Raw genomic sequence first — 140,967 nt, 5'->3', positions numbered from 1 at the left:
GGGGATACACAGCATCTTAGGCTGTATATCCCTCTTAATCAACACCTGAATTAATTATCTTCCTCCCCTACAGCTGTCAGGCGTTTGAAGGCTTGGGTTCCCACCCTCGCTATGCTCCCTTGCTTCTCTTAAGTCTCTGCATAAGCCAGTCTCCCTGACCTCCCGATCTCCGCTGTCTCTCCCAGAGCATCTTCGCTCGCAGGGTTGGGATTTTTTCAGTCTTTGGCACTCACATTCTTGACAGCGCTGCTTTCCAGGCAGCTCCTCCAGCTTTGCGAGAGCAGCATCACGGGTTTACGGGGGCATCGGAGCCGCTGGGCAGCTTGACCGTGCCGCATCTCTCCTCCTCCACAGCACAAGAGAACCGAGCCCTTTGCCTTCAGTGATGAACCTTCGAGACACCTGCCTGGCATCCTCCGAAAGCCACCGGGACCCCACGGCACGTGTCTCCGGCGCAGCTAAGCTGTGGATGTGGGTGTTTGTGGCGTGTTGCTGGAGGAAGATGCCCAGCAGCACCCTGCCACAGCTAACCACACCCCCCTCTTCCTCGCTGTTACTGCTGGCGATGCTGCCAACAGCCCCCCTCTCCCCCACCATGCACACCTGCACCTCAGGTCACTGCAACCTTTCTGCTTAAAATATATATTCCCCCTCCCCGGCCTTTTTTGTCTTTCTAATCTCCTCCCATCCTTCATTCTGCTGAGGTTGATAACGCCTTGTAAAATACGCTGCCAAAAAGAAAACCCGCTAACAGCCAGCTGCCTTGGTAAGCGGGAGGTGCTGGCCAGAGCCTTTCCCCTCCCCATTTCACCCCCTCCCGGTGCTCAGCACCCTGTGCTTTCTCGGCAGAGCTGAGCCCCCCCCGTTCCCCCCCCCCCCAGCTGAGCCCACCTTCCCAGCGCAGGTCCCACTAGAGGGCAACAGAAACCCAGGAAAGGGCTGAGCAGCACTGGGGAGAAGGGGCCTGGCACCCCTTCAGCTCAGCTTGCAGCCAAATGACCCCCCCCAAAGAAAAAAAAAAAAAATCTCAGCTGCCGTAGCCCGGGTTGGTGCCCGCAGGAGGGGTCTGCATCGGGCGAGGGGCTGCGCCCTCCCCTCCTCCCCAAAGTCAGCCCCTGCTCCCTGCGATGGCAAGAACATCCCTCCCAGAGAGCTGGATTCCCTGGACCTGGGGAAAAAAGCAGTTTCCCAAAGCACCAGAAACACGGGGGCAATGCTTGGTGTTGGGAATAGGCACAACCTGAGAGCGTGTTTTTGCAGCAGCCCCTGGAGCCCCAGCCGGGGCGGCCGGAGCTTCATGCCAGGTTCTTCTGCTCAAGGAAATGCAGCTGGAAGAGCCCCGTCCCCCCCTGCAATCACACCCCAGGAGCACGTGTCACCCACTGGGAGAAGCCCACGCAGGACAACGAGCAGTTTTGGTCACCGGACCTGCCTTTATTGGCAAATCCCAGCAAACTCAGAGCATGGCAGGGGTTGGAAGGGACCTTGGGGACCATCCAGTCCCACCCCCTGCCCAAGCAGGGTCACCCAGAGCAGGCTGCACAGCACCACGTCCAGGTGGGTCTGGAATATCTCCAGAGAAGGAGACTCCACAGCCTCCCTGGGCAGCCTGGGCCAGGGCTCCGTCACCCTCAGAGGGAAGAAGTTCTTCCTCGGGTTCAGCTGGAGCTTCCTCTGCTTCAGTTTGTGCCCGTTGCCCCTTGTCCTGTCGCTGGGCACCACTGGAAAGAGTCTGGCCCCATCCTCCTGACACCCACCCTGCAGATATTGATAAGATTTATAAGAATAAACTTACAAACCCCACTTTGGCACCCACCAGCTGGAGCTGCAGCTTCAGACCAGCCAAGCCGAGCAAAGCCAGAGCCAAAACCTCGGCACCAACCCACCCCATCCTCATCAGCTGCCCGGCGAGAGGCCGGGATGCCCCTTCCAACCTGCCCAGGACCCTCCTGGGGAAAAAGCAGCAGGGATAAGAGTTTTCTTCAGATGTACCGAAAGCATCACCCAGCCTTTCCATCACCTCCTCCCGCCCCAATCCCATCCAATTTTACAGCACCAGGAACGCATTTGCCAGTGTTTGAAAGGAAACCTGTCCCTAAATGCTGGCCCAGGGCTCGCCGAGGTGGTTTTATTTCCACCATCGAGGCCCCGTTTCTGTAAGGGAGGTGGAGGAGCCCACTTTCACTGAACGGGCCCCTCAGATGGGCCACGCAGGCTGGGCCACATCCTCAGGCTGGGCTGGGGTTCACGTCCCCACTGCCACCCCGGGAAGGTGGAAGAGCCAGCCCCATGCTCACCATGCACGGGCTATTTAAGTAGCTCCGGAGGGAGCCATCTCAGCAGAAGACGAGTTAGAGCAGCTCCTAAATCAGTCCTTCTTTATGCCACTCCAGTCCCCAGCTCCCTCCAAACACCAGGAAACCCAGAAAGTCACATTAAATCATTTTTATCCCTTGTTCTTCCTCCTCGTCCTGAGCCTCACTGACCTCAGCTCAGCCTCGCTGAGTCGCGAGGAGCCAAAGCGGAGCCACAGAGCTGCCCCCCAAAAGCATTTCACCACCCAGAACCAGCGTGGGACTAGGTGGGATGCACCCAGCACGGCAGGGGGGTGGTGTGGACCCAAGCCCACACAGCACAGACGGCTGCTGGGAAGGCTGTGCAGGAGATGTGGTGCTTGGAGTGATTGAAAAGCAGGTGATGGCACGGGCATTTGGAAGTTTTATGAAGATCTTTTATCGAAATCTCAGTAGTTAGAGACGTGCAGCCTATTAAAGGAATCCAGCACGCCGCTGGGGCCAGGACAGCATTAGTGCCGCTGTATATCCTCCGACACTGTGTTCCTTCTGGTTTTAGGAGGCCCTAGAGTCCTTCCAGCACCGCTCCTGGATGAATATTCTGGAGCTTAATAGCCCTGGCTACCAGAAGAGTTTTTTTGAGGGATTTGTCACTCCTTTGCTCCCTTCTGCGCAGGGCGGCCAGGGCAACCGGGCTCGCCAGGCTCCTTGCCCTCCGTCGGCGTTAAGGAGGTGTCTTGTCTTCCTGGGCCCCAAAATGCCACCACTCCATGGGAGCAAGTACCATCAACACCAGGCAGGCTGCTCAACAACAGGTAAAAAGGGATTCAACCCCCAAGTAACTGCCATGGCTTCTGTCCAAGATGGTATTTCCAACCTGATTCCGATTTCCAACAAACCCGGGAGGCGACCGGCAGTGCTGCGGGCAGGCACCTTGGATGCGGGCTGCAGCCACCATGCAGATTTGTCGCCCGCCTTGGTGCCCTCCCCAGAACTGCAAGAGAAATCTCCCTGTCCAGACCCCAGCACCACGATCGCAGTCAAAAGCTGGAGCAGTTTGCTGTGCAGATGGGAGTGCTAGCAGGGCGTTCGGCGAGAGCATCCTGCATCTCACAACGTGCCTTTCCCCCCGTAGTTTGCTCCTCTTTAGCGTCGCTGCAAGACCTGGCTTTTCAAAGCGGCTCAGGAAAAGGGGGAATACAAAGAGGATACAGAGAGGAAGGTGAAGTGATGTGGAGAAGAGGAATCGTTGCCTAGGGGTTGAGAAAATGCCGGGTTTAATTCTAGTCCTGTCCCTGGCAAGTTACTTCTCAGTACTGCACCTTCTGCTGAGAGACGGGCAAAGGGCAACGGCTGCCTTCAGCGGGACAAAACCCACCACGAGAAAATCTGTCTTGCTGTAACAGCAGACCGGTGGCTTCTGTTTCCTTCTCAAGCACAATGCTGCCCGCCATCCCTTTACTTCTGGGATAATATAAAAATCAAACCCATTTCCCAAGTCGAAAAGGAGCAGTGCCCGGCACGGCTATGGTTCGCCACCTCCTGCCCCTGCCGTGCGGAGGGAAGGGGAGAACGCTATCGCCCAGACTTACAGACGCACGTCCATAAACACAAAATCACAAATAAATTCAAAATAAACTTCCTACCCGGCCTGTGCCTCTTGCAAAGGAGATGCTGGACCCTCTGGGGAAGAAAGCAATGCTCCACATCCATGTCAAATGGCTGGAAGGGGCCATACACGGACCCCTGGATCGAAAGACCCTCGAAATATTGCAATTCTCTCTATTTTTAATGATTTTAAGAGTGGGGAGGGAAAGAAAACGGCACAGCCACACGGCCACGCAATGGGGGAGGAAGCATCGCTGCAGCAGCCAGTATCAGAGAAACAAAAATTAAATCTCCCCAATAAACCCAGGCCCGAAAAGTCTCCCCTCGCCTCGCCCGTCACCCCCCAAAGGACACAGCCGCCCTGCCCCATGCGATGCCCCGCTTCGCCATGCCCGCAGCCGGCCCCGCAGCCTCATGGGGCGGGGGGGGGACTGGTAGGAAAAGCAGCTTTTTGCCTTTTGCTGATGGCCGGACTGGAGGGGAGATGGGCAAGAGCTGAGCCCCGGGGCGGAGGGTGACGCCGCAGTCCTGCCTGGTCCCCCGGGGCCAGATAACACAGTTTATAGGGACAGAGCCAGCGACCCCCAACTGTGCCCCCACCCCGCTTCGCTCCCTCCGTGCCAGCTCTCCACCAGCAGCCCGGGATGCTCCTCTCTGGGGAGCGAATGGGGGACGGCTCCCCAGCCCTCTCCGGTGCACCCCCCCCCATCTGCCAGAGCCCCCTAAGCCCCCCCCCCCCCCGCCCCTGGGGACTCCTGAACCCCACCCCCCAGCCCCTGGGGACCCCTGAGCCCCCGCTCCCCAGCCTCTGGGGACCCCCGGGGGTGTTTGCCTGGGTCGCAGGCAGCAAAGGGTTACGCTCGGGGGGGCCGCTCCGCTCCCAGCACCTGGCGGGGGGGAGGGGGGGGGATGGAGCGGAGTTTCGGTGAGTCCCCAACACGGCAGCGGGGAGCGGGCAGGGGGGAGCGGGCAGAGAAGTGGGCAGGGGAGAGCAGGGAGGGGGGAGCAGGCAGAGGAGCAGGGAAGGGAGAGCGGGCAGGGGGGAGCGGGCAGTGGACAAGGCAGGGGAGCAGGCAGGAGAGAGCGGGCAGGGAAGCAGGCAGGGGAGAGCGGGCAGAGGAGCAGGCAAAGAAGCGGACAGGGGGGAGCGGGCAGAGAGGAGCGGGCAGGGAAGCAGGCAGAGGAGCAGGCAGAGGAGCGGGCAGGGGGGAGCAGGCAGCAGGTGAAGCCGCCTCCCGGTCCGGCACAGCGGGGTGGGAGCTGCTGGAACCACCATGGAGCGGGGGGGGGCCCTAGGAACTGGGTTATAAAGGGGGACATCCCCCCCCCCCCCCCCCATTCTTCTCGCTGACGTCCCTCGCTTAAAAAGAAAGGAGGGAAAGAAAGAAAGAAAAAAAATAAATAAAACCCCACCCAAACCCTCTCTAAATTCGCGATCCGGCGAAGGCGGGCGGCACCGGCTGGAAAATGCATCTCCCTCGGAGCTGCATCGTCCTCCTCATCCAGGGGAGCATCTCTCTGCTGGTGAGCGCCGGGGATGGGGAAGAGGGGGCTGGGGGGGTCGTGCTGCCGAAGGGACGGGGGGGGCTGACAGCCAGGAATATTTCCCAAATCAATTTATCCCCCCCCCGAGTACACCCCCCCCCCCCTCACCCCATCCCCTGAAAAAAACAAGCGTCCCAAAACTTCTGTTATTTTCCAGCAGGGAGCGGGGTGGGCAGCAGGCAGGGCTGGTGATAAAGGTACCCCCGATCACCCTAAAAATCTGCAGCCCCCCCCCCCCCCCGGGCAGAGCAGTCCTGGTAGAGCTGCTGGGGGCAGCTCGCCCGCACCCCCGACCTGGGGCAGACCCCAGCCCGACCCCGGCTTCCCCGCTGCCTTCCCTCCAGTCGAAGCCTTCGCACCCCGGGGATCGCGGCCGGCGTTCCCTGAGCAGCCCAGCACCCAGGGCCAGGGGGCTGCAGCATCTGCCCCCCACCCAGACACCCTCCCAAGCCCACTGGGTGCCCACAGCCTGGCAGCCCCCCAACCCCGTCAGTGCTTGTTTTGGGGTCCACGGCTGGTTGCGGGCAGAGCCCCCGCGCCGGCGGGAGGACAGTTTGCAGAGGAGCCCGTGCCCGTGCGTGGTTGTTGGAGGCGAAGGGCATCTCCCCGGGGTGGGAACTCACCCCTGCGCTTTGCTGTCCCTCGCGCTGCCCCGCTGCTCCCGGCTCCGTCTCTCCACTGGACCATGGCACCGTTTGGAGGTCAGAAGAGGGGTCCGTGGGACGCGCTGTCAGCAGCGGGATCGGTGCGAAGGCGACGAGGCCAGCACCCTCGTCCCAGGTGTGCATCTCCCTCCCCCACAGCACCCCCTCCCCACCATCTGCAGGGATCTCCAGGTGCAAGTGCTCTGCCCTGAGAGAGGTGCCACTGCCCGGCTGCACCATCAGTGAGCAGAGTGCACCCATCCCAGCTCCTTTCACCCATTCCCCCAGCAACCCTGAGAGGAGAATGAAAGCAGAGAAAAATACCAGCAGGAAAATACAGTTTCCAGAGAAAAGTAAAGAGCAAAGGGAAGAGAAACGGCAAAGAAGGATAGCAAGGACGGGAAAGAGGGCAGCTGGGTCATGTCTGGAGGAGTGGGGTGACTCTGGAGAGCAAGACTGGGCAAAGGGAGCAGGCACCTGTTACCCATCTCTCACTCTCCACCATTACTATGTTTAGGTGATCTGTGGCCAAGAAGAACCAGGGAAAGGTGCAGAGCAACGTGAACCCAAGACCCAGGAGAGAGCTCAAGTGCAGAAGACGAGAGGGCTTCTCTCTCCAAAATCCGTGTTAACTCCAACCTTACTGCAGAACATGACCCTCCTGGAGCTGGTGAGCAGCTCACGGGAGTTATGGGACATCCTGGACAACCTGTCCGAGCGGGAGCACGCTCCACATCCCAGAGGACAAAGGGACTTGGGGCCAGCCTCAGGCAAGCTTAAAAAAATTTTTGGCTGGGGAGATTTCTATTCCAATATCAAGACAGTGAAGTTGAACCTTTTGATCACTGGAAAGGTGGTTGATCACGGCAACGGCACAGTCAACGTCTTCTTCCGACACAACTCTACCGGGCAAGGGAACATCTCTGTCAGCCTTGTCCCCCCCACGAAGGCAGTGGAGTTTGACCTGGAGCAACAGATCTTCATCGAGGCCAAAGAATCCAAAATCTTCAACTGCCGCGTGGAGTATGAGAAAGTGGATCGTGCCAAGAAGACCACGCTCTGCACTTACGACCCATCTAAGACCTGCTACCACGAGCACACCCAAAGTCATGTCTCCTGGGTCTGCTCGAAGCCCTTCAAGGTCATCTGCATCTACATCACCTTCTACAGCATAGACTACAGGCTGGTGCAGAAAGTGTGTCCCGACTACAACTACCACAGCGACGCGCCCTACTACCCCTCGGGATGACGCGCACTGCCCATCGCAGGATGCCCCGGTGATGAGCGGGTGCTGGGGGGGGCGGGGGGAGGGACAGGGACCGTTTTGTAAGCGGGGGCAGGAGCGTGGCGCTTCCTAGAAACCAGAAGCAAGGAAGGAAGAGGACGATTTTCCATTTTCCCCAAAAGCTCCATTGTCAAGAGGAGGAATTTCAGACTATGGGGTACCAGCATTGCTAAACCTGGCCTGGATCCGTGGTCTTTAGAGACTGGTACGTGAAGGCAGGGTCAGAATGCAGGATACAGAAAATAGGACATAAATTCACAGTCAGGACTTGGGTTTCTCAGTGCAATAATGGATTTGCCTGGATCTAGGCCACAAGGTTCTAAAAGGTTGGTAAGCAGGCAAAGAGGGCTCCAGAAGCCTAGTCAGACTTGCACAGCCTGGAGCCCGGAGAAGACCTCAGGAGGGAGAAAGGCAGCTGATGCTCTCCATGGCTGTAAGACGTCCATGGGCAGCCACATCATCTCCTCCATGTCCGAGTTCTGCAGCAGCGGGAGCTGGAGCTGAGTTTTCCCATGTCGGGATGCAAAGGGCTGCCAGGATGGAAATGGGGAGCTGGGACTGAGGGGGGTGGCAGGGAGGGACCTTCCTGGGGTGCCACCCCACCACGGCTCCCACCGGGCACCACGATGCAGGGGGATTTCGGAGACTTGAGACTGTGGCTTTGCAGGTAGAGAAATCCTGGTGGGATCTGTCAAATCTGCTGACACAATGTATGATTCATGTGTTTCCCCTGACACGCTGTGATTCATGCGTTTCCCCTTCATCTCACCCGTGCTCCATACCACCGCCGGCTCCCCAGCGCCCGCTCCCACCCTTGCCCAGCCACATTCAGCTCCAGGCGCGGCCGTTCCCCGGTGCAAAGGTGCGTGCCCGCGTGCGTGCTTGTGAAGTGGAGCTCTGACTGTAGCATTTAATTTACTTTGAAGGAAAAAAAAAACGAACCACAGCAATGCTGTCCTTGAGAGAGAGAATAAAGTTTTCACAGTGGCACCAAGACAGGTCAAGTGTTCTTACTGAGAGCAATCTCAGTCTCCTCGGGGGGGGGGGGGGGGGAGAAGGAAAATAAACCGGTGGGGTTGTGAACAAGGTGCAGGGCATCACCCTGCCCCGTGCCCAAATTTGGTTCCATTCGGATGCGTCTAAACTTGCCCTTTCTAGTAACGAGGCGCTGAGTCCAGCTCTTGGAACTGGACGTTCACCTGGGCGCGTGGTCGTTATGGCTCATGCTTGGGCTCATTCTGCACCACTGCTGGGTATCACCGACCTCCCCCCCTTCCCCCTGCACCCAAACTTCAGGCTCCTACTTAGGGCAGCATGTTCCCTCTTACAGAGAAAATCAAAAAGCAGCTTCCCAGGCCTTCGTTTTGCCCCCAGACTCCCCATAGCCAGCTCCAAAAATCCCCTTCCGCCAACAAAGCCCCTGCAGAGTCACAAGGCAGGTACTGCCACGAGAACAGGTTTTACGCTTCAGTCTTCCCAAGTCAAATTCCTTCTCCGCAGCTCGGAGAGAGGTTTGGTGGCTGCTGGCGAAGTTTCATTCTATGCGCTTTTACATCTAGACAGAGGCTGGTTCCAAAATACATCGAGCAAAGAGAGCCTTTTAGTGCAGTAATCAATGAGAGGACTTTTACTGCGAGAACAGAAAGTTTAAAATGCTTTGAGAGCGCGGTTTCAGAAAAATAGCAGGAGCAATATTTGGTTTGGAGGGGGGGGGGGGAAACCCCTACCACCAGCTATCTCACAAAAGTACGTTCCCCAAGGGTTCATGCTTGCTTTAAGGAAGCAACACAAAAAGACATGTTAAAGCTCTTTCTGCCAGCACAGACAGAAACAAACAAAACCACCACACACAAAAGTTGCTCATTTGGAGAAATTTCAGACAATTGCCATTGGAAGAAACAGAGCAGCCAGCGGGAGCGGAGAAGCGGGCGACAAAGGATGCACCACTGTCAAAGCCATGTGGCAGCCGCAGTTACTAGGAGACCAGGACGGGCCATTATTCGGGCTTGGGAGAAGAGGATTCCTGCTAGCGGAGTCACAACCCCTGCTCAGAAAAGAAGGATTTTGCTGAGCTGGAGGGCAAACAATACAAGAGGAAAAAAATCCCCACACCCTAAATCCACCCATCCTTAACCCCCTGCTACAACTAGATGCAAGTGGGAGCCTTTGCACCAACTCATTTGGTACAATTTGCCTCGTTAGAGGCTAAGTCAAGGTGTACTTGAATGCATTCGCTCACAGCTGATGATTATTCGCTTTGTGGGGTGTTGCTCAAGCCGTGTTGCATGGTGGAGGTTGGCCACGGAGTTGTTTCTGCTGCTTGAGCGGAGGAGTTCAATCCCTGTGATTGGCTCTGCTGCAATATTACACAAGGAACTGAGGTTTAATTTTTTTTTTCCCCATTAGTAGATGGACATAAAATAGATTTGGGGGTGGGGGGAGCTAGAATTTATCCAAATGAAGTTCCACGAGTTGCAAACTTCATTACAAATGAAGCAGTATGTAATGACTGTGGAAAGCAGACTTCAAAAATCCTCCGTGACACCAGGGTTCAGCACAGTGCCACAGAAGGATTCGCAGGCATTTCTGCAATTAGACCCTATCTCCACTTATAAAACGCAGCCCCTTATCATCTCTGATAAAACTCAGTGGACGGCCGGTCTCTTTGTCTCCAAAGCAGGAAAAGCCCTGATGGGAACTACTTACCGCTGCCGTCTACAGCTACACAGTGAATGTTCTCCATCTCCAGTAATTAGCTCTCTGTAGTTTGTTAATACTTTTTCCTCTTCCCCACAAAATCCTCCTAATTTAAATTTCATGAGTCTCCCAGCCGAGCTAACCTGTGCTTCTGCACATTGAGAAACCAGCTTCCCAGAACAGCCTGCTCCACCCTCCCACCCCAAAGTCAATCAGCAGCCCCCGGCCAGTAATTGCACTCGTTAGAGCTGGTGGGGACCAGTCAATTTGGGCTCCCCAGAACTAGGATTAGAAGAGTCAGAAAAACCCCAGGAGCCGACGGACTTGCTGCAGGAATAAAACCACCCCGACTTCTCCCCAGTCCCAACACCGCTCTCCATCCTGGGCTGGTGGCTCCCATCGCTTCGGCCTCCTCCGGTTTTATGGACCGACGTGATGAGACGTCTGGTTTAGCGGTGGACCTGGCAGCATTAGGTTTGCATTTGGACTTGATGATCTTCAAGGTCTTTTCCAGCCTAAATGATTCTAGGATTCCTTAAAATGCTGTGTAATGTTCGACTAATTGTCCCATCAAGACCATTTTCTCAACTCTGTGCAGTCCAAGTGCTCCTTTTTTAATTTTATCCTATAATGTAAAAAATAATTAGGACTAATCAACTTCAAATAAACCTAAATCCATCTGTCTGTAGGTTACTGGGACCTCTTCTCCCTTTGTAATCTTCCAGTCAATCAGACTTTGTCTTTCTACTGTTTCCTATCCACCATATCCAAAAAAACCCAGCAGTGGCCGCAGACTCCAGTGCGACTCTCACGGCCAGCCATCACCTCCAGAACGTGCTAATGCATGACTCCAGGATTTTGGAAAGGACAGATCTCACAGGAAGGTACAATTTAATGCAAGGATGGCACAACCGCATCGCTCTCACTGCTACGCCTGCTTCAAGGCATCAGCTCTCCTCAACTCGGGGCCAGCCAGGTTTTTTCCAAACACAAACATTTCTAGCAGGTTCCAGCCAGACGCCAAGATCTCGAACAAGAAGGAAGCCTGTTCATGAAAAGCTTCCAGCCAAACTAATGAGCAACAAAAGGTTATTGTCACAAGAGTCCTACTTGACATGAGAACTGCTTTCAAGGCGTGAACACTGCGGAGCTGCCAGCCTTTAAGGTTTTCAGCAGACTTTGGCAGTATTTGGAGGAGTTCCCAGAGCAGCGGTTATCACAGACACTGGGTTACTTGAGAACTTCAGCTTCCAGAAACACAAACAACTGGCTTAGTCACAAAAAATCCCCAAGAAAATGGGATTTTTAGAGGCTTAGATGTCTCAACACTAATACGAACCTCAGTTTTGTGTTAGATTTCATCATTTCTGTATCAAGATCGCTTTATGGTCCGTCTCAGCTTTTCTTTTATCAAGTTTTTAAGCTGGCGATACTGAAGTTCCTGCAGCTGGGTGAGTGTAGAACATCTTGGTTGGGGGGCACTGGAAGCTCAGAGCATTGACATTTCCGTTGCTCTGTTTGTTTGCATCCCCCCAAGTCTCCAGCACAGCTCCCCGGGTCACCGGTGCCGTCGCAGCTCCTGTAACACCCCTTGCTGGGACAAGCCTGGCCCTTTTGTCCCTACACCAAACCGCCGAGGTCCAGCTCTGCAGAGGGTATCCTGACCTAAGGGCTTGCTCAACACAAATGAACACATTTTATGGTTTCATGCCCAAACCATCAAATGGCTAATAGAGCCATGGCTGAGCTGTAGCGCAGACGGGCCAGGGCTGCTTATGTGCAACGCTGCATCCTTACAGAGATTATTAGACTTTAATGAGGTCTAGTGAGTCAGCCAAGCCTTTATGCTCGTAATTCCCCATTTCAAAGGCCATAGGTAGCTCCTGGATGCATTAATGTTGCTGGTTCTCCTGTTATTCTGGGTGCACAAAAGCACCTTTGGAGTCAACTCTGTTGTTATGGCTAGTGCCAGGCCAGCGTCACGCCAAGCACAGAGCGACGGTGCTTGCCCAAGGTCTCGGGACGGCTCAAGCAGCAGAGCTGGGGCAGCGCTGGTGCCTGGGGTCCCGCTGCAGCCTCTCGAAGGCTCTTCACCGCCACTCTGTGTCCTCTTTCCTTTGCTAAATGAAGAGTTTCTCCTCTTTGCAGACCACAGTTTGCGGCGCCAAGGCGAGCTTTGCTAAGGACAGACATCTCATTCTCCAAGCGGTTCAAGAAACTTAATTTCTGGGCACAAATCCTGAGGACGCTATTGGCTTTTCTGATAGATGTAACCAAGTTATTGCAGGCCTTTGTCTGGTCTGCCTTATCTCTCTTTATAAAGATAATATTCATTTGCCTTCCGGGGATGGAGTGAGACTGCACGATCGTCAAGCACTCTGGAAATCCTCCACTGAAAGGGGAGGCAAGCAGAAATGATTATTCATGAAATCCCCAGTGTTATGACTTGTTATTACACGCAGTAGACGAAAAATGCAAGTGGGCTGAATGCATCATGTATTTGATCTAAGAATTATTACAGTTTTGCCAATTAGACCCAGAACCCAAATACAACCGCTTCCCCCCTCCTCCTCCCGCTCCCCTGCCAGAGCTTAGCACCAGCTGCCGTTTCATAAACACCAACATTTCCCCATCTTCCTGCGCTTTCAACAAACTCCAAAAGCAGCAGGTCTCTGATTGTTTTCCCTCCAATTAATGGCAGAGTGCACTGCTCTCCCAGAAAGGAGCCGCAAAGCATAATGTCACATCACGACAACAACCGCTCGCCCCGTCAGCAGCTTTTTCCTGCCCAAGCGGGAGCCGTGCCGAGCGGGTGGGTGAGAAAAGCACCCCTTGGCACCCCCCCCAACCCCTCACCTACCTGAGACCATCAAACACCGCTTCGGCCGGAGGGATGGGGCTCGAGGGTTAAGCAACCAGGCTGCTTTGCCGCTCAGCGGTGCGGTGGCGGGACGGCATCCGGCCAAGCGCCGAAGGAATCGGGCAATCTGCTCCCTTAGGGGAGCCCAGCTCGCACACGCTGTTCTGCAGAACAAGGCCTGAACCTACTGGTGGGAAGGAAGGATTTACTTTTGCCTGAGAGGTTTCCAGACCTACCAGAGCATCCATCTGCTACCCAAATGTTTTGTTTCCTAAAGGCTGGTGCCCAAGGAGTAGGAGGGAGATGTGATGCAGTAACCCCTTCTGCTCCAGTCCCCCAAGGTCACTGCTCACGGCACAGTTTGCCGCATGCTGCGCTGCAGCGTAGCTGTTACCATCCGGATCGTGGTGAGGGTTTCCTCTCGAGTCTCGTTAGGTTGCAAACAAAGAGACAAGAAGAGCTGAGTACAAGAATAGTGATTTTTTTAAAAATAGAAATTTTCCCATGTAAGTGCTGTACGGATCATTCAGACTTATTTGGGTGGCACAAAATTATCCAAGAGGGTTGGCTGCAATCACAGCGCTCGGCTCCGTGTGTGCACAGGAGCGGCACTGAATTAGTGTTCGTTGCCCGAAGAGCCCTTCCCTGTGCCCCAGGGACAAGCAGAGCTGGGCTGTTTGGTGTCAGAGCCCTGAGCCCTCCCTGCGAGCCGTGTCGGGGATTAACCTGCAGGAAAAATCTGGAGTCGAGCAGATCGTGGAGGAGAACGGTGTCTGTCTGATGCTCACACACAGATGGTCCCAAATCCCTGAAAAAAACGGACAGGGGCAGGAAGAGATTTCAGGGGAACATTCGTCCAAAACCACTCTGACGTGGTTCACGGTGGAGCCACCCGAGCCACCTCTGTGTGTCCATCCCTGTCCTCTCCCTTCAGGACGAAGGGCAAGCTGCTTCAGTGCTCACACAGATTTGCAAACCACCCCCTGCCTTCTAAAAAAATATAATAATTATATATATATATATATATATATATATAAAATATATATATATATATATATAACACCTTGAATAAACGCACCAAAACCCACACAGGCACAAAGCAAAACCCCCCCAGCCCCTCTAAAAGCTGCCTCCACAGCCAGCCCTCGCCTCCCGCCAAGCCTTTCGGCGAGTCTCGGCGGCTCCGTTTCCAGCTGAACTGGCATCTGGTTGCTCGCGACGGTCTGAACAGCACTGTCAGTGTCTGCAGGAGATTGCTGAGTCCCCCGGGACGAGGGGCCACATCGCCTCGCACGCCGGTACGCGGCGCCAAGCACGCTGTCACTGCTCGATAGATCGTTACAGCAGCATCCACGGGCGCTTCAGCAGGTGAAGCAGTGAAATAAAGGGAGAGGGGGAAGTTACGGTGGATGGAAAACACAAGAAAGAGAATGAGAATTCAGACCAAAAAAAAAAAAAAAAAAAGAGAAGGCTGTCAAGAGGCAGCAAGAGGAGGACAGGAATGGAAAACTTGTCCAGCTCTTTCAAATCCCACCAGACCCGAACTTCTCCGCAGAGAATTCCCAACTCAAACCACTTCAAACCCCACACCTGCTTGCACTAAAAAATATGCTAAATAATTCAGTTTTTACTCGTGTGCTCTCAAGCTGCAGAATCCTCCTGGCTCCTGCAGCTTTGTGTGGTATTTTCGGGGGAAGGGACCAAGCAGCTGGGATTGAGGGAGGAGAGGTCAGCGTGTCGCCCCACCACCGCGCCCCGGGACGGCAGAGCTCTGGTTTCTGGTGCTGCTGCTCTTCGCCGAGCGGCGCGGAGCCCGTGTCAGCGTGGTGGCTGCGACACACGGGGAAGAGAGATGTGCCACGTACAGGATAAAGGCAGGGAGGAGGGAAGGCTGGTGTGTTTTCCACCTGCCAGGCTTTTCTGATCTGTGGCAGATGTCTCTCCGCTTTCAAACCGCATCAAGAAGCGTCTGCTTTCATCTAGCCTCCTCATTGGGAAATTCTCCCATAAAGGGGAAAAAAAAAAAATTATCTGCTGCGGTCTACTCAAAGCATCGCGCCGTCAAGGATGCACGCCTGCAGGACTTCATCCTGGACCGGCGGCTCTCCTGCTCCCCCCACTTCTGCCAATCCTTCCGGAAGACCGACAGCCTCACGCCTGCCCTGGTCCTCCCCAGCGCACTGGGAAGACCACGGGGCGATCCCCGATGGCGTGTGCTCCTCCTGCAAGCTCCCCACGCACTCCACAGGGAGACGGGCTACCTCTTACGCTACCTCCCAATCTCTCCATCAAGGAAAATTCCTTTCCAAGCAGCAAAAAATCCAGTTTTCTTGCTTCAAAACAGATCAGGGGGAAAAGGACAAATGCCCAGGAGCAAGCTGCCACGGGTGGGATGTGGCTGGCTCGGTCACCGCTGTCACCCTTCGCAGTCATCTCCCTCCTCTCCCCACCTCTATGTCATGTCTCAGTCCGGACCTCACGCGTCGGGTACCTGCTGTCGTGCACTGCTGACACGGATTTGTCCCCCGGTTGCAATGAGGCACCGACGTTCATGTGCACATTTTTCCTCCAGAATTTTAAAGCATCCTAACGCAGTTTCATGAGCCTGAAGCTACTGGAGGAAACGCAGAAAACCATTTATAAACTAAATGAGAATTTCAGCAGGTTCCCTGGCTGAAACCACCTCCTGGGAAGGGTCCTGTTCAGAGACCAGTGCTAGGGGCAGAGCAGCCCAAACTCGATGGAAATCCTTAGTTTCAGGCAAAAGGAGTCTTAAATTTTCTGTCTTGTTCAGAAAACTACCATCCCCACAACAAACCCAGCGACGATACGGCATCTAAAAGGAGATTCCTCAATGGACTCCACACACGCGTGTGGGACCGACGGTTAAATCCAGAAGTCAAGGCAGCCCCCGGTGGAGCAGCCCAGGAGCCTCCTGCATCTGCAGATCCGTTTGAGCATACACTGGTGTTTTACAAGCCTTTTGAAACTGCAGCCTGAAGACACTGGTTTTAACAACAATGTTCTCTCTTCTTGCCTCCAGTACTAGACCTCGTCCCACCGAGCTGGTGACCAGATGCTGAGATACCCAATACAGTCTTTTAGTTGCTATTGCTGCCGTCTACCTCCGAGTGCTTAAAAACGTTTGCACCCAGCTCAAATTGGCATTTTTCTCAGCTATCAGAGGAAGCGTAACTATTCTTGCATTTATTGTTCTCCCACGAGCAAGTGCTGCTTACCTTGCAGATTTTATTTCGATCTCTTCAGCCCACTGGATGCTCTGGCACTTCGCTGTGGGAAGACAGATATTTGCTTACACCATTGGTGGCCAGCTCTGTGTTTGCAGCCTCTGTTATAGCAAACATGGGATCTTAATTAAGGGACTTGTTGGCTTGCTGAACTCAGACAGATGGGATCTTAATTCAATTAGTATACTTTGATTACCTATTATAGTAGGACTTTAAAAAAAATGGACACAACTGAAAGGTTTTCTGAGCAGCTATCAATCCTATCATATACTTATCAATCCTCAGCAGTAAATGCTGTTCAGTGGTTTCTTTCTACCACTCCTCTTCCTCATCCCTAAAACAGGCTGAATTTTATGTACAGTTTTAGAAATTTTGCCTGATCTCTCCCCTTATGTACGGAAAATAAACAGAAGCAAGCTCTGAAGTGGCAACACACACAAGTAGATCAGCTGGAAAGCAGGATGCCTGCGTGTTAACCCACATCCTCCCAGTGTCTCAAGCTACAGCAAGTAACCTGAAGAAGATCCACATATTTTTGCTTTACAGATTATAACCTGCCAGTTAACAGCAGTAAAGAGGTGTGAACCCGACTTAAAAAGAATCTTGTGTTGGGACAGAAGGGTGTGCGAGATTATTTCTTCTGGTCTCTTTAAAAAGTATCCTCTAAGAAAAGCCCTACATAAATAAATCATAGTTGAGGTCCATTATAAGGAGTCTCTCTCCACAGCTGATCTGAGACAAGGACAAACTCGTGGTTAATAGGTGCTGATGGAAGAAATCTCCCCACAGCTACTACTTTGTGAAAACTCCTCATTTTGAGGTCTGTTTCTATTACACAGGGTTGTTTGTGTCTAGGGATAGAACCGAATTTTGGAAAAACATCCCTCTTCATCTGGTTGGAAGAGGGCTATTTCATCCCCAAAGCACCGAAAGAGCATCAGCAGGTCTCAGAAGACACAACTTCCCATTTACATTTTTATGAGCAGAAGGGTGGTCTTGGCATTCTCGTGATTTTTTTTATTTCTATTTTGGGAACAAAGCTTGGAAAACAGGTGGAAGCAGCGCTTCAAAATTGCTTAAAACTCTTTGACCACAAGATGTGACATTACAGCACGCTTGCAACATCTAATAAACCTTGGAAAACAAGGTACTGGCCTGATTTTTTCCTGGCAGCTCTCTAGCCGTGCATCCATCGCCAAGAACGGCATGAGCAGAGGGAGTGGCAATGCAAGCATCCCCAAATCTCCCATGCTAACGAACAGGGAATAAACACAAAGCCCCAGCCTCAGCATGGCTTTCTGCTGAGACTGCCAACGGCGGGACCTGCGAGCACCAAAGCCGACTGTGCCCCGAGACCCCTGTCTTTAATAAACCTCTGCCTCCCAAAGAAAAGCACTCCTGGTAAGATACTGGGAGCCAAAAGACAGCAAAGGATTGAAGTTTTGGGTTGTTTTGTTGTTGTTGTTTTTAAAACAACCAAAGAGCTCGGAAAAATAAAGTACTATTGTATGCATTATCTATACTTAAACACAGCCTACCTATTTTCCAATGCATCAAGCTCTCCTCCCACCGTTTCTAAAGCCTCTCTCTCCTCCTTACATTGTCATTTTACAGAAGCATACGCCCACACGCTTTTTGTATAGTGCCAATCCATAGCCAGAGGTTGCAAATATTAGGGGGAAGGTAATAACACATATTTTAAGTACCTAGTGCCTGTTCACCAACGGGGAAGGTCTGCTTACAGCAAAATCCTGAGCAGTTCCTCTCCGAGTGCTGCAGGCAAAGAGCACGGCGCGGAGCAGCTCGAGGTGCCAGTGCTGGGGCAGGAGGGGAAACACAAATGGAGCCACCAGTCAAAACAGCTGCGGCTTTTAAATCCACAGCGTTTCATCTCCGCCATGCTGCCCGTCAGCCGCTGCTGAACTGATGCTGCAGATATCCACCCGTTCCTAGCAATCGCTCTGTAGCATCGCAGGCGGCAGGGAAGCGCTGAGGAAGAGCAGCACCGGTTCACGGGCATCAGGTAGAAGGCATTTGTTCGATTTAGTTCTAGAGAACCACGCTGTCAAAGAATACATAGACAAGATTTAAAAAGCAAACCACTCATCAATATAACAAAACCACTGCTGACGTCCTACAGCCCAGCTCCATGCCACGCTAGAGCACCCACAATAATTATAACCTCACAGAATTATGTATTTTAGCAGTCCCAGCAGGCCTGGAATGGGATGGAATTATTGCTGTGGTGCTGAAAGGAAGGAAAAGACTTATTTAAACATTTACCGTACGTGAAATGCCTCTCTTTTTCCCTTGCCTTCTGAGACATCAGCACCTAGAAATAAATCTAGCTCATTAAGAATATTTCGCAGTTCAGTTTTGTTTACAGGCTCCAGCTAAGTAATGCCTGCTACCTAGTTCAGGTTTTACCATCTGGCACATCATATTAGACATCAAATCTGCATGGTGGTTTATTTTTGATTACTTCTTTTCTTTTTTTCTAATTCAGGAGAATCTGAGTTGGGAGTCACATCACACTGGGCAGAGGAGAATAAAGAACAGGCGTTTTAATTTCATGTCCTCTAGAGAGAGAAATTACAACCCACCAGAGTATCTCCCGCTCATTTATGTCGAAATGCTTTACAGTCGCAAGCGGTGACTGCCAGCGACGCAGTTACTGCCTGCCCCTCAGCAGAGCCGTCGCAAAGGGCACAGGCAGCACGTGAACCGATTTCCCGGCAGCCCACACATGCAAGCATGCAACGAATTACTCCCATCTCTGCCCAGAGATAGAGGCAGCTGGACTAGATGACCGCTGGAGGTCCCTTCCAACTGAAAATCTTCTGTTCTGTCTCAAGACAGACCAGCTTTGAGGCTGCTGTTGGGTGAACACGTCAGTACAGAACACCTTTATTCCAATAAGCACACCGGGACAGCGAGGCATGATAATCATCCCGCCAGAGTCTGCTGTCTCCTTGCTGTACAGCACGCAGGATAGAAGCCAAACCTCCCCAAATCCACAAACACAAGCTGCAGAAAGAGAAAACTCCCAGTCTGCCAGCTCTCATCACCGGCCACAAAAAGCACCGGCCAGTTGTCCTTGCGACGGGGGTGAAACCCCTGACGAGCCTCCAACAGCCGCCGGAGCTGGCTGCGAGCCGTAACCTGGCCACAGACTAAAAACTCAACATCCTGTTTAGCTATTTTTGTCGAGTGTTTTGTTGTTTGGCAAAAATTCAGTAATAAGCAATAATTTTGCCAACGCCACCTGCCTAGAGGAGTGAAAAAAGTTAGTGGGAAAGAAAGGAAGCGCGGACAAACTGCAATGCAGCAACACCCGGAATCAATAGCGGGAAACTCTCCTCCTAACGCAAAATTCAAAATTAAAAAGCAACCAAAAGCTTGTAGTCCTGCTGTAAGACTGAAGCAAGCAGGCGTGAACAGGACGAAAGGACCCACCCCAGCTACGAGATGCAAGAATCTTAATTAAGAGATAATGTTTAGATTACTTGGTATTACCATCCTAAGATAAAAAAGCAGATAAAAAGCACTCCAGGAGCAGGTTTGCAGACATCCGCGCAAGGACGTCACCCTCCAGGATGCCACGCTATTAAATATCAAGGACCAGCACGGCCACCCCCCCAATCCCCCGTGTCAGAAACAGATCCTTGCTTGAAAAATTGCTTTCTCTAGCAGGTTTTTGATGACTCAAAATGTTCAGGGATAACCTCCGCGTCTGCCTGGAGCCTTCCAGATGTGGAATGCCAGTTTGAAAATGGTTTTCATGTGTTCGTTTTCTTCCCATTACTCCTAGACGCGCAACCTCTGGCTATTTCAAGGCTCAGAAAGCTTCATTAGCAGCTCGGTACAAACATCTGAAGAGTTCTTGTCCTCAACACTGCTCCCCTGTGGCAAGAGTCAACGATTTTCTCTTCGATCCCCGCTCGGTTTCCCGATGGCAGAGCTCAGGGTAACACTACTGCATTCGGAGTAAAGAAAAATACTCCCGTGTAGCACAGGACATCATCTCTTCTGGAGGGCTGGGGGAAGCGTTCCAGTTCCCACCCAGTTTATCATTCACCGTCACAATTAACTACTTGTTTTGGGGGAGGTCATTGACGCTTTTCAATTATTCAAAGAGGAGCCCTACATTTTATACCTCTCCTGCCTGCAATTTTTCACAATTCGATAGAATAATTGCAATCATCTCTTCATCCCTTCCCAATCTACCCCATCAATTAACACATTTCCTCAAGTGATTTTAATAATTCAGTCTTAGGGACAAAGTCTAATGTATCAAGTAGAAGCAAGATGCAAAATTCAGACGCAAACTTCACCCAAAACCCAGCTGATTTTTCTTGCCTACACTCTGCCCAACAGAAAAGGCCACCTCCTACTGAACCACTCCTGCCTTCTTTATCACATACATTTTCTGAAAGTCTTCCAGGTCATCGCAATTTATTTTCCCAACTATTCCACAGGCTGCCATTTCTTTTTCCCCCGCTGCCTCCCGGTTTCTTTTGCCCGTTGTCTTCCTGTGCAGTCCAAGCTGCGCTGGCCTGCTGTCCCCCCTCTTGCTGTGCAGCCATCCACACCGCCACCAGCAGTTTTCAAGTTAACTTTAAATGTAACACACGCAAGAAACTGGAATTGCCAAGGCAAAATTTGCTGCAGCATGTGTCTGGAATTGCAGCCAAAGATCCAAGTGGGCAGCGGGTCAGAAAAAAAAAATATACCCTCTATAATGAAATGTCTTCGTATTAGGTTAACCAAAAAAAGTCATTAGAAATAAATGAGTTAAGTAATTCTGCAATACAAGTTAAATAGCAGTCATGAGAGAAAGAAAAACTGCATGGCCCAAGCTGACTGAATTAGATAATTATTTTAGCAAAGCCTTTTGCAAAATAAATTGCACAAAAGTTGAGAAACCTTCTGAAATGAACTTGTTTTTTTTAAAAAAAATCATCTTTGCCTCCTTCAAGGAAGTGGAGGAGGCAAAAAAAAGAAGGAAAAAAAAAAAAAAAGGAAAAAAGGAGAGATACAGTATTGTGTCCTTAACAGCAGTTTGAGAACCAGAACAAAGCCAGAGAGTGTTTCAAAGCACAGCGGCTCTCCCCACTCTGCTGTTTGTTCTCCTCGTAAGCAGACAAGCTGTTCCCTTTCATCTGGAAAAACTCACACAATAAGAAAAATACCTCAATAGAATCTGAGTCTGTAATAACAAAGCCCAAGGGGCAGCCAGAAAGAAATCTTTTGGCCAGTAAAAAATATTTGGTGTTTGGCTCCTCAGAGCGAGCTGACTGCTTCTGGGCGTAGGGCACACGTACATCCTCCGGCTGCCGGAGGAGGTCAGGGGACTCACTGGGGTGTTTCTCCTTCCCATCTCTCTTCCCCACGCCCAGATGAAGGCTGCAACCCTCACAGGTCAGCACAAAAGCGAGCGGAGGAAGCAGGAGCAAGGAGATAATAGGGAGAAGGAAGCACATGAAAGACTGCACACCGGGATGAATGTGTCTGCTACACCCTCGAGGAGAGGGAAGAGTAGGAATTAAAAGCTCGAGCACAAGGTCCAACCTAAACTCTGAATCGCTGCAGTTCAGAAGACCCGGTAAAAATGTCTCTCTGAAATACTGTTTTGATAAATATGCCATCTCCTTGTGGAATTCAAATCTCCAACTGTTCAACTGGCATGGACAGCTCTGCAGTAACAGCACATGCCACAGATTGCGAGTTAACTTGAATTACATTTCAGATCTGGGGAGGGGAGGATGTCAGTGGGAGGTTTATGAACAGTATGCTCTAGCTCTGATGTTGTTATAACCAGATGGCTTCGGCTGTATCATTTGCAATAAAAAACAAACAAAAAAAAAAAAGTGAAGTTGACAAATAAATCATTAATTCACCTGCAACTGGAACAATCTGAACAAGTCGCCCCCCTCGCAGATCCCATTTCAGACCTTCCCTGACAGCGTATTCGGCAACTGCGCCTGGCTCCGCAGGAAGACCAGCCCCAGAACAGATTATTTTCCTGCAGGTATCTCCCCATTCCCCGGGGAAGGAGGCTGCCAAATCTGCATCGCTTTCCTGCAAAAACCTCCCCAAAACAGGCCCGTCTGCTTCCCAGGGCAGGGCTGAGCCAGCGACACTCCTCCAGCAGTTGGTCACTCTAACGTGACAAGGATAAAGGGTCTCGTTCAGGTTTGAGTGTTTCACTAAACAACGCGTTACTGCAGCGTAATTAGACATCTCTGCGCCACACAGACAACTTCTGCAATTACCTGGCAATGAACTTTTCATGTCTGCATGCAATTATAAGCTAGAAACGCCAGGTTTGAGTTCTGACAGGGTAGTGGGGAGAATCTCGTTATGACTAAATGCTTTGCTTACCTAAAAGGAAACGCACGCTAAATCCAATATAAAAGGAATTAGTGGCGTTCAAGCAATAGATGTAATATGGGAATTTGTGAACCACGTAAAAGGAAGGCTTTACTATACCGACGGCTGTGTGTTTATGATGCCAGCCTCGGTGGGGGAACACAGAAAGGGGCAGGGACCCGCTCATGAGTCACCATTTGATAAAAATAGACAGCAGCTAGATTAAACACATGAGTATGGACGGAATTCTTCTTCACACAAGGGACAAGAGGCTGTGAGAGAAAGTATGACAATAGAATGAAAAATCGGAGACAACAGATACCTCATCTGTTTTCTAGGCAAAACAGAGTTATTCTCTGTAATCCATTACGTGCCCTACCTGCCCATCTTAAGGTCAGATCAATTTGCCACCGCCCTGGCACTGCATATTTCAGTCTAACCTCCCTGGAGATTTGGGGCTAACGACGACATAAACGGATGATGTCTGTCCTACCCAGACATCCTGTGCTGCGCCTTCATGTTATAAAACAGACGGCAGCTTATACTGTTCTCCCTTCCCATATCTAAACAGGTACGGGTGAAAGGAAGGACCGTGGGTCAGCTTCATGCAGCTATTATTAAAAGCAACGCTCTCTAGTATTTTGGTAATACCTGCTACGAGAAATACCACAGGCTTGCACTGCAATTTTGTGTGCAGCATTCCTTAATAAAGCCCCTCGGCGTGCCAGGAACAGCATGTCACTATCAGTACACAGCAGCAGACTGAAACTGAACCCTTTGGAGCGGGTTTTAAACTGGGAAGTCTTGAAAATGAAACAAACCAAAAAAGACAACAGATACCACACAGTACAAAATAGTAATTATTTATATTTTCAAAAAGAAAAAACAAAAGTTACCAGCTATTTTGAAACTTCTTCCCTGTAAGAACAGTGACTAATAGAAAGGAACAGGACTGGCTCCTATACAGTAGGCAAGTCAGGTACAAACAGTTGTTAAGAATCATTTAGCAACTCAGGACAGGGACTTTTGACGCAGCGTTCATGAACAATAAAATTTATCTTTTTTTTTTTTTTTTTATAAAAAGGGGGAGGAGGGAAATAAAGCAGGGAAAAATGCCAAAAACATTTCCCACAATATCTAAAAACAGTAACCGTTGTTCTTGTCAGACAGCACGCTCCAGATCAAGGATTTTTCTAGTCCTTTCAAAAGCAATACAGACTTGCCAAAGGCTGCCTTCAGTCTATTCACACCCTCCAGAACACACAGCCTTTCACTGTCCCCTTTCACTTCAGCCTGTCATTTTATAAAAGGGTTTTTTTTCTTTTTTTTTTTTTGTTTTTTTTCTTTTTTTTTGCAATTAACATACAAGTGCTACTAACAGAGAAACTGATCTTCTTGTTGCTGGATGGCAATACGGAGTTACACAAACGTCCAGTTTTTAGCTCAGCTGGAAAGACTTAAATTCTCTTTTTTTGATATAAATACTACTGGAGCTCCCATCAGGTACTTCCTTTCCAGAACCTCACTGGAAACTCTTTTTAACCCTCCAACACTCTCCAAAGCTAAAATGTCCTCTTGCTCCAGGCATCTGACGATTTGTTCTGTGCTGCCAGACGCAGAGACGTTGTTTTCCCCAGTACCACTGCTGGGTTATTCCGACTTGGGTCAGTGCCTAAACCAAACCCTGTACTTAATTGACTCAGCCAAGTTGAAGGGAACACACAGACGATGCAGCGACAGGGATTCGTTAGGTTGAACAGCCCCAGAGCCCCAGGCCCACCCTCCCCCCTCTCCCCAAGTTACTTGGTGCTGTTTTAAAAAGTCTGGGTGTCACGAAGCAGTCTCTTCCCCCCAACAACAGAGTAAAAGCTCCACAGATTTCGCTGTCTACCTGGTGGTCAAGGTTACAGCAGCAACAGCTGATGCTGCTTCCAGAAAAACATGGGGTGGTGTGACAGGCAGGACTTTAGGATTGCTTCAGTCGCTTACGTGGGGGTCCCAGAAAGGGACACTGCGCAGAGGCCAAAGAGCGATACGCCTCAGCCACCAAATGGGGATGTGATACTACCATAGACTTCCAGCCCGATGTCTCCATGACGTCAGAAGCATGACTAGAAATGAGAGAGAATAAATCTGAAGTTATCAACTGGGGATAAAAAGGATTAACTAAACAGATTTTTTCCACGTGCCCAAGAAACTTTGACATTCTAGCATACTGTTTTAGGACCACGTTGGATGTATGTTAGGTATCTCTTGTGAAGATTGCCAGCTTTTGGCTCTGCTGGCACAATCACATGCTGGACAGTCCTTCAACTTAAGGATGCAAAGCTTAAACAAAAAAGACCCAGGTGGAGGACAGCAGGAACACAGTGCTTATCTACCCTGACCACTCGGCACAGAAGTATTTTAAATTGGTATAGAAAGTACTGAGAAAAACTGTATTAACTGACAAATAGGACGAGGACCAAGGCCAGGTCGGACGGGACTTTGAGCGACCTGGTCTGGTGGAAGGTGTCCCTGCCCGTGGCACGGGGGTTGGAACTGGACGATCTATAAGGTCCCTTCCAACCCAAACCATTCTATGATTCTATGACTAAAAATGTTTCCAGACATCAAAAGTAGTTGGTAGTCATTTTACACCTGCTGAAAAGTCTGTTAAATTATGCGTTGCAAATAGTCCCTCAATATCAGGGACTACCGGACATTCTACTACCTAAAAGTTCTTGTGATCTTAGGAAGAGATCCAGAACAGCTGACAGAGACAGTCCTGCTGTACACTCTGAACAGGCCCAGCGGGACAAGACTAATCTGCCCTCAGGGCAATACCACTTCTGGGATGCCAGATAAATGAAGGATCACAATGGGAGAAGTAAAAAACCCAAAAACAATAGAGAAGAATCTCCCCTGTATGCAAAAGTTCACAAGTTGTGAACCCTACTGCTAATAAACGACACTTTCCTCTAGCTTTGTTGCATCCTGGAACAAAAGTAAACTCACTAGTTAATGAAGTCCACTGCTTGAGTTTTCAGTTGATCGGCACTATGTAGGTCAGCCAGAATGAGGATCTCAGCTGCATTTTCCACAGACAGGTTGCTGCACAGGGCATCCTCACACATCACCTTCAGACGTTCTAGAGCGTACTGCAAAATACAAGCCAAGTACAGTTACAAAGAAGAAAACACCTACTCAGGCCTGACGCGAAGCCTTACTCGTGCTCCTTCACTCGTCAGTAACAAACTACTCTATTATGCTGACCAGATCTCTCTGCTTTGCTATATGCATCTGAACTGTACTCAAAGAAGTAGTGACCAGCAAACAAAAGGAAAAAAAAAAAAAAGAGAATCATGATGCGCCCACCCTGAGGAAAAGCAATGGAGAGGAAACATACCCACCATAACTCTCATCCCGGCCTTCTGGTGTTACAGGCTTACTGCTGCTGTGTTCATGCTTTGAAATGAGAATTTCAGGTCACCTGTAATACTTACTATCTCAGTTACTTCAAGGCACAGAACGCTAAAGCCAAATCTTTACTCTGTTACTGCGTGACAGCATTACTCAGGTTCAGTGGGAAGGCCTAGCTAACAGTGAATGCTCCATAGGTGTTCCAGTGATGTTTAGACAGCTTTCACTCAACTTCTTTGCCATTACTGACCTGCACGTTAAGATCAGCCTTGCTCAAGTACAAGCTACTAGTTTACTATATAAATATATATAAATAAAATACTATATAATACTAAAATGTTAAACAAATGCCCCTGATTTCTTGCGGCTATGCAGCTGGAAACGAAACATCACAGCATGTCTGTAACGCCCTGGCAAAAGCTCTGTTCTAACTTCACATTCTCAAGCTTAGAGTTTCTACCATGCAGATGTGCATTTGCCTCAACATTTTTTAGATCCACAAGGTTGGGCCATGTCAATGGTTTGAGAAATTCAAAGGATATGCTTAGAAGAGTGTCGTCTAATAAGTTTCACACTCTACTTTCTGCAGCACTTTCAGTCAGTACTGAAACATGCAGACACAGCCAAGATTTTCAAAAGCATCACAGTGGTCTTAGGAAGACTTCAGACAGGTCATCACTCAGAAAACTCCAAGCCATTCGTTACCAAGAAATGAAACCCAAACCCCAAACCTCAGGCTTTTAGAATATCATAGCTGGGAACTGTGAGACTGAGATACTTTGGAAAATCTTGATGTGTGGAATCTGATTATGGGGTTTGCTTTGGGGCTCTCTGGATGAAAGAAACAATATTTCTAATGGTTCTGAATATTCTAGATCCCATGATTACATTTCACAGGGATTAGCAGAGTAGTCAATTCCAATGCAGTTCTTCTATGAGTAATAACATTAGCACTACATAAACTGTCCTAAAGATTAAACACAGTTAAGTCTCCGTCATGTTACGACTTCAAATTGAGTGACATTTCTAAAAAAAAAAAATCTTTAAGATTTTTTTTTTTTTTTTAATCTGACAGATAACTGCATTTGAGAGTATCCTTCACATTGTGTGTGGCTTTTTTGGACAACTTAAAGATGACACGGCATACAAGTTCTTCAGTATGTGAAGCCACATTAGGAAAAGATATCGGATTTGTAAGGACTGCTCTGTCAACCTGACCAGAGAGCTGGTAACAAGCTCATTTGCATGAGGACAGGAGTGTTTGCCATGTAATAAGCACTATTACTATAAATTGATTTTATATTCTGATTGAGATTTTCATCCCAGTATGATTAAATTTAAATGAATAATTTTAGATTATAAAAACATTTTTTCACTTAAGACTCGGCAATAATAATTACTTTCATTGAGGCATGGCACTCACAACCAGGACAGTTTTCTCCCACCAGAACATCTGAGAAGGCAAATCAAATTTACTTGCTTAATCTGTATCAATAACTAAACCAGTTTCAAATGAGGGGCAAGCCATTAGTTTATATTATTGTCTGTCAGTAGCTTAAAATGCAGCAAACGAAGCTTAAAATTATTCCTTTTGTAAATTGAATATTGTCCTCCATGCATGTACAATTTTTATTTCGATTTTCACTACAAACAGCTCAGCTTCTAATTACATAGTTGGGCAAAAGTAGCCATTCTGGTCTCTCAGGTACCAAGACTTCCCCTTCCCCCCCTTTCCTAATTACACTTTAAAAAAAAAAACACCCTACCTAATAGCAACACTTACCCAAGAGGCTGAAATAGTACCTCCTGGGTTGAGAGGACGTGCTTTGTTTTGGTTTTGGTCTAATTACATATTTTCCCCAAGAGACAGGAGGAACTCAGAAGAAGCTGTTTCAGTCTCTTGAGTAAATATTAGATGTTTTATGTGCTTTCATGGAAGATTTTTTTATTTCTGCTTTTAAAAGACACGCAATGAGTTTAAAAGGAAAAAACCTACATTAAAAGCCAGGAAACTCAAAGTTAAAGCCTACTCTGTCCTTAATGTACTGCTTCTTACTTACACTCGTCTCAGTTAAAGAAGGTACGTGAGCTCTCAAATCAATACTCTTTAAATATTAAATAAAATATGTGGCAATGATCATAACCAGGCCAAGCATCTCCTTGCATTATTTCCCATTTTAATTCTAGTTGCAGTGGCCTAATAATGGCATATGGAGCATTTCACCTCTAAAATCAGCATTTTTGATGAAGCCCAGGTCCGCAGTGACAGGGAATCTGATGGCCGTGTGGTGGTTGCGTGGAACAAGGTTACATGCATCCACATCTTAAAATCCACCACCCTAACTGGCACCCACAAGAGAATCCAAGGACTGAAGAAGCATGGAGACTGAACTACGCTCTCACCCCTAGAGGTGGTCCCTCCAGGTCAGAGTTGAGGCACATTGGCAGGGCAGTGTGGAGAATCTTGCACTGCTGCTACCCGTGCTGAACCTGTTCGATAGATAAATTCAGGACTTTAGTCTCCAGTGCTGTCAAACTGGCATCTTTCACCTGCACTAAGTTCACTTTTAAGAGAAAAAAAACAAAAAGGAAATAAAATTTTGGTTATATATTACGAATTTTCACTGGTTAATACGGCGTGCTGGCCAGCAAAGCACTCTCTTCCGTCCTTGGTGCTGCAAAGGGAAGGAGGCAGCGGCTGTCTGGCTGGCAAGGCCACAGCGGTGTGCCTGCTACCCGGGGACTACCAGCAGCCTTCCAGTCAGACCATCCCCGACACCTCCCTGGAAGGACCCTGCAAAACTGCAGATGGGTTAGGCAACAGGGCTTCCTCCAGTGCACCCCTTCTCTCCATAAACAGCAGGGACTGTCACTGCAAAAAGAAAATAAACAACAGGACCTTCCCGCTCTCGGCTATCCATCACTTTAGAGCATCTCTTGAAGCTGCTGATACCAGCCAGACCAGAAGGAGAAGCAGGCCCTGTTTGCCAAGACAGAACACTACTTTTGAGATTTGGTAATAAGCACACTAAGAAAATATCGCCAGGTCCACCTTGAAATTTTCTTCTCACCCCCAGCTCTTATTCTAGATTATGCTGAACAGAGATGTCCCCTGAAATTTTAAGAAAATGCTTAAAAATGAGCAATAGAGACGGAAATTCCTGATTGTTATATATTAAGATATGTATCTATAGAGCCATAGTTATCTTACATGTATCTATACTACACCCAGGTTTACCACAACCAATTGAAAGAAACTGAACAACAACGATCACACGAAAAGCTTAGTGCAGCAGTCTCTGAGGAACTCCGTGTAAAGCAAGGCACATGCCACTCCCAGTTCTCTGAACACCCATAAATCTCAACTGTACCTTGTCAGCAGCTGCCAGCAGGTCATCAGCCATTTTGTCAAGATTTGGTGCCTTCCCCGTGTAAATAAAGCACATCATTTCCTTAAAAACTTCAGGCTCCACATCATTGATTTCAACCCGATTCTGTATCAGAAAAATGAAGCTTATTAAGGTCCTGACAAGATGCTAAAGGCTTCCTTCTATCCAAGGTCTTTCAGTATTCAGAAATTTGCTACGGAAACAAACTATTTCGAATGTGTAATGCTTCCAGAAAAAAAAAAAAAAAAAGACGTGGAAAGAAAAATTCTAAGTTTTGTTTCACATTCTCTGCTTCTCCCTATCCCACCCCAGACTGTTTCCCCAAGAGTAACAAAGGTAACAATTGCCTCCTCCCTTCAGGACAGCTGAAGCAGAGACCTGTATCTAATGTGAGAAAAACAGTTAAAAGGTGACAATAGTCACAAACACTACCCAAGAAAGTTATCTGACCACTGATGCTAACTAAGAGTTGACCAGAGAGCTGTTCACCTAGCTGGAGAAGTTCTCCTTCCTTCCAGAACTTACCTTTTTACTCTCTTCCATCTCATGCTCAAACATGGCGCTGAAAACCGGGGAACGCGCTATGGCAATGAGGAAAATACAACATAGTTAGAGATGCTCCTCTAGGCTTCATTAGATGCTAAGTGTAGCCTGTCAACAGCTCAACAACTGTCCTGCTACTTAATGCAGGAAAATCTCTCATACAGTAAGTCAGACAAATTCAGTACAACTGCTAAAGTATAGGTTGTGACATAATGGAATGTGGCCAATGTAGCCTCAGACTGGGTAAGGGAGAATTTCTCGCTTCCTTTCAACCAAGGCTGAAGAGTACATGGGTGGTAACGTAATTACGTTTCTTGACTTCTGGACATTCCTCTGGAAATGTGGTAACTTCTCCTTACAAATGCTTTAGGCATACATTATGGTACACTACAGCCACAAAAGAAACCTCCTACCATCCTCGTCACAGGAGGAGACAGGCAATTAAAAATAGAGTAGATACTTCTTCTCTCCCCGTTAACAGTTCACAAAACGGTCTTTTACTACAGCTCTGCAGTTAAAAGAGTTGCAAAAGCCTGCTTTAAATACGGAGTAACTCAGAAAAACCCACTTGCCATCATGCTGTTGTCTCCTATCCCACTAAGGCCCATCCAACTCAATACCGACCTGCTAGTATGGCTTTGTGAGCCTGGAACTCCTGGCCTGCAACGCACAGACAGCAGTCTGTGAAGCGCGAGTTCTCCCAGAGTCCTCCCAGCTCATCCGCCAAGCGGCACTCTGGTACCTTCACCATGTTCATAGTGTTCTGGCCGGAGATATTGACAGAGTCCTGTACCACGCTCACCTGGAGGGGAAGAGAAAGCAAAACACTCAAAACTCAAAAACCCATACTGGAAAACTAATCTCCCTACAGGAATTTTTCATTTCTGGGGTGAAGGGAAATGCAAAGCAAAACCCACACCTCTCAAGTAGAACCACTGTATGATTAAAAATATCTACATTTTTAAGGCATCCTTTCTGCCCTGCCATGACGCTGTTTTCTGCTCCTCCAGTGTCTATCCCAAGTCCTAAATCACACCAGCGGATTTTCTTCTCAACCCCCTATTAACAGCACTTCTATGCAATTTAATCATAACTTCATTAGATGGTTTCCTAAGGAAGTGGAACCTTATTTTTCTGCTTTTACAGACACCATATCTGACCTAGTTTTTTCCTTCTATCAACACTCTGAAACCCTCCCCAATCAATAATGCAATACAGCAGTACAAATGAAAATGAAGTATACAGAGAGCTTCTATAACTGAGCACTGCATCCACACACGTATGCAAGCGCAGTGTCTGACCTCCCAAATGTCTCGTTGCTTCTGGTTCTAAATTTCTTAATGCTTCCATCACATCACAAAACAAAATTTAAAAACCCCTAAACAGTAGATTTAAAAAAGCAGCTTTACGTCAAGTAATTAGGAAGATTGGGGGAAGACAGATTCCTTATCACCTGCTCTAAAGCACACACGGTTAGGCAGGGACCACGCGTAGCCACACTGGCTGATGAACAACCCACACAAAGGGAACCGTTAAGAGCCTATTCAGCTCCAAACCATTATTGTGAAACACGCAGTAAATCACACGCCTTCTACAGCAGACTCCAATTAGAAAAGATCAGAGTGACTAATACTACCCTGTTATAACAAAGAATAAAGGAAGAAGCTGACTGACAGGGAAGCATACGTGAGACTATTTCCTGGATTTGCTGTCAAGTCCAAGTTAAATTTCAGTCCTATTAATAACCAATGGCCAAAGAACAACGGACAGCAAGGGAAGCTTCACAGTTATGTAAAAGAAGTAAAAGGAGAAATACGTCAGAAGCTTCTTGTAAGGAAAAAAACTGCTGACAGCACATACTCCAACTCTTGAGAAACCTCCAGTGGGTTTCTGACGGCAGCCACATCTTGTATCAACTATACAACACTCAATCCCAAACAAATACCAGATGCTGCCTGCCAAAGGACACTAATGATGAGCCAGAGCAAATGTGAGGAAGCTAATATTCTTCATCATTCATTTGACAGTTAAAAAATCTTTTTGCCTTGTGACATTTAGACCAGCAACACGGACTCAAAGATGGATGAAAACTCACCAGGCTCATTAAAAAGGAATTCTAAGATGTAGATCCCTTGCTGGAGTCCAGTACTGATTACAGACCAGCCAAAAAAGACTTGCGAATTGTGTCTCAAATCAACAAACAAATCCTCTTCATACATGGAAGAAAGTCGGTTACTGCCATGAAAATCTACTACGTGGCTTTTTACACAAGGAGTTTAGGACTGGTAGATTCCAAGAGGTGACCAGCCTTAGAGGTCACAATAGATAAGGTTCTGCTTAAGCTGTTTTCAACATCTTAGCAAGGGAACCAATGCTACCTAGCTCAGAAGAGAGCTATTACCATAACTCTGGGAACAGCCTTCTTTTTGGAGATTTACCAGAATTATATTTACCTATGATGTTGGAATATAATTTAAACAGCAAACAGTAATGCAGTTGGGATACAAACAATCAACCCCACCTGCAAAACAGAGGCCAAAAAATCCCCAACCTGACAACTAAATGAGGTCAGATTTGAAATGCATGACACGGAACATCATTCTCTGTCTTAACAGCATGTTCAGCAAGACATTATTTGTGTTCAGCATCGGACATGAGTAGAGAGCAAAAGCCTTTTTTCCTTTTAACTTTAATAAAGCAATGTGAAGGTGCAGCAGAGACACTCAGCAACCTTCCGGTCTATGGAAAACTCCAACATATCCCCACATAACAAGCATCCAGACATCCAGTATTGCTAACTTCTTAGACAGCTCCTACATACAAAACATGTTCGCTGAAAGTCCAGATATGAGCAGCATCACTTGGCACCTGTGGCCAGCAGGGAAGCATTAGGAGAGCATACGGCACACGAGTTTATATCCTAAGAGACTCACAAGCTCAGGGAAGGGGAAAAAAAAAAAAAGAGCGGGTAAAAAAAACCCCAAACCAAGCTGTTGAAAGCTCTAGCCAAACTGTTTCAGACAGCAATACCTTCCCCCTCTGATATCACTAAGCTTGAGATTTCTTACATGCTAGACTGTAGCACAACCTGAAGGAGAAAAATCAAAGATATCAAGGCCAGGTGAAGCCAGCAGCAAGTTTTCTCTTCATCCAGAACAAACAAAAACACTGAGCTGAAGCTTTTGGAGGGATTAATTCAATAACGAGTGGACTGACTTGAATTAGTACTGGTTGCCAAGACTACTGGTGGATCTCCGGTTTATCTACATCACACCTCGCGAATTCCCTTCTCAGATATTCATTTTCAAGTTTCACTCCACAAATGTAAGTTTTCTGCCTCTTTACTATGAGCCAAAGAGTAATTGCCAGACTTACAGAGGCATCACCCAAGACATTGTCCTCTTCTCCCCTCACATTGCTACAAGTGTGAAAGGAAGGGCTCCCTCCATGCCAGTAATAATTCAAGCTACTGATTGAATACACATCCTTTAGGAGATGTTTGTTAATTTAAATATGTGCTGGTTTAGGATGGCCAAACAAACAAACAAACAAAAAGCTGTCAAACAACTTTGACTGAAACATTTCTTTCACTCCTGCAAGAAAACACAGCAAAAGAAAAGACTCCTGTAAAAACCACTGCAGGAGATCCAAAGAGAGCACAGCTTGTTCTACCTGTCTCTTCTGGCAAAAATCACAGCTACAGGAGGTACTTTTCAGTTAAAAAGACAATGGAAGTAAGACAGCAGAAGCTCTGAAAACACTAAATTAGACAGTTTGAATTTGCTCATTAAGGTTTCTAAAGTTAAATACCTAGTTTTAGAAGTAACTGTCTCCATTTTTGTCTGAAATCACTACTAGTGAAATAACAATTTTGTAAGCAGCTGTAGAAAAATACAAACACAATGAATAGAAAGTTGCGGTTACTATAATATTCATTTTTCTTAAATTTTTCTTTTTCTTGGCTGTACAGACACACTTAGGAAAATAAAGAACACTTCTTTATTCAGTAGGCAAGTAACAGGCGGTCCAGTTTCCACTACAGAGCTAGTGTTGGTTATTATCCCAAGTGAATTTCAAATTAAGGAGTACAAACAGATGGATGATAATAGTAAACCAGAAGTGAAAATGATAATCAAACATACTTATTTCCTACCATCATCACAGGTAAAAGACAGATATAAAGTAACAAAAAATAAATGGAAGTGAAATGTGATGAATCACACACAGAAAAAGCCACCAGCCACTCAGGTGCATGCACAAATAAAATCTAAGTGCCATATAAACATCCAGTATTTCTCCTGACACCTCTGACTCCTTAAAAGCAATGACGAAAAATAAGGTCACATCTACCTTGCGCTAATGGAACTGCTATTCTTCCACCTGCAGAGGAAGACTTACCTCACAGAAGAGAGTGAGTTTGTCATCTGGAAGAAGTCCATTGGCCTCATCCAAAAGAAAGTCTCTTCTAATAAATTTTTTGAAACCCCAGTCCTTGCCTTGTACAAATCGATATGCTCGCTGGCTCTCTGAAAGAAAGATATGGTGCTTCAAACACCAGCTGAGTGACTCACCTGATCGAACAGCAAAAGACAAACAACTGACCCCATCAGACAGAAAGAGTTTTTACACACCCATTGCCTTCGTTTCTTCTCCTTTGGCATTCAGGATGGAGAATTTGAACTTTGCTCGAACTTCACTTTTCGGACAGCTCACCAGCAACAGATAGAGGGACAGATAATCTTTACTTTCTTCATCCAAGCCTTTAGGGTTCACACGTAAACACCTGTAGAAGCAGGTATCTGAATGAGATGTCAGCAGCAGACTTTGGCAGGTCATTCACAGCTTTCAAAGAAAGGGCACTGTAGAATTTTCACAATAAAGTGCAGCAAACAAGTTCTGTTTAACAGCCACTGAACCACAAGGAAATAATAGATAGGTAAATAGAGTGGAACTGTGTTACAGTCAGCCTCATGCTACATCTCCAAGGCAGATAATAATATACAGTCAGTAACTATGGGCAAACCATTTAAAAAAACCACACGGGAAAAGAGGAGGGGGGTATGGTTTAAATTGCCGAAAACCACCTTGGATGTCAACTTTCACAAAAGGAAAGCGAAAGAAATAGTACAATGGAGGCAATGGACTTGAGGAAGTGCAACAAATCCAGAGAAATGGTAGGTAAAATTCCACAGGCAGGAACTGAAAGGAAAAATGGATTTCTGGAAAGCTGTAGTTTCTCAAAAACATAATACTAGGGCAAACAGAGAAAACTCCTGTGTGAAGAAAAGGTAGTAAGTGCAGGAAGAGGCTAACTCGCAAGCACTTCCATGACCTGAAACCTGACACAGAATCTAACAAGAAGCAAAAACTAGGCCAAATGACTTACCGCTCAAACAGACAAGGACAAAAAATCAGAAAGATCTAGACATTACAATGAGACCTGACTAGCAAAGGTTATAAAGGTAAGTAATAACAAAAAGCAATCTAAGGAAAGCACAGGTCTGCCACCCAAAGGAAGGGAACACAAATTGTATCACACACACTAAATCTTTTAGTGGCTAATTTGCCGCAATCTGTACTAAAGAGGTTTAAAGAAAATTGCTAAAAAACACTTAACAGCTGCAACAAGGGATAAAGAACCAGGCATCCCTGGATCTACTAGGTCAGACAAGACTCGCAGCAGACACACATTCTGATCAAAGTCCACCCTGAGCTACTGGAAATTATTTGAGAACTCAGGGAAGGTAAGAAAGGTTTGAAAGGAAAGGAGAAGGGTAAAAACAATGCCATCTTGAAGAAGCAGAAACTCCTGGGCAGAAGGAGTTGCAGAACTCCCAAGACATGATCGAAGAAAGAATGTTAAGTCTCCAAATTCACAAAAAGCTGCCATAAAGGTAACACAGTAGCAACAGTCTTAAATTGCAGGATTTAGAGTATAGGCAAAAATTATTTTTAACAACATGGAGTATTAGGGACTGAAACTGGAGGCTGAAACAGAGCTTGAATACACTGACTGTGGACTCTCACTGGCTTATAAGAAGTTGTTAAGATAAACATCAGTCAAAAAAACCCAACTAAAGACATTACTAATCCTCGATGGCACATCTCGTTTCAAGGCAGGATGTAGTCTCTCTTACAGCTACGGATTCTAGAACTTCTGATGTTTTCCATTATCAGCGGAACACTGCAAACTGCCAGACCCTCACATTTATTTTGTGTGCCCAAACACTATGCTGAAGCAACAGTATTTTCTCCCTGTGCATATGTTGTACATCCAAGTAAGCAAGAACCCATGTGCAGTACCAGGTTTTTTTTACACATTTCCTCAGTTACAGAAGCCCAGATTCTTTCACACAGTTGTACAAACAGGGTGAATCTCTCTGCTTTCTTTCTTACCATTTGAGTTTATCATTGGCTCCAGATGAAAAGGTTGAGCTTTTGATGACCTCACCCATTTCTTCTCGGCAGAAGCTAAAGTTGTTTATGGTCCACATATAGGAAAACTTCACCACCTTGATCTTAAAATAGAAGGTAATAGGCAGTTTAGGGTCACGTTCATCCTCACGATCCATCTTAAAGGCAAAAACTGAAAACCTGGAAGTTGACAAGTAACCTCCAACCACAAGACAACAGAGTCTGGAAATGGCTGGCAGTGGCAGCTGGACCACTCCAACTTCTCCAACTGCCTCCTCCAAAGTCCCGACAAGGGCAGAGGGTAACATTCTACTGTTGCCGTGGTGAACGCTCACTGTTGGCAAGCAGGACATCACCTGAAAATCCAGACCTTAAACTTGTTTTGAATAGATTTCTTACCACAGGTTCTAGTTGTGTAAAGAATATCTCAGCACAGAGTGGACTAACCTGAGTGTAGCACCAGCTCTCTGCTACAGGTCCACTCGACATTTCTGCCGGAGGAGGAGGACTCGGCACCCTTGACATCGCCAGTTTGAAGATTAACAGAATTTCACAACTCCGTAGAAGAAATTTATACTTGATCTTCACCCTGTTTGTCCCCAAAGAGAGAAAAAAAACAAAACTAAGAACAAAGAAAAAAAACCTTCAGGAGTGCTGTTAAACCTCATGGGACACAAGTTAAAGCCATCACGCTTTCTCCCCCCTAGCACCTTCAAAATACGATGTTACTTTTACACTTTTTAAAGTGTTACCATCTGTTTTCTGAAGGGGGGATACACCACCTCCACTCATTCTTTCAATATGCAGCTCCTTGTAGGAATAAGCCTAGCACATAATTTCCTTTAAGAAGTCCAACATTCGGATAGAAGACTCACCACTTAACTTGGGATTTACTACTTTACCCTGAGGCCACCATTTCAACTCACTGCTTACTCCCTGTTCTCATTCTGAGTGTCTCAGGACTATCAGAGAACAGATTGGACAAATGGAGTTCTTAATCTGAAAAAGCTGCAAGTAGCATCATGCAACCCAAACTCAACAGCAAAGCAAAATCCTAGGTTCAGAGCGACTCGGTAACATCAACAGAATAATTTCCTATAGCTTAAACCTTCTCCTGAAGCCTTACTATTAGGCAAGGTGTTGGTAATGATTTCTCTACCTCAAACTGAATCCCTTTGGCCAGAGGGAAATTCTCATTGCCTTTTTATGCTAGTGAAGTTCCCAACTTGTATGGGCCAAGTCAAGTTCTCATTTGCAGAGAACATACGGGGTTAAACCCACTGCCACACACCTGCATGAATACACAGGCACAACTGATAAGACAGACACCTAGTTACAACAAGGGAGATGTTAAAACAAAATAGAATAATCAACCCATCTCTGACTTCCGAGTCCTGATCGCTAAGGCAGATACACAAAATGTCTTCAAAGCTGAGCTCAGAAACTAGGATTCATAACTTTGGCAGATATAAAAGCATCACATGCCTTACAGTTTAGCCTTCTGCTAAACACTTTCTGTTTCCCAGGTGGTATTTATCTGCCTTCCTCTTACTGCACAGGACAGCCACTGAACCACATGAACTCCACTGCTGCTAATTTTGAACCCGAAAGGATTAAAAAAAGGGGAATAAAAGACATTAAATTGTTACCTTGCTATATGAATTGCTTTAAATACAAAGGCTGATACTGAGGTTTGTTGGGGGAGAAAGTTAAAGCACAGGTTCGTAACCTCGAGGAAGGCCGAGTCATTAGTTGTTGAAAGGAAATGGTGGAAAGCACAGAGAATACACACCTAAAAATCCCACACCTCAAACCAACAGCAGAATGTTCACAAAAAGCACACCAGCATAATTCCCCCCAAACTGCTATCAACATCATTTGGAGTCTTTAAGCGCAGTTGCAGGACAGGTCTGGGTTTGAGCACAGGCTCCAGCTGCAGACCAGACCTCTCCGGAGCAAGGCTCACGTCACCCTCCACTCCAGCTCACGGCTGCGTGCTCGGGCTTCGAGTGCCATGCACCTTCACGAAGTACCTGGAAGTACTGCTACATGGGCATTATCTAACCGTAAAATAAGAGTGGGGATTTTTTCAGGTTTAATTTCCTTTAAAAAAGCACAAGTGAGCCCAGGCAAATACTGAAAAGGAGATACCCGCTATCAGGAGCTAAGAAATAAGCATTTAACCCTGCAGAGATGCACATTTAACTGGATGGAAATTTATTTCCTGGAGCAAAGCTTTGGGCAAGCAACCAACTCCGTAAGACCTGAACTGCAGACAGCTAGCACTAATGTAAAACCCAGTGCTCTCAGATCAAACTGCTTTACAAACTTCTTGCATTTGCAGTTTGTGCTGTGCATGCGGAATGAGGGAAAAAAAATGTTTTAAAACGTGAATGTTGACGCCCCTTTCTTTTTAAAATGTTCATTTTTAAATTCAACATTTTAAAAAGATAGGGACATGAACACGCACTTTTGTTACATGCTGCAGGTTTTACTACATTAAACTTAAAATTACCACAATTCCTCCAAAGAAATTCAATTATACCACTCTGTGTCATTCAAATGAAGCCAAAATTAGCAGACACTACGTTTGGATACTTAGCAAACTGCCCTTCCATAGACAACATTCAGCCTTGCCTCCCCCCCTCTGGGGGACAGATAAAACCTGAAATTCCAGCACAAGCAGCAAGAAACACCTCCTCCTCTCCAGGGCTGGGGGAAAGATGCCTTCTTCCTGGGTTTAGTCTATGGGCAGCAGAGACCCAAGCTTCTCCCTTCCCCTCGGGGTGCACAGAAGCACCGCTCAGCTCCACCGTTACATTATTCTGTTCACAGCTATTTTTAATCTACATTATTCTACAGATCTGTTTCATAGCACAGGCACAACCCACAGGGACACAAACTCCTGAGAGGACAACAAGCAGCCAGGGAAAGATGAAGTTTCTTAAGCTCACCTCCTCACCGCTGGCAACCTGTCTGCACACTGAGCAACAAGATGCAAAGCCTAATGAAAAGGTTTGACCACAAGAAAGCACGTGGAATAAATAAAACACAAGAGTGGGATGAGAAATTTGATTTTGTTCTTGTTGTTAAAATCGTAGTTAGTTTCAGTGACTTTAGTTTTTAACTAACATCTTTTTACTCAAACTACTTGTAACACGAAAGTATTCCAGTCTCTTTAAAAATAATTCCTTATGCAGAGTGAGAAATAATGCAGCTTTTATTTAATAAGCATTAGAGGGATGAAGAAAGACAGAAATAATTTAGCTTAAAATCACATTCGAATTCTCTGAAACAACGACACCATGGCCCTCCACCCATCTCCCCCTACACCTGGCCAAAACAGCTAAACCTCTAGCCACAACCACCTACTTGGTCTTGCTCCTAACAGGGGTTCTGGGCCCAGTCCATCACTGCGAGGCACCCTGGAGCTCTGTGTGAACAGCGGCCGGGCAGCCAGCAGCAGTGTCCACCAGGATCAGCCCGGTGACTCTCTGAGGCCACAATGCTGTTCTCCTCACCTGGCTTCAGAATGATTACAAGAAATACAGAATCACAGAATGTTTGGGGTTGGAAGGGACCTCTGTGGGTCATCTAGTCCAACCCTCCTGCCGAAGCAGGGTCACCCAGAGCAGGCTGCACAGAACCTTGTCCAGGCGGGTCTTGAATATCTCCAGAGAAGGAGAATCCACAACCTCCCTGAGCAGCCTGTTCCAGGGCTCCGTCACCCTCAGAGGGAAGAAGTTCTTCCTCATGTTCAGACAGAACTTCCTGTGCTTCAGTTTGTGCCCACTGCCTCTTGTCCTGTTGCTGGGCACTACTGAAAAGAGTTTGGCCCCATCCTCCTGACACCCACCCTTGAGAAATTTGTAAGTATATATTAGGTCCCCTCACAGCCTTCTCTTCTGCAGGCTGAACAAGCCCAGCTCCCTCAGCCTCTCCTCGTAGGAGAGATGTTCCAGTCCCCTCAACACATCCAGAACAGTTCAGATCAGGAACCAATTTCCACATAATTACCAACAATAAGCAGTTTTCTTTAAGACGACTTCTACTTCCAGGTAAACCAAAGCAATTACGTATCTCTACACATACATTAGAGAAGTGGTTTAACATGGAAAGTTAAAACCAGGGGGTCCTTCTTGAAGACAGACTTGTAAATTTAGTGGTAACACCTCTCTTTATGGCTTGAAAATGAGGGATTAATGAGAAGGAAAAGAGGAGACAACAACAACTTTTTATGTTACAAAGGCACACTCATCAGGCCTGTTGGAACACACTGAGAAGCTGAAGGGTTTCCTGGATGGAGGACAGAAGCTAATCCGAAATTCCTGCACCTTTCACTGGTCTCCAAGGTGAAAGCTGCAGGAGACTGTAGCTATCAATCATAAAATTGGGGAAGGAAATAGACAATAATGTGATGCAAAAATTGAAACTTTAACAGCTACTTTCTGCATTTCAACAGGCTTTTAAGATGTACCTAAATATTACCTCCGTATTACATACACAGAAAGTTTTAGAAAGCTTCTGCGGTCTGAAGGCAAGACAAATGTATGAGCTTGAGATACACAGGACTATTTAATTTCCTCTGAGTAACTGTCACTTTTATGCCTCACATCCTTTCCTCCCAGATGGCTTGGATAGGCAGGTGGTAATAAAAGTTATGACAACGTGCTAATAGAATTGCTGCATGCCAGCGCGTCATTCGTTATGCTTTTAAAATGGCCCAAAGGGGACAAAGGTTCTAGATTTTAACGATTTTCTAGTATTTGGAAAACACTTTCAGTCTAGTATGTCAAAGCTTTCTACAGATGCTTTGTGAGGCAGTTAAATACCGTTAAAAAAAGATGTTAAACTCCAACATGCCCCCAGCTCAACACGGCAATCAACCGTCAAAGACTTGTCATCAAATGACATCATTGGTACTTCTACTGCTGTAGCCAGTCATCATGGGAATAAACAGGTAATATCCATCACTGTCCTTTGCAAAAATTACCAGTAAGGAAAAACTTGCCACTTGCCTTGCTTAGCAAGCACACGAACGGAGGAAGCACATGAAAGGTTACTGAAATGTATCTTTAGAAGTGTGCCTTAAAAACCGCCATGAGCTGTTCCAGCTCCAAATGCTGAATCGCTCTTCTGGCATGGAGCAATATTAAACGCGTTTTAAAACGAACCGCAGCTGACTCAAGGAAAAGTTAAGTTTCTGATGTCAGCAGGGCACCCCCAGTGTTTATTTGCCCATGAACACTTAATACTTCACCAGTTCACACTTCTTCACTAACAGTGCTGGCACCTCTGAACTAGGAGCACTGCAGGCAGAGGTTTTAGGAAAACGTTTTGTAAATAGTTTGGGTATCAGAATTCTTTCTGGCCAGGAGAAGCAGAGACAAACTTGAACATGCAGGCATAAATATCAAGTCACAGGAAACAAAATACAAAATATTATCTTATGGACCCATGCGAGCCCATGTACAGTCTGCAAGTCTCTTACTTCCTTGGATATAAATAACAAACAACACTTGTCTCTGGACATAATTAAGATTACAGTTAAGAAAAAAAATAATTCTCACCTCATTCACAATCACTTCCAGATGAAGACATTTTATCTAAGAACCAGAGCCAGATCAGACCTTTTTGAAGCACAGGAAATGTTTCCTTGCCACCTTATTCTCATAATTTCCTCCTAATTTAGCAGCTGTACCAAGACATCTCAGCTTAAAACTTCAATCAACTGTCAAAACTATTCTGTGAGCAGCAGAGACTTGACCTGAGAGAGGTGGGGAACATCAACTCAACAAATAATTCTAGAAGAGGCCTCAAAAAATTACTAAAATTTTGCTAAACAGCCTGTCAGTTTCTACTTCTTTTAACTATCTTTTAACAAACCAGCAGTTTATACCAGAAATGTCCAAGTATATTCGTTTTCAGTAAGCATTATTCAGCAAAAGATAACTTGCAGAACTCTGTAAAAATAAGGCTATTTTTAATTAAGAATTTCGAAAACCGGGGTGGCTGCTTCTTGGACCAGCAACACATCAAAGACTACCCAAGACCAGTACAAAGCACAGAGAAAAGGAGCAGGACAAAGATAATTGGACCAATAAAACAAGGGGATGAGATTCGGAAGCACAGGAAAAGACCATTATCTTCCTGCATTCTTCAAAGCCCTGGAAAGGACAATGGAAGGTCTGAATTCGCTGCCGTGAAGAAAAAGAATAAAAGAAAAAAAAAAGGTAAGTTACCTGGAAGAGCAAAGTGAGATGCAATGCTGTCTAATTAGTGGATGAATAAAATGAGTAAGTTTTCCGTTTTTAATGTATACACTAAACAGGGTGTCATGCCACCCTTCCTACTTGGCATACCACAGAAGAAAGCCATGATGGGCAAAGCATTCACACAGCCCGTGCTAACGACTGCCAAGCCTGCGTGGCAGGAAATCTTGCCTAGCTACAAATACAGGTTGAAAGTCAGGCACAGGGAATTCCAGAGGTTACACAAAGTCGCCTAATTATTAACATGGTGGCGCAGAACAGATTGCACCAAGGTAGCAAACAACCTGTACCAGTAAAAATAGACTGAGATTAGAAATCAACACTTATGAAAGATGAAAGTGACCCGTACCAAAAAGCTGCATCTTGAAAGGAAGCCTGGTTTACACAAGCGAGAGGCTTATCTTTCTCGAACAAAGAAATGCGAACAGTTCTACAACAAGAAGCCAACCACCGCCTGGATAAAGCAAACTATAAAGGAGTAACATGAATGGGACATACACAGACTTCACTGTACCTGAATTAGAGGGAAGCATAATTTAAGTCGAGAAAGTGGTTGGTGAATTAAGCTTGAACACTTTCTAAAAACCAGGAGTGTGTATATTCCACCTTCTTCTACCTTCTGTGCTCTTAAATCCCAAAAAAGATCTTACTTAACCTGTACTCTGTAGAGTGCTGAGCTCAAAATGACACATGGAGTTTCATTTACAAACTTCAGTCACAAGAGAACAGACTGGAAAATCAACACAATCATAGCAGAGAGACAGAAGGAATGAACTGGCATCAGTGAAAGCTGCATACCAGGCTAAAGGACCTGCAACGGCTCATTTGCGAGACAGAAACAACAGACATTAGCTGGTTTCCTTAAAATGCACTGCAAATGATTTCTCTCAACAGTTGAGAGTGTCCCTGCTTTTCTCTTGATTCCAAGGCACTATTTATAGGCACTATATTATATATCAGTCCTAACTCGGTTTGTAAGTTGTCCCCATTATACCACCAGCTGCATTCAGGAGCTTGGATGGGTACCTTCTTTTTATTAAACCCCCAAATTGCCAAGTACATTAGAGAAGGCCAAATTCCTGAGGTCACAACGGGGCCCTCTGGACACTGCAAAGGACGATTTCAGTTAAGGGAGACCTATACACCCTAACTCAGTTTATTGCAGAAAACTCATTATCAAGTCGGAACATTCAGAATTACTTTTTTTTTTTTTTGAGATGACAGATCATGGAAAAGCAAGTAAGTAGGAGTTGCCTAGAAAAATAACTTTCCACACAGTTAATAAGATAGAATTATCTCAAGACACACCGAACATTGGCAGCCCACTAGAATTCAGTAACTAAAATTCCACTTCAAGAAACTTTCCAAAACTACGTGTTTCTTTTCCATTCTTGGGTGTTTTAATTTTTTTCCTTAAACCAATTCTACAGTTAAAAAACAGGAGAAAAAAAAAAGGCTGGATCACCTACAAAAATCATAATTTATATGAAACTATTAAGGGATGGAACAATTGTCAGTGACACATCAGAACTGTAACAAGCATTGCAAGTTTTATGTGTTTTGAAAGAAAAGAAACACGACCGCTCCTTAGCTGTAAACCATCTACCATCCCTTCCTCCTCCTCCCCAAATATCACCAGATAAAATAGCAAAGAGCTAAAACTAAACCAAGGAAAGAGAGGAAGTCGGTGGTAAGAAGCAGCCGAGAGTTCTCCAAATAACATTCTGCTCTTATCAACACTGAAAATTTCTGCTCTTCAGTCATTAAGTCAAGTTGTATTTTTGACATTCTCCTAAGACTGCTTCATGCTGGTGTTTGAGCAGATGTAGAAAAATGTATCCCCTTTAATCACACCCAACCCCAACTACAAATTACTCAAAGTATATTAGAATTACATCCACACCAGTAAACATAAAAAGTAACCAAATTCTTAAAAGTAAACAAAGCTTTTTTTTTCTTTTAGAGTTACTGTTGCATTTAAGTCACCACACCTATTTTCATCACATGTTTACCTCTTCTTTAACTCTTTCTACTTCGATCTCTAATCCTCTTCAGGTATGTCCCCAGACCTTTAAAGCTTAAATCTTCAAAACTGTTCTTCCTCAGCAGTTAATCTTCCTCATAATTTTTTAATTCAGATCGTAAGCATGTTAAAAAGAAATAAATCTCTTCTTTTTCTCCAAATTCTCCTTTTAACCTCTTTTCTCCTCCCTCCTGCTAACCCATTCCTGCTGATTTCTCTCCTCTCACAAGGAAAAATGTTACTTGAACACACCGGCTTAGGTCTTACAGAAATAATCAGCCCGAGCAGACTTCTGTCTTCAATAAGAAACCTGATCTTATTTTTGAAAAGAAGGGTTTTGTTATTGCCCGTGAACTCTTTTATTTTAGATTCTGCCTCACAGGCAAATTGTAAAAAGTATTTTACAGCTTCAGTTTCTACTTGTAGGGTAAATTGTTACCTGTCACTTGTCATGTAACTCAGTTGCTATTTTAGCAATTTTTTTAAAAAATAAAACATTTGCACCTTCAGAGCATGTAAGTCATCTTCCACATTAAAAGGTAAAGCCATGAAAACTACTCTTCCCCAGAAAATGTCCTAACATGCCAGGGAAGCCTCTCGCTCCGCAAGCAGGCTGGCAGCAGCAGGAGTTTTCTCCCCTCCGTAGGTTGTTCTCTTGTAAGAGCGACACACTGCTAGAAACACCTCACACCTCTAACATCCCAGCAGATTCCTGGGGAGCTGAAAATAACTGGAAGAAAATGCCTAAACGGTATAATGTCTAATCAGAAAACAAGCAAAAACTGAAAATTAAGCAGGACCAACTTTTTCAATCTACTGTGTTGAGACCTGGTTCCAAACACCGCTAAAGCACTCCAACAGGATTGCAGATCTGACCTCTAGCAAACCACCAAGACTATAATCCCCTCTGGAGCCTTTTATTTATATCAACTTTCCAGTAACACAAACATCTGGTAGTCCTCATGTAACATTTGCCAGTTGCCATCTTGTGTTAATATTTCCAAGAGCTTATCAAAACCAACTTGAGCTGAAACACAGTTTCTGCCATTATTATTCTGGAAATTAAGCTTTCAAATAATCAATTTAGAGACTAAAATGCGTTGCCAAAACTAGACATCAGACTACTGTATTCTTCTACCTACTTGCAATTGCAGCATGACTTCAAAATGGTTATGAGAATCATTTTAACCTGCTAAGTGTAAAGATCATATGATTGCCAAATAAAAGCACTCTTGGACTCAGCATGCAAACCCAGGTTTTTGGAAAAGCATGAAAAGAAATCAATCGCTTGCTTCATTCCAACAGAAAGCTCACTCCAGGACTTATTTCTAACAGATAATAAACGGCAATTACACCAACTCGAAAAGACTCCTGTTTGCAGCCTATTCTACCAGGTAATGCTTCTCTGACACTTCTGTTTTTATAGGCAGGAAGAGCCTTAATTTTTAAAGTTCTTTTGTTTAGTCTTTTCTCTGACCTTATCAGTTACCATCATGAGAAGGAATAAGGAGAGGAAGGAGACAGAAATCAAATTCCAACCAACTTCCACTTTCAAACCATCTATATTTTCCTCAAAAATCAGCAGCCGTGTTTTCTATAAAACATATCACACTGACTTCAATAAGGCGTGATGGTTTTGCTAGCATAATTTTAATAATCTTGCTCACATTAACATCAAAAAAATCACATCTTACCATAAATCATACCCTGAAAAATAACACAATTATGGTGTTCGCCTACACCCATATTTGAATATCCTAACCATTCAAGACCAAGATTATCGAATTAATGCAACAAAGAGCAAAGAAAAATTTCAGTAGCTTAGATATTCTATATTTAATACGTTTTTAGTCAATTGGAAAAAAGACTGGGCCAGAGGCATTATTAGATGTCTGTTTATATTAGGGACACTTTGGAGGCAGGGCAGCAAGGTGCACTCTTTTCACTGCTTTCCACATTAACGCTGTAACTTCTGTTGTAAGTGAAAACAATTCCAAAGGAAGAATCTTGGACACAGGAAACTGATATGCTTTTAATTTTAATTATACATTCTAAGCTGTTGTTGGTATAAGCCATTTATTGAATCTTTAAAAAACAGAAGTAACCATAAAACTACATAAAAATAGACTCCCAGAAGATACCCACATTTATTTCCCTTTTTACACCAAGCCAGCTCCTTAAACTGTGTCCAGCCTCAAGGAAGAAACCAGTTCTTGTTACTTTTGTTTTCTTCCTGTTATCCCTTCTGTTCTTACAGAAACACCTTAAAAAGTCTTCCTACTACTTTCCCCATCAATAGTAAAACTCAGTGAACTACAGGGCAATATTATCTAAAGAGAAATACCAATTATCTGCAAGCCAAGAACCAACTCTAAACCACACAAGTTATAAATCTTTACTACCTGAGTAACACCAGGACTTTTATCACACTTGCAGGTTTAGTAAGGTTGGCACCAACCTAAAGCAAGGATGTTCCAGAACATTTCCAGGATACAGCTGAATATATTCTACTGTAATGCTTGTGCTTGCGCTCCCTGATTAAAATTAGATTATATAAAATTTAGACAACAGTCAATTCACTGTAATCTTACTTGCCAGAAAGCAGAGATCTATAAGGCAGCACATGACACGTGATGGCAATTTTCAAAACTTCTGGACTCAAATACCTACATCGACACACTGTTCTCTCTGGGAAAAAAGCATGAACAAAATCACAAGCTAAAAGGAAATCTTCAGAAAATTGTCTGTCTCTCAAATGCAGTAGTGAAATACTGTTCTCCGAATTTCATTTACTGCCCACAAGTGCTTCTAAGAAATTAAACTGATACATGTGGTTTTTAAGCACAACTCGTTGAGGTTGCACACTTCTACCAAAAAAAAAAACAAAACACAGCTGAGGAAATGAAGGCACCAATACAGTGGTGTCATTTAAGACGATTTTGAAGTTACAGAGAGAGATGCGTAAGGTCAGGATACCCAGCCTACAATAGCCTGCCTTCTGTGCATCCGAGGAAGGTACTGCGTGCTGTCTGCACCGTGAGGTGACGAGGGGAACACGACAACATTCTTTAACCGTCAACATAGTGACTCTGTAGGCATGATTCTAGCCATGTTAACTGAAAACTTTTCCATCGATGCAGTCAGCGTCTGTTCTAGCCTCTTTCTGCAGCAACGCTTGGGAGGCAGCCAGGCAGCCTCTCTGCATTGCTATACAGCAGCTCCAGGCGACTCAGTGTGTTTGTCTCCACCTGCCCTCCAGTCTCGCTGCGATAAGCACGTCTCTAAAACCAGGGCTGTCAGCTGAGCTTTGCTTTCAGACACAAAGAAAATCCATTATTTTAAATAAAAAATAAAAAGGATTTATTTTTAAGAGAAGGTAAGTGAGGCCTCTCTAGCTTTATGATCTAAGCTGAAGAAACAAAACTTAATAACCTTAGGAAGTCTCCCACTAGTAAACTACTGCTATCAGAGAAAAGTTGCTATATACGATTATGATCTGATTTATGATCTGTTGAACAAATTTCTGCAGCGATGAGCAAAGAATGTGGGCAGAACAGTAACTAAAGCCACACTTAAAAAACCCACACATATTCTTAAATTAAATTAATTCTTCATCTGATCAAGTCCCATAAGCAAACTTCTATGTCTTGTTTGGCTCTAAGATCAGTAAGGTTTTATAGCCCATCTTCTCTGCCCATGCAGTTTTGCTTAACATCAGTTCTTGTCACAGCCCTAACAGAGATAGTCACATGTTGCATTCATTTTGGAGATAGCTGTTTACTGGTAAATATCAGGACCTAGACTTCACAGAAAGGAGGAAAAAAACCCAAACAGCTACACATCACTAAGTCCCACAAATCATTTTGTGAACCTCTACAAGCATCATTCCTGCACATTCCTAGTTACAAGAGTGCAGTTCTTTAAATTCTGTTTGACGTCAGAAGATACAGTGTCCATTTTTAGAACATCACATCAGCCGTTTCAGATTGATGCTGTATAGATGTCACTGGCATATCTGATGTCACACACATGAAAGTGTTCCAGCTGTTCCTCTGTCAGCTCAAAGGGTGGCCCGTTAACTCCGGAGAACAAGCAGTGATTCAGATTAACTTAAACTATCAAACAACAATTTAAGTATCCCAGTATCCAACTTCCCTATGGAAGTTTACATATCATGCAACATGAAATGTTTCTGAATATGTAATAAGTTTAAGTGTTTAGAGTTCTAAACATTCCAGTATATTTTCAGAAACAATATTACTGAACTTATGAGATTCCTAAAAATTTAAAATGCTTCAAAACTGGCATACTTTCAAATTGATATTCTAACTTCTTCTGTATATGAGTCTCTTAAAGGCGTGCACGAGGGCATCCTTTTTTGCAGGAAAATTATTTCTCTTATCAGAAGTTGGATCAATTTTTTAAAAGCATTAACATTACTGTACATGATTCACCGTGCAAGCATTACATCAGACCCAATTTAAAATGCACAACATACACACTGGATTTCTAATGAAAGATGTTTTTAAAGTCCACAGTCACATAATATAACCTACTGAATAAGACCTACAATACAGGCTAAGAAAAGCTGAACTGAAATCTCAGTATGAAAACTTAAATACTATTTTCTGTAGTCAGTGCATCTAAAGTCAGCTGTACCCTACTGGCTTCTGCTGTACCAATGGCCAAAACCGTATCTTCCAGTTACGAAATTAGTGTCGGAGTCTTCAAACCCTCCCGTGGTCCTGACTTTATAAACTCTACAGATGTCCAAAAATCCATGGAACTCTAAGACCAGCTACATCTCACAGAATGCAAGGGCACAACTCCTGCCTGTAGCCAAAGAATTTACTCACAGTATAAAAATGAACTCCCAAGTCTTTTCCGGGCATTTGCTACACAGTCAGGGGTTCTGCATCTTTTCTGTCCTAAAAATGTGCAGAAAACAAACAAACAAAACAAACCACAAATTACATTTCATGTGTGCTACATATTTTCTTGAATTCTCAGCTACGCACATTAGCAAAGAAGAAGAGATTTCCAGAATCACTCAACTCTTTCCTTCCAAAACACTGCTACAGAGTTCAGTAAAAGGACACTTCACAATGTGAAATCAAGCAAAGAAGTTCTAATAGATTTACAGATATAGTTTCTGAAAAACAACAGCTTCTTTGCCTCCTCAAGGGTACAAATACTTTAATCTCACGCTAGTTTCCTGTACTGTCATGTGTTTCTAGAACTTGGGACACATGCTTTATTTAAGAGGTCTCTCAAGTACAAAGTACAAGAAAACACGCAGTAGCAGTTTATCGACTGAGAATCAAGAAGCAACACTCTCAGTAAAGGTCTGGGTTTTGGTTTTTTGGGGTTTTTTTTTTAAACACATTTTTGTTGTATTTCCTCTCTGTGCTGAGTAGGAAACAGCAGCAGTCAGAGGCTGGAGGAATACAGCGAGATCTTACATAATACTCCAACCGTGCAGAAAATTGAGCCAAAGCTGGGAGGGGAGAAGGAATTTTACAAAATTACAGTGGATATTTCCAAAGACAGAACTATGAATGCAATCTGTAACTCAGCAAGAGCTCCTGATCGTATAAGAAACGGATATCTTTCCCAGCTTTATGCTCAATTTTGCAGAAATAATGTCAAGGAAGAAATGAAGCCGATGATTTCAAGTTTACAGTGAGTGAGGCAGTGGAATGGCAAGCCCCACGAGTAAAACGCTGACCAGAAGGGCGTGCCAAGAATAAAGCTACTAAGTCCCTCTTATTGTAAACTGGACTGGTATCTAGAAAAATCACACAGGGCGACAAACCCAGTTCACAGTGCGCACCTAACAGTAGGTCCGTCTAGAGGCTCAGCTGCAGTTCAGAGATTAACCCTAAACCACCCCCCCCACTGGTCAAACTGGCTCGAAATTAAGTGAGAGAAGACTCTGGTGAGTGGATTTGTTTTTAACATTCACTAGGTCTAATCAACCCACTACCAGGGCCAGCACTGGTCCCTTCTCCATGTGAAAACCAAGCAAATTTTAAGAACAATTACACATGAAATTGGTTTTTTTTAAGCATTTCACTGTGACCTGCGCAATCGGTGACAGAACTGCTCACTGAGACCATGTGGCAAACCAAACCCCCTTTCACTTTAACCCCTTCCCTGAACTGTATCTACGTGCCAATCCTGGAGGCTTTGGGGAGGAAATACAATTAGTTTTATAATCGTGGTAACTATACTCAAGTAAATCAGGATATCAGATCTGACAGTAGTTTCTACACTCTTATGGTAGGTACAGTTTTGTATCACTGTCCTCTGCTGATACAGTGACAGGATGACAGTTTGTGATGTACTTCTGCTGTCATGCTGTCTTGATCTCGATAGTGGTACTTTGTCATGGATGGCTAAGTAAAAAACCCTGTTTTTCCTTCAGGTCACAAAGAAACAAGTAACATAACAAAACCAAATAATTCTGGGCATCTGGTTAGAAAATGTCACTGAAAAAGAAGCAAGCCAGTTATATGTTTTACTTAACTAATTTAGGGTTTTTTTATAACCAAAGAGTTCTATTTTATAAAGCATACATAATAGTAGTGTAATTCTTCAGGCTTTTGTAGGGCTTCACATGAAGCCACCCCAGACATAACCACTTAGAACTCTAAAGGCAAAGAAAAAAACTCAGAAATCACAAAAAAATTATTCCTTTTCATTATGTCATGATGATACTCTACAATCACAAATGTAAACACACCTAATAATGTGGAGTTACAGAAAAATGACAACAAATAACATTACATCCTATATTTTTCTCCCCTCTAAAAACTCCTGTCAGAAAAAGCCAATTCCATTTCACAGGCAGCCTGGCAAACACCACAGCAATAATATTCCACCTTTAGCACACCATCTATCACCAATCAAGACAACACTCACGGCGAGTGCGAGCACTCTGCTATCAAAGTGTACCAGTCACATTTATCTGTACAAGGGAATTCTTCTGCCTTTCCACACTGCATGATGATGCACCATTTCCTTTAAACACCACCACAGGCCTGAGACACCGCTCAGAAACGCCAGCAGATCCCAGACACCCTGGGGTCTAATTCAGACGAAGCCCAAGTTCTCTCCTGGTGCAGAAACGTGCCTCGCAGTCCTCAGCGGCAAGGCTGCGACCTGCCACCCCTTCCCTGGCGCTGCCAGTCACCTCAGTTTTGCCACCCCAGCCCTCATTTCCTTTCTCCCACTCGTGTTTCCTCACTCAGCTCCCGGCACCCCACCGAACCTCCATCCCTGCCTGGGGAGCTCTGGGAATCCCTTAACCAGGCCTCCCCCCCAACTTTTCCCAGCCGCACCTCTCCTCCCCTCAGGCCCTGCTCCCTCGCTCCCCCCCCCCCCGCCGAGCCACCGAGCCCTCTCTCAACTCCTGCCCCCCTCCCCACAGCTCTTACCTCCTGGCCCTACCAGTGACTCTCACCGCCGGAGGACGCCCTGCTCCGGGGCAGGCTGGGAAGCCCGAGCGGCCCTGTCCCAAGCAGGTGAGGCGGGTGGGGATCGCGCCCCCGGACTCTGCCCCCCACTCCGCTGCCAGCCCCCCTAGGAGAACACCAGCAGCTGGGGATCACTATTTGGCAGCATGTCTTCCTCCCCCGAGTCCCCCCAAGCGGATGCCAAGGCTCATTATTCCGCAAGTCCCCGCAGCAGCCTTCTGCGCAGGCGCTGACTTGACGAACAAGCAGGATATGGCTGTTCCCAGCGCTCCCCTCCCGGCCGCGCATGCGCGCTGCACCAATCACGCCGCCTCCCCGGCCCCCCTGCTCGTGACCATTGCGCATGCGCACATTCCCTCGCACCGGACCCAGCCTCCCACCCCCAGCTTCCTCCTGCGCATGCGCCCTCTGCCACCACCCCAGCTTCCGCGCATGCGCCGGCGCCAAAGAACACCCCCCCCGCGCCCCTCCGCTGCGCATGCGCGCTCAGCCCCGCCCCCCTGCTTCACCTCCCAGAGCTCCCCTTCTGGCAGGGCGGTGGCGCATGCGCTGTGTGCCCCGGGGTCCCCTCAAGTGTCAGAGCTCACTATTTGGCAAGCAGCTACTCCTGTCGCAGTGCCATTTAAACAGCCGGCGGAGGAGGCGGGGGGCAGGCCCCTGCGGGTCTCTCACTTCCCAGTCGTGCGGCAGGGCCGCCGCAGCAACAGAGGGGAGCTGCCCCGCCTACACTTCGCAGAGGCAAGCGGTGGGGGGATGACGACACTACCTTCCCCCCGTCCCTGTGGAGGTTTTCCAGTCCTCGCCCGATTCCTTTGGCTTCTTTCCCCCGCACGGCCCCTCCCACCTCACCTGAGAAGGATACCGCTGCCTGCTGTCCCCGTGCGGTCTCCTCATACCGCCCTACACTGACACATCCGGGCTCCCGGCAGCCCCCGCCCCCTAACGACGCGCCGGAGGGCGGGGCGCCGCACTGCGCCTGCGCGGAGCGGGGCGCGAGGGAGGCGGGGGGAAAAGGCGGGAAAGGCGTCGAGCGGGGCAGTGCGCAGCGGCTCGCCTTCGCTTACTGCTCTGTGAGGACATGGCTGCCTGAGGTAATGGCGGGCCGCCCTTCCTCCTTCTGCTTCGGAGACCTCTTCTGGTGGCATGTGAGGGTCGAGGGCTCTAGAGCTGGTGTAGGGTTTTATTTTAAATCCCTTTTCCCAAGGAGGAAGTGAGGGGGGATGGGAGGGTGTACATGGTGGTGTGGCCTGGTTTCACCTTTCCTCCCCATTCCTTTGAGGCTTGGGCTTACTGTTGTGTAGTGAAAATACAAACCTACAAAACTTCTTTCCCCTTCTCTCCCTTCAGGCTGGGTTGTGGGCCGCTTCAGCGCGTGGGTCGCCAGTGCTTGTGAAGAACGGCTCCCACACTGTGCACAATGAGAATTTCTTGCCAGGTTTGAGGATGATTGGTGAGTTTTTCTTAAAGCACAGTATTTATTTTAACCTTTTGACAAAAGGATTATAGAGCTAACGTGCTTTATACCTGTCATTCTGGGGTCTAGATGGAAAGCTTAAGGGAGACCTTACAGACCTTTCAGTACCTACAAGGGGGTTATCAAGCTACTGGAGCCAGGCACTTGATAGTGGTACATGGCAAGAGGACGAGAAGCAAAAGTAAAAATGTGAGATTTACACTGGATATAAGAAATTTTTTCATCATGACCATAGATGAGCACTTGGACAGGTTGCCCAGAGAGACCATGTAGTCTCTATTGGAGGTCTTCAAGTCCTGAGTAAGTAAAGCCCGGAGCAACCTTGTCAGATCTCGTAGCTGACCCTGCTTTGAGCAGGTTGGACCAGATGATGTCCTGAAGTCCCTTCCAACCCAAATTATCCTGTGATCCTAAGATCTCATCTATGCATGGGTCTTCTCTTGTAATTTGTAATGGTTTGCAACCAGAGGAAGCAAAATTTTCATTATTAGAAGTCCTTAATTACTTCAGTGTTTGCAGAGAAGCTTATGCAGAGCTAGCCTTTCTTTCCTGCCAGTTTCAGTCTCATGTTACAGTGAATTTAAACAATTGCACGCAAAGCACCGCAGTAACCAAATTAGCCAGGTTATGTAATACATATCACAGCTACACTGATTTAAATGAATGATGCAAAGTCTTTTTATCCTATATCTCATTCTCTCAGATGAGAGACGCTTCTTCTCATAGCACAATTGGTCCTGTACAGTGGGCTGCCACGCTTGTCCACTACTGACTTGGAGAATATTGCCTGTTTTATTGCTCACATTTTCTGCAGTGTCCTGGGTTTTCTTGGCAAATACCTCATCCAAGTCCTGACCAGTTTTTGGACCCTGCTTCATTCCTTCATTTCACAAACTGCTGCCCATGGTGACAAAACAGCAGGTAATGCTGCATTGTAATGAAGAAATGCCATAAAACTGCCTCTTGGGAAGTACAGAATTGGTGTTAGCATTTCTATGTTGGCTACACATTTCTCTGAGAAACTTATTTTAATACCTTGCCTATTATCCTGGATTTTGTATTCCCAGTATAAACTGTAGATTTTTACTGATGTATTTATTCTCTTATAGTTGAAGTACGAAAGGAAATTACAGCACCAGTTTTAGAGAAAACAAAGAGATTCCCCGCTCCCCTCCTGCATTACAGCACTTAGGCTGCGGAGTCTTGATACAAGGGGTTTCCAGATAGAACAAACAGAAATGTCTCCTTTAATTCAACACTGGCCATGTGTCACTTAACGGTAGGGAGGTCAACCTCTTCTGCAGCTTATGACGTTCTCCTGATCAAAATTCTCTTGTTCCCAAGAAGTGCAAAATTAAATTGGGTATCTGTGAAAATGAAGATCAAATTTCACCTCTCCTCCATATGTAAGTTATTTAGGGTCAAGTCCGTCTTCCTTGGTGGCAGATAGAAGTGAAATACTGTCACTTACTCTTCACAGACCCTACCTTCTGTCTTTAATACAATTCTGTAATAAAATGACTAGGCAATTCCTAGATGCAGGTACTGCTTGAACCTTGACAGTTTGCCTGGGGATGTGCTGATGTGTGTGTTTTGACATTGGTGTGCATGTGAGAGTACCAAATTCTCAAATGCATTCACTTTGGGTATAATTCCCAGTATCGTCTGAATGATACAAGACAGGTTGTTTTTTTCTGCATGAAAAGAACCAGTAAATGCTACTGTACATACAGGTTTGGAAGTGTTACTTTTGTGTATATGTAAGTTGGATTTCTATGTGAAGCTGATTAAACTGATGTCCATGAAAGAGTTGTGTGTGAGAATTTTAAATAGCTCCTGCTTTTTAATATTCACTTCCTCTGTGGTGTTAATTATTTTGTTCCTACGTTTTCCCTTTCAATTTACTAAAAATCTAGAAATGTAATTAGAGAGAGGCTGAACTCAGAGAAAGCTGCCAGCATTTCTACATCATGATTAAATATATCAGCCGTCCCTTTAGTGAGAGACTGAAAAACAGGATTCTCATAATTATCTCCCTGTTATCCAGGAAAGAATCTGCAACACGTACAGATACAGAATTATTGAAAATGCAGCACTAATTAAAATCTCATATAGGCTCCTGATGATCAGGAGAGTATGAAAACACAGTTATTTAATCCTGTATTTGCTGTCTTTGTTACAAAAATAAACAAAAGCACTCTAAACAAAACCCATCTCAAATCACTGGGGAGACTTAATGAGGCTTTTATATATGCAGCAGTCACACAAGCATCGCAGGTTACTTGATTCACCTCTGCTTATACTGGTGAGACATCCGTGTAACTCATTTTCCATACGAAATGCAAAAAGAATGCTGTGGTATATTCACAAACAGTAAGGGAATCATGGCTTGGTTTAGGATAAGGCTACTGTTTGTTTTAAATTTAAGGCATAAAAAGAATCTTGTTATTACAGGCTTTTATGGTTGTATTGTGAAATAGTAATATTTGTGTTGTAGCCAATTAAAAATCTAGTCTCTAATAGGTTATCCTTCCAGTCTGACTTCTGCTAGGGGATCTCTTTTGTCTTGAACGTGTCATGCTCTCACCTAGCCCAGTACAAAGCCTACATGATTATTTATCTTGTCAAAGGAGTCTAAGCTTTGGCACTAGCAAAGCACACGAGAGGACACTAAGTGCTGATATGGTTTGTGATGAAAGGAGAAGCTTCTAGATACTGGCTTCTTTGAACGATGTAAGTCTGAGGATCCTCCGGGGAAAGGCCACTGGTGAGCTTTTTCTTTTGCAACCCTTTTCCTCAAAACTTAATTTGCAACAGAATAGCAAGTACTGAGCTAGAGACAGTCCAGTATCCCCACTTTTCCTTCACTAGAAATTAAGTAATCTTCAGTGTTGCATGGAGTAGGAGGGTAAGTAGAATATTACCCATCTTTTAGGACTTCTAAAAATGTAGAGAAGTAAAGTAGCTTATTCATATATTAAAAAAAAAATTTGGGAAACTGTTTGTGTCCTGTTTCAATGCAGAGATACAGAATGTAAGAATTAGGTGGGTTTTAGACATCCAGATTCAAAACTATGACTGAAAACAATTCTTTTTCAACAGATGTATAAAATTACAGGTCCCTAAAATTTTCAGGTTACTGCCCTTTCTTACCTGAAAGTTCATAAGTGTTGCCAGTTTCTGTTTGTGTGTGTGCTCAAAACTGTCATTGCCTGAGCGTTTAAGCAATTAGCTCCTACCTTCATTACACTTGCATCCAGTAGCACCTATGACCCTTAAGAGTATGAAAGGGTAAATTTGCCCTAGCACAGCCACCACACACAGCGTTAAATTCAGTACAAAACACCATAATGATGAGCACTTCTATCAGAAAGTGCCTGCTGGTAGTGGTGGGATAGTTTCCTTTTTGACATACAAACCATTCTCAGGTCCGAGTTTACTGCTATGCATATTTCTTCTCTGAATTTGCTTTCCTGACTTCAACATACTGTAAGATAACTTAGTCATTGTTCCTGTGATTAAAAAGTACTTTTATTTGTGAAAAACAAACATGGTTTAAAAAATCTTGACCTCCTTTGGAAAAACTGTGACTTGAAGATTTTAATTGCAGGGAATCTGTTCATAGTGCTATTTTTACATGTATTGGAAAAGTATCAAAGCTAATTTTTTAGAAGAGTAAATTATACTTTAAAATGTACTATTGTGAGAAAGTGACTCCCTAATGTCTTTGAGTTGGTGCTTTGTTTCTTGTTAGAAGCATCTTCTGTCTTCCCTGATGAGCCTGCTCTTGTTTTCAGTCCTGGTTTGCTTTAAGATGCTTTTGATCCTGCATTCATTAAAATCTGATCCTGCTGCTTCCCACCAGCCCTAACGGTCTGTGAAATGATCTTCCTTTCTCCAAGACGCTGTTAACTCTGCTAGCACCTGCAGAGTAAAGGAGCTCAGAACCTTGTCCAAAGTCCTCCGATTTATTCAAACCAGCTTTCCTCCACAAACAAGAATTAATCTTCAATGTTATCACAGCAATCTTCCTTAGTGGAGAAGTGGAAATGGATTGCAACAGTGTCTAAAGGTTTTTATCACTGCTGTTTTCCCCTTCTACAGGTACAGAGAGATAATTGGACAAAAGACTTGAAAGTCAAGGATAAGATGCACTCTGTATAACAGAACATGAAAGTATGAATGAGCATAAAGGGCTCAAACAGCTGCCAAAAAAAAAAAAAAGAGGAAGTAAATCAAGGAAGAAAAAAGTAGGGAAGAATGATGCAGTGTGATGTAGTAAAGAAAAAATGTAAAAGTGCATTTGTAGTCTGAACCTTGCAGGGAATAACAACAGTTACGGAAAAGGCAGGATTTTTAAGGTATCCACAAACTAAGTTTTTTTCTAATTATTTGGCATTAGAATTCATAACTACATGACAGTTTAGTCTTGTTCTATTTTTTAATGCTGATGCAAGAGAGAAGAGCTCTCTAAATTTCTGCTTTTGAGACAATGATAAAGATTAATATTAGCTGTCAATATGCACTTTATTGCACAGCTTCTAGCCAGTATTGCGACTTAAACATTGCTACTCTAGAACATTCTCACAGAAGTGAAGAGCTTAATGTGGAGCTAATCAGTTCTTTGGTTTTGCCTTCTCATTAGCAATGTCCTGCAATGACTATTATGGCATTAAGTTACTGCAACCAAATTGGCAGTAATGAGTATTCAGACGTTTAATTTCATTTGAAGATGCACTCAGTTACTGCATAGAAAATTGTTTTCTAGAACAGTGATTTCAAGACCAAGCATTCAGAAGCCATGAAGACCAACCAAAAGTAAGGTTATCCATGCAGTATTTTGGTCCTGTTGTAGAAATCAGGGTGCAGGATTTAATCGTATGCTCACATTATCTTTAACCTGATTTCCTAAGGAGACAAAGCTTATGTTGATGTTCCTATCTTCCTACCCCATCCCTCAATAACTTCTGATTCAGCAGCGTGTTCCAATGAAGTTAAAGTAGTAGGGGCCTCACAGATCGCTGCATTCTACCACGTGTCATCAAAGCAGGGTTGCTAATTCCAGCATTTGCAGAACTACTCTTTTCACTGGACTGTGCTGTCCCTTTCTGTGACTGGGTAGGTTTATAGACAATGAAATTAAATGTTGCATCCTGTATGGGTTCCCAAGATTTAGGTAATTCACACTTCCTAAAATATTTACTGACTGCAAAAATGATTAATTTCTTCCTGGACATTTCTTCAATTATTAGGTAATGGTGTCTTGCTGCTTGCAAAGATTAATGAAGGTATGTTAACCACTACCTCTCTGATTTTTAGGTGGTAATATGCTTCATGCAATATTGAAAAAAAGTCATCTTACAATTTATCAAACTAGAGAAAATAAAGCTTATGTCAAAACTGTGCACTAATTTAAAGTGCCCAACAATACATCTCAGGCCTCGTTATTTAGAGAAGTTGGTAATTCAGTTGTATTTAGTGTGTTCAGATCTGAGTTTCACATCTCTCCAGCTGTGGCTGTGAACACCCTTTTTACAGATCTACCCCAGATGTTCATACAAAAATAAAAAAAATTAGTTATTGAAATACTTCAGGTTATGGGATTGCCACACAGGTCCTAAGGCAGGGGCAGAATCTGCTTATCCAAATGGATGTTGTTTCTTAATCCTGAGACGAGGATTTTGTTTTTCCTGCCACATTCACTGTAACAGTAATTAAATTATAGCCTATCACGTTCACTGAATGAGACCTCTCAAGACCTTGGGAGAAAGAGACACTACAAATCTGAGAATAAACTGAATCGTAGCAGGCTGCAAATTTGTCTTGAAAGCAGACTCAGCTCCTCAAAGCTGATAAGGAACAAGAGAGGCAGCCTTTGCCTGGGAAACAGTTTGCATTGTTCCGAGAAGTGATTTTTGGAAGTTTAGCTAATCAATGTCAAGCAATCATGCTGCCTGAGGATACAAACTCAACTGTCTACTTTTCCCACTACCACAGAAACTGGAGACAACGATCCCTACTGTTTGAGTGTACCTGAGAGGGCTGAGATTTTTATTGCCTTGTAATGTTTAGTTTTAGGTGGGAAATAGTCCTTTGGAGGACAGTTTTCTGTTTTCAGTGGGAAGAGGCCATTACAGGTGGGCCTAGGATGCCCTCTATTCACGTTCCAGGGCCACTGCAAGATTCCCTAGTGTTGTCCTTAAAATAGCCAGTGTTTAAAGGGGAAACTACAACAACATTAAGAAGTGTGGGGTGCTAGTCCCACTATGTACCAGGACCATTATGGAAATATTTCCTTGCTGTCCCCAAAATTACGTATGCCTATTAAAATATTTCACTTCACTCACATTTTCAGATTTCAGTCAAGCACTTAGTCCTCATTTCAAGCAATGGAAGGTTTCCATGACTGACCTGGCTGGATTTTAACTTTTATGGATTCTTCAGCATCTGGTCTGTGCTAATGGAACTGCTCTTGGGAATGCCTAATGCCGCACATTTGTGCTGCTCTTGGAGTAACTGAAGACCCAGAGAAGGACCTGAACCTACTTCCAGGAAAAAACACACCACCATCCCCGACTCTGGCAGTCTTTTTTGTGTTCTCCCAGCAAAACACCTCTAGTGAATGAGTCAGTATTTCAACAAGTACTGTGTATGACAACCATGCTGTCTTCTGAACCATTTTTTTCTTTAAAACTGGTTAATTGCTCATAAAAACTTTGGAAATAGCCTGTGAGCTTACCAAAGTAACTGAACTGTGATGACGAAGAAAGTATTAAAAGCATTGAGTCCTATATGTGTATAACTATACAAAAAGAATGAAAATGACATTGCAAGCACTGCAGAAACACAGCAAGAGAAAGGGAAAAAAGCCCAATAACCATTTTTGCTAATTTAACTCTGAAGCCTTAAATATAGTTTTTGCCTTAATTTTTCATTAAAATATTTAAAACCTTAAATATCTTATTCTGATGTGACATCTAGCTGTCTCAGTTTCAGTCTGAGGCAATTATTGTTCTTCCTGTTCTTTAGATAGATCCCTGCCTTGCTGTTGCTGAAATTCTTTAGTTATGAACTGCAAACTTAAGTATGAAACTGTTTATTACAAGAGTTATGTATTTCAAAGGCATATTCCATCCCTACTGCCCTTACAAACTTCTTCCTACTACAAGTCAGCATAAACTTACTACATCCTACAGTGGGACTCTAAAGTTAGCATGTATTTTCCCCGATGGGTGCTATTTTGATTCTCATGTACTTTTCAGTCTGTGAAATCTGACAGGAATTCCCATTTCCTTAGCAAGACACTGGAATCCTGCAGGGTAAGCTCCCATAATCACCAACTCTTAACTGAGTGGCACAGCATAAATTCTAGTTGTTGAAGAATGAGCATTAGGGTTGGTTTTTTTAAAGTGGTACCTTCAAGACTGGCAATTCACCGATTTCAAAGCAGTAACAATAACTCCCTTATCCCTTAAACCGCTGTCATTTGAGTGTGAATCTTTACTATCCTGTGATCAGAAAATCATCAGTGTTACGCAGTTATATCCACCTCTACAAAAGAGACACGTGCAGTATGATCTACCTTATTCTAAACAACTGGGATTTTTTAAGCATCTGTTGATGGAATTGCAGAAGGAGCTTGTAAAAAGAAGGAAGATGAAAGGAAAAGGAACACAGCTGCCAAGTTTTCCCCCCTGTGGATGCCATGTCTCAGGTAGCTACAAAATAAAACTTCACCTTTCTTAGTTGATACCTCAATGAGTTCCTCCTGGAGGGACAACAGGCACAAACACTGCAGCAATGAAATCTGCTGTTTGTTCTCAGTATGCGCGTGAAGAGTCATCTCCCTGGAACCAGGGACTCTCATCTCCCTGGAACTACCAAGAACTGACAAGGTTCCTAGGAGAATTCTGGCAGAAATGTTTTCAAAAACATTGACTGCGATGGCAGCGGCTGCTGCTCTGCAGGAAGCCAGCTGTTTGTGTTACATGAGGACAGGCGGGTGTGCACACACCACTTTATACTCCTGCTATCTGTAACGAAGGCCATTCTGCAGAAGAGATGGTGTTAAAGCTCCTAACGACCTAGCTTCAACGTAGTTTCTGCTGATGGTCAAAAAGAATTAAGCAGAGTAAAAGTGGCGGAAGACCTTGATTTCCACGTTATGTTTTTACTGTAAGCACCAAGACTCCAAAAGTACGATTATATTGCTAATTAAGGAGGAACTGCTTTTTTGTTGTTTCCCCACCCCCCACCCCCACCCCCGCCGTATTTCTTGAAAATGATTGAAAGAAGAGTTCCCCCTACTGGTAACTGGCCGAGACATAAATGGACTTGGAGTTGGGACTCTGGAGCCAACAAGAAGTAGAAGAGAAGATGGAATCTCTTCATAACTTCTCAGCCTGACCTTCATGGTTTGCACTTGCATGGCTTTGTCTAAGGCACTTAATAAATTAATTTCCTACTCAACTGAGTTCCCTTCCTCTTCTACTTGGAGACCAGTCACATCTGCTACAGAAAGAGCAAACCATGAGCATTCCCTTTAGTAACCCACTGGCAAGTCAGCCCCAGCTCCAAACATTACACAGTGGGTGTTCAAAGCACCTACCATCTTGGCTGCAACGGGTGATGCTTTACACTTTACAAAAACGTTTTGTTCTGGAAAATATGCATTATCACAAAACTATTGCTTGCTTACAGCTGGGGAAAGACGGACAAATCAAGCACACGGGACTAACAAGGTAGTCTGTTTTATTTAACTAGGTTTGCACCCTTCTACTAAACTGAAGAATGGCTAAAAAAAGCAGAGACACAAACTGAGTTGTAGCAGAACCGGTGAAGCGCAGACTATTGGTAGAGACCCTGGGCACTGTGCTTGAATTCCTTGAGCCCTCTGAACTGCGTATAGGTGCACAGGCTACCACAGAACGCTTCCTTCTTTGAATAAGCAAAATACAACTTGCCAGCAGTAGTTAAAGATTCCTTTGCACAACCATACTCGTTATGCAGTATCTAGATAAACTAGAGTAAGTTCTGTCCACGGTTTGTACGTTACCTCTTACGTGAAGACATAAAGCCTTTCCTGACACTTCACCAGAAATTCAAGCATTGCCTCTGAAGACACTTGCACTGTTTATTAAAAAAACAAAAGCCAGAAAACTATTAAACATAATTAGCCCTCTGCAAAAGGTATCTTGAAGAGGAGCTACCATTTCTAATAGGAAAAGGAAACACAGAGGATGAAAACTTTTTTGCATCCTAACCCAGTTCCTTTGGAGTTTACCTGTCCCTGTTTAAAGAGGCAGCTGAACTCAAGCAGGAACGTAGACCAGAAGCCCCCAGGCAGGCGTCTCAAAGCGTGGTGACTGTTCTGTCGCTGGGGAGAGGTATTACAGCAATCCTTCTGGCAGCTCAAAGCTGGGGACCTGTTTTGTGGCAGCGTTGTTAGAACTGTCCAAGAAGAAAAGCAGTGCTGATTCGAAAACAGCTTCTCGAATTGCTTTTGTAACCTCCTCTGGGATCTCGCAGTACGTGAGGTCTGGAGAGAAGACAGCAAGCTGTCCAAGGAAATCCAAAGGATTTAGACTCCAGGTAAGTACAAGAGCTGCCTTTAAGAAATTCTTATTGACTAAGAGTTGGAGGTGCAGCAAGAACCCAGCTGGAACAATACCAGGAATAGGCTTTAGAGCTAAAGTGGGTCAAGGGAGCCTGCAGCAATCAGGAGAGAGAAAATCTCCTTTATTTCTTCTTGGCAGACTGATCTTTAAATCTGTCCTCTGACTACAGACAAGTTGAAGACATTGGTAAAGACAGATCTTGGCTTAGAAAACAGACCCTAGGCAGCTCCCAGCTTCATTCTTTCTGCTGGTCGTCTGGGCTGCTGCAGTGTGGGAAGGGGACAGACCTGTGGGTTTGAGGAAGCCTTCTCTTAAAACTATGGTGGCATCTCTTCAATGGTTAAGGAAAAAATTAACAGTGAAGTCTTTGTTTCATTTTTAAGATGCCATCTCTCTTAGGGTTACACCTAAACTCGGGGTGAAAGGGGGAGGAGAGTTCAGGAAGAGCAGCCTTCCTAGCACGTACGCGCAAGAGGCAATTTGGCTTGGGGTGCCGTATCTAAAAAGGAGATCACCAGTAACAGACTGACAGCACAGCAGAGGAAGGCTGCTGCCGTCTCACTCCCTCAACTTCTGATCATCTACTTTCTCAAGAGCTTTAGTCAGTACAGAATTATTGCTAATAAGCAATTCTGCTTCTGCAGAATCAAAATAAGAGTGATTTCCCTGCGATTTGTTGCACACACTCTATTCTAGAGTAGTGGTTTGTAACAGCAGTGACTCATATTCTTAACAGGCAATATGCTTGAACAGAAATTCGAGATTATCACGAGGAGGTGGATGGTTGAGGGACCAAGTGATCGATAATGCATTTTCAGGTGTTTGTATTTGCACAGTGACAGGGAGCTGGGTCTAACCCTACATTATATTACTGATTTAACAGAAGGAAAACAAGTCTGCGAAACTAATAGAATTGACAGCTCATCTAGAATCTTTTTGCTGCTTTTGGTTGCTGAGTTTGAGAATCGGTTAAATTTAAGATAGTGCTGAGAGAGGAGCGTAACTCCTACAAACACAGATAAAAGATAGTTTTATGATAAAGACGCACAAAAGAGAATCAATTCTTATCTCTGCCACAGTGTTCATGAACAAATCACGCAATTTCTCTGCTCCCTTTTATAAAATGGAAACAGTATTCATTACCTTGGATACACCGGGAAGGATAACTGTCTTCGGGGAAGCCAGAATCACTGCACAGTAGCATGGTGTTCATCAGGCAGTATTCATGGAGTTAAGTCAGAGAAGCTTTTACTTCAGGATTCTCTACTACTGAGAACATGTTTGTTTGCTGCTTATCACTTGACCTTTAAGACAACGTAAGTTAGCAAAGAGGTGAAGGTGACAGAGAAAAACCCTTTAATAGCCTGGGGTTTAACTTTGCAAGAAATGTGTTGTTTGAGTAGAATCATAGGATAGTCAGACAGATTAAATGAAAATCAAATTCCAGGCAAAAAAAAGTTGTAAGAAACACTGGAGGGGTGGGAGAAGCAGGGGATGGAGAGAGACTTAAAAACAGCCGCTCAGGAAAGAGATCAAGATCCCATCTGGAGGGGCAAAAGGCCAAAGCCACAGAACAGATGGAGACCAAGTGACAGCTGGTAGCAACATGCTTTCATGTGTAAAGTTTGCTCTTTGGAGAATTTTGCTCTCCAACTCTGAAGGCATCATTATGGTAATAACTCCTCCCTGTACAACACTGGGGAGCTAGCCTGCGCTCAGGAGCGGGTGTTCGAAAGCTCACTGGGATGGTGGTTAATTAACAAGGGCCCTTTCAACATTTAGAAGCCGCTGTCACACAACCTTGGCATGGTTTTAGCAGCAGAGGGTCCTGTTCCTTCATCAGCAGGGGGGATGAAAGGAATTAATTTGGGCCCCACTGGTTAAACAGGTTTCCGGTAAACTTTTACATATGCCAAGAGCTGCTTCTGTTCTAGCAGGGCTCGGATGAAGGATATAACGCATCTTGGTGTTTACACATATTATCTTAATGGAAGAATGTCCAACTGGCTGCTCCACCAACTCAGTTACAGAAAAATCATACAACCAGTCAGAAGAGAGGGATGTCCAACACAGGCCTTTAATCCAGGGATCCGTCCAGGCCACACCAAAGACCGAACACAATTCTAGGACTAGCCCTCTCCTTGGAGGGAGGTGTGCTGTTTCTCCCAAAGATCAGCCAACGATACCGAAATTAAAGTTCTGGAAAAGGAGCCATTGTCACTTTTTCTTTACTAAAGATATGAAGTTTTTTTCCTGTTAAGGCAAGAATTTCATCCTGCTGCTAGGATCTAGTAATGCAGCTTTGGTTACAGAAAAAAAAAAAAAAGCTTAATTACAGTTAAAACTTAAGTAATACACTTTCAAGACAATTTAGAATTAAAAAAAATAAAACAAAAAAAAAATCCAGACACTCCCCTTCTGATTACCTATCTTGAGTCCAGTTTCATAACAGATTTTGAGGTACAAGACAATAAATTAAAAGTTCATTCCAACTGCAGAGATCAGCCATTTCCTCAATGCGATGTCTTCTTTACTCCCTTTCCAAATTTGGCATCAAGTCCAAGGCCTGCAAAGAGATCAAATAATCCATGTGCACAGCAAATGGCTTCGCATTCTCCAAACAAACACAATGCGAGGAACTTTGGGAAAAATCAGCTGAACAGCACCAACTTATTAAAGGTCACTCAGCGTAGGGGGTGAAGGGAAACCAAACATCTGCTGGAAGTCACGTTCCTCCTGCACTGGTGAGGCTACCGACACGCTCCTCCATCCCGAGTGTTCAATACAATGCGATTTTTTTGGACCAGCAACTTTTGTTAGCTCTCCCCTCGCTATACATCATCTCTGCTGAAGTTCTCAGGGAAAGGCCTCAGGCATTTGCTCCCCAGACTTACCCAAGAACACCAGGACTGTCCCCACCCACTGCATCGGACTGATGGGATTGGCAAACAGAATGACGGACGCTAAAATGGTGAAGAACTTGCGGGTTGTGGTGATGATGGAACAGGTCAGAGGTCCGAAGTACACCACGGTCATGAAAATAAAACTCTGTAAAAACCAAACAGATGCCTTTTGTCATTTTGACTGGAAAAAGTACAACACAGGTCACATTTCCACATGAAAAGCCATCAAGACAGAGCTGAAAGAACCTTATTTCAAATCCTGATTATTCGCATACAAACTTAAACCAGTTTTACTCTGAAGGCAGCCGTACAGAAAGCAAGCACCAGCCAACGCACCAGCCTTACTTTGCCGTCTCCCACCTGGGCAAACGCATCCCAGCGCAGACTGCAGAAAGGGGAGGTGTAATTTACCTGGCCCAGCGCGCTCGTCAGGCCGAACAGCAGGATGTTGTAAATGATGCTGGGGTAGCGCTCTGTGAAACTCAAGAACTCCCAGAGCTCTCCAGTGAACAGTATCCCTGGAAGAAGGATCACGATGAAGAGCATCAGTTATGAGCCTAGGGGCAGCCCGAGTAGCCACTGCCTGCGTAGCATCGTTCCAGCTCATGCTCATAACCCAAGAGGAGCCACTAAAAGCAAAGAGTAAGTTCCACATAGCAGAAAACAAAGAGAACAGGAGAAAAAGCGATCGCCTTCCCAGTTAACGAATGAAGCAATCATTAACTGCAATCCAATTCTGACAAAACGGTCCCTGGCAATTAATTGGAAGCGCTACTCCTTAATTGCAGCGAAAAGCTACACCGATACGGCTTGCTTCTCCGCCGACACACGGGAGCCCATGGGTAGAAACCCGGGCAGCTGGGGCTGGAGCGCGGAGCTGGCCTGCAGCGACTTCTCAGGCGCGAACACGCGTTGGGCAGCAAAGCCGTGTCCTCTAGTGGGCACGAGAAGAGCTACACGGAACCACCCCGACTTTACATATACAAACAAACAAAAAAAAAACCCCAAAGCAAAGCATAAAGTTATTTGCAACAAGTGCTCTGGGCCCATTTTTGGAGCTGGACATGATGGGGTGTGCCCGGGCGGTCGCTGGGGGCGGTGGCTGTGGTTTCTGCGGGGTGTTCCTCACCAGCTCCCAGGAACAAGGTGGACCACAGATTAACGTTCAGCATCATGTGATTGGAACCCGTTTGGTAGTGAGCTCTCATGTGGTCCTGAGAGACACCGGTCAGCCCGTCCAAGGTCAGCGACAGCAGCTACGGAGAGAAGCGACACCGGTAAGGGAAAGACAGAAAACCTCCACTCTCTCTGTCAGGAAAATTTTGAGCGTTCTCCCCCTATTTTTACATCCCAATCACCTACTCAGCAGCAATTCTGTGGCCTCAAAGTGTCTGCCAAGAGGGACGTGCGTGCGCTCACGTGCTGATCCCACACCGCAGCGTAAGAGCGCACCCCTGGAACCCACGTGTCCTCCCGCCCGAGCGTCTCCACGCCAGCTTCAGGTTACGCTTCAGGTACAAAGGCCACGGCCTTATCTGAGCTGCAACTGCTTGTTCCTCCTCAGCCCTGCCAGGGCGATTTCTGCGTCGGCAGTACTCACCAGGAGGAGTTCTCCATAGCCAAAGACGTGGTCATCGCTCCCAGCCGCCTTCTTCGGTTTATACAAAAACAGGGCCACGCCCGCGACTATCAAGAGGACGCAGAGATACTTGGCCGGTGGATATTTCTTCCGCAGCAACGTCACTCCTAAAAGCATGACTGCAAAGAAGCGACATCACAAACCGCTCCCCAAAGCCTCTCGTGGGAATTGAGCGTGGCCCAACAGAACAACGCGCAGGGAAAACGCCGCCTGCCCTCTCCGCGGCAGAGCGGGCGGGGGGCGAGGCACCGTCTGGGCAGCCCAGGGCCTCCGGCTGGTCGAGGGCACAAGGAATCCCCACAGACAGACAAGGAGAAACGTGAAATTTGCGTACCTGGAATGGGCTTACAAGATTTGCCCAAGACCTACGAAAGAAAGGCTGCGTTAATGACTCGCACCCAGCGCCTGCCTGCGGCGGCGAGCGCGATGGTGGCAACGCGAGGGTGACCGCACGGGCTCAGCCCCCACCCCAATAAAACACACCAGAGACTTCAAAAAACGCGACACAAACCCCACCGCAGGACAACTGCTAAACCAGCGGTGAAAGCTTTGGAAATTGTCTCAAGCCCTCCAGTGTCAGCACCAACTCCCGACTTCCCGCAACTTCTAGGGAATGCGGCTCCTTTTCTGGAGCAGCCGGGGCTCTTTCCGCCCCGCTCCATGCCCCCGGCGCTGACCGAAACCCAGCGACGCAGCCCCACAAGAGCTGTTATGGGGAAAATAAACATCAAAAGCAGTTTCCCCCCGTGGCGTTTCACCATCTGGCTCTTCCATGGCACTCGCTGCCTCAGCGCCGTGCCTGTTTTTGGGGTGCCCCGCGCGTCAGGGGGTAACAGAACGCGACGCCGCGCTCCACCTGCGTCGGGTAGCTGACGAACTGCAGAGCCGAGTTGCTGGAAACCATCGCGCCCAGGTAGGAGAGCGAGCAGGCGGCGTACAGCCAGCTCCGGGTGCGATCCGCTTTGACGGCGTCGAAGAAGTGGATCACTGGGGGGAAAGCAAAGGGAAAACGGATCGCAGGGGGTAAGGGGAAGGGAAAATGGGGGGAAGGCAAAGAACACACAGATTGCCGGGGGGAAGGCAAAGGGAAAACGGCTTGCTGGCGAAGGAAAAACAGATCGCTGGGGGAAAGCAAAGAAAGAACAGATCACTGGGGGGAAGGGAAAATGGATCCCTGGGGGAAAGGCAAAGGACAAAGGGATCGCTGGGAGGAAGGTGAAGGAGAAATGAATTGCTGGTGAATGGGAAGTGGATCACTGGGGGAAGGCAAAGGGAAAATGGGATCAACAGAGGGAAAGCAAAGGGAAAGCAAAGGGAAAACAGATCGTTGCGGAAAGTGAAAACAGATCACTGGTGAGAAGGGAAAGGGAAAATGGATCCCTGGGGGGAAGGGAAAATGGATCCCTGCGGGGAAGGAGAAGGGAAAATTGGATCAACGGGAGGAAGGCAAAGGGAAAACCGGACGAGCACGGGGAAGGCAAAGCCAGGGCGAGCCAGGAGCGCTGCGCGCAGCCCCCGGCCCCGCACACCCCCCCGGGACGCTGGGCCCCGGCGGCCGGCAGCAGCCGCCCCCTCCCCCGGGCCGAGCAGCCCCGGGCCGGGCAGCCCCCGGGCGCGGACTCACGGAGCCTGGCGAAGGCGGCGTTGACCACGCACTGGATGAACACCAGGGTCAGGGCGTACTTGAACCGCTCCTGCTCCGCGCCTTCCCCGTACCGGCCCCGCGTGCTGCAAGAGCGGGACGCGGTCAGGGGGAGCGCGGCGGGCGCGGCCCCGGCCCCCCGGCCCCGCCGCGCTCACATGCTCTCCTGCAGGATGCCGTAGTAGAAGTAGCAGGCGAAGACGCCCAGGAAGCAGACGGGCAGGCGGAGCCGCTCGGGCAGCACCGCGCCGGGGCCGCTCGCTCCCATGGCGGCGGCGCGGCCGCTCAGCGTCGGGGCCACGTCCAGAGCCACATCCCGCGGCGGGGCCGGCGGCGGAGCGGGCTGCCTCATACGCCCGGCCTGCGCCCGCCCGCCGCCCAGGGCCCGCCGGGGCCGCCCGCCGCGCTGCCGGTTCCGCCGTGAGGGGGGGAGCGGGTGGGGCAGCGCCGGGCTGCGGGCGGGGACGGCCGGGAGGGGAACGCCGAGACCTGTTGAGACCTCCCGGGGCCGCCGCCGCCGCGGCTCGGCCGCGCTCAGGGCCGCGGGGCGCCCCTCGGGGCAGGCGGCTCCCGGGACAGCCCCGGCCCGGGGACCTTCGCTGAACGCGGCCCTGGAGGTGACGCGACCCGATGTGGAGCGCGGCGATTGGCTGTGCGCCTGGGGGCGGAGCTAGCGCCCGGTCCCTGTTGGCGTTCCCGCTGTCGCCTACGCGACTCGAGCAATGCGTGCGCATGCGCTGCGGGACGGGCGGGGCCGCCGCACCCTCCGCCGGCGCCGCGCAGGTCCCGCCGCCCGCCCGCCCGGCCCCGAGGCCTCCCCTTCCCGTGGGCTCACCCGGAAGCCGCCCTCGGGCCGGTGCCAGCCGGGAGCTGCGGGAACCGCGGCGGAACAGAGCCCGGGAGCCTCCCCCCCCTCCGCGGTCGGTTTGGTTTCCTCCCCCCGGCAGAGCCCCCTCTGCAGCCCCCCCCCAAGCTGTGCAATGAACACAAGAGACAGGCTTCAGCCAGCTGCAAAAATAGTGTCTTGGGAAGGAAACGGAGTCTCTGCATCGGACACGGCGAGGCGAACCCAGGCACCGGGTGGCGGGAGGCTCTGCCAGCCACGGCCCCGGCCCTCGCCCTCCGCCCCGGGCACGGCCCCGGCCGGGAGCTGCACAACCACCCCCGGAGCGGGGACCGCCGTTCGCCGCTGGTCTCCGCCTCCGTCCCCCGGCAGGGAGCGCAGGGCAGGCCGGCCCTGGCCCAGCCGCAGCCACGGGAGGCTTCAGGGGTGCAGACCCGCAGCAGCCTGCAGCCACCCCACAGCGCGCGGCCTTCGTGGAGCTCCAGGCTTGTGTCGAGGGGCGAAGGCATGCGGGGAGGATCTGCCGTGCACCGAGGGGGACGGGACAGCGCAGACACCCACTGCACCCAGGGCCCCTTCGCCCCCCCTCCCTGCTCCCCAGCAAGGCCAGGCCGCCGCAGGGCTGAGGGGTGCTAGGAACCCCCAACCTCAGCTCTCCCAGCTCAGAGCCACGGAACAGCTGCGCTTCCCCAGCCAAACTATCACACAGGAATCAAAGACAAGTCAACCCAGGAAAGTGCTTGGAACAGGGGAGGCTCGCAGCAGCAAGCCTCCCCGGCAGCGAGGAGTCCCGCGGCACACCGTGCTTCACAGTTTCTGTCGCCCTCGGAGGAAGCCGGCCGTGGTTCTCAACCCCACGGCTGCCTCTGGGCTGTCACGTCCCACCTTCGAGGCACCAGGCTGCAGCGGCTGGCAGAGAGGTGCCGCGGAGCCAGCGCCGCTGCCGCCCAGCTGCCCCCGGGGCTTCACACCACCAGCGAGCTGTGGAAGACGACGCTCTCCTCCGGCTGGCCGCGCTTCCAGTGGTCGTAGTTCAGCGAAGGAGACTTGGACACCTCGCTGAAGCCGTCTACCGCAGCATCCTTCCGTCCCCCGAGGAACGACGGGGTGGGGGCTGCGGGCTGGCAGGGTGTAAACGCGCCAGGGCCGGAAGGAGCCGGAAAGCCCCTGAAGAGGAAGCCCACATTTGGGAAGAGAGGCTTCACCAGGCTGACGGGGCAGAAGGCAGAACCGGTGGGGTTGAAGTGCACTTTGTTCTTATCGGGGCAGGAAGGCTGAAAGGTCTGATCGGGGCTGGGGGAGCTGGAGGAGAGAGACAGCGGGGACATGGTTAGGAACGGACGCTCCCAAGGGCACCGAGCTGCACCTGGAGCCGGGCGCTCCTCGGAGCCCGACTAACAGCAGGACGGCCTCTGCTGCGAGCTGGACTGCTCTTCAGGGGCTCTTCCTGCTGCTCTGTACCCATTTTTTTTTTTTTGAAAGCACGCTTATTTATAGCGGAACCACCTCTTCTCTGCAAGAGGCTCTGCTGGCTGAGAAAAACCTCCTGCGAGGAGCCCCGAGACCCTCCTACGCGTGTCTGAGGGCTGGCGGTCCCGCTTCCAGCTCTTCCCACCACGGTGGGGTGGGGAGTTTCCCCTTTCAGGACAGGGGAGGGGTGGCAACCGCAGCCGCCCCCACGCCGGCACCCTCCCACAGGGCCAGCCTCACGCGAGCGCTCTTCTGCCAGCTCCTCATACTTACGAGGCTTCTTCAAAGGCCCGGACCTTCTCACATCCCTCGGGAGGTTCCCGTTTAAACATGTAGCTGTGGTTGGGTCGAGGAGAAGAGGCAAAGGCCAGGACGGGGGAAGGGCTGCCCTCCTCTAGCAAGGAAAAATATACTTTTTGAGCAATGTTTTAGAAGAATCCACCAGCACTCTTTAACTCAACACCAGACGTTCTCTGCTAGGCTGCGGGGCTGCAGGCTTCGGCACCCCAACGCTGCGGTGTTTTATCTGCGCAGCTCCCAGCTCACATCCTCCACCCAGCACTGGCAACCCCCCACCTGGAGGGTAATCACTGGAGCTTCAAAAGTCCACCCCAGCGTAGCCCAATTGCCCGAGACCCCCTCCCATCGCAGCCGCAGCTTCCGACCCAGCACGCGGGCAGGGAGCAGCCACTGCACCGAGGTTTGCGTCGCACTGGTGCCCTTCGCCTCCCCGGACCTCCAGCCCCTCTGCTCTCAGCGCTCACCTTTCTCCTTCGGCTCCGGCTGCGCCTTGTCCGCCGCAGAGGAGGGCTCTTCTGCCGCCAGCCTCACCGGGGTGTGCGGAGAAAGGCGGAGGGGCACGGAAGGGGATGGAGAAAGAGAGAGGCTGCTGCAGCTGCCACTGCTGGGCTCCAGGGCCAGGGCCGCATCTCCAGAGCCTCTCTGGGCAGGCGCTGGTGCCCTGTGGCCGTCTGGGACATCCAAAATCTAGGGAGGAAGCAAAGTCTTAGAGGAGCAAGAAACCCCTGTCGCCAGCGAAGAGGCTGAACAGCGGCTGCACGGGGTGCTGGGCCGCTTCAGGGAGCGAGGCGGCCGTCTGCAACCAGAAGGACACGGCCCTTCCGTGTCCTGCAACGCGCTGCACTTGGTACGCTGTCTGGGGTCCCTTCCCCCACATCCCACATCGGCTGGGTATCAGGAGAAATGTTTGTGCTGACAGAGCTCTCAAGCAGTGGCACAGGCTGCGCAGGGAAGCGGCTGAGGCACCGTCCCTGGGGGTATTTAAAAGACGAGTAGATGCGGAGCTTAGGGACACGGCTTCGTGGCGGAACTGACAGTGTTAATGGTCGGACTCCATCTCGAAGGTCTCCTCCAACCTGAACAATCCTATGACTCGATCTGCGCAGCACAGAGAGGCCCCTGGATGCCAGTCTAAGACAGTGCCCCACGCTGCCAGCGAGGCGTCCTCTATCCCAAGATTACCACTGGCTGCTCTCTCCCGGCACCAGAAGTTTTCAGGAGGGAGGCCAGCAGCCACTTGACCCAGTTTAGACAGTTACATGCCCAGAACAAACTGAAACGAGACACCGAGCCCGTCCCCATGGCCAAGGACCAGCTACAGCCCGCGTCTGTAGAGGAAAGGATTTTCAAGACCACCCAGAAGATTCAGGGCAATCTCATGACCCTCGCTTACCCGCAGCAGCTCTTCGTCTCCCTGCTCCTTCACAAACACCTCCTCCAGTTCCTGGTTTAGCCCTTCCAGGCTCCTGTGCAAGCAGGGGCTGAGCCTCAGAACGGGAGATGGAGAAAGGAAGCCTGAAGGAGAGTCCTGGAACAATCCAGGAGGGGAGAAGTTAGAGCTGTACCCGCTCCAACTCAGCAGTCAGCCCCTGTCCCCACAGCTGCCCGGGGCTCAGCCAAAGTCTTCTGGGGGCTGACAGGAAACAACTGACAGCGGAGTCACATAAGCTCACGAACTGCAGATCAAAGCACAGGGACACCGAAGAGGTGAGAGAAGAGGAGGAAAAGATTCTCCCTTCCCAGGCATGAGAGCAGAAGTGTGAGAACAGCCTGGACACCCACCCAGAGGAGCTTGCTCTCTACCTCGCTAGGACACACGGTGACAGCAGAGCAGGGGGAGACGTGAACGTACCCTGAGCGGTGCGAGGACAGCATGGTCCCCCTGGAGCGGGGAGCTCCTCTCCTTGTCTTTGCCACTTCTGCCATTTAGCTTTGTTCGCTGGAGTTGCTGCTTCAGTTTGGCAATCTAGCAAACAAAGTTTCAGCTGCAGAGCCAGACAAGCCAACGCACCTCCACCAACTAGGATCGTGCCTTGGCTCTCTCCTCTCCCGCTCTTCCAGCCCACAAGGAAGTGCCAAAATAGAGACGGTTTCAGTCACACCAGCAGCAGCCCCGGCCACCTCTCAACGGATGGACCAGAAGCACTCGCCAGGCCTCACCACAGCCCCCCCCGCTGCCAGAGCCCTTCCTCCGATGGGTCTGGGCTCTCTTCCACCTACGGAGCACCAGGAACCAGGCCCCGCTGGAAGCCCCGCGCGCCACGACACTGACGAGCAACGCGCTGAGTTTCCGTGGAGCTAATTTACGATAGCTGCCTGCTAGAGGAAGCCAGCGAGATCAGTCTTCAGCTGAATCACAGAGCATTAGGGATGAGAACAAGGGCTGAGGTCTCATCTTCAGTAGCATCCTGTCCTCCCACTCCCCTCTCATGCAAGCAGGAGCCTCCTATACGTTAGCAGCTAACACACAGATCTTGCTCAAGCGCTGCGAGCGGTCTGTTTTACCTCTCTGCGGTGATCTGTGCTACCCCAAGAAGCAGAACGCTTGTGAGCACTGGAGCTGGCTTTCCCCGCTTCCGCGTCATGCCAGGACACTGGAGTCTGAAGTGACGAGAAACACGGCTGAGAACATCATGACATTTACTGCTTTAGAGACCGGTGCTCGAGTCCTAAGAGTAAGCGACCAACCACTGCCCGCTGACAGCCCTGTTCCAGTCTCCCCCCCTTCATCCAATCCTCAGCAATGCGTATTAACGCTAGCCAACTATTGATATTTGCCAAAACAAAGTCATTTTGGCCAGATTTGTGCATACTGGGAAACTGGACCTCACAGCCCTACGTGGCATGTGACCTGCCCAGAAGTCAGTGGCTTAATCACCATGAGCACCTGGGCAAGATAAAGGGCACCAAAGCGCTGCTCCGGAGCAGCAACCGCAGCCGCCCCTGCGCCGCGTGCACAGGCTCCCGTCCGAGGAACGGCGGCGTCGGTTTTCAGGCACTCGCTGTGCGAAGCAGCGTTACCGAGAGGAAAAGCCTCACCCGACTGCGAGAACACACAGCTCGCTTCTGAGACCTCCGGCTCCCGCGTCGGAGGAGTTCAAAGGCGTAAGCAAACCCCGGGTTTGGGCTGCAGAGCGAGCGCTGCCTCTCCAGCTCCCGGCCCTCTGCCTGCAGGGCTGGCAGCTCTCGGCTGACTCCCCTCATGCAGAAAAACAGCCTCAGCACCAGTTACACAGCTGTTTTCCAAGAAACAGCCACATTCTGAATATCAATGGGAATCAGAAAGGGCTGTTAATCTGATCAGCAACGGGTGTGACCTTCCTTCCACTGAGCTCAGCCCTCTCGGCAGAGACTCCAGGATCAGAACGGTCCCAAGACACATCATTTTCAAGACCAGCCGTCATTTTTTCCCCAACCTCCCATCTCAGCGCCTCTCAAAACGCTCACCCTGTGCCGCTGCCGCCTGCCATTTCCGTGGGAGGCTTTGGACGCTACCTCCCTCCTCCAGCCTCAGCCACAGGCTGCCAGGAGGTGCAAGGGCCTGAGAACAGTTCCTCTCCAAGCAGCGTAGCTGATCTCCCCAGAGGCTGCTGCAAGAACAGCAGCTGTTTTAAACAACCCCGTTGAGTCACGAGGATGACAGAAGCCTCTTCTCTCAAAACAGGTTTCAAAATCTATTTCAACCAAAGGAATAAGGCAAGCTGCCGAGAGAGGGACCAGGTTCCCCTTCTGTAAAGGGCTACAGGTGATTCCTAAGCAGAAATCCCACCCCCTCCTGACTTGCCAGGCTCAGAACGAAACCCCTCCTTACAGACACACCACCGTAAGCAGAGCACGCTGTGTTCCCTACAGCTAAAACCATTTGTTGCCTAGGTCTCCATTTTGCAACGCCTGTACGCGGCAGACGTCGCGGCACCGGAGCCGTTCTGTTCGATTTACAGCGTTCAGTTTGGTCTGAGGGCAGAAATCCGCCCAGCCTGAGCCCCTGCTCTGGGGTCCTGCTAAGCTCAGCGCCGTTGTCGCAGCCGTCCCCATGCCGAACTGCGCCAGCCAGCGCCAAGGAACAGACCGACGCGATAGGAAATCCTACGGCAAAGACCAGCCTTGCAGGTTCAGCACACGGCACGTCTGATCTCATTTCCTACCTCGGATACGCTCTCCTAAACGACTCAAACATCATTATTTGGCCGTTATCCCAAACCATTGTGTCATTTGCTATCCCAGCAGACCATGCACGTAAGAAGGCTCAGGAGAAGAGGCAAAGGGCTAAGAGACAAGCGCGCAGCCCTGTCCCACGTTACGGCAAGAAGCAAGGCTGTGGGAAGCTGAACTCCAGCTGCTAACAACAGCCTGGCTTCGCAGGACGTGCCACAACTCTCCTCGAGCCGCTGGAAGCCTCCTGAGCCCTGTCCAAGAAGCCACTTACCGCAGCCTATTTATTGCCGTGATACCCAGCGCACCGCACCGGGGCTCACAAAAACCCCAAAGGGCCTAAAAAGGAAGAAAAGACGCCGCTTGCAATAGGAAGGCCTGAAACTGAAGAGCGCACATGCGTCCCACCTCCGGCAGGCAGACTGTCAAGGCAGAAGGAAATTACAGAACCTTTTGTACTAACTGTGGCAAAACCGCTTCCTCAGAAAAGGGAGAGAAAAAAACGCTTTGCACAGCAAGATAAAGCCACAAGCTCCAATCCTGTACAGCGCTGCCACCCTCCCCCCCCAGCGAGCACCTGCAGCTGTACCTCTCGCTTAACCACCTCATGATAGCAAATCTACAGAGCTCTGCAGAACAGCTGATCGGCAGCTGAACTAGGAGGGAAGTAAACACGTCCCGGTGAGCAGAGAAAGTCCCAAGTTTGATAACTGTGAAGCCTGAAAACATGGAAGGAGTGGCAAAGCCCCCGAGGTTACGGCGAGGAACATTCCCTGAATGCACAGGGCAGTCTGGAGCTAGGACTTTACTCCCAGCTTTCAACAGAGGCCGCACAGGGGTTCGTGTGTGAAACAGGAGAGATGGCTGCTCGTTTCACAGCCGTGTTGCAAGGTAAAATTAGCATTTGCAAGGCACTTGCAGATAACTGATGAAAGACTGCGGCACACCTGGCCTGTTCACTGCACGGAGGAGGGCTGGGCTCCACACTCTGAATTCACACCATGGTATCTCCCACGAGGAGGAGGAGGAGGAGCCCCTCTCCCCCAAGCCTTTCCCCACAAGGGCCACACGCAAGAAAAACTGCTTAGTCCCAGAACACCGGGGTTAAGCGTTCCCACCACTGCTGATCTGCCTGAAGCCAGAAAGGAAGAGTGTGCTTCCCCAGCTCAGAAATGAAGTTAGACAAATTCTTTCCCTTCCTTTCCAGCACGTCCTCTGCCCTCAGCAGCGCTCTTGGGCACAAGAACTGAAACAAAAGCAGGCAAGAACACTTTGGAAAAGGACAATGGAAGTTGGAAACCAATTGAGAATTTCCTGCAAACAGCCCAGTAATAAACTGTTGAATAGCAAAGATGAAACAGCAAGCTAAAAGAGACCGAACGTGCTAAATAAACAACTCGTTAAGCTAACCCATGCTCTTATCCTTCTAAATTCTTTCACCTCTGCAGATAGGCAAGCCCTGTTTGCTGCCACACAGCAATATTTACAGGTTGCTAAGAGTTCCTCGAGGGCTGGAGCCTTTCCATGGGACGGCAGAGCGCTGCGCCGGTCGTGCTCGCGAGCCCTTCTGCGGGAGCACCCCTGACTCCTCGCAGCGCGTGGCACACGGCCCACCAGCGTTATGCAAGGACTTGGCCCACAACTGCAAGCCAGGGGGAAAAAAATAAAAAGCAAAAAAGGCAGCACTGAGCCAGTACTGGAGAAGAAAGCCAGAGGCCATCTGCCTCCAAACAAGGCCAAGGAAATTCTAACTCTGCACCAAAGTGGAATCAATTGAAGCTGAGAAGCAAAAGGGGAAAAAAAGCCTTCCTAGAAAGCTGCAGCTGGATGCATGGAAATTTAACGCCTTCCCCATTCACCCCCTGTTTACGCAGCTCGTGTCGGTTCTGCAACCCGCTCCTGGCCCAGGGAATTCAGGGGCAGTCTGCAGGTGTCTGTACCTGGGTAGCTTTGTCATTCATGCACGAAGTGGAAGCTCCTTCCGCGTCCCGCGGCCACTGTCCCAGCAGGTACGAGCCCACGATGGTGTCCAGCGAAGACGTGCGCCGCACCCGGGGCTGCCGGGGACGGCAGGGCTTCTCCGCAGCGGCAGCACAGGGCACGCTAGCTACACAAGGGGGGAAAGAAAGCAAAATTAAGACTCCCAAGGCCAAGACTCAGCAATAGCCATCACAATTAGCAAGCCCACATCCATTGCAAAGATCACAAGGAGGGAACTAGCGCCGTACAGCCTGGAAAAATCCATTTACTTTTTGGAAACCAGAGTCCTGCTGCTTCTAATGCACCCGGTGAATTCCCACTCTCCCAGCAGCTCTTCCCTGCCAAGGCCGTGCGGCTCCCAGCCTCAGCGCGGGCGGATTTGCTGCTCCGAGTCAGCTCTCACAAACAAGCAGCAACAGAAACACCACTTCAGCAGACAGGGCCAGCGAGGGCTGGCGGACCGACTGCCCAGTCTGCCCTCCTCCTCACTCCTCCGCCCCGCTGCAGAGAGCCACGCTTATCACCAAGAGATTGCTTCTCTAGAAGCAGAGATTTTATTGCGGTCCTTAAGTGGGTGCTTGAAGTCATTGATTAGACATTCCCGTCCAGGGAGCTGCTACACAACCGACTGAAATACTCCAAGTGTCCACATAGCTTTTGCGTGAACACTGTAGGAAAAAATCACCACTCTGCTGTCCATAAGGCCAAATTTCTTACTAACTGGAGCACAACGCTTAGTCAGAGAACCCAGGCCTCTCAAAAGAGAGCCTGTGTGCCTCAGTTTCCCCCGAGGACACGTGCTATTGCTCGCTTGCAGTTTCAAGGAGGCCAAGAGAACGTCTGCAGAGTTCTGGGTTCTGCAGCGGGACCACGCGAGCACTCGGTGCGTTAGCAGGCGCGCGCGTTCGTTCAGCAAAGACCAGAAGGTAAGATGTGCAACCTGGTCACCGTCACAACGCGCCGCTGGCAGGGCCCAAGCTCAGACCAGAGCTCTGGGTCTGCCCAGCTTCCACCAGATGGCCACAGCGCCCGTGCAGACATCACTTCCGTAACGGTAGCTCGAAACACGGTGAACAGAAGAGCTCTGTGAGTAAGACTGTCTGCGTGTCAGCAGTGATGCACACCAGCGCGATCCCATCGCAGGAGCGAGCGCCAAGCGTCTCTCTCGGCAGGCTGCAGCCAGGGGACACACAGAGCACACGCGCCGCTCGCCCTCCCCGTCCCCTCCGTCGCGTCCCGGCCCGCTGTGCTCCACGCACAGCCCACGGGCAGACAGCTCAGCTGTCCTCTCCGCAGCCCTCTCGTCACCCTTGCAGCTGGAGAAAGGTGCTATTGCCAAAGCCAAAAAGGTAGCAAGAAAGAGGCAAGTTCAAGCCAGCAGGAAAGTCTGTTTGCATTTCGTTTTGATTAGACATGCAAATTACCACGCATATTAGAACCAGCCCTGTGGCCTCCTGGCAAGCTGTGAAGGCCATGCCCAGCGCTCTGCTCCCGGTGCTTTGTGTACAGACATTCCCTCCTGCCCCTGAAAGGAGGGCAGGGCAGGCAGGCAGGGAGTTAACCCCACTACAGCCAGCGTTCAGAGCGTTAAGCACCATGTTGTATTTGCCAGATACCTCGGTATCCAAAGGTGCTGCGGCACCCACTGCAGACTGGAGACCGTTCCAGGGACTCGGCCTGTTAAATACATCTTTTTATCAGCTAAAATACCATTTGGGCAGTGGAATTCGAGTTCTGGGTGAGAACAGGGTAGGAGCAAAAAGCCACATGGGAGGAGGAGAGGAGGTTTAGTCCTTGCACAAAGACAGCCACACCTCGTGAGGTCCACACCGGACCCAACGCAGGTCCAGCACAGGGTCCAGCTGGCCTTTCAAGGCACCCTCCCTGCTCCCAGCAGTTACCAGTAAGGCAGCTGCCACTAACTCTCATCTAGAAACTCGTTAGTGTTTGGAGCTTCCTCTTCAGTGCCTTGTTGTCCCCACAGTCTCTTTACTTGCATCTCCATTACGTGTGCCTTCAGCTGCCTCTTCCTCTCACGCTGCTCTCCCCAGCAAGGCTGTCTGCAGAAGAACCAAACGCTGCTGCAACAGGCAGCCCCTCTCCCGCACTGCTGGGACAGCATGTGGTCCCCCCCCGAGCTCTCCAGGAGGCTCCCTTTGACATAACCATCGTATCCAGAGTGACTGGGGTCACCTTCATACTCCAAACCTTCTGCAGAGCACCAGTCAAAGCCAGCCTGAAAAGACCTTGGGAACAGATGCAACAGAGCAGAGGGGACACGGCCTCCTACGGTGACCCCTGCATCAGCTGTGTACGATGGCTGGTGAACATCTAACGCTATAACGTACGAACAGCAGGAACTGCCGTTCCTTTTCACCAAGTACAGCTCCACTATTGAACAATTTGTTTGTTTTCCAAGCAGCACCAAGGAGCCCGCAGGGCAGGGGGCTGCCGGGAGCAGTCGCCCCTCCTTGGGGTGCAAAGGCTGCGCGCACAGCACAGCGTTTCGGGTAAAACGGCGGCTGCGTGAGCGGCACCAAGGCAGGGTGGAGCGTCCTGTTTACAGCTCCGTGCTATTATCACCCCTCCGCACCGAGCTGCACAGCTGCCACCCGGCCACGAGCGCTGGAGTCGGTCCAAGCCAGCCCTGCAGCTGAGCAGCGTCGGGCTGTGGCGCTTTTACTTTTCACGTCAAGCTGCTGCAGATAGCAGGACCATCGCCGTATCTCCAGGAGCCACGTGGCTGCCCCCAGCCAGAGCCTGCTGCAATGCATGCGTTCAGAAGTAGAAAGTTTTCGGTACCGGCGTTCTAGATTTGCAGCGTCCCTAGTCTTTCCCAACCACAGCATCAGTGAGCTCGGAGCTTCCTAAACAGTCTCTCTAAGCAGCCAATCTCTACATGTAAAAAGAGAAAATAAAAGTCTTCAGTAAACTTTTAAAAATTTCCAGGGTCGCCTTCCAATAAAGAATACTTACAGCTGAATCAAAACATGACGGCAAGCAAAAATAAAGTTCCCATTACTGCTTTCTTTAGTGTTGTAAAACTTTCTTCCTTCCCTTTCCGGATCTCACCCTGGGGAAACTGACTCTTTAACAGCAGAAAAGTGTTTAGAAATGTAGGGCCGTGCTGTTCAGACCCTGACGTTTTTGGAATAGGTCCCTGCAAAGCTCCCACTTCAAGTGATGAAGCACAGAAGAACAGTCTGTGTTTGAACCCCACCAGCTTCCAGGTCAGCCGCGCACCGACGGGCTGTCCGAGGCTTCGCCAGGCCGGGAAGCTCTCCCTGCGCGCTGTAACAGCACGGCGGACCTTGGGCTTTTGGACGCAGGGTTCAGTTTATCGGCTCAAGAGAGCTGTAAGCTTTCAAAAGAGAATTTGTCAGGAGTTTAGCTGGGATGGAACCTAAGCAACTCTGTCAATAACTAACTTATGCAAATATTTTCCAACCCAGTGTAACAGAACTCACTGCTAATTATTTAACTTCTGTATCAACTTCCCCCCTCTTCACGACACAGATCTCAGAAGATGCTCCTGATTTGGGGGATGGGGCAGCAAGATAACAGAAATGCCTAAGCTGAATTTCTCATGGGCCTGTCAAACCACAGCTGGACCCTGTGACACAGAAACAGCTCTCTGGGACAAAATATTCACACCAGAGCAGGCTGCTGGATGTGTACCAGTGTCCCCTGCTGCACCCCAGCACCACTGCCTTGATCTTTTAACATCTCCCCAGGCAATCCAGTGGGAGATCTCTACACTAAATGGTTTTTTGCACAATAGCTGCTGGGACACAGCTCAGGTGGCACAAGCAGAAGGGGCACAACGCTGGGTTGCTGTGGTCATTACCCAAGCAGAAGCTCCTACAGCAGGAAGGAAAGGAGCCACCCTACCACGCCAGAGCACTCCAAGAGCACCTCCTGTTCATCTTCAGGACTGTCCTGCTTCATGAGTTACAGCTCTAATGGTTTTGGTGTGGAGCAGCATCCCCCGAGCTTGCTGGCTGCGACCCAGCAGAGCCGGGGCTGATGCTGGTGCACAGCCAGAAATCCAATGTCCTCCCTTTCCTTCTTCTGGTTTTCAAATGTGACTGGACAAGAGACACGCACAGGACTCAAAGGATGTTAAGAACAGCGATCCACAAACCACGTCAGGGAATCGTACTTCATCTAACCTCACTCTGCGAGATGGTACTTGATCAGCAAACACATCTCCTCTGAGGACCAAAACCACTTTAACCAGACATTTCCAGCGCAGTGACAAGCTGCTGAGTGTTAGTGAAATAAAGATCAAAACTGAAGCTTCAGTGTTATAACCCATTTAAGTCTCACTTCCATTTCTCTGCAGTATCGCCACGGTGAATCAAGTTACCTGACAGGTTGCTGCCAAATTGGACAAAAAATTCTCAGCAGCAAGCAAGCTTCAGAAATATATCCTCAGTATTAATTTTTTTTTCCCTCCAGATGGAGCAGGTAAAGGAAATTGTGTCCTGACTGCTGCCCTGAGGAAACGCAACAGAATCATCAGTTATTTCTGAACAGTCCCAACCTTTAACATGGCAAAGACTAAAAGTCTTTACAGGGAAAGAATTGCCTTTTCCCAGCATCGTGCCTGTACTGCACGCTGTCTGCCTTCAGAAGAAATGTGAAGATTTAAGAAACCATGCTTGCAGCCATCGCAGTCAGCCCAGGCACTTCCTCGTGGCTATTGCGTGTTGCTTCCGCAAAAGCGCTCCCGGAGAGGCCCTTATCTACCACCCCATCTGAGAGCAACACGCAGGATTATGCAGGGAATAAATGCTTCTGCGCTGGGAGTCCCAGAAAGCCTAAAAGGTGATGATCAGGCAGTTTTACTTGTTCTTAATGAAATTTAAAATCCCATGCTTCGTACGCTACAGAAATCTGCTAACATGCTAGACCACTGAAGCATTTCACAGGAACTCGTGGCTCAGTCAGAGCTGACTACCACGACAGAACAAAGGCAAGATCCAAAAGCAGGAGAGGTGCTGGGATGGAAGTTCACAGAAGCTGGAGAGAAAAGGAATATCCTCTCCACACAGACAGCTACTGACAGGTCTTTTTAAGTGGAGGAGACAAGGGAAAGATCTCAAGCTTCAACCAGAAATGGAGCGAGAGATCCAGAGGAGCCTGTCTGAACATGCTGACTCAAGGTACCAAAGGACGAGCAAGGCTATAAATCCACCCCAGCTGAGAGGTCTCCACAAAAAACCCACCAGAAAACGCAGCCAAGCAGGGACGCAGCGAAGATCTGCGGTACAATGCAGGAGGCAGGATGACTGCAAGCAACCTTTGCAGGCTGGTCACAGGCTGCATCTTCTAGGAAAAGAAAAATCTCACTTTATCCCAAAAGCAAGCAAGGAAAGTTACATTGCAGTAACAATGCAAGGAGGAAGAAGAATGCAGTAAGACAACCACTTGCGATTGGTATGTAGGGCTAGAGAAAAAGAACAACTTGAATGTTTAAGGGGCTTCAAAGAGAACGAACCTGGAATTTACAGGCAGATTAAAAGGTAATTTAGAAGGTAATGATATACACAACCCGCAGCCGCTCCTGCGGAAAGCGTTCACATGTCCGCAGCGGTCACTGCTGGCACGAAGTCTTTCGCCTCAAGTCTCTGCGAAGGAAGCATTTGACTTCTTTCTCTCAATATTTTAAAATTATAATCCCCTTGCCTTTAAAGATGATTTACAACTGAAGGGAAATTCACACCCACGCCAGGATGGGATTTCATAGCTCTTTGCTCATTTCAGTAAACATTAATACAGAAAGGCAAAACCCTCAGAGCACTGAAATCCAGGGCACCTTCCGGAGAAGAGGCAGAAGCTGTGGTTAAACCACGCTGCCCCTCATGACTCTTGCTCAAACTGTACGCACACAGCCCAAGGCACCCAGAAAAGTACCCGCTGCTTCCAAAGCACAGCCCTCTGCGAACCCCCCCCTGAGAACCCTTCTCTGCTGCAGGGCTTGACCGACACAGAAAGGAGCGACCCACCGAGCGGGGGACATCAGGGAAGCAAAAAACCAAAGGGTGAAGCGGATCCTCCAAAGACACCTCCGGGTTGGGGAGCCGGATTCCCATCTGATCCGACCCAGCAATGACTTGCCCCGCAGGCTGCGCTGAACTGTCCCTGAGGGCTTCCCAACTGGCCTGAGAGCACGAGGGAAGAAATTCCAGGCTCTAATCACTCCCCTGGTTACCAGCTATGTTAAGAGAACAGCTGGAGAGAGCTGCCCAAAGGACACAGCATCTGCGGATATCATTGAAGGAAATTAATAAGGGACACTCGCAGTTCAAGCTTCTTCTTTTGGATGCAGACATTGCTGAACAGCAACTCCCTCCAGCACGGCTCAAGGCCTGAAACTGAAGCTGAAAACTCAGCTGATGGAGGAAAAGAGCTGAACTCTTCACCTTTAACTTAATTCTTTCAAAGTTTGTTTTTCAAATGATAAAACCATCTGAAGAATTTCAACATCCTCAAAGTCTTTGGTCGAAGTGCAAGTTTCAAACCCAGCCTAATACAGGGCACCACTTCGGTAGATCTCCAAGCACGCCCATCTCTTACCCAGGTACAGGCTGGGAGCGCTTCTGGGCTGGCTTTACACTCTGAAATTTAAGTAAGAACTAGGAAAAAAACAGATGGGCAGGCAGCCTCTCACGAACAGTAAGAGTGGTTTAGAAACAAGCAAAAACTTGTTCAACCATTAGATCTTCGGGACTTGTTCACTCTGATCCTGGAGAACACAGATGACTAAGGAGCTACCAGGATCATCCATGTCGCCCGTATCAGAAGGGTGAAACCAAAGCAATCAAGAGAGCTGCGGATTTGGGTTCTTTCCCTTTTTTGTTAACCCTACTTAAACCAATTCCCAGTAAGCACCTAGGAATCACGATCACTGCAAAAGGCAGGGCTCTCGCTCTCCAGACGAGAAACCTTTGATTCTCAAGCCCTTGGACATCTTCCAGTACAGACAAAACAAAGTAAAACAGAGTGAGACATCCTTGATATTTCTACAATTACAGACAAGGTGGAAAACAAGGAAGAATAAGGTTTCCTGTCCTTTACATACATATAACTACCTCAATTACATCAATACTTTATGACAAGCCCTCCTGCCATACTCACAGTCATCTTCATGGGCCATCTGCCTGGAGGGCCCAACACGAAGCTGCTGAAACAACTTTCCAACAAGGGAAGAAGAGGGGAAAAGTCACAACATCTGACACACCTTCCGATTACCGTCCTAGTGCCTTTTCTGACTGGGAAGGAGGATACCAGAGCTCACGTTCAGCCGGCCTCGACAGCATTATGCACCCCGCAGTGGCAGGCAGCAGCCTCAGGCTCAAGCATGCCAGGAACCATACAAACTCTGTAATTCCTGTCCCCGAATGCTTCCAGCCTGAAAGGATAGCACACAAACCATGAGAAACTGAGGCACGGGCAGGAGAAGCGGCTTGCCCAGAGTCATGCAGCAGGTTCCAGGAAAGCATGGAAACAATTATCTCCCATTATTTTCAAAGAATGGGCTAACCACACAACCTTCTTTGATATTTTCCTCATTTCCTGTGCAGTCAACCCTGCATTATCAGGTGGTTTGAATGGCAGCACCACGAGCTTAATTTTTAATGCAAAAAAGCCTGTTTAATATAAATTCCAAGAGGGAATATTTTTACAGGCTCAAGACTATTGGTCTTTCTTGGAGATCTTTCTTGTACAACTGCAAATCCCAGTAAATCAGTATTGTCATCTCACACTGCGGGAGCCACGAGGGAAGTGCCAAGATCAGCTTGGTGGAGTCAGCGCTGCCGTTCTGCCTTTCATGCAGTATTTCAACATCCAAGCTTTGCATAAAGAGAACTCTTTGCACTTTGGTTATTTCTCTCATGGGGTTAGGCCAAGTGCTTGTTTTTTCTTTCGCACCGTGCATTCAGACAGTAAAACGTTCACCACACCTGGAACCGAGCTGCTGCTTCTCTGCACAAATAGGTGCCCAGGTTCCTTCATTTCTCTACTCACCCAACAAATGTCAAAAACTTTGCTACGGTCCACGCAACTGTGTTAGACAAGCCCCAGCTGAAAGAAAGATTCACAAATAAAAATCCATCTGGGGTAAATGACCTGAGATCTCCCCAGTTCCTCCAGAGCATTCTGCTGTAGCAGGGACAGATCAAAACGACTGCACAGCCCCATCCCTTCCGCCTGCAAATCTGTTTTTAAATGTCATCTCCAGCATTTTAAAGCAGGGAAAAACTTGTTTCACCCACAGAATGTCAACACAAGTCAAGATTAGTTATAGATGTGTCCTTTGTTTCCCCTTTCCCACACCCGTATCCAGAGGCTAACAAACTGGGAGCAGCAAGTTTGGATTGAAGGTATGATCTGTATCAGCTGAGGACTGCAATACCATGAATGGGCTCCAATTACTGTGCCAGAAACTCGTTCTACATTAAACAAAGCCACCTGCAATGCTTTGCCTCCAAACCTGAGCCACGTATTGTATTCAGCTGTGTTTTGCACAAAGACTGGTTTAATTCCATAGGACAGAGGCAGGATTCTGCCTGGCTAGTGCAACAGCAGGACATCTTCGAGGTTCTCCCACCCCTCAACCAGTCCCTACATGACTGACTTTGCCCCATTGCAGCTCCCTACCCGTGCTTAACCCTTTAATTCTATCAGCCCGCTACCCACAGCAAAACCCTAAAGGCAAAGGCAGAATTACTTAATATTGATGAATCCCAAAACGTGGAATCGCAAAGCTTGTCGGAGCAGCTGTTTGCACAGGGTAGCAGCACAGTTCTCCCATGACAGCACTCGGCATCCCTGCTTGAGGGCTTTTGTTTCTCTTTTGGAGAGTTAATACCAACCGAGATGCTACTTCTCCTGAGTTACCCCTTCTCTAAGACAGACTTCACTTCCAAGTTGGGTACAGGGCACAAACATTGTGAACCTGTGCATCCCTCACTCATTTGCTTAAGCAACCCCTGAAAAACTACAGGTGTTAAACAGCATAAAATAAAACGAGAGCAGACACCACAAACATCTGAACCACTATTTCAGTAACAAAAGCCTTTATACCCATCCCTTGGGACACAAAACCCATCAGATACCAACTGCTAAAGCAAACACTGTAAGGCCTGAAGCACTAAAAATATCCAGCTACTGAGACTGAGGCGGGGAGGAGACCCCCACACTCATTACGCGATGCCTGCAGCAAAGGAAACCAGCAGAGAAAGATGTTGTTAACAGCTCTGCTGTATCACTACCACATAGGCAGCAATCCCACAGCGCTTTCAAGTGGTAAACAGACATTTTTATTCGTAAAGAAACATTTTCATTTTGCTGAACATACACACTGACAGTACTGCCCATGAACAGTGTCCCACTCGTCTGCTTCTATAATGTACACCAGGCACGGGTTTAATTCAGACACCAGATAAAGATATTTGGCAGTCTGCTCGCTTGGGTCTCTCTAGCAGGATCCACACAGCAAAAACAACTGGACATCTCAAAACCAGGCAAGTTCGGCAGGCAAGCAACAAAATCCCATCCAGATGAGTCAGCTCAGCCAACAGCAACTTCCTGAAAAGCTAAAAGGCACCACTGGGGTTGTAGGGGGGGTGGTGGGAAAACTGGTGAGTTTACCTGAACTCTGGTGAAGAGAGAGACTATCGGTAAAGCTTTGGTTTCACGGAGGGTTAATGTGAAATACATGAAGCATGAGACACAGCTCTTGCCAAAGCCGCTCACGGAACCCCAAAATCACCCACACAGGTTTACAGGTGAAGCCTTGCATCTCTGCCCCTCGCTGCTGCTCCCCTCCTGTGCCACACTGTCACCAACAGCCACGGGTGTCAGTGGGAGGCAGACCGGCAGTTACCCCTTCTCCTCCCGAGAAATCTATTCAGGAAAGCAGCTGGTAGGTAACTCCCAGTGCAGCTATTCGTCCCACCTCACCCCCTACACACTTAACAGGGAGTGCACCGAAGGGCTCTGCTCACCCACCATAGTCCACCTTCTCCCTCTCTGTGCATGAGCCAGTTTAGATGACTAAGACGACTTACTCTCTCATGTTCACATCATGCTATGTTCACCAGTGGGTCCGCAAATTGAAATTCAAGCTGCAATTTAAATAACCTTGTTTTTTTCTAGTGTTATACTGAAAAAGAGAGGCATAAAGACTTCTCGGTATTTTTCTTGAGAAAAGCAGGTTTCAGACCTGTGCTGCTTGATGAGGACTGGGGTGACGCCCGGGCAGCAGATTCCCGGGCGCGAAGGCGTGGGTCTCAGCGAGGCTGAGGTCTCGATGAAAGCATGGAAACTCTCCGACCAGCACGTGCTTCCCTGCGGGCTTTGGAGGAAACAACCGAGGCCACAAACAGCACAAGCACTGCCGTTAGCTGATTTAAACTACCCCAGAGAACGCGTAGCCTTGCCAGTGTTCCAGCACCTGCAGAGCTCCAACTACCCCAGCAGCCGCCTCTGAGCCACCTAACCCGGCATAAACGGATGCAACAGCCATGGGTCTGGCCTGCACCTGAAGAGGATCACACAGCAACACATCACCCACTTCACCACCAAAAGCCACATCACTGTAGAGATAAGGAATTTAAAAAAAACAAACCATTGACCCCAAAGACACACATCAGATTCATCACTACAAGTCCTGACATCTTGGATTTCTAAACAGCAAGTCAACTCCTTGTAAAATGTTCTCAGACCTCCTTCCTGGCATCCCCCAGCTCTGGCTCTTCCTTTTAACAGAAGCCCTTTGAGAGGCTCAGCAGCTGCTCCTCATCTCAATGGGATCCTCTATTATCAGAGCAGCTGCAGGATCAGAGCCTGGATCACCTCTTCTTCCAAAACTCCACGCCAGAAGCCCAGCCATCCCCAGCAGCCAGCCGCCACGCAGCTCGAGAGCAATTCAGAAAGTCAGCAGAGCCAAAGGAGGAAAGCTGCGATAAAGCAACCGATTTCCACGCTGAGCTCCCAAAAGATAGGAGCAAAGTGTTAGATTATGAATCACCAGGATACCAGTTTTCGGTTAAATCCCGCCAGTTTACTGCTGTAGCTCCCACACATGCAGGGAGCAAACTGAAGATTATGAAGAGCGATGAGGCAGACAGCAATGTAAAGTTCAATGCTTCCAAAACTGTAGATGAAATTACTATGATCAAGAGGAAAAATTCAAGCTCCCGCAGCCTGAACAGCGAGGCACAGAGCCAGGAAGAAATGAAGACCAGCAATTCCGCTTCATGTCAGTGGAGCTCCAGCCGTTCTGCCCTCGGAAAGCTGCATGGTGTTCCCAGGCTTCGGAGCAGGCGCAGCACAGAGCTCCAACGCAGCCAAGAGATCACAGGCAGCCTGGCCCTTCTTTCTCTGAGCTTCACTTTATTTTTGTAGTAACAGCTACTGAGTAATTGCCCTATTAACAGCAACTTCACCTTGATCTCAGCATACTGCTGAGAGGGAAGCAGAGACTAACACTCGAAAGAATTTATTTCATTAACTCATTTCAAGTGTAAGCAAAAAGGTTTTTAATAGCTTCTCTGGTCAATACCAGCCCTGCCAGTGGCAGGAAGGACTGCAAGTCCCCAACAGCAGGACGCTGCGGGAAGGGCCATCCATCCTCCTCGCAGGATGGGCCGCAGCACTGTCCCCCACAAAGCTGATCGCGTAGCCGCTGCATTAAACATGAGAGCGGCACACGGAACAGACCCCACTGAGATCAGCCAGCCCCACAAATACTTCTCTCTGTTCCAGAAGCCTGTCCAGTCTTCCATTTAACCCGAAAACTGTCCCATTGCTATTTTAATACTTCTTGAGATAACAGGCAGCCAAGTGAGAACCCAGCATCCAAACGCGGTCCCACCAGCGGCCAAAAGTAACGCGCACACCCAGCAAAGCCAAAGATTATCATCAGGTCACCAGAAAGTTATATTGAAATACGCGCTCCTGAAGTGGCCACAAAAATCTCAGCAATGCAGTTAGGGACAAACTGTCAGTGGCGCAAATCAAGTTATCAACGCTTTACCGAGCCAGATCGGCCGCACGCAGCGCGGGGCTCGGGGGGTGGGCGGCTGGCTGGGGTTTTTGGGAAACCACCTCCGAGCAGGCAGCTCCTTCCCGAGGGAGCCCGCAGGCAGCAGCGACGCCTGGCCGGGGACCACAGCCCGAGGGGGCATCTCAGCGGGCTCCGGCAGCGCGGGGGCTGACGCTCCCGTTCGCTCCTTGTCTCCGGTGCGTGTGTCGTGCCCCCCCCCGCCTGCCCTCGGTTCTCCCGTTTCTTTCACTCCCACCCACGCGGCACCCGGCAGCAGCCTCTCAGCACGCCGCGGCTTTCGCTGCTCCCCCGCTGCAGGGGCCGAGCCCGGCTCCGCCTGGGACCACCCGCGGCTGCCGGGGCCCAGAGGGACCGGTTCGGAGCCCCCCCCGGGCCCGGTCGGCGCTGCCGGGGCCACGCGGGCTCCCCCGCCGTTACCTGCCCGGCCCCCGTCTCCGCGGCGCTGCTGGAGCTGGAAGGGGACCGTAGCGCGGAGCGGCTGGAGCCCCCCCGCCCCGCCGCGGCCGCAGGAGCCACCACCCGCCCCCGCCATGCCCGGCCCTGCCCGCGCCGCTCTGACCCCCCGCGCCGCCACCGCCGCTTATCAGCGCTCCGGGGGCGGGGCCCGCGGGACGAGCCCCACGATCATTGGGTGTCCGCACGCCAAGCGACCCGCCCCCCTTCACGGAAACCAATGAGAAATCGCCGCAAGCTCCTCCTCCGCACGCGCTGTAACAACAGCCAATCGGAAACGCCACCACCCTTCACGGGCGTCCCCCTCGCGTAAGAGCCAATCAAACAGGGAGGAGAGACTCAAGCCGTGCTTTCTCTCCCGCCCCAGAAAGGTGGCAGAACCAATCGCAACAGCAGACAAGTGCGTAAAGCCCACCCTCCTGCGGGCAGACCAATTGCAAGCCCCATCCCTTCGCCGCGAAGACAAATCGGAGAAGCCCAGCGGTGTGTGCGTTCTGCCGCCGGCGGTGACGTCGGCCGGTCACGTGGGCGGGCGCTTTCTCTTTCACCTTGGGAGGGAAGGGGGGGGGTAACGGGACTGCCCCGGCCCGGCGCTCGGAGCCCGCGACCCCCGCGGAGGCGGAGAGGCGGGTCATGTGTCCCCCCCCCTCCCCGCAGCGCGGCCCACGCCGGCCGCACAGACGAGGGGGAGGCAGAACGAAGCACGGCCAGGGCGATCGCGCAGGGGCCCAGCACGGAGCTCTCGACTCCCCAATCCGCACCCCCCCCCCCCCCCCCCCCCCCCCCCGAACGCAGCGGAGGCTTTTCTCAGCTTTGAGGGTTTCTTCCCATGACCATGAGCCAGCAGCGTGCCCTGGGTGCCAAGAAGGCCAATGGGATCCTGGGGTGCATCATGAGGAGCGGGGGCAGCAGGTCCAGGGAGGTTCTCCTCCCCCTCTGCTCTGCCCTGGTGAGGCCCCATCTGCAGTGCTGTGTCCAGTGCTGGGCTCCCCAGTTCAAGAAAGATGAGGAGCTACTGGAGAGAGTCCAGCAGAGGGCTATGAGGATGAGGAGGGGACTGAAGCATCTCTCCTACGAGGAGAGGCTGAGGGAGCTGGGCTTGTTCAGCCTGGAGAAGAGAAGGCTGAGAGGGGACCTTAGAAATGCCTCTAAATATCTGCAGGGTGGGGGTCAGGAGGATGGGGCCAGACTCTTTCCAGTGGTGCCCAGCGACAGGACAAGGGGCAACGGGCACAAACTGAAGCAGAGGAAGCTCCAGCTGAACCTGAGGAAGAACTTCTTCCCTCTGAGGGTGACGGAGCCCTCGCCCAGGCTGCCCAGGGAGGCTGTGGAGTCTCCTTCTCTGGAGATTCCAGCCCCGCCTGGATGCGGTGCTGTGCAGCCTGCTCTGGGTGACCCTGCTTGGGCAGGGGGTTGGGCTGGGTGACCCACAGAGGGCCCTGCCAACCCCTGCCATGCTGGGATTCTGTTATTTCCCCCCCCCCTTAATCCCAAGCTCTGCCATGGCTGCGGCCATTCGCCTTCCAACTGGGAAAGGCGCTGTGGGAAGCTCCGACACAGGCGTTACGTGGAGGGAGCCACAGTCAGCGCGCCCCTCGGGAATTTGAGACATTGCACCACAGCCCCCCCCAGGCTGAATTCAGAGTTTAAAACAAAATAATACATATATATAGCTGGAGAAAGGAGAACAGAAATAGAAATGCTGAAGTGGGTTTTTTGGTGCTGGAGACAGAGCGTGAGCAGCTCAGGTGCAGACCCCAGCGCAGGCTGGGCAGGATCAGGCCACAGCACCTCACTGCCCACATCCTGCACACTGTGCCCCGGGCGCGACTCATCCCCTGGCCTGCCCGCAGGTCTGAGCCCTGAACACCAGCGGCAGCAGGAGCTGGATCAGGCCCTTCTCCTTGGGTTCCCTTCCCCCCGCTGCATGCCCTTGACCCAAAGGAGCTCAGCAAAGCTCCTGTTTCCAGAGAATTTCTGCTCCTTCCATTCTGCCATCCCAGGTCACCTGCAGAAACCCACTGCTGCTGAAGTGAGAGGACAACAGTCGGAGAACAGACCCGTTTGTGGGCCTAGAGAAGAGGCTGCAGGGGAATATGGCCTCAGGAATGACAAAGCCAAAGCTTTGGATCAGGCCATAGGCAAAAGGGAGCACTCAGGGTTTGGGGTGCCAAGGCTTTTGGGGGAGGCAAAGTGGAAGCCGTAAGTATGAAAGACAGTTTTCCCAGTGCCAAGCGTGTGGGAACCTGGCCCCACAGCCTTTTTCAGGATCAGCCTCCTCCAGGGCACCTCACCTCCAGCCATCCCTGCCACCCCACAGCCGGCAGGCGCAGAGGACAAGGTCCTCCCCCTGCCCAGGGCCTCAGCCACCATCACTGACCACTCTCAGACCTCCTGCTCCTCAAGCACCACTTCTGATCACGTCTGTTTAAACCTTATAATTATACCACGTTGTTTGATTTCTTGAAAGGACATCACAACACACAGGCTTTTCCCCCTTGTTCTAGTCCCCTAAAACACATTTTTACTCTAACTAGTCCTCAACTAAAGGACATTATGTTTTGCCCTTTCCATTCACCATACTTCCACCAAACTCACAAGCAGACTCTACCCGGTGCGGGTCCAGGCCTCTGTTCTGCCCCCAGACAGCTGCAGTGATGTGGGTTTACAGCAAGATGCATCCATCCCAGCAAAAAGCGTGGGGCTGATCTAGCCAGCCCAGGAGCCTGGGAAGCTGTGGCAGGGCTAGATAAGAAGAGGGGGAAAGGCACGAGGTGGCAAAGCGGCCTGGGCTTCGTGCCAGCCTCTCGGGAGAGGAGAAGCGGTGGCAGTAGCAGACAGTTGGCCTCCCCCTGTGGCTATCGCAGCAGAGCAGCACTCCCCATCTTCTTCCTGTATCTCCCTGCTCGCAGGGCCGGCTGTTTCGGTTTGCACGTAATCAGGCAACAGATGGGAAACCAGACAGTGCCATCTTCTCGCTTCTAGAAAAGCCCTGAGGGGGGGGAAGAGGTGGCGTGTGTTGCAACACCAAAGCAAGAGACAGAACGTACCTCCCGATGGAAGCAAAGATGAGACAGAAACCACAGCTTTGGTTATTAGAGCTTAGTAAACAAACAAAATGCCACCCATCAAACTAGTCATCCCTATCTCCTCTAGCACAGAGCGCTGCAAGATCTCTGATAAGGCAGAAAGCCAGTCACACCAGGAGGCACAATGATCTCTGCTCAGGACTGTCCTAAGGGCAGAGGATCACTCCAGGCCAGCAGCAGTGACAGGGCATTTCTGAGAGCTCACAGCATTCGCCAGAACACAGTTCAAGTATTTCTCTGTTCACTTCGTCTTACAACCTAAAATTAAGTTTTAAACTAAACACAGGTCTTCAAGTGTCTGTTCTCCCAACAGTTCTTCCTACCCCAGCTCCTGCTGCACAAACAAGGTAAAATCATACCGAGCTGATCTTTGAAACCTTGCTGCTACCCTGTACACAGACATTCCTTCACGGCAAAGACACCCTTCCTGAAAATATTTCCCTCCCAAGGGCCATAGTAGCTATTAGCAAAGAAACAGGACATTAAACGTAAGAAATGGAGAGGGAACTACCAAAGTACAGGTGTTCAAAAGAACACAAAACCACAATGAAAAATAGTTACAAATGCCAAATAGAGGAGTTTTGACCATATTCTTTTCTCACCAACAGACTGGTAGCTCAACCTTTCTAGGAGCCCTTCACAGCCAGTCCTTATACCTAGAAATTCAAATTCACCTTTCAGTTTCTCTGCCACACTTTTTAAGGCATTGCAATTTGAACCCAATACCCACAGCTGGAACAAACTAAAATTATTCACTCCTTTGTGCTGTTTTGTTTTAGGATAGAGGAGGTCACACACCTGTGCCTCTGATTGTTCTCACCGTATCTCATGCTATAAATACAGCAAGGAATACTGAAAAAAAATAATTAAGTGGTTCGGCACAACTAAGCTAAGCACTGCTGTGTCTCAAGTCCAAGTTTTGCTTTCTCCAAATGCTTCCCTCAAGGTTTAAAAACTCATATTTGCTTTATTATGTAGGAAGAAGCAAGAAAGCACCAGCTGTTACCTATCAACTGGGCTACAGCCATTTCACTCAGATGAGCTGCACATTATCAGCCAGCCAAGTTTGGTTCATTTGCAACAAGAACAAGCCTCTCTGTATCTTCCCCCAACAAAGACACACACACCACAGAGCAAGCGTTGTAAAAGTAAAGTTCCTACGTTCCTGCAGGCTACGCTCGAGCCTACGCACTGCAGTCACCTCCCCGTAATTAAGGTTCTTAATGGTGTGCTGCATAGTAGCAGAAGTAACACAATCTTTCACAACCATTCAAGGGCTGCGGGTCAAGGATCCAACTTCTCCCCACGCTCTGCCTGCTCGCTTCCACTGCTTCTGCTGCAGTGGTTTCTGCAGCCACCTCACCTTGCACAGGAGCAGAGCTGACCTACCACACCACCAGCTAACTGTTCTCAGTTTTCAGAGCCTCAGCAAGCCAGTCATTTCATCACGACGAGCAAACGCCACAAAGCTTCAGAATTATCAAATGCATCTCATGGCTACAGGCTGGCCCATCCTGTGTGTTCCAGAAAGTCACCTTTTAACACCACAGCACTGTCCAGTTCCTCGGGATTTAGAGGCGTGCAGGAGAATATTTTTGTGCAATAGGCCTTCCCTTCCCCACTGGACCCCTTCAAGCACACCCTACTACACATCCCATAACTGCTACCCACCACTCCTCAGCTTTATGTCAGCAGCACTTGAGGAAGTGACAGGCAAATAGGAAATGTGGAAGGCTGAACAGCTGCCACTGCCGTCATTCTGGTCCAGCGCTCCACTCCTAAATGAGATTGTATTTCTGGCTGTTTGCTATGGGTAGGAGGGAGACAGAGCTTAGATTTAAAGTCCTGATCAGCTGAGCATGAACATGGAAGATCAAAGGGTCATTCAGCATACAAGCTAAGCTTTCCCTCATTGTCCTTGAACAAAATTCCTCTCACACTAAACCGTGGAGTAAAATGCCTGCCTGTCTGCCTCCCACTCTATCCCCAAGAGAGATGGCTGCACTTCACTACTGGACAGTTTCTGCACTCAAATGTTTTGAGATGAAAAGCTCTAAAGAGCAGCAAGATAAATAAAACTGCAGTTTATTAAAAGAGACTAACAGATTATTCAGCAGACCAGCCAAGCTATTTCACAGTCTGGTCATGCCTGCAGTGAAAACAGTGGGAGTTTTGGGAACAGAGCACAAGCCCTGCTAAGAGTAAGGAGACATTATGAAACAGATCATTTTCCCTAAGTCACAGAAAGGCAGGAAGCCTCTCCTAATAGTATGAATCATCAATATACCAGAAAGGAGTGCACTTAAAAGTAATCACTGCTCTCCAGCACTGCCAACCTCGTAACAGAGCATGTAAATGAATACAAGGAGACCAAGGAGAGCAGTCAGTCAGCTACTGACAAATCAGTTCAAAACCGGCAAGGGACTCAGAACTGCAGCTATAATAAAGCGTCTCATACCTGCTGCTGCAACATCCCCCGCTGCTGCTTGGGTTCCTTCTATCTACTACAAGAGCCGCCTGATCATCCCACTGCTGTGACCCCGCAACTTCTCCTGCTGGAAAAGACACAGCGGGGATCAAGTTTATCATCTTCTTTGGGATCCTTCCATCATACACTTGCAGAAGTTTGCGTACACGATTTCCAACTTGCCTTCATATCACCATTAGTGCTGATGGCATTCAGGGCAATCCCCCGCTTTGTGCCAGGCTGTGCATCTATGCAGGAGCTGGCATTGGACTGTCCAACGTGACACACAAAGGCTGATTGCAGCAGGACACAACAGAGCTAGGGGACACCAGGACTAGTGATCTATGCTGGTAGATCCTGCTTATCTCATCCTAAGGGATGATCTTATTTCTCCTCCCATGCCCAACCACACAGATTCTGGAGTTAACCAACATCAGAGACTTAGTAAGATTTCCCAGAATAATATGGGCTGCATTAGATGTAAAATGTTCACCACTAAGGAATGACAGCTTGCTTAAGAGAAGGAGTGGTAAAGGAAGCTTTATGTTTTTAGGATCAGCAAACCCACGGTTTCCTCCGTTTGCACAGAAAAGGGTCAGCAATTAGAGCTCTAGTTTATCAGCTACTGTCTGGTAAAGCATGGCAGCTCAGTCACCCAGCATTACCTTTCTATTTCCTGAAACCAAATTAGATGAGAGAGTGTTACAAATGTGATATAGAAAAAAAGCATTTACATAAAGGGCTGTATTTGGCACAATAATATTATTCCCTCATAGATAACAAGGCAGTCCCAAGACAAGCTCCCCAAGAAGTCCTGCTGGACTTTTCTAGAACATGGAACTTAGGAATTTGGAAGCACAGGTAAATAAAACTGTGTGGTAACAACTGGCACAATGTAATTAGGAAAAAATGCAGACACTGAAGAAAATAACCTACTTGGCTCACTTCGGAGCTCAGCAAGCCAGTAGTTCATATGGGAAGAAACTTGTTTTCTGGCCATGAATAATTACAAAAACAGAAGTTTCAAAGGAAATCAGCAGTTCCAGCTGGAAGACACACCTTAGCCTAGCAGCAGCCATTTTGCAGCAGTGCACTTCTAACGGGACACAAGCCCCCAGAAAGCAGTGACATTGCTCACCCCAACCTTCTCTGACAAATTTCTCCAAGTAAGACAACATGGTTTTTTTAAATTAGAGGTATAAAGGTATAAAGGACAGTGATCATATCACATCATACAAACTGGTGTAAAAGCTACTGCTCCTATCTTGTGATATGCTTCCTCCAGATATATCCTCCCATTCTCCATTGATTCTCTATGGGCAATTTGCATTCAGTTTGGTGTTTCTTTGGCTCCTTCAGTGTTAAGGCACAGAGCTAACAGGTCTCCTAGGAAACCGAGGGAAAGACAAACCTGCCTAAACAGAGAAGTCAAACTGATCCATACTTGATATCGGACTAAATCAGACCATCCCAGCAACAGTGTTGCTCAGTGTACCAAACTGGCAATAGCCTATTGTTCTCAAAATTGTTTTCCCTAGCTCTGGTTCTTACTTCCACCTTGTCTTACTACAATCCTCTCTTACTCTGTCTTAAGGCTGCTTATTTTCTTGACCTTTGGTTGAGCCTCCAAGTACACTCCACCCTTTAGTTTGGGGTGGCATTTGGTTTCTCTGTTTCCTGTTTTCACTCTGGATCTAAACAGCAGGTACATCCTAAGTTATCCCTCTACCCCCACTACTGCAGGGCTACCCAAGGCACAGAATATGGTGATTAGGGACCAGCCTTTAACTAGTGGAGCAAGCAAAGTCCCTACTACACTCACATACAACCAGTTCTTAATATCCTCACAGTTCTTCCTACAATCAACATATTCATGTCAGCTGGAAACTGAGCTCCAAAGTCTGTGGCTAGTTGCCCACAGTACCACAGTCAGTTTTATGAAAAAGAACTGCCCACAGGATGGGCTCAGAAATGCCAAACAGGATAAAGTTTCGCCTTTACTTCCCACATCAGTGTCATTTTTGGTGACAAATGTTTCTTACACCTGTGAAAGTTTGTGTCACTGGCCTGAACAACATGAGCAGAGTTTTCCTTTAAGGAAGCATGCAGCGGACTTGATTGATTAGGAAGCAAGGCATTAACATCAGTGCCAGGCAGTTGGAGAGCACTGCCTAGACTGGAAGGAATGTATTAAAGCAGCAGATCACAAATCCAAAAGCAGACAAGAGAATCCAAAAAATAACCCATTTTGGCAGGAACAGGACAAGGATGGCATAAAAATATCTAGCCTATCAATAGGCTTTAGTCCTGCTGGGGCAAAATGTACTTTTCTTGCAATTATTTAATAATTAGATTCTACTATGAGACCCAGGGGAGGGAGGGAGGGAACCAGGAAGTGTGGCTATATTGGGCTGTAACTAAGTGAAAAACTTCTGCTTTCAGCAAAACTCAGACTGGATCTTTTTTCCATTACAATAAAAAAAAAAGAAAAAGAAAAAATATGTAGGCCAAACTGGATTGACCTTGCTCCTGATGCCAGAAAACACAGGCTCCACTCAGATGCCTGCATGCCAGAGCCCCAGGGAAAGAGCAAGTGCATGGATTCTGTTCAAGTTTACTGAGACAGCCCTATCCCTCTACAGCTAGTTGTGGTCTGCAAGACCTTCAGCTCAAGGCATGGTACCTGGCCACAATTCTCCACACAGGGGTTTCTGTGACTATTTATACTACAAGTCAGTATCCATTCAAATCTAAACCAGCTTCAGGCTTTAAAAAAAATAAACACACACACACAACCCAGTTATTTGCTGAACTGTCTGCAAACACATTCTCTCAAAACTGAAGTTCTCCTGATGTGCAACAACTGATGATTTTTTAACGTGCAAGTAAAAAATACTGTGCCAATCTGCAAATAAATCCCACAGCCTAGACTAGCTTCAGCCCTACGACTGTCCAAATGAAAGATATGCCCTGCTGTTGGGTTTGCTTCTGAACTGTACCAAGGCCCCCTGGAGAGCTGGCCTCTTCAGCTGTAAACAGAAGTCAAGACTCAAAAACACACAGGGCCAAGCTCGTTGCTCACCCAGGTTCCACAGCAGATTTTCTACCACAGTCAATTCTGTGCCTTGCACTTTTGACCATTTGCATACATGTATCTGCATTTAACCTGGCTGCACACCACTGACTATACTTTGTCAAGGACCAAGTTCAAGCTTCTCAGCTACTCACAGTCAGCATAATTTAGGCTCCAACGCCCACTCAGAGCCAGGCCAATGCAGATCAGGTTGCTCAGGCCCTGTCCAAAAATACAGCCCGCAAACAGCAGCTAGGCCTCAGTTATTCTATAGTGAAAGTGCCCTTGTGAGAGACAGTGACCCACTCCCATATAGGGACATGTCAAATTGGATCAGGAATTCTTCAGGCTTTACATGCTTGGGCCAAGAGGTTCTCTGATGCTGCTCTTACCGCCCAAACCTCAACCCAAACACTTAAAAATATTAAGCTGGAACTCAAACCTGAGGGAAGCCTCCTCCACTCACCTTCTGAAGACATGACAGTAAAAGCAGCAGCTGGCCTGGATCTTCATATCTGTGTAACAGTGCTCTGGATTTTTGCAGCTCTTCATTGTTATTCAAGTCTTTCTGAAACCCTAGGCCCCAGAGCTGGACTGAGATGATATCTAAAAGCAAGTAAGATTTATTCAAGTACAGCACTTCAGATATTGTTATAGTGTATTTTCATTATGTAAAATTTCTCTCACTTGCCTTAAAACATGCTTAAGTAGGTAAACTAGCCCTGCAGGAACGCATCACAGCAAATAACACAGAAAGCAATTACAGTGAATGCTTTAGCATTTATAAAGCACTTAGCAACTGAAAAACCTGGAGTACTTTACAAGCATTTCTTCTACTTCATAACAACTCCTACATAAGCAAGCCTACTTTATACTATCACTAATGTAAGTGATGGCTATATTAAGATCCTGCAGGCAGCTCACCCATTGCCATGTCTCCAGAGCAAGCAGGAACCAAGGCAAGAGATTAGAGTTTTAAACCTAATTTCAACCTATTGATGCCTGTGCCTGTTTATGGAGATTGGTTTTGGCAAAAAAAATCCCTTTTCATTGCCTATATTTTCTAAGATTTGGCAAGAGTTTGGTTGGGTTTTTGTTTTTTTTTCCAAATACAACAGTGAATGTACCTAACCCTAAATTCCAAAGGGTTTTAGTGAGACTAAAGGCCTAGAGAGATTTCAACAGATTCAGCAAGATCTTCCGGGCCAAGAGATTTCAGGTAGCTAACTCTGCTTACATCGGTGGCAATCTGGCACCTACATATATTCAGTAATCAAGGATTTAAAAACCAAAAACCACTTTTGTGAGATTTAACATGAAATTTCAAGTTATAAAGCACTTGCTAAACTTTCTCCTGGTATAGCACCAGGGAATTCCAAATTTCCTACTCGGAAAATTATGACAGAGTTAAGAGACTGCAAGTCTGTCTTAAGAACCTTATTAAGGGGAGCTTAACCCCTGTTGAGACCCTTGTAAGCAGAAGCTACACCCGTTCTGCAGCCTGAAGAAATCGCTCCCCCTATTCCCAAACCAATTCCCAATTTCGCCAGCTTGTGCATGCTGGTTTCAGAACTGGTTTCATGCACTGACATCTAGTGGCGATGCCAACAGGGAAGGCACCCGCCGGCATACGCAGCCCTTCATGTTTCACATCCCTTTGTGTTTTTCCCCAGAGCAGACCTGCAGTTTCAGCTCCAACAAATGCCAGGCCTGGAGCCTCTCTAGTACAGACCACATGGCCAAGGGCTGTTCATCAAATCGATTTAAAAATAGATTTTTCTTTCTGCCAGAAGGCTTCTAAGTTTTGGCTAGACTTTGAACTGAAGTGTAGCAGCAGTAAGTTAAACCCTTGCACTCTGTTCTACTGGTAGATACACACATACAGAAGAGTTCTTGCAAGCTCTGCTGCAGTCATTACATGGTCTGACTGTCGCTCTTCTGATAGCATAAGACAGCCCAGCAAATGAAGGGCCATCTTCCCTTCTCACTACCTCCTCCTCTACGCACAGTGGATGCTCCAGAGTTATGTCAATTCAGCGTTCAAACTGCACAGAGGACTTACAGTTTGCATCACCATTTTAATTATCATGAGACAAGACAGCACAGGGAACGGGATTCCTGGCTTCTGTTCAAGTACTGCCACCTCTAGGAAAGTTATTAAACACCACCCACTTCTGTTTGCTTTGGTTTCCCAACAACATCCTGTTGGTGGTTGTAAGCCCTGCTAATATGCATTTATCATAAACAACTTATTTCACACAAGCTTCAGTAACACCTAGAATCTCTAATTAATATTTTATTTGTTTATCTGATACAATTAAGCACTATAGCTCTCGTAATGCAGAGTTTTTGAAAGAAAAATCCCTCAGCTGTCTTTACCAGGCAACTATTTCAATGAGATGTGGTAGTGGTAACGTGCAACTTTTCACAGGGCCACCGTATTCTTCAGCCTTCTTCACTCAAGCAAATCTGCAGCTGAATTTAGATATTTGCAAGGTCCAAATATGTCACATTAGAACCAGTCTTTAAGCTGTCATTTTTCTACCACAGGCAGATTCCAGTTAATGCAAGAAGAGAGAAAAGATGAAGTTGCAATCTACAAACTTTGAAATCTTTTTTATTGCTCCTAACTGCCACATTTCCATTTGAGCCCTTCATCAGTCTGCAACATTAGACACATTCACTCTTGTGAGGCCCGAGCTTTGTCTCATAGAAAATACATCGGAGATGAGCAACTACAAAGCGTTTGGACTAATTCCTCCCTGTTCTTTCCATTACAGAATAGTTTACTGCTTTTCTTTGTTCCCACTCCTCTTGCCTTTTGAGGAGATGCTTCAGTCCATCCCAAATTTATCTTGAATTAAACATTTCAGGTCAGTGTAATACTTTGAGAGCGTAACATTCACCAGTCTAGCACTAGATTTTGGCTCAACTACAATTTGAAGTTCTATTAAGCTCCAGGCAGTCTTTTCTTTTTCTTATAAGGTAAGAATTCATGCATTTGTGCAGCAGTGTTTTCTCCTGCAGCCACCTCTCAGTACATTCGCAAACTGGTTCACTGAAATAACCAGACTTACTAACACGTCATTCACACACCCACAGTTTTCCTGGGCTAAATGTGTACAATTCCTAGATCAAATGTATGCTTATTTGTAAACAATACGTACATTCCCACTTTACATACTGCATCCCATTCCTCTCTGCTTCGGCAAAAGCAGAGGGATTTCATCTTGACTTGTTCGGAAGGTTTGCCTTTCAACATTGCACAGGAGATTGGATACACCTAGGAGCAAGAACAGTTCAGAATGAGAGAAATGGTATTACTTGCATGACTACGGGTCACACACACTCACGAGAATTACAGGATTAGGCCCTGAGAATTTCATAATCCCTAGAGATAACTGTAGTTGGGAAGAAACCATGTGTTTAACTAAACACACTTATCTTCACCCAAGTGTTTACATAAAGCAATACACTGTTGCTCACAGACAGCACTATCACATTAATGTTGCTGATACACTACATATAACGAGCTACCAGCCTAATGACACCCAGGGACACAGCTCCCGCGGAGCGCTCGGCCTGTGCAGGCACCACACAGAGGTGAACCCTCTGCCTCCCTGCCCCAGGCCCGCCACAGGCCCCAGCCAGCGAGAGCCGCCGCCGGGGAACCGCGCCGGGCCTCCCCAGCTCAGGGCAAAGCCGCCCGTGAGAGAACTACACAGGCAAAACTACAACCAATAAACCCCCTCCCCGCCAGAACGGTATTTTGAGAGCGGGGAAATGAATTCACGGCAACGGCCCTTCCGAATGAGAGGCCGAAGCAGCGCGGCCCGCTAGGCCTCTGCGACGGCCCGCCCCGGGCCGGCCCAGCGCGGAGCCAGGCCCCGGGAGAGGCCTCTCCCCCCGGCAGGCCGCACGCAGGGCAGGCGGCGGCAACCCCTCAGCGGGAGGAGAGCCGGGGGCGCGGCGCTCCCCGCCTCCGCCTCAAGAGCAACGGGGACTCACCGCCTTCCTCCACCCAATCACTCCGTGGACACGGCGACGCGCCTCTGCCCGGCCCCAAAATGGCCCCGGCGGGAGGGGTCAGGCTGCCCGAACCCAACATGGCTTCCTGGGGAAAACACCCGCTCCGGTCCCCGGGCGCCCGCTGACTTCACACCCGGACCCAAGATGGCCGCTGCCCCAGCCCCTCGCCAAGACCCTTCAGCCCGCACCCAAGATGGCCGCCGGCAGCTTCACCCTCAGCGGCGCCGCCGGAATACCTGTCCGAATCCAAGATGGCAGCCCCCGCTGGCGTGAGGCTGGCTCGGGGTCACGTGACGGGGGGGGTGTGGACCGTGTCCCGGCGGAAGCGTGAGGGACCGAGCAGGGAACAGGGACCGGCGGCGGCGGGAGCGGGCTGGCGCCGCCGGAGCAGATCTGCCGCAGGACGGGAGACACGGCTGTCACCACGGAGCCCGCCAGCGCCAACACGGCGGCGACCGCCGCTTCGCGGGCCGGGGGCGCCGGGGACCAGCCAACCTCGCTGCCCCCGCCCCCGCCGAGGATGCCGCGCAGGAAGGTGAGCGCGGCCGGGGAACCGGGGAGGCGCCCGGCGGGGGGACCAGTGAGCTCGGGCCGCAGCTTCCCCCCCCTTTCCCACACCCTCCGCTGCATCTCACGGGCACAAAACGGGGGGGAAAATAGCGGCCTTCAGCCCCCAGCGCCCGCCTCGCTCGCTCCCTGAGTGGCTCCCGTACGGGCCCGCTAGGCGCTGATTGGCCATCTTGCTCGTCACTCATCGCCCCCAACGGTTACCGTTTCCCCTCCCCCGCGCCTGCAGCGCCGTCCGCCGCTTTGCTTTTCCGATTGGGCAGGCAGTTGGAGAGCTGGTCACGTATTGGTCGGACTGCCTTGCCGGGCTGGCCGCTGGTTGGTTTTCGCGATTGCCCATCTCCGCCCCCAGTGCTCACCTCCCCGCGCGTGCCTTGTTTCTCCCTCTCTCCCTGCCCCCATCGCACTCCACCCCCCGCGGTCGATGTTTCTGTGGGAGCGAGGCTTGCACTGATAGGCTGGAGCCTGCCGCCAGTGATGCCCGGCGGGCACGCCCTTTCGCTCTCCAGGCTGCCATTGGTGGGTTCGCCCTTTCGGCCTCTCCCACGCGCGTTGTGATTGGCCGGGACCGGCGAGTCTCCGCTGGGCGCAAAACAAAGCGGCGCGGGGGCCTCGGCAACCGCCCCCGCCCTTCACCTCAGGCGGGCCCCGTCCCCTCAGGGCCTGCGGCCGCTCGGGGCTGCCTCCGCCCGCGCTCCGCGGGTCCGGCCGCTCTCACCAAGGTCCACCGACCCCTCCCCACGCACCCTGGCTGTCCGGTCAGGTCTGCCGGGCAGGGCGGGGGAAGGATCTTCGGGGGCCTGGTGGCTGCCCGCCAACTCCCAAGGCCTGCTTCCCTCAGAGGGCCGCCCGGTCCCCTGCGCGGTGCGGGGGGCCGCGCTGGTGCTCCAAGGCGAGGTGAACACAACTGCGTTCGCAGCCCCTTTTGGCCCAGCCTCTTCGCTGAACGCCATCGTTTTGCCTGCCCTGGGAGCCCTGACGCTGCCCTGGGTTCCTGAGTGGTGAGGAGTCAGTCTGGCCGTTGCAGAATCACAGAATGGTAGGGGTTGGAAGGGACCTCTGTGGGTCACCCAGCCCGACCCCCCACCCAAGCAGAGTCACCCAGAGCAGGCTGCACAGCACCGCGTCCAGGCAGGGCTTGAATATCTCCAGAGAAGGAGACTCCACAGCCTCCCTCCTCGTTGCTGGAGCCCATCTGTTTTCTCCACCGCCTGCTCCCCTGGTGCCTGGTGCTCTGCTGGGCTGCCTCTGCCGTGTGGGACAGGCAGGGTGGGAGTGCTGCTGGCTTGGCAGAGCGAACTGAGAACGGCCAGCTCGGAGCGTGTCCTGTCCAGCGTTGAACCTTCATTTACCTTTGGCTTTAGATAAAATCAAGTTCTGCTGGGATCTTTCCTAGTGGATCAGTTTGCAGAAACTTTTTATTTTTGAAGACACTGTCTGACTCTGCATATTTACTAAACTAAAATACTTTCTGCAGAACAGTACAATTGACATTTATTAGTTTGCATAGATTGTTGTGTCAGCTTGAAATTATCTACCTAGCATAAAATATTTTCTCTTTTTTTTTTCATAATATAAATACAATATGCAAGTGTAATTGCTCCTGTGCTAATGTCTGGGTCTGTGGTATTGCAGAGGAACGCGGGCAGTAGCTCAGATGGAACAGAAGACTCTGATTTCTCTACTGATCCTGAGCATACGGACAGCTCTGAAAGCGATGGCACATCACGACGATCTGCCCGTGTGACTCGTTCCTCGGCCAGACTCAGTCAAAGCTCTCAAGGTAAATGCTTTGTTTTCTTAAACAAGGACAAGAAAAGCAGTCTCTAAAGCAACAAGAGGCTCAATGTCCTCCATATTTCCCGACCCTTAGAGCTTAAATGTGTGGAGTTTATACCTAAATAAAAACATTTAACTTTTTTCGTTGGCTATTAATGTGCCACAGCAAAAAGCAGTCTTTATAAGTGCATATTGCACAAATGAGGTAGTATGATCTAAAGATTACATGGTGGTGGAAATCAAAACTTGAGTATTCCCTGTTCAAAAAGTAAAGCTGTCTGCTTGTTAAAGGACGTGGGAATCAAACCCCGTGATTCTGCTGCCAGCTTTGCCTGATTCTTCTGAGAACTCTAAAAATTTGCTTTCCATCTAGTCAGTTATATTGGTACCAGAGCCAAGTTAGAGAGAGAGTGCCTAGGGGTGAAAGCTGTTTTTGTTTGCTTTGCTTGTTTGTTTGTTTGTGGGTTTTCTGTACTGCAAAGGAAGATGTGTTTTCATGACTTGCTGACGCTGACCCTACTCTGCAATAAATGTAATCAACACGTTGCCAGTTATTTTGTATGCTTCTGCTTTGGCATCCAGATTGTAAGAGGAAACATTGAATGTGTCCACCTCCTCGTTTTTAGTGTTAGTGTAGTCATTTCTTGGCTGTTAGTTAACGAGCTGCCATCTGGCATCAAGGGGAGGAAATGACAGTAGATAATAACTTCTTTCCATTGCTCCATGTATATGCTTTGGTAAAGAATCTGTTTTGCCACAGATTTTATTTCAGGTGTGAAATATACGTGCATGATCGTCTGGTTATTAGGTCTTAAAAACAAGAGGAAAGGTAGTTTGGACGTGTGTGGGATGCCTGTGATATTCCTAGGTTATGAAAGCATTATTTTCGTGCAGAATAATTGTTTTATTGTTTTATGAGCAGTATAGAATCACAAAACCACAGACAGGGTCCCCAATATAGCTCCATACCAGAAGCAATCTTGCTGTTCCCAAGGGTTATCTAAACACTGATAGTTCTTATCGAAATGAATCGTTCTTTAGCTTTCCAAGTAGGAGCTGGTTTGTAATTACTAGCTAATTAAGTCCAGAGAAAGCTGATCTAATTCCAGATTCCTCAGTGTTGGTGAAAGTGTCAAAAGATGTAAGTTGAGAAGAACAGAGCATATCTTTGTGATGACGTGCAGCAGTGAGCAGTGGGGCAGAACCCTGTGTTGATCCTCAGCTCGCAGGTGTTGGTGTTACAGACTTCAGAGCACGTGTGAGGCAAGTGTCTGACTTACAGTGGTTATTGTGGGTGTAATTATGGTGTTTCTATGGAATTAGATTCCAGCCCAGTTCGTAATCCGCCATCATTTGGAGCAGAAGAGCCGGTCTATTCTACGAGGAGGGTAACCCGCAGCCAACAGCAGCCTGCTCCTGTGACTCCAAAGAAATACCCACTCCGGCAGACTCGCTCATCTGGGTCGGAGACTGAGCAAGTGGTTGACTTTTCTGATAGAGGTACGTGAGGTGCAGTGAGGTGTTTAAAGTTTGCAGAATGCTGTTGGAAAGAGTATGTGACTCGGCTCTCTGAGGGCACCGTGTAATATCCTGAGGATAGAGGGTTTGAGACAGCTGTCCAGAGTGTCTTTACATATTTTTTTGAAAGCTTTCTTTCAGACAAATTTGTAACATCTTGATCCTTATTCAGACACTAAAAATGCAGCGGATCACGATGAGTCTCCACCTCGTACCCCCACCGGGAATGCCCCTTCCTCAGAGTCTGATATTGATATCTCCAGTCCAAATGTATCCCATGATGAAAGCATTGCCAAGGACATGTCCATGAAGGATTCTGGAAGTGACCTGTCTCACCGCCCTAAGCGCCGCCGCTTCCATGAAAGCTACAATTTCAACATGAAATGTCCCACTCCTGGTTGTAACTCTTTAGGTAATTTCAGCTCCAGGATTAATCTGTTGGTTTTTGCCTTCCTGCTGTGATATTCAAATACCCTCTCAGTTGAGTTATACATCCTAGCAATATGCAGTTCATTAGGATCAGAAGTATTACTGAGAAGGGAGTGTAGAGAAGGGATATGAAGCATAGCTGCAGGTATATTCTTCCCGTAGGTGTTTTCTGGCTAGGAGTGTTTGCGGGATGATAAAGTAAAGAACAAGTTAGGAGTATGAGCACAAGTGTGGGAGGAAAATGTAGAGTCTTGCAGGTAGGCTCCTGGTCTCTCCCAGAAGCAGGTTTTCAGAAAAACTGTTGCAGACCTCTAATATACCTGGCTGCTTGCATGGCATGCAGCTTCTGAGTTAGCATGAAAAATGTTTTCCTTTGTTCTTAAAGCTTGTGCCGTGAACCGTGAAGTGTGCTTCTCCTATTACACTGGTAATAAACTGAGCATGCTCCTTGAGAAGCTCATATGAGGTATTTGCCCATCTAGGATACTTTTTAAATTTCTATGTGATCATATGCTAAAAGTGGGGTTATTTCTGGTTCTTTGCAGGACACCTAACTGGAAAACATGAGCGACACTTCTCCATATCGGGATGCCCACTATATCATAATCTCTCAGCAGACGAGTGCAAGGTAAATGACTCTTCTGTTTGATCTTCCGTTTGTTTGTGTTGGAACAAAATGCCAAAACCTGTCACTTGTGAACAGAAAATAGTTAACATGTTTCAGCTGATGTCTTTAGCTGTAAGACAGCAGTGTTTGTGTGTCAAATCGTCTGTGAATTACCGTTCAGAAAATTCACCTAAATGAGAAAAGAAAAAAGATGAGGGCTTTGATAGTAGTTTGCCGCAGCATTGACAGAGGAGTTTTGGCTTCCAGGTGCGAGCACAGAGCCGGGATAAGCAGATTGAGGAGAGAATGCTGGCCCATCGGCAGGATGACAACAACAGGCACGCCACCAGACACCAGGTAGGCAGTCTGCATGCGATGGAGTGGCTGCTCGGTTAACAGTGGAAAAACCTCAGCTTGTGGTTTCCAGCGACAATATTAACTTGCTCTCTCTTATTCACTTCTCGGACAAGCTATTGTGCAGAGTCCTGACACTCCCTGTTTGTCATCTCCAGTTTGTTTCAGCAAGGGCAATTCACTGTATCCCTTAAAGGAGAGACAGGAGCAGCTAGTGAGACCAGAGAGGTGGCATTGGTCAGTAATGCTTCAAAGGAGGCTGGAGCTGTTCTCAGGGTGATCTCTTCTGTGTGCAGGACAAGAGAATTCCTGCAGATCTGTAAACTACAATTTTACCCTGACTAAACAGAAAAGAATAGAACCAGAGGAATTACATTTTTCAGTTCATGGGTCTTGGACTTGAGTCAAGGTGGCTTAATGAGTCAGCTCTGAGCTTGTCCACATGATTAAGCAGTGCATGAGCAGTGCACCCTGTCTTGTGGGACTGAGGTACCTTGGCAAAGGCAAGCTGCGGTAGGAAGAAAAATTTCCTATTTCGCATACCAGTGTTGTACCGGCAGTGCTCTCTTATTAGCACAGGGTTTGGTTCAGAGGCAACAAACGTCATAAAATGAAGGCCAGGACAGAGGTCCTTTAGTGTGGGAAGGTGAAGAAAAATGTTTGATGTGGATGAAGTCTAGTGAAGGTTTCCACCTCTGGTTTCTTTCAGGCACCAACAGAGAGACAGCTGCGATACAAAGAGAAAGTAGCTGAGCTCAGGAAGAAGAGGAACTCAGGACTAAGCAAGGAGCAAAAAGAGAAATACACGGTAAAAGCAGTAATTTTATTCTTTCATTCCCTCCTGTCTGGAATGAAACCACACTACGCAGGAGTTTGACTTTCCCAGTCATCCTGCAACATTCTCTGCTAAAAAAGCTGTCAGATCTAACAGCTTAATAGCAGCATGGCAGCAATACCTCCTATTATTTTATTGATCTAGGAGCACAGACAAACCTATGGCAATACTAGGGAACCTCTACTTGAAAACCTGACGAGTGAGTATGACCTCGAGCTTTTCCGAAGAGCGCAAGCACGGGCATCTGAGGACCTGGTGAGCCTTCTAACTCATAGTGTATCTCATAGCAAATGTCCGTGTTAGAAACGTGAATGCTTTCTGGGTTTTGTTGTACTTGTGCAGATAGGATCAGAATTTATAAGAAGAGCAACTACAGCCCAGCCAAGTCAGCAGCGTTACACTAGGATAGCGTTTAAGTGCCAGTCGTTCAGAGGGTTTGCTGAAAGTACAGCTGGAGCTAAGCATTTGCAGTCCTGAATACTGCAGTGCCTGCAAGAGGAATCAGTAGTAACAGTCCCATTTAATAGGTTTTTGTTTTCAGTGAAAGAATGGCTAAGGAGTGATGACAGTAAAAGACAAAAGTCATCTTGACAGTAGCTGGTGACTGTGGAGCTTAAAACCTTGTATTGCTGAGGCTGCTGTGGGTGCTTCCCAAAGCTACTTTCTGTCTCCAGAGATGAACCAAAAGACACTTTGATGCTTACCAGTGACAACTGCATCTGGGATACCTGAGGCACAGCATTAGGCTATATCCTCTCCCTACAGGTTGGGAAGGAAGCATGAAGTGGCAAGGAGCTTACGTTGCTTTAATGGCAGAAAGAGTAGGATCCCAGTGCTAGCATGCTGCTAAGTGCTGATTCACCAGACATCTCCTAATGAAGGGAACAGTCAGTAACTGTCCTGCTTGTGGACAGGGCTGAGACCGAGTTTGATGGAGGCGAGGTCCGTGGGAGGGGCCATTAGACATAGTCACACCGAAAGATGAATTTAGAAGACTTGAAGACAATTATTTCCTTCAGGGAAATAAATAGGGCCCCCTTCCTTTCTACCTACTTCTTTTTTTTTTTTTTTTCCCTTAAATAATCATCCATTTTTTTCACTCACAGGAAAAGTTGCGGCTCCAGGGCCAGATCACAGAAGGCAGCAATATGATCAAAACAATCGCTTTTGGCCGTTACGAGCTGGATACCTGGTATCATTCTCCCTACCCAGAGGAGTATGCTCGTCTGGGACGTCTCTACATGTGCGAGTTCTGTCTCAAATACATGAAGAGCCAGACAATACTGCGCAGACACATGGTAAGGGCTAGGGAAGAGCTGGTTCCTGAGTTTTAAATCTGATGTCAGCATGTAAAAATTTTAAAACTTTACTGTTGTTAGCTCAGCTGCTCGCTTCAAGAGGTGAGAAGACTGCATGTTTCCTGGTATATCCAGTAGCTGTTGTAACCTTTTCCGCCCTTAAAACAGTAGTGTCACCCTAACTTTGTTTTCCTGTCATAGGCAAAGTGTGTTTGGAAGCATCCACCCGGTGATGAAATCTACCGCAAGGGCTCCATCTCGGTGTTTGAAGTGGATGGGAAGAAGAACAAGGTAAGTAACTGCAATCATTAGGCTGGTCTTGAGTGTGGAGTCTGTCTTTCAAATGTGCCGGGCGCTGCTTTTCCTGTAGAGAAACAGAATGCAAATGGCCCTTTCTCCCTCTAGTTGCAGAAAGGCTACTAGAGTCTGATCTGTCCATTCTTGCAATTCTGGCGGTAGTTTTGTCTGCATTTTCTTGGTGTTTATTCCTCAGCGCTGTTGTGCTCCAGCAGTTCCACCTGTTGTCTCATACCGTGCTTGGACATGTGTGTCAAGATGCCTTTCTGAAAGTTAGTGGGAAGATTTCGGTGCTTGGTCTCAGTAGATTGCTACTGCCCATCTCCATTCACTGTGAATACTCAGTCAGATTTAGGTTAGAGTGGGAAGCAGCCGAGTGTTGTTGAGGGTGACCTCCTTCACCCTGTGCTGAAGGGCAGAACACGAATCTGCACTAGCAGATTCAGTGCTAGGTAGTAGCACCATGCTTGTGCCCTGTCTCTAGTTGTGTCTGGTCTTGAAGGCTTCAGAGGAAAGAACAAAGAAACAATTTCAGAAGCTAAATTCTGCACTGCCGGAAGTTGGGAGGAGTCTTTTCTAGCTACCAGAGATAACTTTGAAGCACGGGATTAATACAATACAGTGCAAGCGAGCAGAGATCCAACCTTCTGCTCCCCTCCACTGAGGATGTGATGTTTTGGGCATTCAGAGATTGGTATCACAAACGTCAGTTCCCACCCTTAGGAAGCTAGGCTTATCAAGTTTTATCACAAATAGAATTGTTTCCTGGCCCGGCTGCTCTGTCTGAAAAACTGTACGTCATTTCTCACATGATTCAGAATTTTCTTGTCATTTCCCCTGCATGCCTGTGTTTGTCCATTCTTGGGATGCTCCACTGTAATAAATAGGTGTATCCTACTCTCCTTTTGCTTCTAGATCTACTGTCAAAACCTGTGTCTGCTGGCAAAACTTTTCTTGGACCATAAAACACTTTATTATGATGTTGAACCCTTCCTCTTCTATGTCATGACAGAAGCTGACAACACTGGCTGTCACCTGATAGGATATTTCTCCAAGGTTAGTTGAAAATACATACATACGCATTACTACCTGACTAGAACGAGATTTAGGGCACCAGTTATCAGCACTGAATCTCCCCTCCAAGTTTTTGCAGTCTCAGGATTTGTTGCTTTTAGGAGTAGATAAAGTTCCAAACCTGATCTACATGAGTTGTTCTCACGGTTTGCTGCAGGGATTGCAGGTGCTTTGCTGTAGCGTCTCTCCTCATTACTAGCAAAAACCAAATGAGCCCAGATGAACTATTGTTGCTAGGAAGCGTACTGGTGTCTTAAATGTAGGCAAAAGTAAGAATAAAGAAAAGTAGAGAAAAATACATTAAAATGAGCATTATGTTTACACCATGATTTTTTTTTTTTAATAAAGTACTTGAAGGAATTAAAAAATCGTGCGTGAAGAAGCTACTCAAGTAACTTAAGTAGATCCCACAAGTCCCTGGCCAAGCTTAGAGTCGGAGCCATTTTTGTCAACTGTTTGCTCAGACATGTTGCCTACCTACAAAACAGCCAATGTGTTTGTTTAATCTCTGCTGCACATTAGTGAAATACTTTTCCTGGTTGTCCTTACTTCAGTACAGAAAAAGTGATTACCCTTCCGGACACAGTGATATGTGCAATGCAGTTATCAGTTTAGATATCTCAGTCAGTGAAATTGTACAGGTAGGAGAATACTCTCCCAGATAAAGTGCAGAAAACTATATTCCTTAAATCACCTAAGTCAAAACTGAATAAATGTCTAAAAAAAAAAAAAAAAGCTTTAGAGAAAAATCTGCATTGTTGTGAGGATAAGTGTATCTGAGACTCTTCCCTGTCTGAACATTTCAATATACACATTCAGTGTTACAGTGCTGGTGTTAGGCCACTTTCTTGTTGCATGTAAACCTGGTAGATGACAGAGGTGGCAGTGAGAGTGTTACTGGCTGCTCCTTCTCAGGTACAGCTCCATGGCCAGCCATCCCAGGCTTAAAATTGTACACCAAACACCCAGTTTAATGTACAATAAAGTAGGACACTAAGCTGGGTTGGTAGCTGAAGGATGATCGTGTTACTTGTTGTTAGGCAGGTTTTTCTGCTGCTGCTCCTTCCACCTTGTGTTGTATCAGTTGCACAGGCTTGTTCAGTCTGATGGGATTATGATATACCCATTGTTTGTACAGATCCAGACCTGTTAATGTATCCTCTCTGTTCTTGTTTTTAGGAGAAGAATTCTTTTCTGAACTACAATGTTTCTTGTATCCTGACAATGCCTCAATATATGCGTCAAGGTTACGGCAAAATGCTCATTGACTTCAGTAAGTAGAGAGAGAGAAATTCTGGAAACATTTTCTGTCCAACATGACAATTTCACCAAGAAAGTGAACATATCTATGGTGGTGGTTGAGCAGTTTTCATTATAGCTGATTTCTGCGTGTACTAAAGAGGGTGACAGTCAACAGAGAGTAGTTTAGGGAAGGATAAATAGGTTTTCTTTCCTTTACAGGCTATTTGCTTTCGAAAGTAGAAGAAAAAGTAGGCTCTCCGGAACGCCCTCTGTCTGATTTAGGTCTCATCAGCTACCGTAGTTACTGGAAGGAAGTTCTGCTTCGTTACCTGCATAATTTCCAAGGAAAAGAGATCTCTATAAAAGGTATGTGTTCAAGCTACATAAACTTGTGGTGAATTCGTTCAGGAACATACCTCTGCATCTCACTCACTCCTTTTCCTCAAACGTGAGGCAGGTCGTGCTTGACTCATTCATACAAGTGTTTGTGTAGCAGCACTGTTAGTGGAATATTCCTGTAGTTGGGTATGGCTCCTTTCCAGTCCTGCACCATTAAAGATAAGCCAGGTTTGAAAGTATGTACTGGCTTGTTCTTTTAAAAAACACATTTTTAAAAAAGATTCAGTATCCACCTGTAGATTAGAATATTAATTAAAAAAAACAAAAGGCTCCACTGAGAGGCTTTCAAATACTTTGGAAAAATACTATTTGGACTTCTTTTAGTAGCATTTTTATGTTTATGGCACATAGAAGCATTCAGCATTTCTTAGAAATGTCAAGGTAGTTCTGAAGAAGCAGCTACATCTTTCAGAGGTTTACACCTTATTAACTTGGATCCTAAAATAAGTATCACTGAATCATGGTGGTGTCTCGGCTGGCTTTCAGTTTTTGGGTGAGCTGGGCTTTTTCTGTACAGCTCTGCACAGCTTGCATTCGTAGCCTGCGGTTCTTCAAGCTATGTGCAATCAGTCAGCTGTCAGGAGCGAGATGAGCAACGGGAAGTTACACAGCAGTGCTACAGATAACCAGGGTGGGGAGAGGGTGCAAGTCATCCAGCAACAGTAGTACTGCACGTGCCTTCTCCAGTATCTGCAACGCATTTTGTGTCTTGTCACTTCGAGAGGAGTTGTGTAAAAGTTGGAGGAGAAAACTAACGGTTATAGGCTGTTGTGGAGGAATTTGTTTCTGTTCTTACCTAAACTGGTGCTGGTTTGCAGAAATCAGCCAGGAGACTGCAGTAAATCCTGTCGACATTGTCAGCACGTTGCAGGCGCTTCAGATGCTCAAGTACTGGAAGGGAAAACACCTGGTCCTAAAAAGACAGGTAAGATTTGTGATGGTTCTTTTCTGTATTTTTGTTTCCTTACATTTAGCTGTTAGATTTATGTGAACTTGCTGAAATCAGTATTTCCTTTGCATTGTGCTGGGTTTTCCCGCCTTTTCATTCTAGCAGGGGGAGCACTGTAATTTTCAAATGCAGTAACTGATAAAATATGACATGGGCATCCAACCTGATTCTTCAGTAGTGTAGAAACAGGCTGTATTGACCTTCCTTTTCTGATGTGTGGAGTAACGTTGCTCATTGTAAGTGACTTTTTAGGGGAGCAATGGATCAACATTCTCATCATGCCTGCCCTTTATTGGGCGAACGGATGACATAAAAATGAACCAAATTAGTGGAATCGTTAATGAGTCCTGTTCGTACCCACTAAGACAGGTGGTTTATACATCTCCAAATGCGATGGCTTCTCTCTTTAGTTTTCCTCTCCCTGAGACTTCACTTTGTACCTAGAAGTAGCCTCATTGGTGTGGCTGGAAGGAGTCCGAGAAAGCACTGTGAAGGAAATGTTATTTTTGTCACACTAAGCAGGTAGTAGGCTGGTCGTCGTCAGATTTGTGGACTTGGTTGTGTGGTGGTGTGCCATGGATAATTCTCCTTCATGGATCATTTGTTTTAACCTGCCCTTTCATGCTCTTTTCCTTAGGATCTGATTGATGAATGGATAGCCAAAGAGGCAAAAAGATCCAACAGCAACAAGATAATGGATCCCAGCTGTTTGAAATGGACCCCTCCTAAGGGAACTTAACTGTCTATCACTCCTGAAGCCAGTGAACCCCAGCAGTAGGAAGTACCCTAGGGATCTCTGTTGTATCTGTTGCTGTTGTGATTGGCTGGTACAGTACCCTCCTGAAAGATCAGTTCCCCTTGGTACTGTTCTGGCCCAGATCTTTTGTGCACACCGCAGACGCTAGTTCTGAGGAACTTTATGTTTCGGCCTCAATGAGGTTGCAAGGATTGGATCTGTATAGGACCCAAACAAAGCTCCTAGCAGCACTGGCCCAAGGAGTTCTGATATCTGGTACTGTACCTGTCCAGTCACTGGTCTTACCCTCATGTTCTTATTCCGATGAGGTTGTGTTGTGTCCTATGATCTGGTTGTTTCTTCCTTCAGGTTCCTTGCGTTCTAAGTAATGGAGATAACTTCTGTGGCTTTTGAACAAGGTCTAATAATGCTTGTTTGGGGAAAGTCTGGTTTTCCAACAAGCTGCAGTTACACTGACTTCAGCGTTTTGAACTAGTTCTGTCTGATGGACTGTTCCATTCCACATATCAAATAGTTTTAGTACGGTGACATACCACCTCTTTCAGCAGTGTTTTCCATATAATATAGCAGTTCTTCACATAGTTAATATTGTACAGTCAGAAGCTTGCATATCTTGTAACTGAGTGGTGTGATTGTTAGTGTTACTCTGGAGGAGTCAAGGCCAGGTGTGTGAGAACATCACGGTCTGAGATGCTTCGTAGAGTTGCTCTTGGCATATGCTCCTGGAGCTACTACAGTACCACATCTGTTGGAGAGACCTCTTTGGTTATAAGTTTTTCCTGGTTTATCTGTTGGAGTTACTGGTTTCATTTACACAGCAACAGCCTGTTCAGTATGTTTCACAGGAGGTATTTTTTCCCAGAGCAGTCTTCCTTGAATTGTAGGTCTCTTTGTATTGGAGAGGATTTTTTCCTCTAGACTGAAGAAATAACAACTTTAGACAGATTTTTGCTAGCCTTGTCCAAACAGCCACAGAAACTCTACAATGCAAATATCATCAGTTGTTGGATTGCCTACAGTGTGCATTCTGTGCATCAGTGGCAGCTCCAGTTAGCTGTGTGGATGGTTTGCTTCTCTGACAGTGCATTCTTGTTTTGTCTTTGTAAAAAAAAAAAAAAAGCTTTTACTTCCTCTCTCCTGTCAGCACCACCAGAAGAAACTGTCGTACAATGGCTTTCAAGTATAACCACTGTCCTTGTGCCACAAGTTTCCTGTATGGCTCTAGTGTGATTAAAAGGGGAGACAATCTTGGGGTACACGATGGCAGCATCATATAGTGCCGATTTCATTTAAACCTTCCAATGCTTCCTCATTGAATGGTATCTGAAATGAAGCACTGGCAATGTTCTGGTAGGTGGGAGCCGTTTCCTGTTAACCACTGCCCCATCCTAATGTGGAAAAGTTCTCTATTGCTCTTCTGATGGTTGTCTGCCTTTCTCTGCCTCCTTAAAAAAAGAAGAAGAAAAAAGATCATCAGTACATGGTGTATACCTTGTGGGCATTACTGAATTTTGCTGTCTCGTGCCCTTTGCTCCTGTATTGTAACTAACTACAGATACTCATGAAACTATCCAACAAAGTAGATCTCTTTTGGAGTAGGGAAGAAGGCCATTCTTGTGCAGAAGCTAAACCCTGTTCCCATGATGTGGTAGAATGTGCTATTCTTGTATCTACTTCTCAATAAAGCATGTTCTCTGCTCAAGTTTATGCCTTTTTTTATTTTTGTCAGTTAGATGCTATTCTGCATCTCCAGTTAAGTGAAGCTGCAGCTTCATGTTGCAGGGGACTAACTTTGAACCCATCTTTGTGCCCAGTGTATTAAAGATTGTGACTAGAGCAGCCTTTAGGCTGAACCTTTCAGAAACGGCCTGCATTGTGTATCCGCTCTAGAGCTTACTGTGCACAGGAGGCTACCATGAGGAATATGTGGATGTTGCCAGATACTGGCAACTGAAGTATGACATGCAAAACTGGGACAGCATCTGTTAACCTGAAGTTCATTGAAGAAGGAAGGAATTATCCTAAAAGTGATGGCCCTAGACTGTTAGCCTTTCCTTCTGTGCTTCCGTGAACAGACCTTCTTGCTTCTTGTACTGAAGGAGGACTTAGGGCAATGACATCTCTGATCTTCAGAAAACTGAAGTTCAGCACATCTCTCAAGCAATTTGAGTCTTTGATATAATTTCTGATATATAATGGTTAATTACATGTATCTGCCCCAGCTCCCTGCAAAGATTCTGCTTTTCTGCAGAACACAATGAAAGTTAAAAAAGAGTAGGGAATGGTTTTGGACTCTGGGCACTAAGCTGCAGGCTGACGTGTTGATGGTCATGGCCTGTGGGACTCGAGATGCTCAGCTTTCAAAGCAAAAGAGCAAACTGAGATGGAATACCTTGGTAGTCTTGTTCTGATCAAGGTGAAAATCAAGGATGCTTCCCTGAACAATGGTGCTTGTTTACTCAAGTCACATTAAAGCTCTTCCTAATTCTGTCTTGTTTTCCTTAATAAGACAGTTTTTTAAGCATTTGATTTGGGAGCATTGTTTTTATTTATTTGAGCACAGTTTTGTACAATACCAGTTGCCTTTTCTTGCCTTCTGTGTTTTTTTTTGTTGTTGTTGTTGTTTTTCTTGAAAGTACAGAGAGATGCCGTATGATTTAGTTTGCAGATAACTGGACAGGGGGACAAAAGGATAAGGGTTTTATTCCCTGCACTGCTCTGCTGTGTGACAGCCAGTGCCTCTCTAAGCTTTTGTTTCCCTCCAGTCCTTACTCTGTCAAGTCTGTTTATGTTGTGACTTCTCTGAGGCAGTGACTCTGTCTCTGTATAGGCACAGTTCTTAACGCCATGGGGTCCCACGCTTGACTGAGACCTCTGGGTGCTTTGGTAATGCAAATGCTAATTAGGTAGTGAGTCATACAGATAGCCATAAACATCTCTGGGTAACCAAAGGATGAGGCATGCTCGCAGTTTCACCCGCAGTTTATTCATAGCAACTGCAAACTTGCAGATGTTATATTCTGTATGGGCACTTTGAAGCCCACCTAAAAATTATGATGCTACCAAAAAGCAGCTGGTGCTTTCTGTAAATTTTCCTAGATTGATGCTTTCTTGCCCCCTTCTTTTCCCATTTATAAAAAGACCACTTGCATTTAGCTTTGTCCTAATGTAAGAATATATAATGTATGTAATTTTAAGCCCAGTGGTAACCCTACAGAGTTCTTTGCTGTGATAAAGAAACCCTTGCACAAACACACGCAATGCAAGACTGGATGAGAGGTTGAGAGCCAGACCACCTCACCTCTGCGTCCCAGAAACAAGATCTGACTGTGGACCTGAAAGTCATACAAATCAAATAAGGTTTTGAAGGCAGTAAAGCTGAACAGTTGGAGCAGATACAACCTCATAAGGAACTGCCTCTTTTTGAAAGCGTGCCCAATATCAGAGAGGTAGCCTACCAAAGAACGAGATGAAGCCAGATCTGCCAATGCTCAGTCCTGATTCTTTAACATCAAGCTTATCGTTATTTCCACAGGCCAACAATGAAGCTTGTTTGGTTTGAAGTCATCTAATGCACTTCATATGTATTTTCCAAAAAGATGGTAATTCAGCAGAGCCAAAGATGTAAAAACGTTATGTCTCTCTGCTGTCAGTACATGAGAAATAGCCCTTTGAAAACTTCATGGGCGCGCTGGTAGCCGGTGTGTGTACTCCTATAACAGTATTGTTTCACGTGGAGTTTGTTTCCCAGAGAACTTTCCATGACTTCTGCCCCTTTGCTTAAACTCCAGCTACCCTGTAGCCGATTTACTGACAGTGCCTCTAGTCTGCAACTTTTTCCCTATTTATTTTGCTGTTTCTGGCAATCCAGATGTCATAGTTAAAACAACTTCACTTTCCATCTTTGTCTCCATATTAAAATACAGGTGTGATAGCACAAACTGGACTGATATAACATGACCGTGTGGTTTCCAGATGATTGCATCTTGCGCTGCCATTCCAGGGTTAAAGCTTCACTGCACACCATTACTGTATTTCAGGCTGGACATAGACAAACAGCATGGGCATATCCTCTGCTCTTAAGATGGACTCACAACTGTTTCAGCTTTAGGAAGCTGAACTGAAGAGGAGTTAATTGATCTAGTTAATGCACCACTTGTATATTTAGGAATCCCCCCAAACCCAGCACCAGGTTTCTCCATGTAGTTTTAGATTTCATAGTAAGAGGGATTCTTAGCTCTTGTTCCAACTAGCATAGGAACTGCTTGTCTGGATCAAATCTAAAATCAGTTGAACCCGGTAATGTGTCTGACAGGAGTCAGAGGTTAATGTTCAAGGTTAATGACTGCCTCAACAATGCATGTCATCGTTAATTATGATATCTACATACCTCTTTAAAGAAATGTACCTCTATAAATTATGTATCCTCCTCAAGTGTTCAATTATGGTTTACGGGTGCGTTCTGAAGCCATCCAGGGCCCTGCTTTCTCCTCTGCTCATCCCTGTGTGTATCAGAGCAGCCTCAGGGCTGCTTTAACAGCGTGCTGTCCCCAAACTTCCATCAGCCTTGGGAAGCAGAGAATAGTTAAAACACACAATACTTCAGCCTTTCCCCAACCTCGTCCTTGAACCCGGGCTCTGGAAGCACAATGGCTGTGAAGACCTCAGATGTGCTGACCCTCACAAAAAACAAGCCCTGCAAAGGGCTTTCTGGGGAGCAGTCACATGCACTTTCACTGCTGCTCCAGCCCAGCGTGAGCAAGGCCAGGACTTTCTCAGAATCTGCCAATGGAAAATGCTCTGCTGACCTTGGACATAGCTAAATTATTTTTTCCTCTGAATTTCTTCAAAAGACAAGGAAAGTAAAGCTGTTCCAGCATGGAAGCTTTCCAAGTGGGACTTCTGCCCAGGACAAGGGAAGTTTTTACAGTTAAAACCCCCAAAGTGAGAATTTAGAATGGGTATGACACCAGACCGTGAACTGCTGGCTTATATGGGGAGTGGTCTCATCTGCTCATCGCACTCTCTGTGCTTTGGAGAGCCAGGTTTTGTTAACGGGCGGGCAAGCTCTCCGAGTCCTTCGGGGCCTGCTGTTGCATGAACTTTCATTTTACAGTGTGGAAAACTGGGACAAAGGAAAGAGGCACAGGGATCCCACTGCCACTCTTCTCTCACCAGCAGCTGCGTAGTCTTCATCCTGCACTTCACTGTGCCAGCACAGCGTTTCTATGGCCGGCGCTGAACCAGACCTCTTGACGCGATCCAAACCTTGCCATCGTTCACTCATTCTCTCCCTGCACCGTTTCATTTGGGAGACCACGAGGCCTCTCCTCCTCACAAGTTTTTTTTTCTAGACTCCTGCAATATTGGTACAAGAAGAGTTTTCACCGCGATAAGGCAAACTGGTGCTCCTCGTTCTTTGCTGAGAAGGTCTGCGTCCATCTCCAGGAACTGGTCCATCACCACTGTTCCTTTTCCCCAGCTGAGCGCTGGTGGTTCTGCTGGCTTCTCCTTTTTGATGTAATTGTTTGGGGCAGGATGTGGTCATGTTGTGGCCACACTGAGGATCTGCAGGGAAGGAATAGGTGGTTGATATTCCTATAAAGAACACTGGAGGAAAGGAGACAGCAGGGAAGCAGGAAGGAAAGGAAGCTAAATATGTAAAATTACTTCAGTTGTTTCTATTGTGATGGCTGTGTAACTCTGAGCTTTGTTTAAACCCATGTAAGACAGTCCATCTGCCAGTAACTCCGCCCTCCTGTTGTTCCAGAACTGTGGTAAGAACTAGAACACCTACCTCTCGCACCAGCTCGCAGACAAGGGGAAAAGCAACTCTATTTTTGAGAGCATTCCCTGTAATTAGGTCTGCTTTTCCCCCCTCCCCTGGGCTCCTGCCCACACGCCACAAGAAAACACCCAGACCCAGGTCTGGGATGACAGCAGAGGTGTAGCAAAAAGGGAGAAAATAAAAGGAAAAGAAAACATCCCCAGGAAGCGAATAGATCTCAAAGGCTCTTGTGAGTTTTCTGCAGTAAAAGATTTCAAATTCAAAGAGAGCTGTTAAACTGGACTTGACACCCTTCTCCTGTGTCACAGTTAACTCATGTGCTGAACAGTGGTAAAATACTTAATTTGTGCCTGCCTTGTACACATGTCCACAAGATCCACAAATTACAATAATCCTACATCATGTATTAGTAGGAGGAAGTAAAAAAAAGATAAGCTTCTGGAGCTAGATTACATATTCTGTTATTTGTGAAAATTAATCAGTAAAAGAATGAACACGCTGAGCTTTATAAGGCCCTAGAAAACCGCCAATCTTCAAAAGCAAACATGCTTTAGCACAACTTGGTTCAGTGGGGGTGGTTAAAAGGGAGCTGTGTGAACAGAGGAGGACTTTAATTTGCTTTGTATTCAGTTCCCCTGGTGCTTGGGCAGGTGATCGTGCATCAGGCTCTTCCATAGCTAAGGCTTTTAGGTGGAGATTAATGAGGAGCCTGAGTATGGGCTTATAACTGAGATTGATCTTTAACGTAATAACAGGTATGCTAACACGTGTAGGAGGAGATCGTGTGGGAGGTCGAGGGCTCTGTATGCCTGTCAGCCACCACCACCCGCTCTCCCCCCCCAGCTGGTCTGAACAAGGAAGTTCAGTGGTTTTACATCTCAGCTGAAGCGTTGTCGGAAAGGATGTTACCTGCACGGCTCTGGGTTTTCACATCTAGCACAAAGAGCAGATCCGTGGGTTTCAGCTCTGCTGGGCGTTATTTAACTGAAGTAACAGAAACTCACCACTGCAAATTCTGTTGAGAGATTATGAGGCCATTTCTATTCATATGGAAAACCCCCTCTGAGGAGCTCTCCACTGCTTCTCTTGAGACAAATATTACCAGAGGTGCAGCTGAGGGAAAAACAAGTGGCAAAGGCAGCTTAGGAGCCCATTTTTGTCTGAGATGAGCAAAACTGTTGCAGAGCTGTTCTGACTTAAAATAGTTTTTTTGCAGGCTACTGAGCAAATCACTGGCACAATCCCCCCTTCTGTGACTTCTCCCCTCTCCTCTGCAGTGAAAGAACGCTCTGATTCTTTCTTTGTACCAATAGCACCGGGGTTGATTTTGTTTACAGAGCTCTCCTGTTTTGTTGATGCCGAGTCCTTGATCCCTTCTCAGTGATTTAACCTCAGCTGCATGTCCCTCATGTTTCTGCTGTCCTCTTAACATCAGGTTAGAGATTAATACTGCCCTGGGAAATCTTTGCTGCCCAGTGTAGTGGGCTGTGTCAGGCTAACATTTAGAAACTAATTGCTAGTCACTTGGTCTTGTGATGACTCAGAGAAAGGAAGGGAACCTCCCCCCAGATCTCGAGTTAAAATGGAGAAACAATGCCCTCTGACGTGAGGCACTCGGGGTGTCTCACACGTCTCATGGGATGTAGCAGCCTTGCTGGGAGCTCCTGGTTAGCGGTCAGCAATCCCACCTCCCCATAGCACAGTTTCTGGAGTGGGGCACCAGCCACTTTCCACTGGAAAATCCGAAACTCAGACCCACTTCCATTTCACTCCAGAACTGAGTTCTTCTCCCAGCTCAGCCGTTCATTATCTAATTCTGGCAACTGCCGAGTCTTCTGTAGAGGAATCAATGTAGTACGGACTCAGCTGTAGAGGGATGTATCTCAGCAGAGGTGTTTGAGATATAAATGAAGTTAATCCCAGCCTTGCTTTGCCCAGGGATCAATTGGTCAGCCATTGCATCTGCAGCTACGTAGTGCAGCGTAGCACGTGTCACGCTAGCCAGGGCCAAAGAAGATGTGGAGGTCCTGTCTGCTCTTCCCAGGGTTCCCCCAGACCTGGGACATCTTCGCCTGGCTGTCCATCCTTTCACTGCTCGGACCTGAGAACAGTTTCTCGGACAGAGGAGTGGAAACACGAAGCTTCAGTCGTCTTTCTCCCACCTCTGGAGACGCAGTTTGACCCCTTGGACCAGCCGGAAAGAAACAGGATGTCAGTAACCCGTGTTTGTTGGCAACTTCGGCGTGTTCCTGATGAGCCAATACACTGGATCAAGATACTTGTTTGCTTTCCATCCCACCAGGGAGTTTTCCGAGCAGACCAATTACTTTCCTTCCAGTGAGATAAATCACTTGCTGCTTGAGCCATTCTGTTTATTACTTAGTGCTGGCACTGGAAACCAGCAATCAGAAGCCTATAAGCAATCTTTCTTTGACAGACTAGTCCTTGTATGAGAAGAACAGGAATTAGATGGGGAATAACAACAAAATTCAGTGACCAAGTTTAATATTGGCTAAGACTGCTCCTCTTCTGACTGAGCTGCTGTTGTAGGGAATGGCTTCGCTGCGCTTTGCTATACTTTGCTTCCAGAAACACGCAGAGATACGGCCTGAAGCCAGCAGGCAATACATTTCTATCTGGCTTCCTGCGCTCTTGTAGCTAGTGGTCCTTTTGCAGACAGGTATTTGTGTCTTTCCTAGAGTAGGAAAAAGGCCAAGTTGAGGTTGTCTTATCTGATCCTATGTCCACTTTCCAGGGACAAACCTTGGACACAGAAGGACACTTCCAGCATTGTCCTGGACCACATCTAGTCATTTACACTAACGCCAGGTAGAGGCAGCAGGCTACCTGCCCGTTTAGGAGGAGCTTGGTAGTCCCACTGCCCTGTGGCGTAAAACCATCATGTACTGAAATCACCAGAAATCGGAACAGATATGGCTGTTAGAAAACAAGACGCAGGTGAAGCTGGGTTTACTTTGTGTATGTTTGTTAACCTCTAGCAAGCTCTTCTTTGATCAGATAATGCTGTTGTCTAACGTTGAGGTGTTATACACAGGTTCTAAAGACTTCTTTCTTTTTTCCTTCATTTTTTTGTATTTTTGTTAATTTTGCTAATTCAACCAGATACAGATAAGGAATTCTGTAGCTCCAAGAAAGTCTGTAGAATTGGAAGCAGAAAGGTTTTGCTGTTTTCTTAAAATTTTGCAATTTCAGATCACCTGTTTAAGCTCACAGTGACAGTTAATTCTTCTCAAGTTTTCGATTAAAAAGCAGACACTTGCGTGGTGAGGCTGTGAGAAAACCATTTCCCAGATGACTTTGATTCAGATCACATTTAAGAATCCTAAAATCTGTTTCCCACCCACCAGATGAGGGATGTATTTATTAGAGTATTACATTGCCAGTCCAGGACTTCTGCTCTGATCACACACTGCTGTGTTTTCTAGAATCACAAGCAGTTGATTAAAAGGGTTTTAAAAGTTACTGATTTTTTTATCTCAGTTAAATTTGGTAATTCATCATGCTTAGCTAGTAGAAGAGGCATTGCATACATGACTGAATCCAAGCAACCACAAAACTCCCTGGAAATCCCCAGCAAAATGTCAGCGCAGTCCAGGAGGTTTTGTAGCGAGGTCTGGTTCGCTGTGAGACGGCGGCAGAGGGTGCTGCCTGCCCAGGGCAGGGCCGGTCGCTGTGCAAAGGCGCTGCCGAGCCAGTGAGGAAGCCCAGCTATGCTTCCCCTGGGAGCTTGGTTTTACTTTTATCTATCCCTCTATCTATATTTTCTGGGCAAAAATAACCGTTCTTGTTCAGGGATATTTGGTTTGCAGGAAGGGCATGGTGCGAGTAATCACTGCTGCACGGTGCAGTGCATGTTTTTAACTATCACCACCAGCTTTAGAGGACACCAGCATAGGATCATGCTCTAGGAAAGGCGCAAACTTACCCTGAGAGCATTGGCTGATGCTTGGGAGAAAACTCTCGGGTTGCTTCCCGTGTTTGGCACAGGCAGGTGGCTGAATGTGACAGATGCGGGCCTCGCTTGCTCTGTTGCCACAACAGGTACCACTCTCCTGGTCCTCTGCTATGGGTTTGGGGGTGCCTGCTGCCCCCATAGCTCCTGGGGATGGGACATCTATTTTTCTCCCATCGAGGAGGTTTCCATACCGTCCTAGACACTTCATCTGGAAGCCAGCCTACCAGATGGGAACCCAGGCAGAACACCGGCAGGCTGTGCTGCCATTCAGCGTGACCTGGACAGGCTGGAAAGTTGGGCAAAGAGGAATCTGATGAGGTTCAACAAAGGCAAATGCAGGGTCCTGCACCTGGGGAGGAACAACCCCATGCGTCAGTACAGGCTTGGGGTGGACCTGCTGGAGAGCAGCTCTGCGGAGAGGGACCTGGGTGTCCTGGTGGACGACAGGTTAACCAGGAGCCAGCAGTGTGCCTTGGGTGCCAAGAAGGCCAATGGGATCCTGGGGTGCATCAAGACGAGTGTGGCCAGCAGGTCCAGGGAGGTTCTCCTTCCGCTCTACACTGCCCTGGTGAGGCCCCATCTGGAGTACTGTGTCCAGTGCTGGGCTCCGCACTTCAAGAAAGATGAAGAGCTACTGGAGAGAGCCCAGCGGAGGGCTACGAGGATGAGGAGGGGACTGGCACATCTCTCCTACGAGGAGAGGCTGAGGTTGTTCAGCCCGGAGAAGAGAAGGCTGAGAGGGGACCTAATACATACTTACAAATATCTCAAGGGTGGGTGTCAGGAGGACGGGGCCAGACTCTTTCCAGTGGTGCCCAGCGACAGGACAAGGGGCAACGGGCACAAACTGAAGCAGAGGAAGTTCCAGCTGAACCCAAGGAAGAACTTCTTCCCTCTGAGGGTGACGGAGCCCTGGCCCAGGCTGCCCAGGGAGGCTGTGGAGTCTCCTTCTCTGGAGATATTCCAGACCCACCTGGACGCGGTGCTGTGCAGCCTGCTCTGGGTGACCCTGCTTGGGCAGGGGGTTGGACTGGGTGACCCACAGAGGGCCCTGCCAACCCCTGCCATGCTGTGATTCTGTGATTCTCTGCTGCAAGGGGACGTGACCCCTCTCTTTTTCCATCACCGCAAGTGACCGTTTCTCTGCCGGCACCGTCTGAACCCACCTGGCTGGGCCGCTTCTCCCTCCTCTCAGCTGGCTGGTGGCAGCCCAGAGCAGCAGTCCCTGGAGCCAGACCCGTCCCCGCTCCTGTCCCTTGTCCCGGAGCAGCCAAGGACGTGGCCCGTAGATGGCACTGCCCTTCCACCCTCCGTGTCCCCAGCCCAGCTGAACCCTTGGGCTGCCAGCAACACCTACGGCCCCGCTCCTCTGTCTCCGTTCGCCTGTGGAAGTGGGTGGCTGAAGATGTCACCAGCAGGCTGCAAGTTTTTCCTTATTTATTTTGATATTGTGCCGTGCTCTTAATGAGGGAGCGCTTTAATCATCTGCTGCCTGCAATATGTGCAGCCAGCAACAGGAGGCTCTCTGCCTCCTGCGCCAGAAGGCTCTTTGAGGTTGATCAGTTCAAGTCAAGCTCCTCTGGTTTTGCAGTTTTTGCTAAAATCGACTAGACCTGTCCCAGAGAAATGCTAGCGTACAAAAACAACGTTCAAAATTTTCCGCTTTCCAAGGACTCTCAGTCTGAACGTAGAATCTGTTACAGCTCAAGAAGTGATGGTTTCTTTTTGTATTTCCATTATGTCAGCACCTCGGTGCCCTTCGTGTCCCGCAATACGAACAAGCAGTGAAACATGCTGTGGGCTGTGGAGGTGTCTGTGCGTCGCTGTCGGGAGGTGAGGGAGGGTTGACAGATTTTCCGAAGGGCCTGCGTCTTGCCGCCTCCCCAGAGGAGTCGATGGCTTTTTCGTTGTGCCTGGCTCCAAGCTGATGTGCTGCATGTTGTTGAAAATCTGGTTCTGACTGTGGGCAGTAAACCCTGTGGAAAATTTTAGCCTTCTGGCCGGAAGATGACCACTGACAGAGTTCGGAGGACAGTAGTAAACTGGTCCAGAGCTTGAGGGACTGGTTTGTGACAAAAGGCTGAATCAGATGCTGGGGAGGGGCTGATACACATTCTTGGAAGATGCCCAAGGAGAGAGAAAGATTTTTTAGGGGACATAGAGGGATAAATGACTGGAACTAAAGGGATGAAAGAGAGGGAAAATACAGGATGACTGTCAGAAAAAATATGAGCCCTCTGAGCGTTTAGTACGTTCCTGTAGCCCTAGGAGAAATCCCATCATCAGGGTCACCAGGGAAAGACCTGGGGAGACTGTCTTCTGCTGACCCTAGAGAGATGAACTGGATGGGACTCCAAGAGTCTTCTCTTTCCCTGCCGTTCCTGGGATTATTTCTGTCATCTGGGGGACAGAGCGGGGCCTGCTTTAGAGTAACAATGCTAACCTGCTTTTGAAAAAGCTGCTCTGGTGAGAGTGGGAACTACGTGAAGTCAGGGTTTGGTCTCATCATTTGCATCAGCCACAAGCTGCTGGAGTCAGTGGGCTCTGCCTGCGGCGGCTGAGACCCCCGGCGTTGAGGCAGAGGGGCTGCAGCCGTTGTAGCCTAAGAGCAGTAACTTCAACAGTGGTCAGCAGATCAGTGGTGAGCCCAGCATTTTCAGTCCACATGTTTCAATTTACACAGGAATGAGAAAGGTGCAAGGTGAGCCTTGATGAGTTCAGACGTAACATGGTCAGCCATGACTTCAGCCAGCTCCGAAAGAGGACAGGTGCCCAGCTGAGGTTTCACTGACTTGCATTTGTCCCTCCACGGATCACCTGTACCACACCTTGGCCTTGTCGTTCTCTCTGTTTCAATTTCCTTCCATAGTACGTGGTCTCACACAAAAATTACGGAGTGCTCTGTATGGTAGTGAGGACTGTGTGAGATCTCCTCCACTGGTAACCATCAAATCAGATATTTTTATAGTGCAATGCTTTTTATTTTTCTACTGTTCCTGTCCTGGGAAGGACTTCCTGCCGTGATCCCACCTCTGCTCCCAGCAGGAACCCAGTGCTGGAAAGCCTGGTGGAAAATCCCTGCCCTAAAGCACTCGTTGGAGAAAAGGGCTGGATAAAAAGGGGGGGAACTTATCCTGAAAGTCATCATTGGGGCATATACCTTTCTTACTGACAAAGGGCCCCCCCCCTTCAGTGTTGCCTGCATCTGGTAAAGCTGTAATATCCCTGCAAAACAAGTCTGCCAGATGTTGCAAGCTTTCACCCACTTTGCCCCATTAGACCCAGGCTCACAATCCACATTTGCTGTTGGTTTTGCCTGGCCCTGCTTCTGGCATGTGCGGATTTACCTCGGTCTGAGGGAGAGGGAGGGTGGCACTGGAGATGTTATCCCTGCCTGGTTTTGCGGCTCGGTGTTCATGGTGCGGGATGCGGTCACGGCTGCAGGAGAGCCCGGGTCTCCGGCCAGGGGTTGTGCCTGCCCCTGTCCCTGGGCCCGGCAGGTTCTCCACCTCCCATGGCGGGGTGAGGGTGCTGCAGCATCCGCTTTGTCTCGTGTTAAACTCTGAGCCTCTTCCCTTATTCCACCACCTCCTCCCACACAGGGAGAGATGCTGCCAGATCGCTGGAGGCACGGCAGCGGGGAGCCAGGCTCGCTCTCCTGAGCGGGGAGACAGGCAGACACAGTGCTGGGAGCAGTCAGTGGAACAAGGGAGGGCCAAGGCTGCCAGACAGACGCAGACAATGTGCAGTCAACAGGCAGAGCTTCTGTCCTGCCCAGACGGACAGACGGAGACTATCAGGCTGAGGAGACGAGATAACCGAGCCTCCTCAGGCGAAGGGAAAGGATGTGGCGTGGGGGAAGCATTGCCTGTCCTGTCTTGCTCCTGCTGTGAAACCACCGATGGGTTGCAGTGGGAGCGGGAGAGCACCTTGAATGCCCAGCGTGGCAGAATTCAGCGGGAGGCTGCGATGTCTGCGGGGCTGACCACAGGCCTGGAGGCGGGCGACGTGGGGAGGTGGGTGCTCCTCCGAGCCCAGCCTGCAGCTGGCTGCGCGACCGCAGGCAAGTCGCTTCTCCCTGTGCTTTGGTTCCCCTCCATCTGTTGGGACGGGGCTGTCTCCCCGACAGATTTGTACAACAGCCAGCACAAAGCTAATTCCCTGAACGCCCTGGGGTCTTTACGTGCTTGCAGTCGGGCCCATATTAAGGTGGGAAATGCCGATGAACAAGAAATCCCTCCATCAGGAGTGTTACTGAGCAGAGACACCCAGGGCAGGCCCCATCTTCTCTTGGCCAGCAGCCCTGCAGCTCCCACGAGCAAAGCTTGGTCAGTTGATTTCTGCATGGGAGTCCTCCCCACGGAGCCGGCTGGTGCAGGAAGTTTTGCTGATGATTCAGCAGGTGATGTTGTTCCCTCTGAGTCACTCCAGGCAGGCTAGGAGGGGGGAGATGATGCTATTGGAGATGCTCTCAGCCAGACCAGACTCAAACCTGATGGCTTAGCTCATTAATTGTGCTGTGATAGCTTAGGATACTACTCAGCCAAAACTGATAAGAGGAATTGCTGCGTGGCTCCTGTGCTCCATCCCAAACATGGATTCATTTCAGTGGGAGAAGGAAGTATGAATTTGCAGTCAGTGCAAAGGGCCTCAAGACTACTTTTTCTTGGCCATCCACTGAAAAAGACACTTGTTTCCTCCCTGGAGTTCATTGCCTGTAAAAAGGAGATGGGACTAGATGCTGAGATAGCCATTCATTAAGTTTCAGTGGTTGGACCACCTCAGAAGGACAATTAGGTAGCAGGAGAATGTCTAAATTATAACGCAGTAGTAGCAAACAGGATTTAAATACTGAAAATTTCTTGTTGCCCTGCACCTGTCTGTGATCCTTAGAAGCAGGACCCTCTGTGTGCCTTTCCATCTTCGTGTCCAAGGTTTCAGGGGAAAACATGGTCCTGGTGTCGCTGTACGTTAGCTCTGTAGGCAGCATTCACAGGTAACAGCAAACACCCAGTTCCTTTTCAGCTCAATGGAATCACATTTGTTTCCACCGGCAGAGCTGGATCTGAGCCTCTACTGGGAAATCCCTTTAGGTTGTTGTTTTGGTGGGAGGCACAGGCTGCTTCTCCTGTCCTCCCTGTTCTAACCCTCTGCCCTGAAAAGGCAGAAATCCTTGATCTTGCAGGTTATTGGAGGGGTCAGGGGCTCAGTAAACCCTTTCCCTGGAGCACGGGGCAGCCAGTCGGGCACTGAGCTCTTCCTTCACACATGAGCAGAGAAATGTCTTTCATCACCTTTGGTTCTCTGTCAGGCTTGGGTATGGACAGGCACTGAGCAGAGGACTCCAGCTGCCGCAAATTCAGCCCGGGGCTCGCTCTCATGTTCCCCAGAAACTGGTAGAAACTTTCCATACCCCACATGCTGTCACCTGAGGGAGTGAGGCAGGTACCTGCATCCCAGCGGCAGCTCTGATAAACCTCAGTAGGGCTGTTGCCCATCCTTTCACCCTACCTCAGCTCCAGGTGCGACCTTGGGGCACTCTGAGGGACTTGCAGAAGGTGTCTCTAAGGGATGAAGCGAGCTCTCTGCCCGTGTGGGACAGGGCAGTGTGTGTTTGGCCGGTACAGACGCATTGCAGAGCTCTAGCAGGGGTTGCTGGTATCTCTGGCTGCCACAGGGCTTCCCTACAGGCACATTTGGGTTTTTGGGGCTCAAGGCACCTACTGGTATCTAGGATCTTTCCTGAGAGGTTAAAATCTGCCCATCTGTATAGGAGCAGTGAGCCTGGAGCCTCAGTTACTGCTTACCAGCAGGGCCAGGAGCTCTGAACTCCAAACACCCTCTCCCTCTGTAATTATGTTTTATTTTTAGGTGTCCCTTCCTTTTTCTATTTCAAGCCTGCATCCTCCGCAGAGTAAACCGGAGAAGGTGCACTGAGCCGAACCCGCTGTGTTTGGGAAGCAGTAAAACGAGGCTTCTAAACTGGGCTCAGAGGCGTAGGAGCCATTGGCGAAGGCTGGCAGGAAGCCCTGGCACAGCGCAGACCACAGCTCTCCCTGCACGAGGCTGCGAGGGCACCCGTCGCTTCGGCGGCTGCGGGTGGGGAGAGCGGGATGAGGGATGCGGGGCAAGCAGCGGGACGGGGCTCTGCCTGGCGTCGAAGAACGGTGCTGCCTGGTCTTTTCGCGGAGCAGGTGGATGTGTGCACTGCAGATCTCTTACTTTACCAGCTGGGTCTAATCCTCAGGTGGTTTGTGCTAAAGAACTGAGTTTGATGCCTAAATGTGCAAGACTTGTGACTTTAGTGGTGGGCCCAGTTCCATCTTTGGCGCACCAGTGAGGCTGGTGGTTGTCCTAGTTCCACAGAGCTGTACTGAAAATGGAGCTTCCCTTTCTTGAAAGCAACTTCCAAGTCCCTTCATTTTCCATTTGTATTTCTATGACCTGGTGTTGGGCTTGCTTGACACTTCATGGGTTGAATAATGATAGTGACAAAACATTTTCCGAACGGCAGCAGGAGGGCATGAGAGCTTCATTCCACTGCAGACCAGTCACATCCAAGCCCTGGGAGGGCTCTTACCTACCCGTCCGTCCTCAGGTCTTTCCCACGTCCCTGCAGTAAGGATACTCATCCCGCCACAGTATCACCACAAGCTGTTGGTAGGATGAGCCAGGTTTCTCCTAGCTGCTTTTGGCTAAACAAGACTTCTCATTGCACTGCACCTCAGGGCTAATAAACGCTTATTAGCCCCAGATTGCTCTACAGATTTCCTCTGACAGACTCACTAGGTCAGCCCTGACTTCTAGGAAACTCTTTACTGCTGAGCTGAGCTGCGGTGGGGAGTCAAGGCTGGAGTCCCTCCGCTTTGTTTTATCAAGAGACTTCAACTCTGGCTGTCCCAGTGTAGACTCTGCCCTGCTTCCTGAGGGAACAGCCTCTGCAAAGACATGGGGAGAAAGGGAAGAGGTGTTGAGCTGCTTTTGCATTCCCCCAAGCAATGTTCAGGCTAAACCAGCCCCTTACTCTCAGCGTGAATTTAAACAGCCCTGGGAGTGCCCTAGGTTGTAGCTGGCTCCCACGGGACACAGCTGAGCCCGGAGCAGCCCAGAGTCTCTGCTGCATCATGACCTGGGCTCCGTCTCTGTCCTGCTCCCATCTTTGTCAGCCTGGCCTGTTGCAGGCTTCTGGAGCTGCCGGGGACCGGAGCTGCATGTGAGACAATGGTTGGGCCTGGGACAGCAGATTTACCATTGCAGATGGTTTTAGTTAGTGCTCAAGACACATTAAAGCCAGCAAGGGTTTATATTTAGCTGGGCTTCTTTAAGAGGAAAGCCTTTTATCCTCCTGGATGGTCATCCATCAAGCCCTTGGGAGGGCGGGGTCGCGTCTCCAAATAGATCCCACGGACAAGCAGCCACTGTGAAACCACATTTCCTCCCGGGAGGGCCCTCCAGAGACAGGCGCTTGCTGTGGCGAGGCCTCCGGTCGCCAGCGTTTGAGCAGGCTGGTCACGGGAGCTGGCAGGGACACAAAGCAGAGGCAGGGACATAACCAACTCGGGTACTGTCTTGGCATCGTGGCATTTAAGCTGCCTCACAACCCCGATCCTACAGTTCTTGCTTCTACTGCCTGGAATAGAAATTGCAGTTGGAAGTTTTCATCTGGTTTTAACCAACAAGTAACATTTGGAGCTGATCTTGTCATGAATTTAGTAGCTACTGGGGTGTAAGGCTACTGGAGGGAGAAGCAGTTGCACTGCTGCGATAGAGTCCTCTGCGATGTCCACTGCAGCTGATGGCAGCTTTGCTGTTTCTCAGAATCACAGAATCACAGAATGGTAGGGGTTGGAAGGGACCTCTGTGGTCACCCAGACGAACCCCCTGCCGAAGCAGGGTCACCTACAGCAGGCCGCAGAGGACCTTGTCCAGGCGGGTCTTGAATATCTCCAGAGAAGGAGACTCCCCAGCCCCTCTGGGCAGCCTGTTCCAGGGCTCCGTCCCCCTCAGAAGGAAGAAGTTCTTCCTCATCTTCAGCTGGATCTTCCTCTGCTTCAGTTTGTGCCCATTGCCCCTTGTCCTGTCACTGCACCACTGGAAAGAGTTTGGCCCCATCCTCCTGACACCCACCCTTCAGATATTTGTAAGCATTTATAGGCTTAGGCTGCCTTACTGGTCGTAGCGTCACTGGTATCGACGTGTAGGTGGCAGCTAAACAGAAGACGCTGATGGTAAGGAAACTTTGCTAATGCAGTGCGAGGTAGCTCTGCTGCAAAGGCCCCTGGAGTCCTAGCTGTGAGTTCGTCACTAGGCTGTCACCTCTGAACGCAGCCCCGTCGGCAGCCTTGTTGCATTTCTGGGTCTTCAGATAGCAGAGATGCATCGCTGCCGCGTGGATCTTCGAACCAACCTCCATGGCATTCCTCCGGAGAAGGCTTGCTCTGCCAGCGTCCTCCTGACACGGCCGGGGCATCGCTGCAAGAAGTTCACAGTGCTAATGCTTTAGCCATGACAGAAAAATTCAGTGAAGGAGAAACCTGCTGTCAAGGACAGGAAAAGTTACTTGGCTGGAAGCTCCTTTTACTCACGCCAGTATAAATTTTAGTGGATTTACTTCAGGTTTATATTGGCATTGGTGAGCGGGGTGTTGGACCCTGTTCCTGTGTTTCACAGCCCTTGTGAGAGCATGAGTGCATTCGTTCGTTACAATTCCCTTGGCGTTTTCGAGGACTGTGTATCATTGATGTTGGTTTAATTGCCACAGATGGATTTGGAACCCCAAATTGTCCTGGTTCATTCTAGCAATTGCAATTCCCACCACCACCAGCACGGTGCTCTACCTCAGCAGCAGCAAAGGGTGATTTTTTAGGCTCTAAGGATGCTGGTGTCTGAAGTACACAGGGTAAATTACAGCTCTGGGGCAGCAGGACCCATCTTGAATTATACTGCTGATTCTAAAGAGGTTCCCTCCCCTGGGAAACTACCAGGGCACTTGGGAGGGGCTCTGTGTGTGCACAAGCAAAACCAGTTTGGAACTGGAACCAGTCTGAGATTAAACCATTTCCTTTGCTCTCTTTCCAAGAATGAACTTTATTTTTCCAGTTGATCCGAAACAGGGAATATTGGGACTTGGTTTTTTTTTTCTCCTTCCTTGTGTCTGGGTGCTTTCCCAGAAAAACATAGAAAATGCAACATTTATTTTTCTTCCCAGTGAGAAAGTTTCTTCTTTTCTGGGAAGAGGTGCAAGGGTCGGACTAGAACTGCTATCATCTTTGCTTTGTGAGGAGCAAATGCAGATAGGAAACGCCTAGCCTGGCCACACAGCCCACCGTCTGGTGAAAAAGGCTAAGGGGCAGGTGGTGAACGTGCCAGAAAATGGGCACTTGTGATTAGAGAGCGTATTCATTCGCGACAGCTCCACACCCTTGGAGCCCTGCAGGTTGCAAGGCCTCAGTGCTTCGGGGAGAAGAAAAGGGAGGACTTTCCCACTGGAGGCAATAGGGAGATGCACAGGGAGGAATATGTTGATTTAACTCTCACTGGGTCACGCAGTGGTTCAATTCCAGTTTCCAGGCAGGACCCAGCGCCAAGCCAAGTGGATGCTGCAGAGGAGGAGTCATCGGCTCAGGAATGGTCTTGCCACGATGCTTCCTGCTCAGCCTTGGGGGTGGCTCGTCTCCTTTGGCCTCCAGTCCCTTCCAGGGGAGAAAAATGAAGGCTCTGCAGCTACGTGTCCTGTTATAGTTCTCTGCCTTCCTCGGATGGAGATGGTGCATCTTACTGGGAAGGCAATGGCCTAGGACTCAGGAGATAGAGCACCTCATTCTCTTTGTGCTTTGCTCGGATGGTTTGCTTTCCAGGTTTCCTGTTTCATGTCTTGCCTTTGGGGTAGGGGCAATCTCTCAGCTGATGGCCTCTAAGTGCCTCTGCAATGCAAAGAACAGTAGTGTTACCAAGTACTCCAATATTATCCTACATATTTGCCCAAGACCAGCTGACAGTGATGCAGTGAGCAGGTCCAGCTCTCGAGGACCACACAGGGCTGTGGTGGGTGCTTTCCAGGGGAGGCCATGCTGCCTTGGCCCCCTTCTCTCTAGGCTCAGCTTGCTGCAACAGCCAGTGCAGGAGAGGAAGGGGCTGACAATTCTGTTTTTCTCCCCACCTTAACTCTCCTGCTTTGAAGACCTCCCAGTACGTAACCCAAGCCCAGAGCTGTGGTGGCAGACACTGCTGGGGAGAAACTTCCAGTCTCCGAGGCTCTAACCGCCCAAGGAACCAGCCTCTTCATCCCCACAAATTACAGGCTCCTGCCTGCCCTTTAGAAATGAGCAGGGAGATGGATGAGAGAGAGAACGAAACAAACCCCCCTACCACTGGCCAGCCCCCCGCGCACCCCTCCTCTCCTCGAACCCCTTATCTCCACTGTGAGATGAAGCTCTCGGTGAGGCTGATGTGGTCTCCTCTGCGTGTGCGTGGATTAACCCCTCCAGGAAAGGGCTGTGCTGATGTGTGAGCACCGGAGCCAGCGGCAGACAGCTGCAAGCACCAGCTTACCAGTCTCCCCTTCTTGCAGCCCTCTCTCCAAGGGCTCGGACACAGGCGTGTTGTGACAGCTCTGCAGCCGGTGAGGAGGGAGTTTGAACCACAGCAGGCACTATGCAGGAAAACTGCTCACGTCAGGAAGGGTCTGAGCAGATGCTCAGGGTGCTTGTTCCCTCCCAGACCCCCCAGAGCAGAGCAGATCAACATGCTGGGGAGGGAGGTGGGTGGTTTTTTTTTTGCTTTTGCCAGCAAGCTGCAGCCCTGGATAGCTGCAGGGTCTGGGCATTAGCTCATTCTGTGCAGATGGGCAACATGAAAGTCTCTTGTGGTTAAGGTATTGTGCTGAATTCAGGAGATCTGAATCCTAAGCCCAGCTTTGCTGTGGACTCCCTAGGTCATCCTCATGCCCAGGTCCTACCTGTGAAATGGGGTAATGATTGAGCTTTTTCATTGTCCTTTCTAAGGCCCAGATCTTCAAGTGTGCTCAGGCTCCAACTTCCCGTTACCCCATGAAGTCAAAATTTACCTTCCAAGAGTCAGGACCCAAGTTCTCTGGATGGGGACTCTACCCACGCTGTGTCTTGTGCAACGGCCTCTTCCCCTCAATAAGCAGCTATGGGCAGAACCATAACCCCAGTAAATAATAACACAGATACAGATATGCTAGTCTCCAGCTCTGGCAATGGAAATTAAATTCAGCTCCCTATGAAGGATGTTGACCCACATGAAGCCGCAGAATAGGCTACGTAGTGGCAGTAGCGTAGTGTTCATGGGCAAACCAGCATCAGACCCATGTCCCAGGGCAGTTATCTGTGTAAGAAACCTCAGTATGAGGGTCAGACCCAGAAGGCTGGTGAGAAAACTCAAGAACTAGTGAGAGAAAGGTGGGTGGCAAGGCCAAAAGCTGGAAAAGGTGATATGGAAACAGTGAAGTGGCACAAGGGAGATGGGCTGGTGCTAGCAAAGGAGCTTTTGACGGGGTGTCGGTCTCTGAATCAGCAGCTTCGAAACTGACTGGAGGCCTGGCTGGCTGTGTTCTGCAGGGATGGATTCCCCCAGACTCAGGCTCCACAACAAACAAGCTCAGAAAGTTTGCTGACTTTTTTCTCCGAGCTCTGGTCGTAGCAAGCGCTGCTCTTCACTGGAGTTCAGCTCAGGTCCCCTGGGAGCTGCCCCATTGACTTGGAAGCTGGGGGGAGGGAGGAATGTTTAATAAGGACAATGTCCAAATTAGGAGGCGAAGGAGGGCTGCAGATGCTCATAAATACTGCCCTGCTTGTCAGAAATGCTGTTTTTCTGCTTTTGCTGCAGCCCCTGATTTACGAGCTGGGCTGAGTGCCAGACAGCGGTGCTGCTGGGCAGGAGGAGATGCATGTGTCCGTGTGCGTGCGCATGTGTGTGTGCACACCGTCACACGGGCCAGTTCAGTAGCGTGGCACAGGTATGGACTCTGGCTTCAGATTGCTTCTCTCCTGTCATTCGGAGGATTTCCAGACTGTCTGGAAGGCCAGGCTTTACAGGCTAGGTTGGGACAAAGCTCTCACTGTGTACCGGACTCCTCTCAGCTGGTCGGTGGATCTGTCTGCCTTATCTCTCTTGGAAAACCCTGTGAATGGTTTGCCTGTGCGCCCTTGGGGAACTTCCCTGTGTGTGAGAAGTACAAGGTTTGTGACACACACAGTTCATTTGCTTTAAATCCGTTTGATTAAAATGCTCTCTCCCAGATATGAAAACATCCTTGATATTTTGGCATTCTCAGGCAGTCTGAGCTAGTTTTAAATTGGCAAGTGAATAAGGTATCATTTAATGCAGGGATTTGACCTGAATACAGAGCTTGTCCTAAGCCATATCCATTCTCCAAGTCCAGTGCTATTGTCAAATCATCTTGTAGACAAGCAAAAGCACTACAAGATAGTGGTTTGGGTAGTTCTCAGCAGTACCCTAACGTAACTCTCGCTGGAGTCAGTAGGAGGTTTTCCAGCAGCCTCTCCTTTGGCGGCAGAAGCTGACACTGAACACTTGCAAAGACCTTGTTTTGGTTTCACACCAGCAGGGCTGCACCAGCATGAAAATTGGATTAACTTCAAGACCACGAATTGTGGCTTATTGATTGCCAATTGTGTGCAAGACTGCCTGCCGAAAGGATGGGGTAGACATCTACTGGAGAACAAGAAATGAGACCTTTGTTCTCCTCCTGATGGAGTTAATGAGCTCTCGGTAGGTGCTATGGCTTGAGTTGAAGAGAAATCCCTAAAACTGTACGGTTATCAACCAGCCTGCAGGTTTTATGTGGGGCAGTCTCATCACGATTTACACTGATGTTTGCAGGCAACTGCCAGCTGGGAGAGATGTCTGCAGCATGACTTTTGGGAAGGGTGTCCTCTTGGCCCTTCCTTGTCCTGGAACCCTCAGTCCTGGAGCAGAGCTGTGCGGAAAGAGCACTGAAAGCAAGCCTCTACGCCTTCACTTCTCAGGGACAGTTCTGCTCCCCAGGCTGACTCTGGATGGGAAGACTTGCAGAGAGAGCCAGAGCTTTTACTATTTACAACAGCTCCGGAGAGAATTAGCCTCGCGAAACAACAGCCAAGGGTTTTGCCAAGCCTGAGTAGTGTTTACACGCCTGAGTAGGGCTCAGTGAAACAAACCTGTAAGGCAACGTGGGACAGCGCCGTCTGCTGACTCCAGCCATCAGGAAGATTCCAAGAGATGGCCAATTTGCCACATCCTTTAGTAACGTGTACGAACTTAATTATCTTCTTTGTTAACAATTTGCAGTAGTTATTTATTCATAAAATCCACTTACTGTGCCATAAATTTACACAGTCAAACAGCAACGGCAAGGAGGTTTTTTTCCCTTAACATCCCCCCGGGGTTCCCCTCAAGCCTGCTTCCTGCGTGGAGATTAGCCCACCAGTGCCTCGGCGACTGCTGGGCCGAGTTTCACTGAGTCATCACTACCAGCCACATCCATATTCCCATCTCAGTTTGCCAATTCACGTTTTATTTAGCAACTGGCATGACTCACCCATAGGATGATGACAGTGGAGAGATGGAGTGATACTGATGTTTAATGCTCGGTTTCTTAGGGCCGAACACTTCCTATCCTTCTTCAATTACATCATGGGCTGAAGAATTAGGTTTGCCATTTGCCATTGCCCTGGAGAGGAAAGCACGGGTGCCTTCAGGGGTGCGCAGGGGGAGCCTCAGCCACTGCGCTGGGGCAGGGGAGAGAAGGAGGCATCAAGCACAGAGCCCATGGGGCTGAGCATTAGCCAGAGCTGTGCAACACCAGTTACAAAACATGAAACTGGGCTGAACTTCCCTGGTTTCAGGTTTCACATCATGCTCTGGGCTGCAGCCAGGTTCCTTGAGCCCAGCCTGGGGAATTTTGAGGGGTGACTTCCAGCAGTTCTGGCAGTGTTTATGGAGTCTTGCAGGTTTTGTATTCATCTTACAACGCTCTGTTTCTGGAAATCAGCCTATTGAATCTGCAGCTTCTGTAAAGCAACATCAATCAAACAAGTTTTTAGCCATCATAAAGCAGAAAAAGCCTCTCAAACCAGCATCTAGTGTGCATTCTCTAAGTTGAAGAGAAGAAAAAAGGAGTCTATTAGTAATTAATTTTATAGAAACACTCAGGATTGCTTTGCTGTTTTACCTGACTAGCCTGATGACATCTGATTAAGTGGGGATGGGAGGCCTATGATCATATATGATTTATATTTTTTAAGCAATTTAACCAGCTGGAATTTAGTTGTTTAGTTGTATCCACCTGCAGGGCTTCTAAGATGGGCATTTTTACCAGTGCTTAAACATTTTCCTCATTTCAACTATATTTTTACTGTAAGATGCTTCATCTTGATTTTATTATCTCTGACCTCACTTTAGTTTGCTTTTAATGAAAAATATCATTTTAATAATGTGTTTTATTTATAGCTATATTTTATATTTGTGTATATTGCATAATACCTTGTTTCATATTACATTCTGGAGTTTTGACATGAGAAACTTCCAAGGAAAGTAATTTTGATATCCAAAATCTGTATTTTTTCGAAGATCAAGAACATGTTGTTCTCTGGTTTGGGATGTTGTTTGGAGAGAAATGGTTTGACATCACTTCCCATGCAATGGAAATTTGGTCTACTTCACCAAATGCAAGCTCTGTTTGCATTTCCTAAGTGGAATGGGATCTTCATTTCAGGGCACTCCTCCCAGTGCCTTAATCCTAAATTCTTAATCTTAACCTCTGCATGGTGAAGGCGTCTGCCCCACTTCTCCTGCACTGGCAGAGTTGCCTGGAAGCTGTTCCCAGGATCTGAGGCGAGAGGTCCCGATCTTCAGAGAGCGCTGGGGGTGACAGGTGTAAAACGCCTGCAGGTTTGTTCTTCTTGACACCATGAGATGTGGCTGCAGTGGCTCCTATCCTCCTTCTCCAGCTCCCGCAAGGCGCTCCCCTTTGATGCCGCTCTGCTCTGAGCTACTTCAAACAGCCTGGGAGGGAGGTTCAGCCCGGGCGGTAATTACACCCTTTTGCAGCTCCCTGGTACTGCAGCCCCTTTGAAGTGATTTTACCACCCAGCCTCGTCGCCAGGAGCCACACGCACACACACATACCACAAAGTTCAGTCTCCCTAGCAGCTCTGCCCTAGGGGCCCTATGGGAAGGTGGGAGTGGATGGGGGACAAGGAAACGAGATGAATGAAGGCTTTAAAAAAACCCAAGAAAGCCCATAAACCATCTACCAAATATTTTATTAACCCTTCAAGTGCCCAAGCATGTTCCTGGTGGGGCCTGTGCATGTGTCACCAGCTGTTTTCACTGCTGAGCAAAACCAGATTGTCACGAAGAGGTTCCTCATCAACTGGAAGGAACTGAGGGTCTCTCCCTAAGGCTGGCTGGCCCTGACCAGCTCCATCCTCTGGCCTCAGTGTCCTGGCACCACCTCACACTCTTGGATGGACACGTTCCCTGTCGTCTCTCAGCAGGCTGAGTGCTCCTATTGCTCCCTGAAACTATTCTGGGTATAGGCAAGATGACTTCACTGGTTGTGATGCTTTGAAAGAGATCCTGCTCATAACATCTTCTTGTTAGCGTGCTATACTCCTACTTCCATTTATACAGCCTCCCTGTTGACTCATTTATCTACCTTACGTCTTTGTATGTCCCTTGTGACCACAGAGTCTGAGGTTAGGTTATGTTGTTGTCCTCAGCCTGCCTCTCTGAGCTCAGCCTGGGCTCTCTTTTCCACCCATCAGAACCACTCCTGCCAAGCGG

The 140,967-nt window shown here is 48.2% G+C and overlaps 5 protein-coding genes across 15 annotated transcripts; 2 read left to right on the top strand and 3 right to left on the bottom strand.

Moving 5' to 3' along the window:
- Positions 1-5,346: 5,346 nt before the first annotated feature.
- NXPH3 (neurexophilin 3) lies at positions 5,347-7,340 on the top strand. The gene is made up of 2 exons (XM_075443611.1): positions 5,347-5,426; positions 6,609-7,340. Exons 1-2 carry the CDS (start codon positions 5,370-5,372, stop codon positions 7,338-7,340), a joined length of 789 nt encoding a protein of 262 aa, XP_075299726.1. The 5' UTR covers positions 5,347-5,369.
- A 16,064-nt stretch (positions 7,341-23,404) lies between these two features.
- On the bottom strand, positions 23,405-53,008 carry SPOP (speckle type BTB/POZ protein). 5 transcript variants are annotated; one of them, XM_075443484.1, is made up of 12 exons: positions 52,662-52,892; positions 52,036-52,180; positions 49,453-49,524; positions 36,749-36,890; positions 36,284-36,405; positions 34,519-34,670; positions 34,286-34,413; positions 30,512-30,689; positions 29,870-29,925; positions 29,327-29,449; positions 25,551-25,693; positions 23,405-24,664 (listed from the first exon to the last, which is right to left on the bottom strand). In XM_075443484.1, exons 4-12 carry the CDS (start codon positions 36,824-36,826, stop codon positions 24,520-24,522), a joined length of 1,125 nt encoding a protein of 374 aa, XP_075299599.1. In that variant the 5' UTR covers positions 36,827-36,890; positions 49,453-49,524; positions 52,036-52,180; positions 52,662-52,892; the 3' UTR covers positions 23,405-24,519. The 5 variants fall into 5 exon arrangements, with proteins under 5 accessions (XP_075299599.1, XP_075299600.1, XP_075299602.1 ...); XM_075443485.1 differs by lacking the exons at positions 52,036-52,180; positions 52,662-52,892 and adding an exon at positions 52,924-53,008; XM_075443487.1 differs by lacking the exon at positions 49,453-49,524 and having other exon boundaries at positions 52,662-52,784.
- Positions 53,009-65,220: 12,212 nt separating this feature from the next.
- On the bottom strand, positions 65,221-69,712 carry SLC35B1 (solute carrier family 35 member B1). Its single transcript, XM_075443599.1, has 9 exons — positions 69,508-69,712; positions 69,332-69,435; positions 68,564-68,694; positions 68,042-68,072; positions 67,669-67,826; positions 67,198-67,324; positions 66,480-66,586; positions 66,060-66,213; positions 65,221-65,731 (listed from the first exon to the last, which is right to left on the bottom strand). The coding sequence occupies exons 1-9, from the start codon at positions 69,699-69,701 to the stop codon at positions 65,679-65,681; spliced, it is 1,059 nt and encodes a 352-aa protein (XP_075299714.1). The 5' UTR covers positions 69,702-69,712; the 3' UTR covers positions 65,221-65,678.
- A 636-nt stretch (positions 69,713-70,348) lies between these two features.
- Positions 70,349-103,824, bottom strand: FAM117A (family with sequence similarity 117 member A). 7 transcript variants are annotated; one of them, XM_075443748.1, is made up of 11 exons: positions 103,265-103,467; positions 102,424-102,539; positions 99,723-99,862; positions 96,175-96,271; positions 78,056-78,222; positions 74,469-74,564; positions 73,816-73,929; positions 73,357-73,491; positions 72,428-72,650; positions 71,937-72,057; positions 70,349-71,495 (listed from the first exon to the last, which is right to left on the bottom strand). In XM_075443748.1, exons 5-11 carry the CDS (start codon positions 78,074-78,076, stop codon positions 71,159-71,161), a joined length of 1,047 nt encoding a protein of 348 aa, XP_075299863.1. In that variant the 5' UTR covers positions 78,077-78,222; positions 96,175-96,271; positions 99,723-99,862; positions 102,424-102,539; positions 103,265-103,467; the 3' UTR covers positions 70,349-71,158. The 7 variants fall into 7 exon arrangements, with proteins under 7 accessions (XP_075299863.1, XP_075299864.1, XP_075299860.1 ...); XM_075443749.1 differs by having other exon boundaries at positions 96,175-96,268; XM_075443745.1 differs by lacking the exons at positions 96,175-96,271; positions 103,265-103,467 and adding an exon at positions 103,522-103,824.
- KAT7 (lysine acetyltransferase 7) lies at positions 103,597-117,092 on the top strand. Its single transcript, XM_075443742.1, has 15 exons — positions 103,597-103,820; positions 105,488-105,635; positions 106,955-107,131; positions 107,322-107,561; positions 108,124-108,206; positions 108,453-108,542; positions 109,249-109,347; positions 109,519-109,629; positions 110,481-110,672; positions 110,874-110,963; positions 111,885-112,025; positions 113,223-113,316; positions 113,505-113,651; positions 114,503-114,609; positions 115,271-117,092. Exons 1-15 carry the CDS (start codon positions 103,806-103,808, stop codon positions 115,370-115,372), a joined length of 1,836 nt encoding a protein of 611 aa, XP_075299857.1. The 5' UTR covers positions 103,597-103,805; the 3' UTR covers positions 115,373-117,092.
- Positions 117,093-140,967: the final 23,875 nt, after the last annotated feature.

Source organism: Opisthocomus hoazin, chromosome 26 (assembly GCF_030867145.1).
Source record: "Opisthocomus hoazin isolate bOpiHoa1 chromosome 26, bOpiHoa1.hap1, whole genome shotgun sequence".
Lineage (NCBI taxonomy): Eukaryota > Metazoa > Chordata > Aves > Opisthocomiformes > Opisthocomidae > Opisthocomus > Opisthocomus hoazin.
This window is presented reverse-complemented; position numbering and strand designations above follow the sequence as displayed.

Excerpts from the sequence above, each read along its gene's own strand:
- NXPH3 (XM_075443611.1), top strand. The coding sequence starts at position 5,370 with ATGCATCTCCCTCGGAGCTGCATCGTCCTCCTCATCCAGGGGAGCATC. Across the intron at positions 5,427-6,608 it reads AGGGGAGCATCTCTCTGCTG|GTGATCTGTGGCCAAGAAGA; the intron begins GTGAGCGCCGGG and ends TACTATGTTTAG.
- SPOP (XM_075443485.1), bottom strand. The coding sequence starts at position 36,826 with ATGTCAAGGGTGCCGAGTCCTCCTCCTCCGGCAGAAATGTCGAGTGGA. Across the intron at positions 29,450-29,869 it reads AGATGGAAGAGAGTAAAAAG|AATCGGGTTGAAATCAATGA; the intron begins GTAAGTTCTGGA and ends TTTCTGATACAG. Across the intron at positions 25,694-29,326 it reads TGCTGGCAGCTGCTGACAAG|TACGCTCTAGAACGTCTGAA; the intron begins GTACAGTTGAGA and ends TGTATTTTGCAG.
- SLC35B1 (XM_075443599.1), bottom strand. The coding sequence starts at position 69,701 with ATGAGGCAGCCCGCTCCGCCGCCGGCCCCGCCGCGGGATGTGGCTCTG. Across the intron at positions 69,436-69,507 it reads GGCATCCTGCAGGAGAGCAT|CACGCGGGGCCGGTACGGGG; the intron begins GTGAGCGCGGCG and ends CCGCTCTTGCAG. Across the intron at positions 68,695-69,331 it reads CGCCGCCTTCGCCAGGCTCC|TGATCCACTTCTTCGACGCC; the intron begins GTGAGTCCGCGC and ends CTTTCCCCCCAG.
- FAM117A (XM_075443743.1), bottom strand. The coding sequence starts at position 93,308 with ATGCATCTTGCTGTAAACCCACATCACTGCAGCTGTCTGGGGGCAGAA. Across the intron at positions 78,223-93,238 it reads GAGGCCTGGACCCGCACCGG|CTAGCGTGCCCTGTGCTGCC; the intron begins GTAGAGTCTGCT and ends CCCCTTGTGTAG. Across the intron at positions 71,496-71,936 it reads CGGGCCTTTGAAGAAGCCTC|CTCCCCCAGCCCCGATCAGA; the intron begins GTAAGTATGAGG and ends TCTCTCCTCCAG.
- KAT7 (XM_075443742.1), top strand. Across the intron at positions 108,543-109,248 it reads GGCACGCCACCAGACACCAG|GCACCAACAGAGAGACAGCT; the intron begins GTAGGCAGTCTG and ends GGTTTCTTTCAG. Across the intron at positions 112,026-113,222 it reads TGATAGGATATTTCTCCAAG|GAGAAGAATTCTTTTCTGAA; the intron begins GTTAGTTGAAAA and ends TCTTGTTTTTAG.